At 43.9% G+C, this 144,179-nt stretch overlaps 1 protein-coding gene across 3 annotated transcripts; it reads left to right on the top strand.

Annotated features, from left to right (window-relative positions):
- The first annotated feature begins 65,474 nt into the window (after positions 1 to 65,474).
- ABCG2 (ATP binding cassette subfamily G member 2 (JR blood group)) lies at positions 65,475 to 140,534 on the top strand. Of its 3 annotated transcripts, none has more exons than XM_075860713.1 (16): positions 65,475 to 65,583; positions 112,582 to 112,796; positions 124,477 to 124,536; positions 124,870 to 124,984; positions 126,416 to 126,568; positions 126,662 to 126,819; positions 127,522 to 127,673; positions 128,003 to 128,107; positions 128,345 to 128,592; positions 131,901 to 131,983; positions 132,114 to 132,203; positions 133,716 to 133,840; positions 135,043 to 135,197; positions 135,555 to 135,644; positions 138,514 to 138,599; positions 139,404 to 140,534. In XM_075860713.1, the coding sequence occupies exons 1-16, from the start codon at positions 65,533 to 65,535 to the stop codon at positions 139,549 to 139,551; spliced, it is 2,034 nt and encodes a 677-aa protein (XP_075716828.1). In that variant the 5' UTR covers positions 65,475 to 65,532; the 3' UTR covers positions 139,552 to 140,534. The 3 variants fall into 3 exon arrangements, with proteins under 3 accessions (XP_075716828.1, XP_075716829.1, XP_075716830.1); XM_075860714.1 differs by lacking the exon at positions 65,475 to 65,583 and adding an exon at positions 108,150 to 108,262; XM_075860715.1 differs by lacking the exon at positions 65,475 to 65,583 and adding an exon at positions 109,897 to 109,988.
- The last annotated feature ends 3,645 nt before the right edge of the window (positions 140,535 to 144,179 follow it).

Below are 144,179 nucleotides of genomic sequence, written 5' to 3'. Positions count from 1 at the left end.
AAGGGGTCGTCCAGGAAAACATGGCGCCGCACCGGTCCTCAGGTCGTGTGTGGTATTACAGCTCTGTCCTATTCACTTCAATGGAGGTGAACTGCAATACCAGACACAACCTGAGGACAGGTGCGGCGCTGTGTCTCCAATCCGGACACCCCTTCTATCCTGAGATGACCCGACGGGGGAGGCGGGTGTCAGAGCCACCCACCGCCATCACCGCAGACAGAACCACACAACTATGGCATGAGGGCAGGGCTTGTCCTGAGTGCACTGTCTCTTGTTATGGACAGAGTTATAGTCACATGAACCCCGTCTGATGAACCGGTAACCTAGGTCCGATCACATGACAGAGTAGGTCACCAAAAACCCTGTGCACCCTCAGCCCGTCCATCCAGCCCTTTCCTGGTTATATCTGCGTCTGGGAAAGCTGGGTGACCACCATTACCCCTCATACTGGAGTGTTTAGGGATGTGACTAATGAACCTCTCATACTCCAGTAGGAGGGGTAATGGTGGTCACCCAGCTTTCCCAGACCCCTGAACGGTAAATCTGTCTAATTGTGCTGAGACTGAGAGGTTCATTAGTCACATCCCCAAACAGTCTCAGAACAACTAGAGGGATTTACCGTTCAGGGGTCTGGGAAAGCTGGGTGACCACCATTACCCCTCCTACTGGAGTGTGAGAGGTTCATTAGTCACATCCCTAAACACTCCAGTATGAGGGGTAATGGTGGTCACCCAGCTTTCCCAGACGCAGATATAACCAGGAAAGGGCTGGATGGACGGGCTTCACACAAGGGAGGGGGGGAGGGGGGGGGCCGTCGGGGGGGGGGCCGTTTCGGGGGGGGGGCGTCGGGGGGGGGGCCGTTTCGGGGGAGGGGGGCGTTGGGTGGGGGTGCCCGTCGGGGATCACGAGAGCGGGGGTCTGTGAGGTAGAGAGTGGGACATGCAGAGACACACATCTTACCTGCAGTGCAGCTGGTCTTCAAGATGGCGCCTGCTCTCTCCCTGCAAACAGCTGCTCTGCTCTGTCTGACTCTGACCTGCGTCTGCGCAGGACAGAGCCATAGTGCAAAGTCAATGGGACGGGTCCCGTTCATTGACTCCTATGGACTGAGCTGCCGTATTCCATGTCTGTATGGGTATGTTCACACGGCCTATTTACGGACGTAAATCGGGCGTTTTTGCCCCGAATTACGTCTCAAAATAGCGCCTCAATAGCGCTGACAAACATCTGCCCATTGAAAGCAATGGGCAGACGTTTGTCTGTTCACACGAGGCGTATATTTACGCGCCGCTGTCAAATGACGGCGCGTAAATAGACGCCCGCGTCAAAGAAGTGACCTGTCACTTCTTTGGCCGTAATTGGAGCCGTTATTCATTGACTCCAATGAATAGCAGCGCTAATTACGGCCGTAATTGACGCGGCGTTCAAGCGCCTGCACATGCCGGTACGGCTGAAATTACGGGGATGTTTTCAGGCTGAAACATCCCCGTAATTTCAGCCGTAACGGACGCCCTCGTGTGAACATACCCTATGTGTCGTTAATCGACACATACAGAAATGGAAAAAAAAATGGCAGCCCCCATAGGGACGAAAAAGTGTAAAAAGAAAAAAAAAGTAACACACAAACACACAAATTAATACAAACGTTTTTAATAAAACACTAACATCAAACTGATATTAAAAAAAATAATTTGGTGACACTGTTCCTTTAAATACAATTATTAAACAATCTAACTTTGGAATAACATCTGGAGAACTGCTGACATCTTATTATTGTACAAACACTAGGTCAATACTTGGGATAACACTGTTCCCCTGTCACTTACACACAACGTCTGCAGTGGGGAAAATACAGGCCGGGTTTCAGGCCCCCCTGAGAACAGATCTACACACACGAGCACATTGTCATACACTTCTACCTCGGATAGTTGTATGTTCTGCAGTCGCTGGGACTGTTAATCTGGCCGGGCTGTATTTTTCACAGGTACCTTTGCTGTTTTACCTATGTCATGCCGTGCGCACATCATGCCAGCTGCTACAAACCTAGTGGTGGCATTATTGTATCCAGGGACAAGCCAATTTACTGATACCTGGCTGCACATACCCTTATTGTCAGGTCTGTTTTCTCTTGCTCTCTCAATTGGCTTACCCGATGATCCAATAAAGTTCCTACTACCAATGGACCCATAATTGTGGGCGATGCCAAAAGCGTACCTAGAGTCAATGTAAATGTCGGCCGGCTTACCTTCTGCCAGGTTACAGCCTCAGTGAGCACCTCCAGCTCCGATCCTTGAGATGAACAAGAAGGTGAGAGTGGTTTGTGGGTGATTTACCTTGTGCCTCGTATCCTGTTCTACACATACTGTATACGATGAAGTATCTCTACATTACAAATTTACATTGGAAACCCATGTCACATATAGATAGAACATTTCAAAAGGGTGGAGTTTTATTGTTCCACATTCATCTGATGATCCAGAACACTTGTAAATCCCACCCACCAGGTCCTGTAAATACCTGATTAATACAAAAACAAACAAAATATGTTACTGAAATCTGGAATAAAAGAAACAATATTCAAACAATTTTTTTGTTTTGCCTTCTCCCCATCTAAATCTGTAAAGACTCATCTGTGAGTGACGTCACCTCACATCCTGTGTAAATTTGCTGGAGGGGGATGGTCTCTTACACAATACCTCATATTGGGTGGAGCCTACAGCACAGCTTACCCAGTGCCATATTCACCGTTCTGGAAGGATCTGGAACCAGCTACACAGAAAAACCTCAAAATGTAGGTTACTGTCATACACATTTAGGGTATGTGCACACACACTAATTACGTCCGTAATTTACGGACGTATTTCGGCCGCAAGTCCCGGACCGAACACAGTGCAGGGAGCCGGGCTCCTAGCATCATACTTATGTACGATGCTAGAAGTCCCTGCCTCGCTGCAGGACAACTGTCCCGTACTGTAAACATGATTACACTACGGGACAGTTGTCCTGCAGCGAGGCAGGGACTCCTAGCATCGTACATAAGTATGATGCTAGGAGCCCGGCTCCCTGCACTGTGTTCGGTCCGGGACTTGCGGCCGAATTACGTCCGTCAATTACGGACGTAATTAGTGTGTGTGCACATACCCTTAATCTGGGTTACTCCTTGAAGCTCATACACATTTTGTAGATCTCCTAGAACCAAATTCATTAATTCAAAACAAAACAAAACACAAAACAAAACTACCTGATCAGTCCCTTCAACATTCCCTCCTATTTGGACTCTGCAAAAGCAATGTAGCAGGGTTCAAAACTACATATCAACATAATAAAATTAGGCACTCTATCGGGGGGGGGGTGGGGGGGGGGCACTAGTTTAACCAACTGTAATACACAATAGCCTGGAACAAAAAAGATTACTTTCTCCTGACAAAAATACATTTTATCTTTAAAATGACCTGCAACCATTTACCTGTAAAACATCTCACATTTTCAAAAATAACATTTAGGCAGCACCATAGCACGTGCCTCATGTGTGAAAACAAAAACAAGACAAATGTAATTAGTTATTCAATAACACAGAAAATAATATATCTGGTAATATTAATTACTGCAAACCAATAAGCTTTACATAAAAATAGGGAACAGAGGGGGCACATACATTTTCAAGACCCCGTGTCTCACAATATCTGTATTTTAATTCACTTGAATCAACATCAAAACATTCCAACATTAAATCTTATCACATTATAACACATTAATATGCAGTATAGCTTTTATCTTTTTACAAACAGATCCAGCCGGCTGTAATATTTTTCTCTCTTGGTGTAGTTACAGACGACTGCGCGTGCGCGAAGACAAGACTCGTTCCATAAAAAAATGAAAAAAAGTGGAACTGATTTTAACCCCATACACAAAACACTAACATTTTTAGACATTACTGCTGTTAAAAATAGTAAACATACAATATAGTTCTGCTTTTATTGTGGCCATTATTTTAAAACTTCAGACATGTTACATTACACACATCACACAGATGTCTCATCACATCACACATGTTACATTACACACATCACACAGATGTCTCATCATATCACACATGTTACATTACACACATCACACAGATGTCTCATTACATCACACATGTTACATTACACACATCACACATCACACAGATGGCTCATTACATTACATATGTATCACACATCACACAGATGTCTCATCACACCTGTTCACATTACACTCCCCCCGTTCTGACCCACGTTAGTCACTGCAATGTACCTGGCTGCTCCGTTTTCTTCACTCTTCCAATGAAAATTTACACCTGTATTTAAATTGTTCTTTCTCACATCATCTCACTTGTAACCACCTGTAATCACCTGCTTTGTCCTTTTAACTTATGCCTTGTCCTGGCCACTCCACTCCCTTTCTCAACTTTCCACAAACCATTGTCTTTATCATATGCAAACATCCATCTTACCGCTGCCAGCCTCTTCAACAATTTTTTACAGTGTGTTATTTTGCCTTCACATACTTTACAATTAAAGCCCCAGCTCCTTTTGCTCATTCTAATGTTGACCGGGACCAGTGCCCCAAAGCATCTTTGTCCAACTTCCTCCTGACCCCATGGTCGGAGAGCAGTAGGGTGATTTCCGGTAAATCCCCCACCTCCAGGCAAACAGGCCACGCCACGTTTGCCGACAGATATCTCAGACCAGTCTATCTCCTAGACTGTCTTACCAATATGATATCAAAAGTCGTTCCTCCAGACATTCTAGCAGTAGGATCCTCTGATCCCTCACTGTATTGAACATCAAGAACAGACAAAATGCTGCCAATCCACAATTACAAGAGCAAATTCTTCAACACAATCGACATTCATGAACTTCCATTGATTCAAGCAGGAGTTGGTAACACTTCACTTATGCAGAACACTTGCTGCCGGGGTGTGTCTTTCGGTTCATACAGCCCGTGATGTAGCATATATCCCAAACTCTTTCCTCTAGCACTTTGCAATGGTTTCACATGCAAATTATATTTGGTAACATATATATTATCCTCCCCGCTCAGCCGTTCACTCTGTGGGTTGTAGTTTAGGGGGCTGTTATGTATGTTGGTGATAATTTCTTTAGGGGCTCTGGGTCTGAGCCAATACCAATGTCCTTCACTGTAATTACTACTACGACACAGGTGGCACCTGGGGTAAGTGTCAGGGTCATTCATTGAATACAGGATGTTATATTACAACGGTATTCAATCCAGCGGTCTGATGTTATACTACTACAGACTTAATTACTTGGATGTTATTTTACATCAAAGTGTATATGCCGGATTATCACATGTGCTAGAAATCAGTCTGTACTGATTCCCACCTTATGCCAGTCTGGCAATGCATACAACTGGTTTATGGACCCTTACACACAATATCACTGTCTGGCAATGAGTTAGGAAAATATAAATGATTTTCTAATACAGTATTCAAAGTTTTCCCTGTTGCACTGGGTAATGGTATTGAGTGCAAATTCAATATAGACACAATTGCTTCTCCTTGCACTGGATTCTAAATTATCAGGACTTAACCATTGAAGCCCCTGTGGTACTACAGGATATTACTCACAACTATCCAACTGTCCTCTCACCTACAAACAGTCAATACCTCCCAACTATAATCCCAGACAAAAGGGTAACAGAACAACTATTAATCCTCAACAATTTTACACAACTAAATAACAAATGACGCTACAACAGAGCAGCAAGCAGAAGTTTTGTTTTTTCCTCACAGTCCAGACTACAATCTTTTCATTTCAAATACTTCACATGTGAGTTACGACTTCTCTCCGCCATGCGCTACATCATTGCATTCCAAAGGCGGAGGTCTTACACTTCTCACAATTTTTCTGGTTAACAATACAGTAAAAAATAGTGTAGTACCGTGTTAGCCAGAGACAATATGAAATGTTAAATACTTTTGTGTCAAAAAAGACAAAAGTATAATAGGTATGATACCTTTATTGGCTAACCATAAAAGTATATATGCAAGCTTTCAGAGCACAGAGGCCCCTTCTTCAGGCAGTTTACAAATGAATGACTTAGAAAAAAGCACAACATTTAGATTTTACACAAAGACAATTAGTACATGAGGTGATACATCATTAAGATAAGCCGGGGCAATAAAACTGAGGTTATAGGGGTGATGACTTAGGAGTTAAGGCATCTGGAGTCAGTCTGATGGGGGACGTGACGTGTGTCCATGTAGTGGCTCATAAATCCTGGTGTTAGATTGAGGCCTTGTGTCAATGACTGGAATTTTATCATCATCTTGAATTCCCAAATTTTTCTTTCTCTGTTGTTTTTAAAATGACCCTTCAGAATGAGTACCTTTAAATCTGCCAAACTGTGATCAGGTCCAGAGAAGTGTTTTCCCACGGGTGTATCCACCTCCTGTTTTATTGTATGTCTGTGAAGATTCATCCTGGTTTGTAGTTTTTGTATTGTTTCTCCAATGTAGATTCCTTTATTGATGCACCTTGTGCACAGGATCATGTACACTACATTGGAGGATGTACAGGAGAACGTGCCAGTGATTTTATAGTGCTGCTGCGTGTTTGGTATCTGGATGGTGTTTGATGACCAGATGTTGGTACAGGTCTTGCATTTTCTACTGTTGCAAGGAAAAGTGCCAGTCTCTGATGGTGGTGAGAGGGCACTTCTGACCAGGAGATTCCTTAGGTTTGGTGGCTGTTTGTAGGCAAGGAGTGGTAAATCTGGGAATATTTCCTTGAGTTTATTGTCTTTGTTAAATATGGGTTGGAGATCAGCAGCAATTTTCCTCAAGATGTTCATTTGGGGGTTGTATATGACCACTAGGGGAACCCTGCTGTTGTCTTCCTTCTTTTTGTACTCCAGAAGATTGCTCCTTGGAATTCTTGTTGCTCTGTAGATCTGATCTAATCATCTTACAACAGGGATACCATCCAAGGATTATAGATGATCAGATCTACAGAGCAACAAGAATTCCAAGGAGCAATCTTCTGGAGTACAAAAAGAAGGAAGACAACAGCAGGGTTCCCCTAGTGGTCATATACAACCCCCAAATGAACATCTTGAGGAAAATTGCTGCTGATCTCCAACCCATATTTAACAAAGACAATAAACTCAAGGAAATATTCCCAGATTTACCACTCCTTGCCTACAAACAGCCACCAAACCTAAGGAATCTCCTGGTCAGAAGTGCCCTCTCACCACCATCAGAGACTGGCACTTTTCCTTGCAACAGTAGAAAATGCAAGACCTGTACCAACATCTGGTCATCAAACACCATCCAGATACCAAACACGCAGCAGCACTATAAAATCACTGGCACGTTCTCCTGTACATCCTCCAATGTAGTGTACATGATCCTGTGTACAAGGTGCATCAATAAAGGAATCTACATTGGAGAAACAATACAAAAACTACAAACCAGGATGAATCTTCACAGACATACAATAAAACAGGAGGTGGATACACCCGTGGGAAAACACTTCTCTGAACCTGATCACAGTTTGGCAGATTTAAAAGTACTCATTCTGAAGGGTCATTTTAAAAACAACAGAGAAAGAAAAATTTGGGAATTCAAGATGATGATAAAATTCCAGTCATTGACACAAGGCCTCAATCTAACACCAGGATTTATGAGCCACTACATGGACACACGTCACGTCCCCCATCAGACTGACTCCAGATGCCTTAACTCCTAAGTCATCACCCCTATAACCTCAGTTTTATTGCCCCGGCTTATCTTAATGATGTATCACCTCATGTACTAATTGTCTTTGTGTAACATCTAAATGTTGTGCTTTTTTCTAAGTCATTCATTTGTAAACTGCCTGAAGAAGGGGCCTCTGTGCTCTGAAAGCTTGCATATATACTTTTATGGTTAGCCAATAAAGTTATCATACCTATTATACTTTTGTCTTTTTTGACACAAAAGTATTTAACATTTCTGGTTAACAATGTAATTGCTGGCAAAAATTCTCTCATGTCTTTCATATCAACAGTTTAAGATCACGTACACACCTGCAATCCTTCATCACACAAAAAGCTTCAACATACCTTTTTGGATCCATCTTTCAACCCACTTCTGACTAAGGAGGACTCGTCCAAAAAGAAGTTACGTCTGACAACTAGATTCCAAGGCTTACGCAATACATGTGTGAATGGTGTAAGAATAAGCTCCTTACCTACCGCGGTTTTTTTGTAATTCACAGATGCAAAGCCAGACCTCTCCAGTGACCGCTTATCAGACGTGCAATCTCCTGGGTTTTATCGGCACCATTACTGTCGTGGAAATCCATTGCTCAAAATATATTAGACTGAAATTTATACGAGTCCAAACAGACTCTCAAGGCCAGACCCCATTAGTCAGTATCCTAATTAGGATATTTCACCGATATATATCGAGAGAGGAGAAGAAAACACACAGACTCTGCTGATATGCTCAAAATGCTCCTCTGAAGGATTTATTACCAAACTCAAACTGTTAAACTAAAATTCAGAAGGGGTGTAGGCTTGAGGTTAACCAATCAGAGACAATGTAACAATATTTTTATTCAGTAAAAAGCATACAATAAAATACATCCCAGATACATCATTATAATTCTTCACACATTAGGTTTTACAGGTGTCATCTCTTTTGGACAGAATATTCTCGTGGAGATGGGTGAGACCTTCCTTCACGCATACTTGCCACCCTCCCATCTCCCTCCCTGTCCATTCTTTACCAACTTCGCATGGGAACCAAGGTCAAAGATAAAACATACGAAATCAACATTACTTGTATTAAGGGAACAATGACTTTTCTATTTACTACAAAAGAACCAAGATGGGAACTCCAGACAAGATGGCTGCTGCACGAAACTAAATCATTTAAACATTATCATCACTTTCACATAATACATATCTTAGTAATTCGGCATCCTGCTTGATAATTCACAATGTAATTTCATACAGAGAATATAAACAAATAAATCATCCTTCACAAAGGTTATATACAGGGATGATGGCTGGTATATACAGGGATGATAGGGGTTGTATACAGGTATGATGTGGGTTATATACATGGATGATGCTCCAGATATCATCCCTGTATATAACCGTCATCATCCCTGTATATAACCCCCATCATCCCTGTATATAACCCCCATCATCCCTGTATATACCAGCCTGGCTATATATACCAGCTCCGCCTATAGATAGTGCTCCACATATAGCCCACCCCTGTATATAGTGTCCCACATATAGCCCACCCCTGTGGATAGTGCCCTACATATAGCTCCCCCTGTATATAGTGCCCCACATCCCCACATATAGACCCCCCCTGTAGATAATGCCACTCACAGTTTTAGTAGAAAAAAACAAAAAACTTTACATACTCACCCTGATCCCATTTCACGCCGTCCGGTGGCAATGCAAATCTGCTCTCTTCTGAGCAGGTCTACTGGAGCTGAACAACGCAAGCAAGCGTCATTGAAAGGCGCTGATTGGCAGGGCAGAATGACTTGCCCCGCCAATCTGCGCCTTTCAACGACGCTAGCGGGGCAATGACGTCATCGCGCCGCTATCGTCATTGAAATTTGCTGAGTGGAGGGGCAAGTCATTTTGCCCCGCCAATCAGCGTCATTGTAAGGCACTGGTCGGGCACGGATTGTGCCCGGACATTCAGCACTAATGCATGTAGTTGTACCTGCCTGCTATATACGCAAGTACAATTACTGCAAGAGGGGGTGGCTGATGCTAGCACCAGGGCCCCCTCCAGTGCTAGCGACGCCCCCAGGCATGAGGGCCCATGCCGCTCGGCCCATAAATGTCAGAGGCTCGACGGCGCGGGCCGTAGTAGTGTCGATACCGCTGTAGCAGCCATAACGGCTGCTAGTGGCACCACCGGCCATATGGGGGGGCGTGTCGGCGGGCCCCGTAGCGACAGCTTTGGCTGCTACAGCGGTAGTTATGCCACTGCAGGTATAATAGTGGTCACATACAGGAATGATGGTTGATATATACAGGGATGATGGGGGTTATAAACAGGTATGCTGGGTAGTCCAGCCATCATCCCTGTATTAACCCCGATCATACCTGTTTAAAGCAGCCATTATCCTGGTAAATTTTCATAACTGGATCCATCAGGGATGGGTGCTTGCTCACCCTCCCCTCACACGCAGGCTTCTGCTCCTGGTGGGCAGCGTCAGAAGCGTGCTTTAGCAGATGTGCCTAGCGTGCGGCACGTCTGCTAGTTTGAATAATAATACAGCGTGGCCGCCCACAGTCATGGTGAGAGCGGTGGGGGGGAGCAGTGAGCCCGGAGGGCCCCACCATTTTGTGGGCCCGGAGCCACCTCCTCCCCTGCCTCCCACTAGCTACGCTACTGAGGCAGGTGATGTCTCACTTTATCACTAGAGCTAGGTGATATGTGCTGGTACCTTAAAAACCAGCATAAATCATGCCAAACTCCGTGCCCCTTGTAGATGGTGCCCCTTACTGCCCCCAGTAGATAGTGCCACACTCCCCCCTTTATAGATAGTGCCACACCCTCCCCCTTTTATAGATAGTGCCACACACTCCGCCTTTGTAGATAGTGCCACACACTCCCCCTTTGTAGATAATGCCACACACTCCCCCTTTGTAGATAGTGCCACACACTCCCCCTTTGTAGATAGTGCCACATACTCTCCCCTTTGTAGCATTGTTCACGTGAAGAATGGAGCTCCATAGTCTCCTTAGTCCTGCAGCTTATGAGGCGCCGAGACAGGATCCTTGCGTAGGCCGGCGCGATCCAGTGACGTCACCGCGCCGGAATTCTCAGGTATTCCGCCCCAGCGTTTTATAGGCTGCTGGCCTTTTTTAAAGTGGCCGCGTAAAAAAAACGCCTTCTTGTTCTACAGTTTGGCGTATTTCTCTGAGAAAATGTTTAGACGTGAAGCCTATTGTGCTTCCTATTCTGACCTTGACTATTTCTTATTTTGGTATTGTTGTCACTAGTTCCCTTGACCCCAAGTGAGTTTATTCTTTAATAAAAGAATTAGCAGTAGGTGTAGCATTTACCAAATATTAATATATAGTATTAATGCCATGCCTATTCTGTATGTAAGCACAGAAATTATACATGGTATTGTAAATACTACTTGGAAATTGCAATATAAACTAAATAGGATTTATTTCTAACTAGCTTTTATACCCGGCGTTGCTCGGGAGGTTGACTTACGGTATAGATGGCGTCCGTCAGAGCGCCATGCGCATGCGTCAGACACCGGCGCCATGTTGCATGACACGGGACTCCACGCACGCCCAGTGCAGCACGAGAACACCCCCCCGCCCGTGCACAACGCGCACGTGCCAGGGCCGCCCCACATCGCGGTCCTCCACGCATGACCAATGCGACGGCCGGGGGCAGGACCAAGTACCACACTTCCCGTACCCAGTGCGCATGCGCCAGGGCCGACACCAGGAAAAACACGGCGCGGCTCCCTGCGCATGCGCAGTACGACGGGCGTCGGACGCATCAAGTCCAATAACAGAGGAACGATGCAACTCCAGGGAAAGTGAATATGTGTAGTGGTGTATGCGATAGCCGCAATGTGTGCCCCGCTTATAATAATAATAAATGTTACATAAGAAGTGTGTGTTATTAGAGGTTGGAGATGATAGAAAGAATCCATATCCATCAATATTATGTAGGAATAAAGACAACTTCCCCCTTGGCACATTCTGTTAGTATGATCCATTTTAAACCAATGAAAAATCGGGCTACAAACAAACTTTCGAAAATATATATAAGATAAAAATAAAAGATGTGTGTATCACCACTAGATGGAGACAAAAAACAATGTGTATTTAATGCTAGCTGGTCAACATAGGCTACCAGTAGTATTGAGTTATTTTTCGTTTTGGGGGATTCACTGCCTGAAAGAACGATTAAAATACACTTTATTATTTATTTAGGTAAAATATGGCTCAACAAGGCCAATTCTCAGAAACAGGCATAGGCAAGAGATCAGAAGAGAGAGCAGCGTCCAGGACTGATAATACGTATTGACACCCACAGATCACTCCTTCTCATTATATTATAGATATTCACTGAGTCCTTGCCTCAAGTTTTCTATCTAATCCTACGCGTTTCAGTATACCAATGTGATACGTCATCAGGGATTTTTAGAAACAGTAATTAATTAAGCAGCCGGATAGCACTATTTTCGTGCTGATTTAGCCTCTCGGCGCGCGCACGACTCGAATGTAATGGCCGCACACGCGCCGGGGGAATTCTGAAATTTTAAGGCTTTAGTGCCCGCCTCTCGATTGCCGTCATTACGGCCATCCGCCAATCAGCATCCAACACGTCCAAGCCCGTCGTCCTGAAGGCGGCGAGCCTCCACTTTTGGCAGCCAATGAGAGCACCCGGACGACAAAGCGTCCCTAGTAACCCTGGGGATCTGTACGCGGCTTCATGCAAATGGCCCGATCATTCACAAATGAATGAACCAATCCTCCTCCAAAGCATTAGTCACAGCTTATCCCCGAGACAGCCACTATATTGTATACCTAATCACATGTAGTTGTCACATGCAATATGTTGGTAAAACAAGTAGAGAATTTAGGAGAAGGATTCGTGATCACGTTGGGGACATTAGGGGGAAAGATGACACTTTCTGCCCTGCCAATCAGCACCTTTCAACGATGTGCAACTTGCGTAGTTCTGCTCCAGCAGACCTGCTCAGAAGAGAGTAGATCTGCATTGCCACCGGACGGCGCGAGAACGGGATCAGGGTGAGTATGTAAAGTTTTGCTTTTTTTCTACTAAAACTGGGCTCTATCTACATGGGGGTCTATATGTGGGGATGTGGAGCACTTTATACAGGGGTAGCTATATGAAGGGCACTATCTACAGGGGTGGGCTATATGTGGGACACTATATACAGGGGTGGGCTATATGTGGAACACTATCTATAGGGGGAACTATTTGTAGGGCACTATCTATAGGTGTGGGCTATATGTGGGACACTATATACAGGGGTGGGTTACCTGTGGGGCACTATCTACGGGGGGGCTATATGTAGGGCACGGTCTACAGGGGTGGGCTATATGTGGGGCACTATCTACAGAGGTGGGCTATAAGTGGAGCACTATCTATACGGGAAGCTATATGTAGGGCAGCATGGTGGCTCAGTGGTTAGTACTATTGCCTTGCAGCTCTGGAGTCCATATGTAGGCACTATCTACAGAGGGCTGTATGTGGGGTCACTATCTACAGGGGGCTATGGGGGCACTATCTACAGGGGGCAAGGTGTGTGTGGGACAGTGTATGGTACTATTATAATCAGGGACACCATGTATGGCGCTATTATATTTAGAGGTGTTGTTAAGGATCTGCCAGGCACAGCTTCTGTATCTACGCCCATAGGTAATCAGCCTGCACCTGCTTCTATGTCTGTGAGACTGACTCCATCTTCCACCACTCAGGATGGCAGGCTTAGGAGTGGGAGAGCCTATCACAGCCTGGCCAGACGGAGCTAGCTCCCGCCCTCTGTCTTTTTATACCTGCCTTTCCTGTTCCTCCTTGCTTGTGATTCTTCTTGTTTGGTTTCCTGGCCCTGCTGCAGCTTCTTGATCTATTTGACCCTGCTTCATATTGACCCTGGCTTACTGACTACTCTCCTGCTCTGCGTTTTGTACCTCGTACACTCCTGGTTTGACTCGGCTTGTTCACTACTCTCCTGCTCTGCCTTTGGTACCTCGTACACTCCTGGTTTGACTCGGCTCGTTCACCACTCTTGTTGCTCATGGTGTTGCCGTGGGCAACTGCCCCTTTTCCCTTGCTTCTGTGTACCCTTGTCTGTTTGTCTGTCGTGCATTTATTGAGAGTAGGGACCGTCGCCCAGTTGTACCCCGTCGCCTAGGGCGGGTCGTTGCAAGTAGGCAGGGACTGAGTGACGGGTAGATTAGGGCTCACTTGTCTATTTCCTTACCCCCATCATTACATAATCACAAGCCGATATACCTAGTCTACCCTGGTCCCTCACACTACTATGGACCCCCTTGAGACCCTGGCTCAGCAAATGCAGGGTCTCTCCCTACAGGTCCAGGCCCTGGCTCAGAGGGTCAACCAGCCTGATGCTACCATGGTAGTGCCCCTCACCTCACCTCTTGAACCCCACCTCAAGTTGCCTGACCGGTTCTCAGGGGACCGGAAGACTTTTCTCTCCTTTCGGGAGAGTTTTAGGCTTTATTTTCGCTTAAAGCCCCACTCCTCAGGTTCTGAGAGCCAGCGGGTGGGTATAATTATGTCCCGGCTCCAGGAAGGGCACCAAGAATGGGCCTTGTCCTTGGCTCCTGACGCCCCTGAACCTTCCTCCGTTGATCTTTTCTTTTCTGCTCTCGGACTCATTTATGACGAGACTGACAGGACTGCCTTTGCCGAGAGTCAGCTGGTGACCTTACGTCAGGGTAAGAGACCTGTTGAGGAGTATTGCTCTGACTTTAGGAAGTTGTGCGTAGCTTCTCGGTGGAATGACCCTGCCTTAAGGTGCCAGTTTAGGTTGGGTCTGTCGAACGCCCTGAAAGACCTGCTAGTTAGCTATCCCTCTTCTGACTCCCTAGACCAGGTTATGGCTTTAGCGGTACGACTTGACCGACGTCTCAGGGAACGACAACTTGAACGTTTTTGTGTTTTCTCCTCTGACTCCCCCATGATGCCTCCCGAGGTCCCGTTGCTTCGTTCTTCCACGGAAGACTCGGAGGTACCTATGCAACTCGGGGCCTCCGTGTCCCCAAAACAACATAGAGAGTTCCGCAGGAAGAATGGTCTCTGCTTCTATTGTGGGGATGACAAGCATCAAGTGAACACCTGTCCTAGGCATAAGAATAAGCAGCCGGAAAACTTCCGCGCCTAAGTGATCATCGGGGCGGTCACTTGGGCGCACAGGTATTTCCCGTAAATATGAAACGTAATAAAACCTTGCTTCCCTTTCAGGTCTCTTTTGGTGGTAGGTCTGCTACCGGCAGTGCCTTCGTGGATTCAGGGTCTTCTACTAATATCATGTCTGTGGAATTTGCTATATCTCTAGCTATGCCTTTGATTGATTTGCCTAAACCTGTCCCGGTAGTGGGTATCGACGCCACTCCTCTTGCTAATGGTTATTTTACACAGCATACCCCTGTTTTTGCACTCCTTGTTGGCTCCATGCATTTGGAGCAGTGCTCTGTACTGTTGATGCAGGGATTATCGTCCGATTTGGTTTTAGGCCTTCCCTGGTTGCAGTTGCATAATCCCACGTTTGACTGGAATACTGGGGATCTTACCAAATGGGGTAATGAATGCTTGACGTCATGTTTTTCAGTTAATTCTATTTCTCCCCCTGAGGAGGTGAACACGCTACCTGAGTTTGTTCAGGACTTCGCTGATGTTTTCTCTAAGGAGGCCTCCGAAGTGTTACCTCCTCATAGAGAATACGATTGCGCTATCGATTTGGTACCAGGAGCTAAGCTCCCTAAGGGTAGGATATTTAATCTCTCTTGTCCCGAACGTGAAGCCATGAGAGAGTATATCCAGGAATGCCTGGCCAAGGGTTACATTCGCCCCTCACTACCGTAACTTGAATAAGGTCACTGTAAGGAACCAGTATCCCCTTCCTTTGATTCCTGATCTCTTTAATCAGGTTCAGGGGGCCCAATGGTTCTCTAAGTTTGATCTACGGGGGGCGTATAACCTTATCCGCATCAAAGAGGGGGATGAGTGGAAAACTGCGTTTAACACGCCCGAAGGTCATTTCGAATACCTCGTCATGCACTTTGGGTTGTGTAATGCTCCCGCGGTCTTCCAGAATTTCATAATCGAGATATTAAGAGATTACCTGGGGGTATTTCTTGTAGTGTACCTTGATGACATACTTGTGTTTTCCAAGGACTGGTCCTCCCACATTGAGCATGTCAGGAAGGTGCTCTAGGTCCTTCGGGAAAACAAACTGTTTGCGAAGACCGAAAAATGTGTGTTTGGGGTGCAGGAGATACCATTTTTGGGTCAAATCCTCACTCCTCATGAATTCCGCATGGACCCCGCCAAGGGCCAGGCTGTGGCGGAATGGGTCCAACCTGCCTCCCTGAAGGCGTTACAGTGCTTCTTGGGGTTCGCTAATTATTACAGGAGATTTATTGCTAACTTCTCGGTCATCGCTAAGCCTCTTACGGATCTCACTCGCAAGGGTGCTGATCTCCTCCGCTGGCCTCCTGAGGCTGTCCAGGCTTTTGAGGTCCTTAAGAAGTGCTTTATCCCGGCCCCGGTGCTGGTTCAGCCCAACCAAATGGAGCTATTTATCGTGGAGGTTGACGCGTCCAAGGTGGGAGTGGGGCTGTCTTGTCCCAGGGTACCAGGTCCCTCACCCATCTCCGTCCCTGTGCCTACTTCTCCAGGAAGTTTTCGCCCACTGAGAGTAACTATGATATTGGCAACCGCAAACTCTTAGCCATTAAATGAGCATTTGAAGAGTGGCGCCACTTCCTGGAGGGGGCTAGGCACCAGGTAACGGTCCTTACCGACCACAAGAATCTGGTTTTCCTAGAATCTGCCCGGAGGCTAAACCCGAGACAAGCTTGATGGGCGTTATTTTTTACCAGATTCAACTTTTTGCTTACCTATAGGGCTGGGTCTAAAAATATTAAGGCTGATGCACTGTCGCGTAGCTTCATGGCCAGCCCTCCTTCGGAGGAAGATCCTGCTTGTATTTTGCCTCCAGGTATAATCATTTCCTCTATTGAGTCTGATTTAGTCTCTGAAATTGCTGCTGATCAAGGTTCAGCTCCTGGGAACCTTCCTGAGAACAAGCTGTTTGTTCCCCTGCAATTCCGGCTAAGGGTACTTAGGGAAAATCATGACTCCGTGCTATCTGGTCATCCAGGCATCCTGGGTACCAAGCACCTCATTGCCAGAAACTATTGGTGGCCTGGGTTGCCTAAAGACGTTCAGGCCTACGTCGCCGCTTGTGAGGTTTGTGCTAGGTCCAAGACTCCCAGGTCCCGACCAGCGGGCTTACTACGTTCTTTGCCCATTCCCCAGAGACCGTGGACCCATATCTCCATGGATTTTATCACCGATTTGCCTCCATCTCAAGGCAAGTCGGTGGTGTGGGTTGTAGTAGACCGCTTCAGTAAGATGTGCCACTTTGTGCCCCTCAAGAAACTACCCAATGCTAAGACGTTAGCTACCTTGTTTGTCAAACACATCCTGCGTCTCCATGGCGTCCCTGTCAATATTGTTTCTGACAGAGGGGTACAATTTGTTTCTTTGTTTTGGAGAGCCTTCTGTAAAAAGTTGGAGATTGATCTGTCCTTCTCCTCTGCCTTCCATCCTGAAACTAATGGCCAAACTGAGAGGACTAATCAGTCTCTAGAACAATATTTAAGGTGTTTTATCTCTGACTGTCAATATGATTGGGTCTCATTCATTCCCCTCGCCGAATATTCCCTTAATAACCGGGTCAGTAACTCGTCAGGGGTCTCCCCCTTTTTCTGTAATTTTGGGTTTAATTCACGGTTCTCCTCCATTTCACCTGGTAGTTCCAACAATCCCGAGGTAGAGGTCGTTCATCGGGAACTGTGCACAGTCTGGGCCCAGGTTCAGAAGAACCTAGAGGCGTCCCAGAGCATACAAAAAACTCAGGCAGATAGAAGACGTTCTGCTAACCCCTTGTTTATGGTCGGGGATCTGGTGTGGCTATCGTCAAAGAACTTGCGCCTTAAAGTCCCGTCCAAGGAGTTTGCTCCCCGGTTTATAGGGCCGTACAAGGTCATTGAAGTCCTCAATCCTGTCTCCTTCCGACTGGAGTTGCCCCCATCTTTTCGAGTACACGACGTGTTTCATGCCTCCCTCCTTAAACGCTGCTCCCCGTCCTTGGCTCCCTCGAGGAAACCTCCTGTCCCCGTTCTCACCCCTGAGGGGGTAGAATTCGAGGTGGCCAAGATTGTGGACAGCAAGATGGTCCAAGGCTCCCTCCAGTACCTGGTCCATTGGAGAGGATACGGGCCTGAGGAGAGGCCTTGGGTACCTGCCCGGGATTTTCACGCTGGGGTATTGGTCAGGAGGTTCCACCTTCGTTTCCCCAATAAACCAGGTCCATCTAGAAAGGGTCCGGTGGCCCCTCATAAAAGGGGGGTACTGTTAAGGATCTGCCAGGCACAGCTTCTGTATCTACGCCCATAGGTAATCAGCCTGCACCTGCTTCTATGTCTGTGAGACTGACTCCATCTTCCACAACTCAGGATGGCAGGCTTAGGAGTGGGAGAGCCCGGCCAGACGGAGCTAGCTTCCGCCCTCTGTCTTTTTATACCTGCCTTTCCTGTTCCTCCTTGCTTGTGATTCTTCTCCTTTGCTTTCCTGGCCCTGCTGCAGCTTCTTGATCTATTTGACCCTGCTTCATATTGACCCTGGCTTACTGACTACTCTCCTGCTCTGCATTTTGTACCTCGTACACTCCTGGTTTGACTCGGCTTGTTCACTACTCTCCTGCTCTGCGTTTGGTACCTCGTACACTCCTGGTTTGACTCGGCTCGTTCACCACTCTTGTTGCTCACGGTGTTGCCGTGGGCAACTGCCCCTTTTCCCTTGCTTCTGTGTACCCTTGTCTGTTTGTCTGTCGTGCACTTATTGAGCGTAGGGACCGTCGCCCAGTTGTACCCCGTCGCCTAGGGCGGGTCGTTGCAAGTAGGCAGGGATTGAGTGGCGCGTAGATTAGGGCTCACTTGTCTGTTTCCTTACCCCCATCATTACAGGTGTTGAGAATTTTATCTTCGTTTATAGGTGCAGAAATGTTTTAAAAGTGAGAAGCTGAGAACATCTGAGCAGAAAACTTCAGAAATGGGTCGTGGCCGGGAGAAATCCATCATAGAGGTCTGGACTGGAGGGAGAAGAAAAGAGGAAAAGAACTAGAATCTGAGACATCACCGGTGAGTGACTTAATGTAAATGTTTACTCTGCCTCTAATCAGTACTGTAGTCACTTTATGATCTGCAACAAGATGATGGGTTGTATGATTTTTTTTTGTGAAACAGCATCTCCCAGCATATCCTTACCATTGTTCGAGCCATGCCGGGAGCTGTAGTTTTATACCGTACAAAGCTATACGGCAGGGGTTGCACTAAATTTAGCTGTATTTGATCTGGTGTTCTGGTGTTGTATATATGTACTGAGCTTTGTTCTGGTGCTGTATATATGTACTGATCTTTGTTCTGATGCTGTATTTAAGTACTGAGCTTTGTTCTGGTGCTGTATATATGCACTGAGCTTGGTTCTGGTGCTGTATTTATGTACTGAGCTTGGTTCTGGGGCTGTATTTATGTACTGAGCTTGGTTCTTGGGCTGTATTTATGTACTGAGCTTGGTTCTGGTATTGTATATATGTACTGAGCTTGGTTCTGGTACTGTATATATTAGAGCTTGGTTCTAGTGCTGTATTTATGTACTGAGCTTGCTTGTGGTACTGTATATGTATATGTATGAGCTTGGTTCTGGGGATGTATATATATATTATATATATGTACTGAGCTTGGTTCTGGTGCTGTATTTATGTACTGAGCTTGGTTATGGTGCTGTATTTGTTGTACTGAGCTTGGTTCTGGGGCTGTATTTATGTACTGAGCTTGGTTCTGGTATTGTATACATGTATTGAGCTTTGTTGTGGTACTGTATTTATGTACTCAGCTTGGTTCTAGTGCTATATTTATGTACTGAGGTTAGCTCTCATGCCGTATATATGTATGAGCTTGGTTCTGGAGCTGTAATTATATAGGATATATTTATAATAACAAAATTGCAGGGCAGATTAAATTGTTTTCAATTCATTGTATATTTAATGGGAACCTGTCTGGTAGTTTTAAACCCTTGAACCGCCACCATTCGGTAATACATGACCTGACAATATTTCCAAATTTATTTATTTTTTAGATGCTGCAAAATCTATAAAATCAACTTTTAAAATGGCGCAAACTATATGCTAATTACTTATTAAAGGGTCATGTGTCGGTGCCGATATCCTGAAGAGTCACATAGTCCTGTCTCCAAACCCACCTTTCCATGTTTGATTGACATCCCCCTGGCTGATACAACTTTATCGGATGTGCCATTGCCTTGTACTACTTGGGGGGCTGTGTGGCACTATATACAAGGGGGGGGGGCCTGTGTGGCACTATATACATGGGGGAGCAGTATGGCACTATATACAAGGGGCTGTGTGGCACTACTAAGGGGGGGTTGAGTGGCGCTATACTAGGGGGGCTTTATGGCACTATTTACAAGGGGGCGGGCTGTGGCTTTATCTACAGGGGGCTCTGTGTGGCGCAATCTACAGGGGTCTGTGTGTGGCACTATCTACTAAGGGGGAGCTGTGTGGCACTATCTAAGGGGGAGCTGTGTGGCACTATATACAAGGGAGGGGGGCTGTGGGGCACGATATACAGGGGAAGCTGTATGGCGCTATTTATAGGGGGGCTTTATGGCGATATCTACAGTGGGGCTGTATGGCACTATCTACAAGGGGGAGGTTGGGGCGCTATCTACAAGTGGGGTGTGACACTGTCTACAGGTGTGGCTGTATAGCACTTTCTACAGGGGGCTGTATGGCACAATCTACAGGGGGCACTATCTATAAGTGGGCTGCGTGTGGCACCTTTAGGGGGCCCCAGTCAAGAGTTTGCTATGGGGCCCAGTCTTTTCTAGTTACGCCCCTGGTTATAATGTTGACAACTCAAGTTACCACTGACCAGAAGAGGCAAATTCAACCCATGTAAAGGGTCAAAATCTTCCATTTTAAGATAAGAAAACAAAGTTATGCGAAAAGCGCTTCATCACTCCATTATTAATTGAATAGAATTAGTCACATGTCTGAAGACTCTGCTGCACTTCGGATAAAAACAAGAAGAAAATTTAATATACCTCATTTAATTCTGCAAGCTGTGAACACGGGATACACGAACAATTATTAGTTGACATCATGTCAAAGCCTAATAAATGATCCTGCAGAGAACAGAACTCATGATCCCGTCAATAAAGGTAACCACAATTTCAAATTAGGCCTTTTACACAAACATAAGCAGGACGTTTGGTTTCTTTTATTAACCCCTTAACCACATTTCAGGGTGGTCATTAAGGGTATTTATGCCACAGAGCCGCCTATTTACGGCACTGAGTCATAATCTCGGCTCCTGCTCTAACAGATGGGATTCGTGTTACCTCCGATCATGGCCGTTTAACTCCGAAAATGCCGCTGTCAAGAGCGGCATCTAAGTGTCTTTACTAAAAGAAAGGCACCACGTCTGCCAACAGTGTATGCCTATTAGGCCCTGACAGTCATAATACACTGCAATACAGTGTATTATAAAGCGATCTACCAATCACGAACTTAATTCCCATAGTGGGACTAGAAAAAAAACAAAAACATAGATCAATAAAGTTTATAATAAAACAAATGAAAAGTCCCAAGTAAAACCCTCAAAAAATGAAAAACTAATTTTTTTCCCTTTCCAAAAAGCTTTATTATAAATATTTGGTATTGCCACGTACGTAATGACCCGCTGGTATTGCCGCATACGTAACGACTATTACATTATTTATTAGACCGAAAAAGAATACCAAATGTATATAAGGTCATACAATTAACCCATAATCACTGCACATGGGAACCCATATAAGATATATAAACCAACAAAACTTCCCTCAATGCTATAATAAAGAATATCCATCCAATGTAGCTTAAAATACAAAATTCTTTATTAAGACACAAAACAGTTGTACATACCATTTAAAAGCACCCATAAAAAAAACATTGTCACGAAGAGTCTTTGGACCCACTGGGCCGTACCGCCTTGGCGGTAAGGCAGCTGGCCAACAGGGCGCAGGTGAATGTCTATAGTTCGTATAGGTAACTGTGGCAGCTCAGACAGGAGCAGGGCAGGCTCGGCTAGGACTAGGCAGCAGGTAGACGTCAGGCGAGGTGAAGCAGGTCAGACGTGGGATGCAGAACGACACGACTTTGGCACAGCACAGTTCTCGACCAGGATAGTATGGAATGCTAGGAACAGGTACAGGAACAGGAAACAGGAACACACTAGGAGGCCATCACATAGACACACTTAGGAAACATCAACAACGCTCAGGCATAGAAGCAGGGAGCTGGACCCCTCTTATAGTCCAGGGTACTCACGGGTCAAAGTTCATCATTAGGTCCGGTGCACGCGCTGCCCCTTTAAGAGCGGGCACGAGCGTGCGTGCGCACCCTACAGGATCCGGCTGAGGTGAGTGGACGCGAGTGCTGGCGTCTCCTGAGGAGGAGGAGGAGGCTGGGGCCAGCGCTTGCCGACTCGTGGCTGCGGCTGTCAGGGGGAGGTTGGAGCTGACGGCCCGCAGCCACGGACATTACACACATGTACATAAATAGTACAGAAAAAGGACAGTGTATAATCATAAGGCATGACTTATGTGGTGGTGACATAGGTCAAAATCATTAAATATCATACCATACCTTGTATGTATATATCCACTGTATGCACATAAATTACACTACATAGAGCCAAGGTAACACCTAATCAATGTCTAAAATAATCAATGTCTAGACTCAGACCATGTATCACAAGAAACCTCACCCACCATAAGCCATCGTAACTGCCCATACACTTTCCAACACCCCAACGCGCGTTTCACACCTGGCTTCTTCAGGGGGTGCTGGATCAATGTGCTATGGAGGTTTAAATTGCCAGCAAACAGCTGAATTATAATTAGACCCCATTTCCTTACTGTAGAGATGTTTTTTGACGCATGCGAGAGGAGAGGCGGCACCTCAGTAGCGATGAACGCGCCGTCCGGAAGTAAGTAATGCGCAACCGTGCAACACCCAATTCCACATTGCGCCATGAACGACGTCACGAACGGCCCCTCACCACCCGTATGCGCACTACACCCATGAATCGGCTGCAGCCATATTGGGTGCTGGCAGTGATAATGAATATTACCAACACTGCCAGTAGCCATATCAATGTGAAAAAACACTAATCACACCACCATGCATAGGAATGTATAAGAAAGACAGGAGATGTCAAACTATATCATCAGTAGCACCTATAGATGTCATCCTGTATAGAGTGTCCCCCACTGTTGAGGGAACAAAATACAAGATGGTACATATATTTGCGATCCTTAACCCTCATGGAGGTCATCCCATACAGAGCGACCCCTACCTATAAGAGAACAGAATAATAATTATTGACAATACATATATTTGGGAAAATACATTGTGAACACAGAAACCAAAGTCACTTCTACCAAAAGTTTATGTATGCCAAGCATGTGCAGAAAGAGACCCAATGCATGCCTAATGACATGGCACACACCTCAAGAAAATACAACAAAAATTTGTGAAAAAATGTATTTTCAGTACTATTTATGTACATGTGTTTTTATGGGTGCTTTTAAATGGTATGTACAGTACAACTGTTTTGTGTCTTAATAAAGAATTTTGTGTTTTCTGCTACATTGGATGGATATTCTTTATTATAGCATTGAGGGAATTTTGTTGGTTTATATTACATTATTTAGCCCGCATGGTGGACTTATGTTGTATGTACAATAAAAATGTTATGGCTCTTAAAATATGCTGACACAAAAGCAAACACTTCTTTAAAAAATATGTTTTTATCGTGCAAAACATGAAAGAAACTATATAAATTTGGTATCGCCATCATAACGACCCGCAGAATAAAGTTATGTTATTTATACTACACAATAAACCGTGTAAAAAAGAATGGCGGAATTGCTATATTTTTAATTACCCCTCAAAACAAGTTAATGAAAGTTAATCAATAAATCATATGTACCCAAAAATGGTGCCATTAAAAAAAATGCAATTTGTCCCTCCAAAAAACAAGTCCTCACACGGCAATGTCTATGAAAATATAAAATAGTTATGGCCTTTAAAATGTGACAATGACTAAATAAATAGCTTTGTCATTAATAGGATGGTCACTAAAGGATTAAGGCAGTGTTCTTTACTAATTTTTGAAACCCTAATGTTGTCCAAAGACATATTATAAGTATCGTCCTCAACTACTCCTAAACATGACCGTTCAGCTTGGCTGAGCATGAATGTTAGGCTATGTTCACATCATGTTTTTTTCCTACGTTTGACGTACACATCGGAAAAATCTCCCAGTGTATATATGGATGCTGCTGTTCGGCATTCATCATTGGCCTCTGTTCAACGGATACGTCAAGAACCTCCAGTGACGTAAGTGTCCATATATGTCCCCGGCTGCTATGTCGGCACGGGGAAGCTACATCACGGGAGCTTCCCTAGGGTAGCTCCATTGTCGTAAGAGTCCATATATGGATACTCTTTTGGCCTCCATCGAGCTAATTGAGCCCTATGGACACATTTAGCGTGTACATCGGGAGATTTCCCGACGTACGCGCAAGACGGAACGGAAAAAACCGAGATGTGAACAGGGCCTTAAATCAGTAGGACTGGAAAGTTTGAAATTCAGCCTGTCAACCGGTCCCTATAGACATTAGCTTCTTGGCCTATCCCATCAAAACTAGCAAGGTATGCAAAACATAACCATATTGCAGGTCGCTTGTGACTTCACAGATCAAGTTTTTTTTTCACAAGTGACCCCATGAGATACGAAACCGAAACACGAATGTGTGCATGGGGGCTTAGGCTGTATCCACACTTGCCCGTTTTGGTGCAGTTGTTAGTGCTGTTTTTGCATACAAATTTCATGCATTCTTTTTTTTTTTTTTTACATTTAAAGTGAAATATTTTACCGTCATTTAAAAAAAAAAAAATACTTCCATGAAGCTGTACGACTCCATGTTCCATTATATGGTGCTCCGTATTGCGTAGTTTGTTTTCCAAGAAGCATTGCTCTTTGTAAGAATAACTTTGTATTATGGCATCCAATATGCCATGATTTTATGTCTGTTGGAGTTATCGAGAACATGACAGACAAACCTCCGTAAGCCTCCATTTTAAACTTAAGGAATATGGAAGTACAGTCTCACATCTATGGGTGCTGTAGTAACCTCCATGGGTATCATATTACAGCTCCGTACAACTCGTAGGTTGTATAGAGCTGTAATACACTCATGTGCATGAGCCCTCCTGCTCTCAGCTGTGAAGTGGATAGAATTGTTTCCAGTCTAGGCAATGCTCTGTGAGCTAAACAGTCTGGAATCCAGACTGATACATTGTAGCAAACTATCAGATTTGTGCTGCTGCTGATAATGTATTGAGCTCACAGATGATTGCCTGGACGGAATACATTTATATCTCTTCTATAAAGGGGTTATGTGGGGACCGAAAAGTACTAGCCGTCTACTCACTGCATGACTCAAATAAGTCGAGTCGTGTACCCCCCTTTAATTCCCTTTTATAAAGCAGACACTGAAACAGAGTTGGAATTTAATGGCCACAGCAGCCGTTTTATTATTATCATAAATAAGCATAACTTTTTAAATAACCATATAACATAACTTTTTGAATTCCCCTCCGAGGAATTCAACATAACATACTTAACCATATGACCCTCTCCGGGTCAACAAAAGAATGACAGGGGCAAGTCCTTGAAGCCACCAATAATTTTGTATTTACAGGCCATCTGCCCACCAATACCTTACCCCCAGCCGTAACCCGGCTTGGGGGCACCGATTACCTTTTTGCAGATGACCTCCACCATATATGTCACAGCCTTCAAAATGGGTAACACCCTAAGAAGCCGATTTCCAACAAAATTGGGGGGTGCATCCCGTGATGCATTCCCCCCCCCCACCACATTTTTCGACCTACTTCAAGGACTCCCCCCCCGCAGCTGCAATGACAAAACCAAGATGAACACTTGACTTCTTCACGCCAGTGTCCATCCCACCATATATATATAAAGCTTTGACTTTCCAGGCTGGAAACCACCAGCCAACAAAACACCATCCAGTGACCACGATGAGACCCTCCACTCCAACATAGGGCGGGCGGGCGGGGACATGTTCATGTTACAGCGTCCTGGCGAAGAGAGGGAGAGAAAGCACAGGAAAAGGTACATACCCTTACTTTCCCCCACCCCTTTTCTTACTAGCCCTCCTACTAGCTTATCCCCCACCCCCATAGGCCAATCCAACTCGTTACCCTTCCCATCTATTTCAGTCATGGAGGCCTCCCCTTATTCTGTTCTTTTGTCTGCAGTACGGCCTCTTCTTGACTCAAATAAGTCGAGTCGTGTACCCCCCTTTAATTCCCTTTTATAAAGCAGACAATGAAACAGAGTTGGAATTTAATGGCCACAGCAGCCGTTTTATTATTATCATAAATAACCATAACTTTTTAAATAACCATATAACATAACTTTTTGAATTCCCCTCCGAGGAATTCAACATAACATACTTAACCATATGACCCTCTCCGGGTCAACAAAAGAATGACAGGGGCAAGTCCTTGAAGCCACCAATAATTTTGTATTTACAGGTCATCTGCCCACCAATACCTTACACCCAGCCGTAACCCGGCTCGGGGGCACCGATTACTTTTTTGCAGATGACCTCCACCATATATGTCACAGCCTTCAAAAGGGGTAACACCCTAAGAAGCCGATTTCCAACAAAATTGGGGGGTGCATCCCGTGATGCATTCCTCCCCCCACCACATTTTTTTGACCTACTTCAAGGACTCCCCCCCGCCAAAGCGACATAGGCCTTGACCACCTCAAGCCTGTGAGCTCCTCCACACGCTCACCGCTCTTTCAATCCCTTCAGACAGGGCCAGGCTCCACATATCAATTCCCACATCATTCAAATGCACTCCATCTTCCCTCCAATAATTGCCTGTCCCAGCCTCCAAATCCCAATGCCGCACAGCCACTCCCCCACTCCGTGCCACAAAACCAGATATGGCCCTGTTGGCCTTAATCCTAGCCTTATTGACCTTCTCCACGGAGCGAGCCCACCGCCAACTTTTTCTCGGGACGATCTCCGACCATACAGTCACCAGTTGGGGATGTGCTGACCACAAGCACAACAGGTCATGTTTGACGTCCCGCACTAGTTCCCGAAAAGGGCGTAAGCCCAAATCATTCCCTCCCACATGTAAAACCAACACCCCCGGTACCCTGTCCAACAGCACAAAAGTGTTAAACTCCTGTAACACCCTGCCCCAGGTCATACCACGGAAATCCATCCATCGCAAAATCGCTGCGTCCCGCGGAATCCTGAGCTGTCTGCTGTCGGGCCGTACATCCGCCGGTATGGCACCCCAGTACACATAAGAATGCCCCATGATCCACACCAAACAAGGAGGAGGGCCTGTAAAACAAAGGAAAAACATACTCGCACACCATTCACCCTTGCACACACCACATCACAGGCGGGAACGCGCACACCCAGATCAGTAATGCAGAAAACATAAATTACAGCATATGAGGCCGAACATACGAGCGAAAGCGCGCTGACTCCCAGCGCCCGATACGCTGCACTCCGGCGTCATCCAAACCCCTCCTCACAGCTTCCGTCGCCGCTCCTATCCGAAAGGAATGAGACGAGTACTGTTCCGCCCCCACTTGACATGCCACCAAACACTTTTTAAACACTGCCACAAACTGAAAACGCAACAGGAAAGTACCATCCGAATGCTGAAGTAACGGCGAATCCGAAATAACTGCGCCCACCAAGAACTCCCTGAGGCAGGAAACCGGACATACCGCCTTCCCCGGCAAAGCGAACAACACCAACCTCCTTCCCCTACCCATTTGATCAGTTTTGGAATAACGAAGCACTATCTCCACTCTATCCTCATACACATCCACATCATCCTGCCTCACACCACCCGACGTAGACGCACTAGGGGACACCAGCTCCCCCACCCGGAAAGCCCCGAAAAAGGCTAAAGAAAAAGCCAAACGAAACAGCTTACTCTCAGAAGGTGATTTACACACCTGCCACACCACATCGCCGGACGCCTCCTGTCCCGTACCACCACACCTTTTCTCAAACCCCGCAATGCTTGGCTCACCAAGAAATGCTTTGTGACGTCCACCAAGCTCCGGAGCTTCAAACCAAAAGCTATGGCCGCCATAAAGCGATTGACCTTGGCAACCGTGCAACCCGCAGAAAATGCCTCCCCCAGCCAAAACAGCAACGCAAGTATCCTGTCATTGTCAGACACCACATCCCCCAGTGACCTAATCCACTCTTCCCATTGACGCCATCCAGCGGAATATGCTGCCCATGTCGATCTGGCTAGGGATCGCTCAATCAAGGCACCGGCAGCCCGTACACCAGCTCCCAAAGATGACTGGGACAGTCCATCCCAGTCAAGTCCGCGTCCGGCACCGGCTGACGAAAACGACCCCACTGTGAGCGAGAAAGCGCGTCAGCGATACAATTTTCCACCCCCGGTACATGCACCGCCACTACCCACGCATTCAACTGCAGACAAGTGAGCACCAACTTTCTTAACAAGCGAATAACCGGAGGAGACGACGCTGACACATTGTTTATTGCCATAACAACCCCCATATTGTCGCAATGAAAGCAAACTTTTTTGTCCCGGAACCTATCCCCCCAAATGGTGACTGCCACCACGATGGGAAATAGTTCGAGCAGGGCCAAGTTGCGCGTCAAACCCCCCTTCACCCATGAGGCCGGCCACGTACCCGCGCACCACTGACCTCCAAAGAACGCTCCGAAACCCACCGCTCCCGACGCATCAGTGAACAATTCCATATCGAAACTTTCCAACGCCTGAGACATCCATAAGGAGCGCCCATTGTATGTAGCCAAGAAATGAAGCCCTACTTGCAAATCCTCTCGGTGATCAGCAACCAACCTGATAAAATGGTGCGGCTCCTTAACCCCCGCCGTCGCAGCTGACAGCCGACGGCAAAACACCCTACCCATCGGCATGATGCGGCAGGCAAAATTGAACTTCCCCAACAGCGACTGTAACTCCCGTAACGTGATCTTTTTAAGCCGACATGCTCTGTCCACCTCCAACCGCAAAGCCACCAGCTTATCCTCCGGCAATCTACACTCCATTTTCACCGAATCTATAGCAATCCCTAAAAAACAAATGGATGACGTCGGACCTTCCGTCTTATCAGCCGCCAAAGGGACCCCAAATTCCCGGGACACCCACGTAACCGTCTCCAGCAAGTTCGCACACATTCCCGAACCCGCCAGACCGACACACAAAAAGTCATCGAGATAATGTATAACCGAATTCACTCCCGCAACACTCCTCACAACCCACTCTAAAAAGGAACTAAAAACCTCGAAATACGCACACGACACCGAACAGCCCATTGGCAGGCAACGATCACCAAAATATCCCCCGTTCCAGTAACACCCCAAAAGCCGCTGGCTGTCAGGGTACACCGGCAGCAAACGAAAAGCTGCCTCGATGTCAGTCTTTGCCATTAACGCCCCCCGTCCGTACCCGCGCACCAGCTGTACCACCGCATCAAATGACGTATAGACGACCGAACACAAGTCATGATCTATCCCATCATTAACCGACAACCCTTTTGGAAACGACAAGTGGTGTATCAGACGGAACTTGTTCGGTTCCCGCTTTGGCACCACGCCCAAGGGTGACACTACCAAATCCGGCACCGGAACCGACGTGAAAGGGCCCGCCATTCTGCCCAGCTCCACCTCTTTCTTACGTTTTTCTGATACTACCCCTGCATGCTGATAAGCCGACCGCAAGTTGCGCTGCGTAAAAGGGACCGCATGAGGCGGGGGCGGAATAATAAAACCCGAACTAAAACCTGAACTAAGCAGCAGCGCACCTTCCTTGTCGGGGTATCTACTTAGATAGGGGGCCATCTTTCTGACCATCACTGGCGTCACCCCCATGAACAGAGGACCCACTTGCTCCCCCTTGTCGGCGCCCTTTTTTAAAGCATTTTGCCGCCCCATGGGACTGCCCGCTACAATGGGAACAGACATGCTTAAACTTACATGTGGCTCCGAATTTACATTGGCCTTCATTGAATTGCCAGCATGTTCCAAGCTTGGAGCCCGACGCCTGCCCAGCCTGAGCAGAGGTTCCCGCCCCGCTCCCGGGAAAGGACTGACCCTGCTTGTACAACACAGTTACCTTCAACCACAAGGCTATGTCCTTGTGGTCCCACCGGATGTTTGGCCGTACTGCCTTTCGTTGACGAAATTGTTCGTCGTACCGGAGCCACGCCTGACCCCCATAAACCCTATGAGCCTCCCCCACCGCGTCCAAGTAGCAAAACAGCGCCAAGCAATTGTCCGGCGCCTTCTCCCCAATAACACTTGCCAATATCGCGAAAGCCTGCAACCAATTGACGAATGTTTTCGGTATTAACCGATACCGTCTCTTCTCCTCCTCATCCTTCTTAGTTTCGTCGCGCTTAACCTTATCCAAATTAAACTCTTCCAAAGGCAGAAGGGAAAAAATTTCAATGTACTCGTCTTTCCAAATACGCTCTCTAACCTCCTGTTTCAAATGGGCTCCCAACGGGCCCTCGTAACACACATAAACCTCACCCCGTGCACGATCATCTAACCGCACCCTATCCACCTCCTTCGGCGACTCCGTCTGCACCGAGACCGCTACCGCATCCCCTACCTCCCCAGGTGATATAACTCCCGTACCCAGGATTGGGGCGCTCGTATGTTGACCCGTCCAAACCGCAACCGGGGACGCAACCACCTGCCTGGGGGGCGTGGCCCCCCCTAACCGACCCACTAACTCTTTTAAACAACCACTAAGTCCGCCAGATTATCCCTATCCCCACGCGCTTGCGACGCAGGAACCCCAGAACACTCTACCCCAACTACATCCGCCCCGACACCCGACATTAATAACGCAGGAAAAGGTAATGTAGGAGTCAACTCACGAGGCTGCCCAGGGGCTGTGTACCCATTAGCCGGACCCGCATGTCCACGTGCAGAGGCCCACCGCTCACTATCATCTAATGCTCCGGTCCCGCTGTGGCGTTGTCCGCATTGACAATGTGTGCACGGGGAATTCCAGCTCCTGGAAGGCGACTTGAGGAAGGGATATCGCATCATCCTGGCGGCACTCGACTCCTCTCTGCTTTGCTGAAGCACCGGCCCCCTGGTGCCCGTTGTCTGGCACGCACACCACTGACCGCAGACGTCGATCACCGACGCCTTCGCCGACGGTCATCTCCTCGTCTGATCCAGCCGGCCCTCTGGCTGGAACATCGCCATGCAGGGCCGCCGATAAACTTCCGCCCCGTCTAGACGAAGGAGGAGGGGTGGCCGGAAGTGAAGGCCTCCATCTTGTGGACGTCGCCGCCGGGCGCCGCCGTGTTCTGGGATTCCTTCCAGGACCGGCCCGCGGAGCAGCAGGCGTCTGCACCGCAGACCGGCCTGAAGAGTCCACAGAGGGGCTCCTCCTGCAGCGCCGTGCCCGCGGGATCACCTCCGGACTGAGCCGAGCCGGAGGTCGCGAGCGCCTCGTGGTGCGCTTCGCACCGGAAGTGCCGGCTGCATCCGGCGTCGTCGGGGAGAAAGGCTCTCCTCGCCCGCTCCCTGTCCCCCGCGAGCGACGCGTTCTCCCCTCCGGCAGCTCCTGCATCGAAGGAGCTGATGCTGCGGGGGAGCGCTCCAGGCCTGCGCCCTGAGCCTCCGATGAGTCCCGTACCTCAGCTGACGCCGTGCCCGCGATCAGCGCCGCAATCTCCCGCTGTAGCCAAGCCGGCTCCCTGGAAGCAGCCGCGGCCAGCAGCTGCTGCAGCACCTCAGCATCCGACATCATAGCAGCAGAGGAGGGGAAGGACATGTTCCTGCTTCAGCGTCCTGGCGAAGAGAGGGAGAGAAAGCACAGGAAAAGGTACATCCCCTTACTTTCCCCCACCCCTTTTCTTACTAGCCCTCCTACTAGCTTATCCCCCACCCCCATAGGCCAATCCAACTCGTTACCCCTCCCATCTATTTCAGTCATGGAGGCCTCCCCTTATTCTGTTCTTTTGTCTGCAGTACGGCCTCTTCTGTATGTGAGCACACTCGCTAATATACATTCCGGTCCGCCGTCGCGCTTATTATGATATTTTAATCTATTTTTATAGCGCTGGTGGGGGACCGGAAGTCTAGTTGTACAGTCTTCTTTCATGACGACATGAGCCTTCGTCATGTGACCGGCCCCGCTGTACTCAATGTACTCTCTGTACTTCTGCTTGTACATAGAGTACAGTGGGGCCGGTCAAATGTCAGAATGTATATTAGCGAGTGTACTCACATACTGCAGTGAATACACTGCTAATACATTTTAGTTCCCATATATCCCCTTTATTTAGGTCTATAGGGCTTAAGGCTCTTTTCACATCTGTGCTCGTATTTTCAATATTCTGTTCTGTTATAGAAACAGAATGAGGAAAATAGTGGAAGTGCCGAATCTGCAAACGACGGACACCAACGGCGACCGATGAAACCCGTTGACTTTAATGGGTTTCTTCAGGTTTTAGCTATTTTGCCAGAAATAATAGCGCTGCATGCTGCACTATTTTAGATTTTTGATTGAATCTGCGACGGAGACTCCTAACTGAGTCTCTGACGCAGATGTGAACACAGCCTTAACAAAGAACGTTCTAATTAACTGACAGATAATATAAACCTATATCTTGAAAATGGTGAGCAATTGAAACCCAAAGCTTATTATAAAGTTGTATAACTTTTCATTTACACAGTGATTACGTTTTAATTGCATAAAACCAGAAAACCTCTTTAGGCTGATTGCACACGGTGCGTATTACATGCGGATTTTCCGCAGCATGTCAATTTATCCTGCATTTCTACTTGCGAATTGTATCTGACTAGTTTCAGGCTGGGTTCACACGAGCACATTAACGTCCGTAATGGACGGACGTATTTCGGTCGGAAGTTCCGGACCGAACTCAGTGCAGGGAGCCGGGCTCCTAGCATCATAGTTATGTACGATGCTAGGAGTCCCTGCCTCGCTGCAGGACAACTGTCCCGTACTGTAATCATGTTTTCATGTAATCATGTTTTCAGTACGGGACAGTTGTCCTGCAGCGAGGCAGGGACTCCTAGCATCGTACATAAGTATGATGCTAGGAGCCCGGCTCCCTGCACTGTGTTCGGTCCGGGACTTGCGGCCGAAATACGGCCGTCAATTACGGACGTAATTAGTGTGTGTGCACATACCCTTAAAGAAAAACGCACCGAAATAAGCAGCATAAAACTACACGTATTTCCTCATCAAAATATAAAAACCGCACCTAAAAACGCATTAAAAAAACGCACCATTAAGTGTGGTTTTAGCTGCGGAATTACATGAGTATACCAGCAGTTTTTATGCGGATTTCCCACATCAAATTATGCAGGGTGTTCATTTAGCCATAGGGTGTTCACACGTTGCAGTCATATCGCATTCTTTTATGCCATTTATTACAAAATTGTGGCAAAACTGCGATATAACCATGACGTGTAAATAAACCCTTAAATAACACAGAGAAGGAAAATCTAACAACAGTGTGTAACCTTATGGGATCTCTCGTGTGTGCATAAAACATGCCATTTTTCCAGATAAACAGTTCAAAGTACAGGCAGTAAATACAGAATTGAGGTAGTTCAGGAGCTGTGGAGCATTGGAAGGGAACAGAAATACTAACATATTCCACAGTGTTAGGCCTCATTTACACGAGCGTGTGCGTTTTGCGCGCGCAAAAAACGCTGCGTTTTGCGCGCGCAAAAGGCACTTGGCAGCTCCGTGTGTCATCCGTGTATGATGCGCGGCTGCATGATTTTCGCGCAGCCGCCATCATAGAGATGAGGCTAGTCGACGCCCGTCACTGTCCAAGGTGCTGAAAGAGCTAACTGATCGGCAGTAACTCTTTCAGCACCCTCGACAGTGAATGCCGAACACAATATACACCAACCTGTGAATAAAAAAAGACTTTCATACTTACCAAGAACTTCCTGCTTCCCCCAGTCCGGGCTCCCGGCCGTTGCCTTGGTGACGCGTCCCTCTCTTGTCATCCGGCCCCACCTCCCAGGATGACGCCGCAGTCCATGAGACCGCTGCAGCCTGTGATTGGCTGCAGCCTGTGCTTGGCCTGTGATTGGCTGCAGCTGTCACTTGGACTGAACTGTCATCCCGGGAGGTCGGACCGGAGTTATCGGTAAGTCAGAACGTCTTTTTTTTTTTACAGGTTCATGGATTTTCGGAGCGGAAGTCACTGTCCATGGTGCTGAACCAGTTTAACGCTTTCAGCACCGTGGACAGTGACTGTCTCCTGACGTCGCGTACCCGAACATTTTTTACCGGTTTCGGTCAAAACTAGTTTGGCCGAACCCGGTGAAGTTCGGTGCGCTCATCTCGAATTTGACACTCCGTTTGGATGTTTGTAAACAGAAAAGCACGTGGTGCTTTTCTGTTTACATTCAGGAGTTTGACAGCTCTTGCGCGAATCACGCAGTTCGCATGGAAGTGCTTCCGTGCGGCATGCGTGGTTTTCACGCACCCATTGACTTCAATGGGTGCGTGAGTGCGCGAAAAACGCACGATTATAGAACATGTCGTGAGTTTTTTTTTCTGCGCACACGCGCTGAGCTCAATTCACGCATCGTCTAAACTGCCCCATTGACTAATATAGGTGCGTACGACATGCGTGCGTCGCACGCGCGTATATTACGTTCGTGTAAATGAGGCCTTATACATAGATTTTTATCACTCACATTATTCCTAATGTCCTCAGTCTAATTTTACATATTCACACAGACTAGGGCCAGTTTTATAGGAAGCCAATAAATATGTTTTTGGAATGTGGGAGGAAACTCCAGAGCTGTAGCTAGGCTTTCCTTCCGATGTGTTCTCATTTACAGAGGCAGGACTGCATTTACGATTGGGATTGACAGTAACACATAAATAGAGCTTATATATCGCACACATAAAAGAGTCTGCTCTACTGTATACAAATAATACTACTATTACACCAGACTCCTCAATAAACCTAGCACCCAAATCAGACCCCTAAATTAATCAGACCCCAAACCAGAACCCTAAATAAATTAGACCCCAGGCGAGACCCCTAAATAAACTCAGACCCCAGACCAGACCAAAAATAAAAAAAATTCAGACCCTAGACCATACTGCATACTCGCTCCAGACGGCGTCAGAACCCAGTCTAGCGGTGCCTGCATCTAAAGAAGCACAGGGAGCGAAGATGGTAAGTATTACCAGCTGTTATCTATTGGATATCGATGCCAATAGATAAAAGGTGATTATTTTTTTCAAATGTGGAAAGAGCCCTGATGCACCCATTCCACATGCTTCGCCCGGGGCAAGTGCCTCGGTAGCCCCTCTAGCTATGCTCCTGGGAAACTCGTACAAGCACAAAGATGTTTCCCCTGGTCAGTTGGGCTTTTGGGATCACAACATATACTGGCCAGACATATGGCAAAATGATTACGTTATCGAATATTTGCGACCATTAAAGTCTTTAAGTACGTCGGCATATATACGTCGGAATCATGAATTGATTATTACATCCATGACCAACTTTTGCCAGATTGTGGCTGTGTTGTTTGTTAACTACATGTATCTTCCATGTCAAACTGGGTGTATGTGTTTAGTATGTATACAGATAAGTAAGTTTCCTCATTTGCGTAAGGATCAGCCGTTTATCAGGTCTGCAGTCTTTGCATCTCAGTACCTAGTCCTTAACTTCTAGACCAGTTAGACTGCACTTGTCTTAGAATAAAGGGCTCTTTTGGGGAGAAGCTTACTGGTGAACTAAAAGTGGCGGGACTGGAGGTAGGGGAAAATATAACCTGACAAGGGGCTCTGTCAGCGCAATGGGGTAACGCTAGGTGGCAGAGCTCTGTGGGGGAGAGGTAGGGGCGACACAAAGTGGTAGGGCTCTTTGGAGGGAGAATGAAAAGGGAAAGGAGTAAGATGCAACCTAGCAGGGAATTTGTGGTGGAGTGGGCAGGAGACATTAGGGGGGCAGGGGCTCTGTCAGGGGGCAAGGGGGAAACTCCAGGTGGCAGGGCTTTGTGGGGCAGCCGGGGGAATGGAAATTGAAATTGGCTGGAGGAGGGGCAGGCATGAGATGCAACCTGTCATGGGCTACGTGAAGGGACATAGGGGAGACACTAGGTGGTATGACTCTGTTGGGTGTGAGAAGCTGAGAGAATAAAAAGTGGTATTGTCGGGACTGTGGTCAAGGAGGAGACGTAACCTGGCAGGGGAGACAGTGGGGTGCAAAGGGGAGACAGTGGGTGGGCATAGGTACTGTAGAAGGGCAAGCGGGAGACAGTAGCTGGATAGCCTGCCTGAAAGAAATCTCCACTTTCTCTTCACACGCAGCATACACATCTTGGCACTGTAAGGAGGAGAAGGGTGGGCTTTCTGCTAACTTGGGGCTCATATAATTTACTTTGGGGAAAGGAATGGGCCTTGTGACATTATATGGCCTGTTTCTTTCACCAAAGTAAAATTATATAGGTCCCATTGCAGCGGTTCAGCAGGTGGTGGTGGGTAACCCCCTATTTTTTCATTCTTGCTGTTAGACCCCTAACGGCAGTAACCCCTGATGGTGGCCTTCTGGGAAGTAAGTATTGTTTTGGGGAATATGCTGGCTACAGAGATAGATATTCCTGTAGCACTGGTATCCCAACCACTTTTCTGCAGTTACCCATTTTCATAAAATGCTCTGCTTTTCTCTGTTGTTATCTCGCCTTTCTGTTTTTATGGGTAAATTGCAAGAATTTTAATTTAATTGACAGAATTAAAAATTACCAAGAATGAAGCATGCTATTTCTGCATAGAAAGATGGGTCTCTTAGACTCCAAAGACCAGGCCAGCTCACTAAACATTCCCACAAGGATTTAAAACAAGATGTCCAATACTTTGCATTTGTTCCCTGTCTATACATCATAGCCTATGTAGCATTAAAGGAATTATCCAGGATTTTAAAATGAATGGCCAATCCTTGAAGGGCCATCAATATTAGATCAGTGGGGGTTCTAATCTCGGCACCCCCTAGCGGTTTGAAGTGGCGCAGCCCTTTCAATGTATATAAAGATTTCATTTTTGTTCGTAGTTGCACACTCCATTACATTTGTAGCGGTTATGGAAGGTGTTGCAGCACTGTCCTATTCACTTTAATTGCACAAAAAATACTGCTGTTAATATTTGTGACAATATGAAAATTTTAGGCCATTATCAGTAATTGATGAAAATGGAATGTGACAGGTTCTCTTTAAAGTGCATTCCTACGGCTTTGCATTCCCATCCACATATTTGAAAAAAAGATGAATTGTAATGTCTAATGTGTGAAAAGTTATTCTGTCTTTATTTTCCAATTCCCACGCTGTTTACTGTCTACTGAAGACTAGTTCTCTTTTAACAGTTCCGACGTGAAATAATATTTACACAAAAATTTTGGCGAATCTGCGTAGGGAATTTTGTGAAATCTGCAGCGAAAACATACATTGAAAACCCCATAATTGGTCAGAATCCACACTGAAAATCCGTAACAAATACATTTGAAGGTGTTTACAGTTCTCCAATCTCTCAGAATTGTCTGTAGATCAGGCTTATGCTGCTTTACAAACTCCTGTTTTTGCTCTGCTTTTCAGGAATGTAGTGAAAATAACCAAGAGATTTTTTTCCTACATTCGACAATGAACTGGTGTTTTAAATTAGAAAATGTGACTAAAATACCCTACAGCAAAAGAATCAGAACCATGAAAAACATACTTATTGGCTCAATTTACGCCTGAAAATACGGCTCCAATACGTCGGCAAAAATCTGCCCATTTATTTGAATGGGTTTGCCGACGTACTGTGCCGACGACCAAAAGACGGCGCGTAAAATAACAGCCTCGTCAAAGAAGTGCAGGACACTTCTTTGGACGTAATTGAAGCCGTTTTTCATTGAATCCAATGAAGAACAGCTCCAAATTACGGCCGTCAATGACGCCTCGCAAAATGCGAGTAGGAGCAATTACGTCTGAAATGACGGAGATGTTTTCTCTTGAAAACAGCTCCGTAATTTCAACCGTAATGGTCGTTATCGTGTGTACATACCCTTACAGTACATTGCACCTAATAAACCTAAGAAATTCTGCAATTACTCTGTTACAGCAACTCTGATTTATCAGTAGCCAATAAAACATGGCAACAAACAAATACTATTCTCTTATAAAAATGATAAAAAGCTCTATTATAAAAATAGGTATACCTTCATAAGAGTTATATGCGTCCCATTGCAGCGGTTCAGCCGGTGGTGGAGGGTAAGCACCTATTTTTTCATCCTTCAACCTTGTGGTCGGGCCCCTAACGGCAGTAACGGTCATACTGCTCTGATGGCGGCCCTGTGTCCCCTACTGGGAAGTAAGTATTGTTTTGGGGAATATATTGGCTACAGCAATAGATATTCCTGCAGCACTGACATTACAACCAGTTTTCTGCAATTACCCATTTTCAGAAAATGTTCTGCTTTTCTCCCTTACAGTTGTTACTTTTCTCACTGCGATGCCCCAGCATGTTGGACGTATGTGCCGGGAGAGCTCCTGGTGCAAAGTCAAATGTACCGATAGGCTCCAATTAGTTTTTCTTTTAGCCTCCATCAGGCGGTATATGATGGGGATGCCATTTTTTTCATGATGTCACTGCATTGCATCACCTGCGTCGGACCACAGGAAGTCGTGGGAACGAGGTTAGGGGAGTTTCTCTTTTTTGTTTTTTCATTGGCGCAAAGTTGAACTTTTAATAGGGGGACCTAACTACTATATGGGTGCAAAAAGGGGACCTAACTACTATATGCGGGCACAAAGGGGGAAATTACTAGTGTGTGGTGTGCATATGGGGGCATTACGACTGTGTAGGGCAGGGGTGGGATTAAAATTTCTAACAACAGGTTCTCTGTTTTGCGGACAAAGACATACGCACCGCGTGGGGGGGGGTCACAGTGTTTTGCGGTGCAACAATTACGATGTTCCAATACCCCCTATATTAAAGTGGACTCTAAATAAATTAATTCCCTGTTCAGAATGCTTTAGTGTGGATTGCCACACTATGTATATAATTCCATAAGTGTACATACATACCTACCTACCTACCGACGCTCATTATATTAAACTCACCCATTACGTATAGACCTATATGCGCAGATTCAATATCCTAAGTGTGCTCAGTCCATTTAGCGAAAAAAAAGGGGTGGTAGAATCCAGCGCTGGGTAGAGTAAAATGGAAACGGTTTCCAAGTTTAATGGTCAAAGTTCAAAGTTCAATAAAATCCAATGCTATGAAGTCCTGGTGTGGAGAAAGTGAGAGGGAAGTGTCCTCAGAGCCTACGAGTTTCGGACGGCTTCGGCGTCCTTAGACTTGGCTGTGATTTAGTTAGTCTGTGCACATGAAAAGGGAGGAGGACAGTCCAGCGTGCGCCGTAAGCCGCAACAACTCTCCCAGCTCATGCACATATACGGTGCCAGGAGCAATCTCAGTACATATATACAGCACCAGAACAAAGCTCAGTACCTATATACAGCACCAGAACAAAGCTCAGTACATATATATATCACCAGGACAAAGCTCAGTACATAAATACTACATCAGAACCAAGCTCAATACATAAATACAACACCAGAACCAAGCTCAATACATATATACATCCCAGAACAAAGCTCCGTACATAAATACAACACCAGAACAAATCTCAGTATATACACTAGTCCTTCTCAATGAATTAGAATATCATCAAAAGTTAATTGATTTCAGTAATTCAATTACAAACGTTAAACTCATATATTATATAGATTTATTACACACAGAGTGATCTATTTCCAGCATTTTTTTCTTGTAATGTTGATGATTATGGGAACAGTTAATGAAAACCCAAAATTTAAGTCACTCAGAAAATGTGAATATTATATAAGCCCAATTTCAAAAATGATTTTTAATACCGAAATGTTGTCCTACTAAAAAGTATGTACAGTATTTGCACTCAATATTTGGTCGGGGCTCCTTTTGCATGAATTACTGCATCAAAGCAGCGTGGCATAGAGGCGATCAGCCTGTGGCACTGCTGAGGTGTTATGGAAGCCCAGGTTGTTTTGATAGCGGCCTTCAGCTCGCCTGTATTGTTGGGTCTGGTGTCTCTCATCTTCCTCTTTACAATACCCCATAGATTCTCTATGGGGTTTAGGTCGGCAAGGTTGCTGAGCAATCAAGCACAGTGATACTGTGGTTATTAAACCAGGTATTGGTACTTTTGGCAGTGTGGTCAGTTGCCAAGTCCTGCTGGAAAATGAAATCAGCATCTCCATAAAGCTCGTCAGCAGAGGGAAGCATGAAGTGCTGGAAATGTCCTGCTAGATGCTGCGCTGACTCTGGACATGATATAACACAGTGGACCAACACCAGCAGATGACATGGCCCCCAAACCATCACTGTCTGTGGAAACTTCACACTGGACCACAAGACACTTGGCTTGATGCCTCTCCACTCTTCCTCCAGACTCTGGGACCGAGATTTCCAAATGAAATGCAAAATTTACTTTGTGAAGTTTCCACAGTCAGTGATGAAGCAACCTGGGCTTCCATAACAGCTCAGCAGTGCCACAGGCTGATCACCTCCATGCCACGCCACATTGATAACCCCTTAGCAGTGCCACAGACTGATCGCCTCCATTCCACGCCGCAGTGATGCAGTAATTCATGCAGAGTCGGAGCCCCGACCAAGTATTGAGGGCAGATACTGGACAGACTTCTCAGTAGGACGACATTTCGGTATTCAAAATAATTTTTGAAATTGGGCTTATTTAATATTCAAATTTTCTGAGACACTAAATTTTGGGTTTTCATTAACTGTTAGATGTAATCATCAACATTAAAATAAAAAAATGCTGGAAATAGACCACTCTGTGAGTAATGAAATCTAGATAATATATGAATCTCACTTTTTGAATTGAATTACTGATATAAATTAACTTTTTTAAATTCTAATTCATTGAGGAGGACTAGTATACAGCACCAGAACAAATCTCTGTATATATATATATATATATATATATATATATATATATATATATATATATATATGTTTTGAACTTGGTTGTTCTGATATATACCGTATGTACTGAGGTTTGTTCTAGTGCTGTATTTATGTACTGAGCTTGGTTCTGGGGTTGTATATATGTTCTGGGCTTGGTTCTGTTGCTGTATATATGTACTGAGCTTGGTTCTGATGTTGTATATCTGTACTGAGCTTTGTTCTGGTGCTGTATATCTGTACTGAGCTTTGTTCTGGTGCTGTATGTATGTTTTGAGCTTCTCTTTGGTGCTGTATATATGTACTGAGCTTTGTTCTTGTGCTGTATATATGTACTGAGCTTGGTTCTGGTGCTGTATTTATGTACTAAGTTTGTTGTGGTGCTGAATTTATGTTCTGAGCTTCTGTTTGGTGCTGTATATATGTATTGAGCTAGGTTGTTATGATGAATATAACTCCAGAACCAAGCTCAGTACATATATACAGCACCAGTACAAATACAGCTCAGTACAGAGATAATTTGCAAATTTAGTTTAATCCCTGCCATATAAGTTTGTACGGAATAAAACTACAGCTCCCAGTATAGCCAGAACGATGGCAAGGATATGCTGGGAGTTGCTGTTTCACAAAAAAAGAACGATACACACATCTCGCTGCAGATCATACAGTGACTACTGTACTGAGCAGTCACAGGGAGAATAAACATTTACATTTAGTGACTCACCGGTGATGACTTCTCAGATTGTAGTCATTCTCTTTACTTTTCCATCTGGTCCAGAACTCTATGAGGCAACCTGGCCATGACCCATTTCTGCGGAAATGGGTCAATTTGCTGCTCAGATGTCTTCAGACGCTCACTTTTTCAACATTTCTGCACCTATAAACGAAGAGCAAATTCTTATGGTACCACACTCTATGCCCCCAAATATAATAGTATCATATACTGTGTCCCCGAATATAATAGTGCTACACACTGTTACCCTGAATATAATAGTAACATACACTGTGCCCCTGAATAAAATTGTGTCAAACACTGTAAAGTAATGCACCACACACAGTGCCCCCTGTAGATAGTGCACCTCATAGAGCCCTCTGTATATGGTGCTCCCAGTAGATTCCTCTGTATATAGTGCTCCCAGTAGAGCCCTCTGTAGATAGTGCTCCCAGTAGAGCCCTCTGTATATAGTGCTCCCAGTAGAGCCCTCTGTATAGTGCTCCCAGTAGAGCCCTCTGTAGATAGTTCTCCCCATAGAGCCCTCTGTAGGTAGTAGCGTTCCCTGTAGATAGCGCCCCCTGTAGCATTTCCTGTAGATAGTGTCCCCTGTGGCATTCACTGTAGCGTTCCCTGTATAGTGCCCCCTGTAGATAGTCCCCCCTGTAGTGTTCCCTGTGGATAGAGCCCCCTGTGGCGTTCCCTGTAGATAGAGCCCCCTGTGGCATTCCCTGAAGATAGATCCACCTGTGCCCCTGTGGCGGTCCTTGTATATAGGGCTCCATGTAGTGTTCCCTGTAGATGTTGTGGATGTTCACTGCGGATTTAACTCTTTTGTAGTGTAGAAGAGTGAAATCTGCAGCTAAATCCGCACATAACATATGCAGATTTCTCAACAAATATGCTACATCTGTGGGTACCCTTAGGCCTTGTGCAAATTTTATGCAGATTTTGCATGCATTTGTTAAGCTAAAACCAGAATTTGATTCAGGACCTATTAGGCCTTTCTTTATATATTTCTTCTGTTTAGGTTTCGTTTCTAGTTTTGTTTTAAAAAATAAATGCAATATCTGCAGAAAATCTGCATTGTGTAAACAAGGTCTTCGGGTATCCCACAGACTTCTTTTAAAAACCTAAGGTAAAATATTTACAGAAATCTGCAGCAAATAGTATATTTTTGGTGTGCATATTGCCTCGGATTTTCTGTAACGGTTTTACCTGCAGATTTATTGTGAAGCATTGATTTTTAGTAAACTTTATGGGCACCTGCAGAGTTTCTGCAGTTTTTACTGCAATTTTGCTACGGAATCACTGTACAAAAACCGTGACACAACTCTAAATGCGTTCTTTAGTGCAGAGTTTATGCCTATGGGCTTAACACATAGCTTCTCTGCACAGAATACGTTGCACTGCAGAACACTTTCTGCACTACTTTTCTGCGATTTATTTCCACAGTGTGGGCCTGAGATTTGCAAAATCTCATTTACTTTGCTGCTACTGTAAATGCTGCAGAATTTCCTCCCAGTTGCGGAAATTCTGCAGTGTTTAACCTGTGTGGTAACCAGCTTTATTCTTCTGAATGCGTTACCTTAACCCCTTCCCGCAATTTCACGTAACTGTACATCGCGGGATGCGGTCTGTTGCTGCATCCGCACGTACAGTTAAGTGATCGGTGTAATCTGCCGCCACACCGGTATGTGCACCTGAGTTCAGTGAAGACTGCTGTCTTTGACAGCCTAGCAACTAGGGAAGCCGGAAGAGGACCAATCACAGCAGTCCTCGGCGGGCGATCGCTGTGATTGGTCCATTTGTGCAGATGGACCAATCACAGTACAGCATGTCAGTTGGAGGGGGGTTTTAGTGTATTCTCCATCTCTGATCGCTTCACTTCTGTCAGGGAAGATGGAGCTATTGCAGTGTGTTACTATACAGTGAAATAGTGCCAAAAAGTAGCCAATTTAACCCCTGGATAACCTAGCAGCCAGACTACTGTGCCCTATACACCTGTCCTGTGCCCTAGACAGGTTTCCTGTACCCTATTCAGGTGTCTTGTGCCCATCACCAGCCACCTGCTCCGCAGAATAGTACCCTAGGTGCCCCATCATAAGACTGGTAGCTTTCTGTGCCTCATCCCGCACCAACGATTGACTGCCCAGTGTAAAAAAATAAACCCCGTTATATCACCACCCTCCTGTGCTGCATACCATTTGCCTGTGCACAAAGACGCCTGTCTTGTGCCTGATTGGCACCTGTACCATCCTATGGTGCCTCATTCAGCCTCCTGTGCCTCATCCAGCCTCCTGTGCACAAAGATGCCTGTCACTTCCCAGCGTATAAAAGAAAAAAATGAACCCCGTTATTAGCCCATCTCTGCAAACGTGACATGGCGCCCAAAATCCACTCCAGCCAAATCCGTACTCCAAATGGCACTCCTTCTCTCCTTTTTCAGACGTAGTTCCATGCAACTTCCAGGACAAAAGTACACAACGACAACGTATCCGTCCTGTGTGGTGGCACCCTAAAGGCTATGGACACGGCCAGCTATCGCTGTCAGGATAGACCCTGAATAGCATCGGGCAGCTTGCAATGTATTGCAATACATGCAAGTGCAACATTTTTAAAACATAATCAATAACAATACAATTTTTTTATTTTTCACACAATACATGTAATAAAAAAAAAAAATTATGCAAAGTTGTCCTTTAACATTCAGGACTCCTTCACACACAGATTTTTTTCTGGCAATTTAAACTGGAACAAAAAAAAGTTTCTTAAACCGCTCGTGTTATTAAAATGTAACACGCATTTTAGGGGCGTATTTAATTTGGTGTCATTTCGTATATTGCTGAAAAATCACCACGAAAAATGCAGCAAAACGATGTATGTGAATCCAGCCTTACGCATACAACAATGACTTACATGGAAATTATTTTACTGATGTAACTTCAGTTGTATAACCTGATGACATGCCAATGAAACAATACTGAAACACGCTATGTCACAGAGTCCACAGCTCAGCCAGCTGGCTGCCTCCCGCTGATGTGTATATACACAGAGTACGGGTTTTGTAACAGTGACTTTTGCAGCCTGCATTCAACTTGTTATAGGAGTTACTTCTCTTTGTTCCTCGCACGCAATAGACCTTTTGCTTGTTTGAATGAACGTTGAGGGCTGTGACAAGGTTTCCTTCCTGCAGTTACAGTACATGTGCAGTACAGGCATGTACAGTACAATCTATACATTTTATATTGCTCCATTAATATGATAACTGTGTCTAGGCTAATTGCAAATTGACTCAGAGAAGGGAATTCTTCCCTAAGGTCTATGATTTTCTTATTTCTCCAATATGAAATAAAAGAAAATACCACATTACTCTTGTCACTTTTATTGAATAATCAATTCTAAAATGAACGTTTCTAGACTTAACTTTTAAATTTACTTTATGTGTTTTGTCTTTTAAATAATCTGATCTGTCTTGAAAATATATTTAGGAAAGCAATGAGGACCTCATAAAAATATTGCATTTTCCTTTCCTTGTAAACGCATATTTAAGTCCAGTAACATAGCTATAGGGGAACAATGGTACAAGTCACAACCTGCAGTGGCGGATTAAGTAAACTATAAGCCCTGGGCTTTTCCCCAAACTTGGGCCCCCTACCCTTCCCCACCGTTGCCCTGCCATGCAGTGCCTATAGTCAACATTACCTTTCTGTGTGAGCATTGACAACTGGATATTACCATTCCTATTGTCAAAGGGCTGTGTACATACATACTGACAGTTTCCAATCATTGCTGACAATATCATATCAGGGTAGGGACACATTCTCCTGACAAGGGGAATGGTAAGATTCAGTTGTCTATTAGTCCTGGGCTACACGGAGACTTGACTCTACTCTCTGCCTTCATTACCGGCCAACATGGTCATGTGATCCTATGTATGCAAGTCCTGCACAAAGCAGTTCTGTCACGGTTTTTACCACGATTCGTGCCAAAAACTGTGACAAAACCACAATGTGCTTTAACTCTTTGGGCAGCTTTGGGCCCCTTGGGAGCCCTGACCCCGGGCTGCCACCCAAACACCCCTATGATATTCCACTACTGACAACCTGGTCCTAACTGATAGGCCCCATTGGTACATACAAGAATGACAACACTATATACAGGCAATATGGAGGATAACTATGTAATATAATTATACAGTGATGAGCTCAAATTAATATTGGACACAAAATCTATACAACATCATATTATAATATATTCATAGTTAAGGGGGTTCTCTGCTTTAGACAATTCCTACTTGTTACAAGGGTCCCTTGTCAATAAGCTTATCACAAAGTGTTCCTCTGCTTGGACCAGCGATCAGCTGTAATCTGTGGGGAAAGCTGGCAGTAATTATTCACTCTTCCTGCAGCACCACCACTGGTGTAATTAAGCATTGCACAGTGCCCATTTAAATCTATGAGTTGTCTGAGCAATACAGGACAGGACAGGTTCTCTAGCGTGAGAAATGCGCTTTCCACTGTGGCCAAGAGATGAGGATCCTAAACTCAGAATTCCCTATCAAGGTATTTGAAAATGGGTTTTCTAAACAACTTTTTGGGTACTGTGCCAAGGTAAAGCTTTCAACTATAAATTTGATTAAATTAATTCCTAAGGCGCTGTCCAAACTATCGCCATGACTTCCGTTCATAACAAAGCCATGACAGATATGACAAATCTGTTCTCAAACGAGTGAGGCTGGGTTCACACGAGCACATTAACGTCCGTAATGGACGGACGTATTTCGGCCGGAAGTCCCGGACCGAACTCAGTGCAGGGAGCCGGGCTCCTAGCATCGTAGTCAGTGGCGGATTAAGTAGACCATGGGCCCTGGGCTGTTATCCAAACTTGGGCCCCCCTTCCTCACCGCCGCCCTGCCGCGTCGTAACTATTTTTAACACTACCTTTTTGGGCAAGCATTGTTACGATTTCCCTTGTCACAGCGCGGTGTCCCTACATACTGACAGCATCACACTGTGCAGGGACACAACCTCCTGACAAGGGGAATTGTCTATCAGTCCTGGACTGCAGAAAGACTTTTTGTGAAATACAAGGATTTCCTATAATAAACATGTCAGGAGAGGTGACAGATTCTCTATAAATCTAGTGACTCACAGGTGACGACGTCTCAGATTCTAGTAGTTTTTTTCCTCTTTTCTTCTCCATCCGGTCCAGCGCTCATGACGACTTCTCCCGGCCAGGACTCATTTCTGCAGAATTTGCGACTCAGACGTCTCCTCACATTTCCAACATTTCCACACCTATAAACGAAAATAAAGTTATTATGGTGCCACATACTGTGCCCCTAAATATAATAGCACCAAACACTGTGCGCCTGAATATAATACCACACACTGTAAAACGCCACATACACACAGCCCCCTCCCTGTACATAGTGCCACACACAGCCCCTGTAGATATTACACACCCCCATAGATATCGCCATACACAGCCCCCTCTATATATCACACATCCCCCTCGTAGAGAGCGTTACACACAGCCCCCTATAGATAGTGCCATACAGCCCCCCTGTAGAGAGCGCCACACAGCCCTCCCCCTCTTGTAAATAGCACCAAAAAGCCCCCCCCCCTATAAAGAGCGCCACACACATACCACTGTGGATAGCACTACACAGCCCCCCCTTGTATATAGTGCCACACAGCGCTCCCCCTTGTATATAGTGCCACACAGCGCTCCCCCTTGTATATAGTGGCACACAGCGCTCCCCCTTGTATATAGTGCCTCACAGCGCTCCCCCTTGTATATAGTACCTCACAGCGCTCACTCTTGTATATAGTGCCACACAGCGCTCCCCCTTGTATATAGTGCCACAAGGTTATGTACACTATTAAAAACTTTATAATATATATATATATATATATATATATATATATATATATATATATATATAGTATGTGTGTGTATCAGTGTGATTGATTGATTTTATTAAAAAATATTTAAATTTTTTGAGATACAGCTGCTTTGTATCCTGTATCCGTCAGGTCAGCAGGACTGACAGGATCAGTGACACGCAGGATCCACCTCAAATCTATCACATCTAAGATTATAATTTAGCGCAGGGCCTGTTTCACTGATCCCGTCAGTCCTTCTGACCTGACGGATACAGGATACAAAGCAGCTGTATCTCAAAAAGCGAAAATATTTTTTAATAAAACGTAATTACAAAGTTGCACCAAACACACATTTTTATTAAAAAAAAATAAAACCGACGTGATTTTTGCGACGTTTTTTCCATAGACAATGCAGGTTTCATTTTTTATAATTTTTATACACACCTTTTTTGCTATTTTAGAATTTTTATTCATAAAGTTTGAAAATAATAGTAAAAGAATAAGCTTTTTTACGTTTCAGCTATTTTTTTTGGGTAATAACATAGTTTTACCCTAAAATAGACCTTTTATTTGTGATCGTCACTGTCTACCGTAAATTTTTATATATTACATGTCTATATTAGGGTAATTGGGTCAGCGCTAGCGTTACAACAATGATTGGCGGGGGGAACGTTTTTTTTGGGGGTGGGTATTTTATGTGTATTTATTATTGAAATTTTTTTTTGCACTTTACTTTATTCTTTTTTTATTACTATGGTTTGTCCCCCAAAGGTCAAAAAAGACCTTTGGGGAACTTTATATATATTTTTTCTTTCTTTTACCATGTTTTTCCACTGTAACTGGAGCTGCACAGCAGCCCCACTTACAGGGGAAATCAGACCTCTCATAGTGACGATTGTCACTAATAGGGCTGTGCTGGGTCTAGTAAAACCCAGCAACAGTCTGCCACTAACGGCACCCGGCGATCATGTGACCAGTCACATGATCACCGGGAGGAATAGAGACAGCGCCGCTGCTGCTGTCTCTATTCCTATACACAGCGTTCATTGAACGCTGTGTAAAAATACATCAGAGAAGACAGAAGCAGCGAAAGCTGCTTCTATCCTCTCCTCAGGGTCCCCGGCAGTCACTGACAGCCGGAGACCCGACATTCAGCTGCCCGATCGCGCGGGCAGCAAGTTAAAACCCGAGCCATAGAAAGTCTATGGCTCGGGTTTTAAGGACCCGTCCCTGACCGCTGGCCGTAAAAATACATCCAGCGGTCGGGAACCAGTTGAGCATGATAAGTCAACTAACCTAAGCGCCGGTGACCGCCCGCCCGGCTCTTCTCTTGCAGCTTTGGAGTAACAGAACAGCCGTCCGTCGCTGTTCTGTTACTCAATGGCGGCGCCCGCACTGTCAGGGAGGCGTGTCCTACCCCTGGATCCCGGCCAATTCCCTGCTCCTCCCCATCTTCGGAAGTTAGCAGCGCTAGCGCGCTCAATAGGTTTACAGGTCGATGTGCGGTTCGGGCTGCCATGGGCCCCCTGCGAGCGTCGGGCCCCGGGCGGCCGCCCGAATCGCCCATATGATAATCCGCCACTGATCGTAGTTATGTACGATGCTAGGAGTCCCTGCCTCTCCGTGGAACTACTGTCCCGTACTGAAAACATGATTACAGTACGGGACAGTGATCCTGCAGCGAGGCAGGGACTCCTAGCGTCGTACATAACTATGATGCTAGGAGCCCAGCTCCCTGCACTGAGTTCGGTCCGGGACTTCCGGCCGAAATACGTCCGTCCATTACGGATGTTAATGTGCTCGTGTGAACCCAGCCTAACAATGAATCCCATAGACTTCTAATGGGGTCCAGTATTTTTGAGGGTAAGAATAGTGCTGCAGACTATGCTATCCTTGCCAACAAAATGTAATGGAACCCCAACGGAAAGGCAATGATGCCAATGTGAAATTCATTTTTTTCAGTTTACATGTAAAGTAAAAATAGCATACTATTCATACACAGACATTCAATGAAAACAAAATAATTGTGTTAATGATAAATACCTGCAGGTAACAGGTCAAAAGATCTAGGAGGAATTTAAATAATGTTTTCTTCCTGTATGATAAGTGCTGTATATTTCCATAGTACTATTTTAAAACATTTTGATTTATTCTCTCTCGCAACTATGTAAATCGTTCCCATTGTAGCAAATGAAAGTGATGCTATTGCCCATACCTTGGTCATGTAATCACCATTTACACCCAATGATCATAATGATAGTCTACAGAAATATTTTTTTTCGAAAACCAAATACATTTTTAGATTGATAGAAGAGATTTCTATTATTTTATACGATATCTATTGTTGCTATGAGCAGTCATTATCTATTGGGCCATATAGCAGTTCAGATTATATAAGCTGACCTTTATTTTTTACAATAGATATACTAAAATAAGTTGTAGAACAAAAGAACAGACAGTAGGTATTCAGACAGTTCTGGTAACCATAAACACACAGCTTAAAAAATATATAAGAGAAAAAAAATTATGAAAAAATAAATAAAATATAGAATGTTCTACTAAAATGTGACTCTAAAATAAAATTAAAATAATTGACATTTAAAAAGTATTTAGTGTCACTAATGCTTTATCAGAAGTCTTACTAAAATGAAGAAACAAATAAATGTAACAATAAGGTTTTATTTGGAACGATAATGCCCAGGGCACCACTGGCACAGGCCAGTCATCTCTATCCTCGATTGGACACACCTAAAGTCAAACCAAAAGCCACAGTTACCTTTTTACATTGAGTCACAATTTCGGATCCATAAAAAATCCTCTCTATCGTATTATATTCAGTGCTTTGTACATAAATTACAGAAGATCGTACAGCCAAAATAATCGTAGTCATAGCCCCAGCCTCAAATGAATGGGAACCATAAAAATATTTTCTGAAGCCATTTGGTGCAATTTAATTAAATCACATAGTTTCATAAGGATGATGATGATGATGATGATGATGATGATGATGATGAAAATCCTGCAAGACCACAGAAAGAGTAAAGGCTGTAACATAAGGGTATGTGCACACACACTAATTACGTCCGTAATTGACGGACGTATTTCGGCCGCAAGTCCCGGACCGAACACAGTGCAAGGAGCCGGGCTCCTAGCATCATACTTATGTACGATGCTAGAAGTCCCTGCCTCGCTGCAGGACAACTGTCCCGTACTGTAAACATGATTATACTACGGGACAGTTGTCCTGCAGCAAGGCAGGGACTCCTAGCGTCGTACATAAGTATGATGCTAGGAGCCCGGCTCCTTGCACTGTGTTCGGTCCGGGACTTGCGGCCGAAATACGTCCGTCAATTACGGACGTAATTAGTGTGTGTGCACATACCCTAAGACTCGCAGCTGAGAGTGGCTACCTACATTGGAGCAGTGATCAGGATGTTAGCAGAATATTGGGACCATTAATGGCAGCATGTATTCTGTAAATACACCTATTATGTGGTCTGTCACAATGCCCAGTACATTCAGAGAAATGAGTCAGTGCAAAATGTTATATTCTATATGAAGGAAACAATACCAGCTGAAACGTCTCTGCTTTTGGAATAAACAAACCACTTTGTTCACTGAGTGTTGCCTGACTTTGGACTTTGTATAAATAATAGTATAGATTTAAAACAATAATAATAGTGCATAACTGATGGGGGTTGTCTTCTGTCAGAGCCCGGGCCCACCAGAGAATCGTCTAGTACTCTGGTAGGACAGTCCAGCCCTGGCATCCGGTTTCCTTAATATCCCTCTAATGAGTGCCAAGGCTTTTTCCCTTTTCTTATTCAACCTTTATTTATTGACTTTTCCTGAATAGTGACAATGTACTTCTTCATTTTTTTCGGCACATGTGTTAACAATTAACTGGATAAAAACTTGGCATACATGGCTGTTGCAAAACAGCTTTTTCAACTACTCTATGTGGCACAAAGTACAAATATGCAGGTGTGAGAGCCCAGATTTGACAGCGTAAAAGCATATAAAATGTTCATCAAAATTCTAGGTCACAAGTTCACAACTATTACCGTCAGTTGGGATATGAACTAATAATGTGACACATTAGTGGTTCACAGGAGTGGGTTTCCAATCTTGTAAGGATGTGTTCACATCAGCGTTCGCTTTCCGTTAATGGTTTCCGTCAGACCTTTCCCTCAGAGGAACCAATCAACGGAAAGGCAAACGGAAACCATAGCTTCCATTGCTAAAGAGGCTCTGTTACCAGATTCTCAAACCCCTATCTCCTATTGCATGTGATCGGCGCTGCAATGTAGATAACCGCAACGTTTTTTTGTTTTTTTTAAAACGTTCATTTTTGGCCAAGTTATGAGCTATTTTATATATATGCAAATGAGCTTTGAAATGGACAACTGGGCGTTTTTTTTTCGTTATGTCCAACTGGGCGTGTATTGTGTTTTTAACTGGGCGTGTTTATGTGTATGACGCTGACCAATCAGTGACCAGTCCGCGTCATACACTCCTCAACATCTGCACGCTCCTCTCCTGAAATATTCTGTGCTGCTGTGAACTCTGCTCTTACCATTGCGTAGCTCTCAGTCTGTTACCTCTCCTCCACTCCTGTCCTCAATAACACCTTCACATGATTGGCAAGTCACCACCCCGCACAAGATCCCACTGCACGGCTGACAGCCGTCAGCTGTATAGCTAACAGCACGGTTGTGTTGGAAGCGCGCCCTGCTGTGTCTCACTTAGCAGCTGGGTGTGTTCCCCTCATCTAGATGCTACGTTCTATCCTGACCGCCGGTGAATTCTCCGTAGTGCTGCTACCCTGTTTACCTACGGGAGCAGAACGCGGCTCCTGTAATACTCTGTGCTGCCTTAAACTCTGTGGACAGGTCAGTAGAAGACTGAATTCAATGAAAATGCTCAGCCCTTAGTCAGTCTTCTACTGCTTGTCTGTATGTTCATTACCCTGCACATAAACCAATCACGTTCTCCGAATATTCACAGCGCAACCAATCTGAAAGTTTACAGTGCTTGGGAATAAGTGACTGGGGCAGAAGAGGATGGAGGCACAGCCTTATATAGTGGATCGAGCGGGTTCCCCAGCAGCATTTAAAAAAACCAGGATCCTGACCTGTCCACAGAGTTTAAGGCAGCACAGAGTATTTCAGGAGCCGCGTTCTGCTCCCGTAGGTAAACGGGGTAGCAGCACTGCAAAGACCGCATGGAGAATTCACCGGCGGTCAGGATAGAACGTAGTAGGATCTTGTGCGGGGTGGTGACTTGCCAATCATGTGAAGGTGTTATTGAGGACAGGAGTGGAGGAGAGGTAACAGACTGAGAGCTACGTAATGGTAAGAGCAGAGTTCACAGCAGCACAGAATATTTCAGGAGAGGAGCGTGCAGATGTTGAGGAGTGTATGATGCGGACTGGTCACTTATTGGTCAGCGTCATACACATAAACATGCCCAGTTAAAAACACAATACACGCCCAGTTGGACATAACGAAAAAAAAACGGCCAGTTGTCCATTTCAAAGCTCCTTTGCATAAATATAAAATAGCTCATAACTTGGCCAAAAATGAACGTTTAAAAAAAACAAAAAACGTTGCTGTTATCTACATTTCAGCGCCGATCACATGCAATAGGAGATAGGGGTTTGAGAATCTGGTGACAGAGCCTCTTAATGTTTTCTGTTTGTCTCTATTCTATAAGGTTTCCGTTTTTTTTTACAGAATCAATAGAGCAGTCGACTGTGCTATTGATTCCGTAAAAAAAATGGAATCCTTACGGAACTGAGACAAACGCAAACCATTAGCAATGGAAACATTACCAATGAAATCAATGGTAATGCTAATGGGAAGCTATGGTTTCCGCTTGCCTTTCCGTTGATGGGTTCCTCCGAGGGAAAGTTCTGACGGAACCCATCAACGGAACCCTGATGCTGATGTGAACAGACCCTTACCTCTTCTGATAGGTGTACTTACCCCTGTTTAGGGTCTTCTTCAACTGCTGTACAATTCATGTCTTCTTTGACAAGACAATAATGTTTACTCATCCCCTAATCTCTCACCTACTCTGTTATACTTTATACATACTATTTACATTTGTACGGCTGCTCAATGAATTTGTACTGTTTTTTTTTATGTATGTGTAAATCCTAAATGTGTGCCCTCTTGTCCATATTTATTGCATGATTTACTTACACACTTAAAGGGAAAAATGTGGTAAAGAATATATTAGAGAATGTCTGATAATTTAGTTCCTTAGTTTATCTATCTGCATGATAGATGAGAAATGTTAGACCGTAAGGGACTGCTTAATCTCTTTTTTGTATATCACCTATAGATTTGTATGGGGTGAGCTGCACACATGCTTGGCCATTGCTCCGTACAACTACAGCCTACTAGAACCTGCATTTTGGGGGGCACTTTGTCACGTTTCCTTTGGATAAATGATAAATGTTAATATTTGGAAAACCCATTTAAAGAGAACCTTTCACTTCCCCATACATGTACAGCATGTAATGGGGAGGGCTGCACAAACCCTGGGGCACTTTACATTATTTTTATACCTTCCTCTGTTATTTAGATATCGGTCCGTTATATTTGGCGCCCGATATTTAAATAACCCCCTGAACTGTCAACGAGGCGTGTACTGGCAAGAGGTCGTGTTACTATGGCTGTGACACTGTCCAATCAGATATAGACAGTGTTACAGCAAGAGCGAGGATAGAGGAGAGAGTCTGTGCGAGCGCGCGCGCACGCTCTCACTCTTCAGCTTTCAAGATCAGTCTTCTGCTGAACTAGCAAGGGGGCGTGTCACTGCTACGGACAGTGTAAGAGATGTGGAGAAGAGAGCGAGGCATAAGCGCTCTCATCTCTTTAGCTGTTGCGAGAGATTAGTCTTGTACTTTGTCTGCCGAACTGGCAAGGGGGCGTGTCTCTGCTACAGACAGTGCAAGCTCTTCCCAGCTCTTACACTGTCTGTAGCAGTGACACACCCCCTTGCCAGTTTGGCAAACAAAGTACAAGACTGATCTCTCGCAAGAGCTTAAAAGATGAGAGCGCGCATGCGTGTTCTCCTCTCCACAGCTCTTACACTGTCCGTAGCAGTGACACGCCCCCTTGCCAGTTCGGCAGAAGACTGATCTTGAAAGCTTGAGAGTGAGCGCGCGCACACTCTCTCTCCTCTATCCTCGCTCTTGCTGTAACACTGTCTATATCTGATTGGACAGTGTCACAGCCATAGCAACACGCCCCCTTGCCACTACACGCTCCATTGACAGATCAGGGGGTTATTTAAATATCGGGCGCCAAATATAACGGCACAGATATCTAAATAACGGAGGAAGGTATAAAATTTTTTTAAAGTACCCTAGGGTTTGTGCAGCCCTGCCCATTACATGCTGCACTTAGCTGCACATGTATGGGGAGGTGAAAGGTTCTCTTTAAGATGCGCCTTGTACAGCGCTTAAAATAAATGTGTAGGTCCTTTCCGTAATATACAGGGTGGGCCATTTATATGGATACACCTAAATAAAATTGGAATGGTTGGTGATATTAACTTCCTGTTTGTGGCACATTAGTATATGGGAGGGGGGAAACTTTTCAAGCTGGGTGTTGACCATGGCGGCCATTTTGAAGTCGGCCATTTTGTATCCAACTTTAGTTTTTTCAATGGGAAGAGGGTCATGTGACACATCAAACTAATCGAGACTTTCACAAGAAAAACAATGGTGTGCTTGGTTTTAACGTTACTTTATTCTTTCATGAGTTATTTACAAGTTTCTGAACACTTATAAAATGTGTTCAAAGTGCTGCCCATTGTGTTGGATTGTCAATGCAACCCCCTTCTCCCACTCTTCACACACTGATAGCAACACCGCAGAAGAAATGCCTCCCGATCTGACCCCCTTAGGCTTTTATCTTTGGGGTCATCTGAAGGCAATTGTCTATGCTGTGAAGATACGAGATGTGCAGCAACTGAAACTACGGATACTGGAAGCCTGTGCTAGCATTTCTTCTGCGGTGTTGCTATCAGTGTGTGAAGAGTGGGAGAAGAGGGTTGCATTGACAATCCAACACAATGGGCAGCACTTTGAACACATTTTATAAGTGGTCAGAAACTTGTAAATAACTCATGAAAGAATAAAGTAACGTTAAAACCAAGCACACCATTGTTTTTCTTGTGAAATTCTCGATTAGTTTGATGTGTCACATGACCCTCTTCCCATTGAAAAACCTAAAGTTGGATATAAAATGGCCGACTTCAAAATGGCCGCCATGGTCAACACCCAGCTTGAAAAGTTTCCACCCTCCCATATACTAATGTGCCACAAACAGGAAGTTAATATCAACAACCATTCCCATTTTATTTAGGTGTATCCATATAAATGGCCCACCCTGTACATCACTAACTGAATGTCTCGTCTCGTTCTACAGAAATATTGCAGCATGAACATCAATTTATCTGTGTCACACACAGAGTTTAACATGGAGTAGTGGAGACAAAGATATGCACTCTGTCTTATAGACTCCTCTATACAATACAGAGCCTCACTGTGTGGTACCTATTACAATGACTAGGTGCATTGCAGAATGGTAACGCCTCATGCACACGATCGAGTATGCCGTCCAAGTTCCATCAGTTACATAGTTACATAGTTACATAGTTAGTACGGCTGAAAAAAGACACATGTCCATCAAGTCCAACCAAGGGAAGGGAAAAGGGAAGGAAAAATTTCTACACATAGGAGCTAATATTTTTTTGTTCTAGGAAATTATCTAACCCTTTTTTAAAGCCATCTACTGTCCCTGCTGTGACCAGCTCCTGCGGTAGGCTATTCCATAGATTCACAGTTCTTACTGTAAAGAAGCCTTGTCGCCTCTGCAGCTTGAACCTTTTTTTCTCCAGACGGAGGGAGTGCCCCCTTGTTTTTTGAGGGGGTTTTACAAGGAACAGGATATCACCATATTTTTTGTATGTGCCATTAATATATTTATATAAGTTAATCATGTCCCCCCTTAGTCGTCTTTTTTCAAGGCTAAATAGGTTTAATTCTTTCAATCTTTCCTCATAACTTGAGTTCTCCATGCCCCTTATTAGCTTCGTTGCTCTTCTTTATATTTTTTCCAACTCCAGGGCATCCTTTCTATGAACTGGAGCCCAGAACTGAACTGCATATTCTAGATGGGGCCTCACTAATGCTTTGTAAAGTGGCAATATTACATCTCTGTCCCGCGAGTCCATGCCTCTTTTAATACACGACAATATCTTGCTGGCCTTTGAAGCAGCTGATTGACACTGCATGCTGTTATTGAGTTTATGATTTACAAGAACACCCAGATCCTTCTCAACAAGTGAATCCGCCAGTGTAGCTCCCCCTAGGACATATGATGCATGCAGGTTGTTGGTACCCAGATGCATAACTTTACATTTATCTACATTAAACTTCATTTGCCAAGTGGACGCCCAAACACTTAGTTTGTTTAAATCTGCCTGCAATTCACAAACATCTTCCATAGTCTGAACTATATTACATAGCTTGGTGTCATCTGCAAAAATAGAAATAGTGCTATTAATCCCATCCTCTATATCATTAATAAATAAGTTGAATAATAGTGGTCCCAGCACTGAACCCTGGGGTACACCACTTATAACCGGTGACCATTCAGAGAAGGAATCATTGACCACAACTCTCTGGATACGGTCCTTGAGCCAATTCTCAATCCAATTACAAACTATATTTTCTAAACCTATAGTCCGTAATTTACCCATTAGGCGTCTATGGGGGACAGTGTCAAATGCCTTTGCAAAGTCCAAAAACACTAAATCCACAGCGGCCCCTCTGTCTAGACTTCTGCTTACCTCTTCATAAAAACAGATTAGGTTAGTTTGACAACTTCTGTCCTTAGTAAAACCATGCTGGCTGTCACTTATAATGCTATTTATTGTCACATAATCCTGTATATAGTCCCTCAATAGCCCCTCAAACATTTTCCCCACGATGGATGTTAAGCTTACTGGTCTATAATTACCCGGGGAAGACCTAGAGCCCTTTTTGAAAATAGGCACCACATTTGCCCTGCGCCAGTCCCTTGGCACTATACCAGTCACTAGAGATTCTCTGAATATTATGAAAAGGGGGACAGAAATAACTGAACTAAGCTCTTTAAGAATTCTAGGGTGTAACCCATCTGGTCCCGGAGCCTTGTGCACATTTATTTTATTTAATTTAGCTTGGACCATCTCTACATTCATCCAATTCAGTAAATCAACTGATATATTAACAGCACTGGCACCGGCTACATCAGCTGCTCTTTCTTCTGTTGTATATACAGAGCTAAAGAACCCATTTAGTAACTCTGCCTTCTCTTGATCCCCTGTGATCAACTCCCCATTACCATTATCTAAGGGTCCTACATGTTCAGACCTTGGCTTTTTTGCATTTATATGCTTGAAGAATTTTTTAGGATTTTTTTTACTATCCTTGGCCACCTGCCTTTCATTTTGTATTTTTGCTAATTTTATTACATTTTTACAGATTTTATTAAGCTCTTTATATTTTACAAAGGCTACAGCTGTACCCTCAGATTTGTATTTTTTAAATGCCCTTTTTTTGTCATGTATTGCCCCTTTCACAGAAGGTGTAAGCCATGTGGGGTTTAATTTGAGTCGTTTATACTTATTACCTGTAGGAATAAATTTTGCACTATAATAACTCAAAGTAGATTTGAAAATCTCCCATTTATCATTTGTTCCATTATTTGACATTAGTTCTTCCCAGTCTATATCCTGAATTGCAGCCCTCATCCTGGGGAAATTGGCTTTCTTAAAATTAAATGTTTTTGCCCTCCCAGCCTGCGTTTGTTTTTTACAGTATAGGTAAAATGTAACTATATTATGATCACTGTTACCGAGGTTTTCACGAACATTGACATTCCCAACAAGATCTGCATTATTAGAAATGACCAGATCCAACAGAGCTTCACCTCTAGTCGGGTCTTCCACAAACTGGCCCATAAAATTTTCCTGCAACAGGTTGAGGAAATGTCTCCCCTTTGCAGTTGAAGCCGAACCATGACACCAATTAATATCCCGGAAATTAAAATCTCCCATTATCACTACAGTACCCGCCTGTGCAGCCCGCTCCATCTGTTTATATAGCTGAACTTCCATCTCCTCAGTTATATTGGGTGGTCTATAGATTACACCAAAAGTAATTTTTTCAGTGTTTACCTCCCTTTCTAGTTCCACCCACAAGGTTTCAACCTCCTCACAGTCTTCACCCACTATTGTCTCTTTCACACTCGCCTTCATATCACTTCTCACATACAGACATACACCACCACCTTTCCTTTTTGTCCTGTCTTTACGAAAAAGTGTAAAACCCTGTAGATTTACAGCCCAGTCATGTGAAGAGTCCAGCCATGTTTCAGCAACACCAACTATATCTATATTTTCTTCCAGTATCAAGGCCTCCAGCTCCCCCATTTTACTTGCTAGACTTCTGGCATTTGTGAACATACACTTTAACTTGCCTGTCAGTTTTTCACTTTTATTATCAGAAATGTGATTTGACATTAATCGGTCCTTTTTATTTACACTGATGTTTTGTAACGAAAGGATCTCCTTATCCTGTTGTCTAGTCCTCTCCCCACATTCTGTTTCTCCCCCCACCAATATAGTCTGACCCCTCTCTAACCTGGCTACCCCTTTTTTTTTCTACATTGACCTCCCTCCTCAGCCCTAGTTTAAATACTCCGCCACCCCAGCTAGAATTCTCTCCCCCAGCACAGCGGACCCCCTTCCATTTAGGTGCAAATCATCTGCAGAATACAGTTTGTACCCCAATGAAAAGTCAGCCCAGTGCTCTAGGAACCCAAATCCTTCTCCTCTACACCAAGACTTCAGCCATGCATTTAACTCCCTAAGCTCCCGCTGTCTTTCCTGTGATGCGCATGGCACAGGCAGTATTCCTGAGAATACAACCTTGGAGGTCCTTCCCTTCAGCTTGTAGCCTAGTTCTTTAAAATTATTCTTAAGGCTCCTCCACCTACCATTTATTCTGTCGTTGGTACCGACATGGACCACGACAGCTGGATCATCACCAGCCCCTCCCAGCAATTTGTCCACCCGTTCCACCACATGCCGAACCCTGGCACCAGGGAGACAGCAAACCATTCGGTTGAGGTGGTCTTGGCGACAAATAATTCTATCCGTCTTCCTGATTATAGAATCCCCTACGACTATCAATTGTCTTGGCTTACCTGCATTACCATCCCGCCGACTACTAGCTGGGCTGTTCTCCCGGCTGTTAGGGAGATCAGTATCCACTAGGGCTGCCATTTCTGAGACTGACACCCTCGCATCATCACCCAACTTGGCAATTTTGCCTGGAATGTCAGAAACCGGATCGGCCTTCCTTGTCTTTGACCCCTTTCTACTGCCCCTAACTACATTAACCCAGCTACTTACCTGATCCTGCTCACCCATGTCTTCACCCTCCAGTTGTAACCCACTAACTGCATGCTCTGTGAGCAGCAAGCTCCGTTCAAAATTGTCTATCCTCCTCAGTGTTGCATTCTGCTCCTCCAGATCTCTAATACGAGCTTCCAGGTGAACAATATGCTCACATCTGCCACAGAGATATTCACCCTGGAACTCCGGCTCCAGTCGTGCATACATATGGCAAACTGTGCACTGAAGAAAACCTCCAATCTTGTTGTCCATTATCCCAGTTACAAAAAAACAGCGAACAGGTGTTAACCAAAAAGATAAAGAAGTAGAAGAGCACTTACTTGGGCTTTAACTCCTCTTTTCAACTCCGGTTTTTGGAACTCCACTTAATATACAAACCACTTGCTATTCAAGGCACAGAGCAGGCTCTACAGAGTAGTGAGGCCTGATTTATACCACCTGGTAGCAGCTAAGCCCTCCCCCTTACTCAGCTACTCAGGAAACTGCAAAAGAAAAAAAAGGTTACAAATTATGTCACTTTTGCAAACTTTGTAGCAAGCAAGCAATCAATACATATATCACATACAATGGCCCCCCACTTTGTCACACACAACACAGTAAATCAATCCGGTTTTTGGAACTCCACTTAATATACAAACCACTTGCTATTCAAGGCACAGAGCAGGCTCTACAGAGTAGTGAGGCCTGATTTATACCACCTGGTAGCAGCTAAGCCCTCCCCCTTACTCAGCTACTCAGGAAACTGCAAAAGAAAAAAAAGGTTACAAATTATGTCACTTTTGCAAACTTTGTAGCAAGCAAGCAATCAATACATATATCACATACAATGGCCCCCCACTTTGTCACACACAACACAGTAAATCAATCCGGTTTTTGGAACTCCACTTAATATACAAACCACTTGCTATTCAAGGCACAGAGCAGGCTCTACAGAGTAGTGAGGCCTGATTTATACCACCTGGTAGCAGCTAAGCCCTCCCCCTTACTCAGCTACTCAGGAAACTGCAAAAGAAAAAAAAGGTTACAAATTATGTCACTTTTGCAAACTTTGTAGCAAGCAAGCAATCAATACATATATCACATACAATGGCCCCCCACTTTGTCACACACAACACAGTAAATCAATCCGGTTTTTGGAACTCCACTTAATATACAAACCACTTGCTATTCAAGGCACAGAGCAGGCTCTACAGAGTAGTGAGGCCTGATTTATACCACCTGGTAGCAGCTAAGCCCTCCCCCTTACTCAGCTACTCAGGAAACTGCAAAAGAAAAAAAAGGTTACAAATTATGTCACTTTTGCAAACTTTGTAGCAAGCAAGCAATCAATACATATATCACATACAATGGCCCCCCACTTTGTCACACACAACACAGTAAATCAATCCGGTTTTTGGAACTCCACTTAATATACAAACCACTTGCTATTCAAGGCACAGAGCAGGCTCTACAGAGTAGTGAGGCCTGATTTATACCACCTGGTAGCAGCTAAGCCCTCCCCCTTACTCAGCTACTCAGGAAACTGCAAAAGAAAAAAAAGGTTACAAATTATGTCACTTTTGCAAACTTTGTAGCAAGCAAGCAATCAATACATATATCACATACAATGGCCCCCCACTTTGTCACACACAACACAGTAAATCAATCCGGTTTTTGGAACTCCACTTAATATACAAACCACTTGCTATTCAAGGCACAGAGCAGGCTCTACAGAGTAGTGAGGCCTGATTTATACCACCTGGTAGCAGCTAAGCCCTCCCCCTTACTCAGCTACTCAGGAAACTGCAAAAGAAAAAAAAGGTTACAAATTATGTCACTTTTGCAAACTTTGTAGCAAGCAAGCAATCAATACATATATCACATACAATGGCCCCCCACTTTGTCACACACAACACAGTAAATCAATCCGGTTTTTGGAACTCCACTTAATATACAAACCACTTGCTATTCAAGGCACAGAGCAGGCTCTACAGAGTAGTGAGGCCTGATTTATACCACCTGGTAGCAGCTAAGCCCTCCCCCTTACTCAGCTACTCAGGAAACTGCAAAAGAAAAAAAAGGTTACAAATTATGTCACTTTTGCAAACTTTGTAGCAAGCAAGCAATCAATACATATATCACATACAATGGCCCCCCACTTTGTCACACACAACACAGTAAATCAATCCGGTTTTTGGAACTCCACTTAATATACAAACCACTTGCTATTCAAGGCACAGAGCAGGCTCTACAGAGTAGTGAGGCCTGATTTATACCACCTGGTAGCAGCTAAGCCCTCCCCCTTACTCAGCTACTCAGGAAACTGCAAAAGAAAAAAAAGGTTACAAATTATGTCACTTTTGCAAACTTTGTAGCAAGCAAGCAATCAATACATATATCACATACAATGGCCCCCCACTTTGTCACACACAACACAGTAAATCAATCCGGTTTTTGGAACTCCACTTAATATACAAACCACTTGCTATTCAAGGCACAGAGCAGGCTCTACAGAGTAGTGAGGCCTGATTTATACCACCTGGTAGCAGCTAAGCCCTCCCCCTTACTCAGCTACTCAGGAAACTGCAAAAGAAAAAAAAGGTTACAAATTATGTCACTTTTGCAAACTTTGTAGCAAGCAAGCAATCAATACATATATCACATACAATGGCCCCCCACTTTGTCACACACAACACAGTAAATCAATCCGGTTTTTGGAACTCCACTTAATATACAAACCACTTGCTATTCAAGGCACAGAGCAGGCTCTACAGAGTAGTGAGGCCTGATTTATACCACCTGGTAGCAGCTAAGCCCTCCCCCTTACTCAGCTACTCAGGAAACTGCAAAAGAAAAAAAAGGTTACAAATTATGTCACTTTTGCAAACTTTGTAGCAAGCAAGCAATCAATACATATATCACATACAATGGCCCCCCACTTTGTCACACACAACACAGTAAATCAATCCGGTTTTTGGAACTCCACTTAATATACAAACCACTTGCTATTCAAGGCACAGAGCAGGCTCTACAGAGTAGTGAGGCCTGATTTATACCACCTGGTAGCAGCTAAGCCCTCCCCCTTACTCAGCTACTCAGGAAACTGCAAAAGAAAAAAAAGGTTACAAATTATGTCACTTTTGCAAACTTTGTAGCAAGCAAGCAATCAATACATATATCACATACAATGGCCCCCCACTTTGTCACACACAACACAGTAAATCAATCCGGTTTTTGGAACTCCACTTAATATACAAACCACTTGCTATTCAAGGCACAGAGCAGGCTCTACAGAGTAGTGAGGCCTGATTTATACCACCTGGTAGCAGCTAAGCCCTCCCCCTTACTCAGCTACTCAGGAAACTGCAAAAGAAAAAAAAGGTTACAAATTATGTCACTTTTGCAAACTTTGTAGCAAGCAAGCAATCAATACATATATCACATACAATGGCCCCCCACTTTGTCACACACAACACAGTAAATCAATCCGGTTTTTGGAACTCCACTTAATATACAAACCACTTGCTATTCAAGGCACAGAGCAGGCTCTACAGAGTAGTGAGGCCTGATTTATACCACCTGGTAGCAGCTAAGCCCTCCCCCTTACTCAGCTACTCAGGAAACTGCAAAAGAAAAAAAAGGTTACAAATTATGTCACTTTTGCAAACTTTGTAGCAAGCAAGCAATCAATACATATATCACATACAATGGCCCCCCACTTTGTCACACACAACACAGTAAATCAATCCGGTTTTTGGAACTCCACTTAATATACAAACCACTTGCTATTCAAGGCACAGAGCAGGCTCTACAGAGTAGTGAGGCCTGATTTATACCACCTGGTAGCAGCTAAGCCCTCCCCCTTACTCAGCTACTCAGGAAACTGCAAAAGAAAAAAAAGGTTACAAATTATGTCACTTTTGCAAACTTTGTAGCAAGCAAGCAATCAATACATATATCACATACAATGGCCCCCCACTTTGTCACACACAACACAGTAAATCAATCCGGTTTTTGGAACTCCACTTAATATACAAACCACTTGCTATTCAAGGCACAGAGCAGGCTCTACAGAGTAGTGAGGCCTGATTTATACCACCTGGTAGCAGCTAAGCCCTCCCCCTTACTCAGCTACTCAGGAAACTGCAAAAGAAAAAAAAGGTTACAAATTATGTCACTTTTGCAAACTTTGTAGCAAGCAAGCAATCAATACATATATCACATACAATGGCCCCCCACTTTGTCACACACAACACAGTAAATCAATCCGGTTTTTGGAACTCCACTTAATATACAAACCACTTGCTATTCAAGGCACAGAGCAGGCTCTACAGAGTAGTGAGGCCTGATTTATACCACCTGGTAGCAGCTAAGCCCTCCCCCTTACTCAGCTACTCAGGAAACTGCAAAAGAAAAAAAAGGTTACAAATTATGTCACTTTTGCAAACTTTGTAGCAAGCAAGCAATCAATACATATATCACATACAATGGCCCCCCACTTTGTCACACACAACACAGTAAATCAATCCGGTTTTTGGAACTCCACTTAATATACAAACCACTTGCTATTCAAGGCACAGAGCAGTGATTCGAGGAAAGATAGGACATGTTCTATCTTTCCTCGGATCGGAGACTCGGACCATTTTTCACAGACCCAATTCACCCGCTAAAGTAAATGGGTCCATGAAGACTATCGAGTGCCATTCGGATGCCGGCAAAAATGGCCCGAGTGGCACAACGGTCGTGTGCAAGAGGCCTTAGGACCTTAGTGGACTGAAATGGGAGCCTAGGACACAGAGAATTCATCTTGGTCTCCATTTGTAAAAAAATTTATGAGTAGTATGGAGGCTACAATAACTTCACAGTGCAAAAAAAAGTCAGTAAATTAAGTATTAGGTAAACTCTGCAGCATATTCCTTTTTAAATGTAACAAGAGGTACATTACTTTTAAAGCTGTTTTTAGACAAAAACATTTTTTTTTCTGCAGCCGTCACTTCTAGCAGCAAGCTGAATCCTCTAACCTCCCTCCTCTATATTTCATCCCCTTATCGGCACATCCTAATTTGTCAAAATACCCATCCCTTCCGAAAATGAGCCGCACTGTAGGGTCTGTGTATGTGCAGATCATAGTAGAGCATGGATTGTAGCTTTGTCTTTATGCCAACTTTATTTCTAATTACATGAATAGTATTTGTTATTACTTCACTACGAATACAACATTCCAAACCAATCCTATTCAGTTATTTGTTTCATGTTTCTTGAAATTCCATTTTAAACAAAGTAAAAATTAACATTTTTCATGTTTCCGTTTTTGTATAATTGGCTTTTTGTTTGTCTCTATAGCTAAATTGCTAAAGAAACGACTAATTATATTGCCCAGGAAGCAAACAGCTTCTAAATCATGCACGAACCAGATGTAAAGTACCAGCCATGCAGCACCACGGATACAACGGTAAGTGCATCTTAATTGCATAAAATGGTAATATATAAATAAAATGGGATCCTTAACAAATTGTCTGTATTACATGTCATTTTGTCCCTTAGAAAACCATGTCACTTAAAGAGGCTCTGTCACCAGATTTTGCAACCCCTATCTGCTATTGCAGCAGATAGGCGCTGCAATGTAGATTACAGTAACGTTTTTATTTTTAAAAAACGAGCATTTTTGGCCAAGTTATGACCATTTTTGTAGTTATGCAAATGAGGCTTGCAAAAGTCCAAGTGGGTGTGTTTAAAAGTACAAGTCCAAGTGGGCGTGTATTATGTGCGTACATCGGGGCGTTTTTAATACTTTCACTAGCTGGGCGCTCTGATGAGAAGTAACATCCTCTTCTCTTCAGAACGCCCAGCTTGTGACAGTGCAGATCTGTGACGTCACTCACAGGTCCTGCATCGTGACGGCCACATCGGCACCAGAGGCTACAGTTGATTCTGCAGCAGCATCAGCGTTTGCAGGTAAGTCGATCTTACCTGCAAACGCTGATGCTGCTGCAGAATCAACTGTAGCCTCTGGTGCCGATGTGGCCGTCACGATGCAGGACCTGTGAGTGACGTCACAGATCTGCACTGTCACAAGCTGGGCGTTCTGAAGAGAAGAGGATGTTACTTCTCATCAGAGCGCCCAGCTAGTAAAAGTATTAAAAACGCCCCGATGTACGCACATAATACACACCCACTTGGACTTGTACTTTTAAACACACCCACTTGGACTTTTGCAAGCCTCATTTGCATAATTACAAAAATGGTCATAACTTGGCCAAAAATGCTCGTTTTTTAAAAATAAAAACGTTACTGTAATCTACATTGCAGCGCCTATCTGCTGCAATAGCAGATAGGGGTTGCAAAATCTGGTGACAGAGCCTCTTTAAGCTGACTATTCACATTAGATAAACATTCACCAATTTCAACAGGATCAGGAGTCAATCTAATGTGCTGGGGGGGGGGGGGGTCTCCCAATCGTGCTCCACCCCTGACAACATATGTTGGGGGGGGGAGACCAGGTATAATGGCAACATGCCTAATCATTTGTTTCTGTGGCAGATAAGCTGCTGTCAGAGGGATATTACCCTCTCCACATTGCAATAAACATGCATGCTCGGCCGAGGGTCGGGGATATGCGTCTGATGGGCTTCTCTCTCCCACCTTCCCCCACTTTCCTCCCTGCCATTGACATATCTCTCTCTATCAGTGTATGAAATCTCTTAAATATGTCAGATTTTTTTTTTTTTAAATATTACTGTCTGGTCTGCATGTCCCTGTCACTAACTCATTCTGCCATCGGGTTCCCTTTAAAAATATTTCCTGTACCACCATTATTAACCCCTCTATAATAAACCAAACTAATACCAACGTTTGGGTGCCAGGATATTTTTTCTTCATTTTATTGCACTGATAATTGTCCATTTCATAAAGAATAGAACTAAAAGTTCTAGTACTCAATTAATAAGTTCTTAACAATGCAACAGCCCTTAATTCGTTTTTGTTAATTTTTATGTAACCACCCTAAGCTCTACATGTCAGAGCTATAGGGCACTTGGATAGAAGCCAAGGTTGGTCCTATTCCTTTTGCTATTGGGTGGCAAGAATCTGTGTAGGACCCCCTTCTCCAGGGGAACTGCATTGTTAGCAAAAAATGTGTAGAGATTGGTCGAAAGGTTTACGGAATGGGCATGGAGGGGGCAAATAAACACCAGCCGATTCCGTACTGGATGACAAAACTAGGGACCATAATAGGGGACAAGTCTTTGCTTTAGATGCCCCTCTCCTTTCTATTCCACTGATAAGATGAGTAAAATAAACTTATTAGGTTGAGTTCACATGGGGCGTATAGACTGCGGAAAAGCACGCAGCGTATCCACCCTGTTCGCCACATAGAGTTCCGGGTGAAAAACGGCACCAAACTGTGGTGCAGTTTTCGCCCGGAATGTCCGCTGCAGCACTTAGCCGGCCTGCTAGAAGGACGGCCTCCTGGGATGATGTTTAATCCCAGCAGGCTGCTGCAGCCTGTGATTGGCTGCAGCGGCGGTCACATGAGATGAAACGTCATCCCAGGAGGCCAGCCCCCTGACGTCATCCAGGCCGGCCTCCTGGGATGATGTTTCATACCATGTGACCGCCGCTACAGCCGGTGATTGGCTACAGTGGTCACATGGGATGAAACATCATCCCAGGAGGCCGCGCAGGAGGGAAGAACAGACTTCTGGGTAAGTACAAGATTTTTTTTTTCCTGAGTTGCGTTTTTTGCGGCGGAATCGCTGCAAACCCACCGCCAAAAAATGCAACATCTACTATTTGTTGCGGGTTTTACCTCTATAATGAATTCAAAGGGCAAAACCTGCAACAAATTAGCAGCGTTTGCGCAAGTACAAATTACGCACCACAGGTCAATTTCGGAGTTGTTTTTCCGCTCACTATTTACGCAGTCTCTGGATGAGATTTGTTTTATCTCATCCACTTTGCTGCTACTGTATTTGTGCGGATTTTCCGCAACTAATTCCATTGCGGAAAATCCGCAGTATTTACGCAACGTGTGAACTGACCCTTGATGTGAAATATATTTACATACCGTTTCACAAGACTTAAATGCTTATGAACAACTTTGAAAACTATTTTACATTTTTTAATAAAACAGTGTGTTTGGTACAACTTTGTAATTCGTTTTTATTAAAGATTATTTTTACTTTTTTAGATACAGCTGCTTTGTATCCTGGAACACAGCAGCTGTATATTTCAATGAGGCCTGAATCCGTCAGGTCAGGGGGACTGACGGGTTTAGTGACAGCGGGTCCTGCATGCCTCTGACACAGAGGATCACCTATTATCGATCACATCTAAGTTATGAACTTAGACGTGATTGATAACAGCTCGATCCTGTGTGTCAGAGACACGCAGAACCCGCTTTCACTGAACCCGTCAGTACCGCTGATCTGACGGATTCAGGTTTCAGCCAATGATACAGTTTCTCTGTATACAGGATACAAAGCAGTTGTATCTCCAAAAGTAAATATAATCTTTAATAAAAAGTAATTACAAAGTTGCACCAAACACACTGATAGACGTTTTTATTTAAAATAATAATAATAATTGTTTTCAAAGGTGTAGATAGCCTTTAATAGACGTGCAGTATAAGATGCATTAAAAAAGTACTGGAAACTATACTGAAGGCTACTGCACAATGTGAAGCTCTACTTTAGATCCACTGTAAAGAAAATGTTGGACTACTGCTTGAATAGCAGTCGCCTAATGCCGTGCTTTTAATGGTATAAATCCCTTTATCTATAGGAACTTTCTATTAATAACGGGTAGTGTTACCGGTAATGTCAGATTCCTTTTCTCTTTCTTGTTGCTCATTCAGCAGAGTACAGGCTGTGGTAAACCAGAAATGTCAGGTCTGTAGGAAAAACATCTGATGTATTTTCTTGATAAATAAATAAATACATACATACCTCCCAACCCTACCATTTTTTCACAGGGCTTGTCTTACAAGATGACTTCAAATGGGCACATTTTGTAGGTTTTGTGGGCGTTCATCGGCAGATCGATGACCAAGCTTATAAAATGTCCAGCAAATGAGGGTTCAAATTTTTGGAGGTATGATAAATATACTGTAGCACTTGGCATAACTAAGATTTACTTAAATTTCATTGTTAAATAATCAGGAACATTTTATAATATTCTAAGTTATATTTAGGTAGAGCAAATATCGTTTCATAACCATATTCCTTTTGGCAGAATTCTAGCTCCCTGTGAACAGGATGTATGTTTTAAGTAAAATATCTTGATAAGCAGAGAACACAGAAGATGGAAGTCTCCTGCCGTCCTAACTTCCTGTACACAAGGTCTGAGCCAGCCCAAATGTGCATGTTCAGAAACAATGAATCAAGATTCTCCACCTGCCTAAAAATAATAAATAACTAAAAACAGGACTTAATGTTATGTCTAATATCTCACCATCAGTTAGAAATCCTCTAACATTGTATACCTAAAACACACTGACTTTAATTGCTATATTTGGCATATTTTAAAGGGCAGATGGAACACTTGGCCATTTAGGCACTACCCAGAAGTGATAGGTTCCGAGCCTTGTAGTTCTTGCTAGCTAAAATGTAAATGCTGAAATTGAAAAGGTTTTTTCCCGGTTCCAGCAAATAAATCATATTATAGTATAGTGAAAAGTTTGATCCCCACAGCCATAAGGGTTAAACGGACGGGATCGGAGGTTCCTCCAATCTCAGCCGTTAGAGCGGAAATTAAGCTGTCATTAGTAGGTACCTTCAAAAATCCGTCGGAGTCATTGGGCGTTAATATAGCTGCAATGGGGGCTCCATTCCATAACAACCTCCACTCTTCTGGGAAGGCTTTGCTAAAAGATTTTGGAGTGTGTCTGTGGCAATCTGTGCCCATTCAGCCAGAAGAGCATTTGGTAAGTCCGGCACTGATGTTGGAAGAGAAGGTCTGATGGGTTTTAGTGGGGTTGCTGTCAGGGTGTTGTGCAGGTCACTCGAGTTCCCCCACAGTAAACTTGAAGACCATATCTTTATGGACCTCATGTACACAGGGTCACAGTGTTGGACACATATATGTGGCACTTGTTACAAGACCAAGCCGTACACCTGTGTGCCCATCACATACCCAAGACAGAGTTTTTTAGACACAGATTGTAAACTACGAAGTTCTAAAAAAAAAAAAACGACTTGGCACTCTTCTTCTCTTTTCCGGCTCCCTCGTCACTCCAGTGCTGCTCATACAACCTAATGATGCCAGGCAGCGTCAGGACGTTGTATGTGATGCTACACTGAAGAGGTTAAAGTGCTGCGTTGCATATATCGCTGCTTGGCATCAGGACCTTGTACGAGTGGCACTGGGTAATGAGGGAGCCTGAGGGGCGAAGTGGAGGGCTGAGGGAAGTATTTTTATTTTACGTCCAGTGGGGAAGGGAATGATGGTGCATGGCCGCTATCGTTGTGCCAGAATTGGCAACTATCCTGGCCGAAACATGCAACACATTCATTGAGAGGCTTTCGCCTCTTAATAAATATGTCGCAATTTACTCTAACTTTTAAGACTGGCTTATAAAACGCCAGTCTTAATAAATTCCCTTTATATTGTGTTTCAGCCAGCAGGATTTCTACATACTAGTAATTTCTACATACTAGCTTACTTCAGTGCATACATGGGGGTGCAGAACCCAATCCAGGGGCGTAGCTAAAGGCTCATGGGCCCTGGTGCAAGAATTCAGCTTGGGCCCCCCTACCCCTCCCCAACACCACCAAAACCCTGTGCATTCCCATGCCCAGCTGCCTTGCCCGACAGACCCCACGAATGCCTCCACAGTATAATGCTCCCCATAGTTGCCGCCACAGTATAATGCCCCATAGCTGTCCCCACACAGTTTAAAGCCCCCATAGCTGCCCCCACACAGTATAATGCTTCCATAGCTGCCCCCACACAATATAATTCCCCCATAGCTGCCCCCACAGTATAATGCCCCCCATAAAGTATAATGCACCCCATACAATTTAATTCCCCCATACAGTATAATGCCCCCATAGCTGCCACATACAGTGTAATACCCCCCATAGCTGTCCCATACACTATAATGCCCCATACAGTATAATGCCACCCATAGCTGCCCCATACAGTATAATGCCCTCCATAGCTGCCACATACAGTATAATGCCCCTATAGCTGTCCCATACAGTATAATGACCGCCATAGCTACCCCATACAGTATAATGCCCTACATAGCTGCCACATACAGTATACTGCCCCTATAGCTGCCCCCACACAGTATAATGCTCCCATAGCTGCCCCCACACAATATAATTCCCCCATAGCTGCGCCCACAGTATAATGCCCCCCATACAGTATAATGCACCCCATACAATTTAATTCCCCCATACAGTATAATGCCCCCATAGCTGCCACATACAGTGTAATACCCCCCATAGCTGCCCCATACACTATAATGCCCCATACAGTATAATGCCGCCCATAGCTGCCCCATACAGTATAATGCCCTCCATAGCTGCCACATACAGTATAATGCCCCTATAGCTGTCCCATACAGTATAATGACCGCCATAGCTGCCCCATACAGTATAATGCCCTACATAGCTGCCACATACAGTATAATGCCCTACATAGCTGCCACATACAGTATAATGCCCCACACAGTATAATGCCCCCCACACAGTATAATACCACCCTTAGCTGTCCTATACAGTATAATGCCTCCATATAGTGTAATGCTCCCTCAGCAACCACCATATGAGCCCCCCCTCCCATACCCAGTATAATGCCCCCATATGTACGTACCTAATGGAAAAATAATAACATAATTACTTACCTATCCCCATTCTCACGACGGGGTGAGGAGATCCTTCTCCTCCTCTGCACTGTGCTGTGAGTGACTCGGCGCAAACAGGTGCGATGACGTCACTACATCGGACCTGCCTGCGCTGAGCCGCTCGCGGCACAGTGAATGCTGGAGCGAGGCTCCAGCATTGCACTGAACTGTATTTGCGCACTAAGGACGCAAATACAGTTAGAAGCGCGACCAGTGCGCTCGCTGTGTGGCAATGGAGGCCCTGCGTGCCCCCCAGGCTCAGGGGCCCGGTCACAACTGCGACCGTTGCGACCCCTATAGCTACGCCACTGACCCAATCCCTTACCTCATAATTGTTGGTGGAGGAATTCCCGCTCACAACAGAACTCTCCCACCTATCTGAGTTTTGATTCATTGTTAGAATTACATATTTTGCCTGACCAGTTATTTTTTATAACCTTTCTGCTAGGTCACATCTCGAGCTTTATCTGCTTAATGTTTCATGCATTATACAACTAGATAAGTCATTCCCACCAGGGTTAGGCAGTGTTTAGTAAAGGCAGCAAAGTAATTAAAAGAATAGATTCTATCTAGCGATCAGGGAACTGTAAAATTACATAAAAGTATTAGGACACAGGCCAAAAAATATGTGAGGTATCTAAACATGATGAAAGATACACGTAATGGACAAAAGTATTGGAACACCTACACGTTACACCTACAGGAGCTTTTATGACATCTCATTCTAAATCCATAGGCATTAGTCTGTAGTTGGTCCCCCCTTTGAAGCTAAAACAGATTTCACTCTTCTGAGAAGGTTTTCTACAAGATTTTGAAGTGTGTCTTTGAGAATTTTTGGCCATTCATCCAGAAGAGCATTTATGAGGTCAGACAATGATGTTGGACAAGAGGGCCTGGCTCGCAATCTCCGTTCATCCCACAGGTGTTCGATGGTGTAGAAGTCAGATCTCTGGAGCACAGTCATTCAGGAACAGAAAAGGGCCTTCCCCAAAGTTGGCAGCATACAATTGTCCAAAATGTATTGGGAGGCTGAAGCATTTAGATTTCCCTTCACTGGAACTAGAGGGCCTAGACCAACCCCTAAAAATCAACCCAGTAGCATTGTCCCTCCTTCACCAAACTTTACAATTGGCACAACGCAGATAGGCAGGTAACGTTCTCCTGGCATTCGCCAAACCCAGACTCATCTATCAGACTGCCAGATAAAGAAGTGTGATTCGTCACTCCACAAAACGTTTCCACTGCTCCAGAGTCCAGTTACGGTCGGAGTGCATTACACCACTTCATCCGACGCTTGGCTTTGTGCTTGGTGATGTAAGGCTGGGTTCACACGACCTATTTTCAGACGTAAACGAGGCGTATTATGCCTCGTTTTACGTCTGAAAATAAGGCTACAATACGACGGCAAACATCTGCCCATTCATTTGAATGGGTTTGCCGACGTACTGTGCAGACGACCTGTCATTTACGTGTCGTCGTTTGACAGCTGTCAAACGACGACTCGTAAAAATACAGCCTCGTCAAAAGAAGTGCAGGACACTTCTTTGGACGTTTTTGGAGCTGTTTTCTCATAGACTCCAATGAAAACAGCTCCAAAAACGGACGTAAAAAAGGCCGCAAAAACGCCGCGAAAAATGCAGCGAAAAACGCGAGTTGCTCAAAAAACGTCTGAAAAGCAGGGGCTGTTTTCCCTTGAAAACAGCTCTGTATTTTCAGACGTTTTTGGTCACTACGTGTGCACATACCCTAAGGGTATGTGCACACACACTAATTACGTCCGTAAGTGACGGACGTATTTCGGCCGCAAGTACCGGACCGAACACAGTGCAGGGAGCCGGGCTCCTAGCATCATAGTTATATACGATGCTAGGAGTCCCTGCCTCTCTGCAGAACAACTGTCCCGTACTGTAATCATGTTTTCAGTACGGGACAGTAGTTCCACGGAGAGGCAGGGACTCCTAGCATCGTACATAAGTATTACGTACATAAGTATTACGTACATAAGTATTACGTCAATTACGGACGTAATTAGTGTGTGCGCACATACCCTAAGGCTTGCATGCAGCTTCTCGGCCACATAAACCCATGCTATGAGGCTCCCGATTCACCGTTTTGCTGCAGATGTTAATGCCAGAGGAGGTTTGCAACTCTGCAATTTTGAGTTAGTGAGAGTTGGCGACTTATATGCGATATGCACCTCAGCGCTCCGTGACCCTGCTTTGTTACTTTGCTGTGGTTCCTAAAGGGAAGAAATTTCACAAAATGACTTGTTTCAGCAGTGGCACCCTATTACAGTGCCACGCTAAATTCAGTAAACTTTTTGGACAGACCCATTCTTTTACAAATGTTTGCAGACTGCATGGCTAAGGGCATGATTTTTGACACCTATGGCAATAGGACTGAATGAAACACCTCAATTCAATGATTTAAGAGGTGCGTCCTAATACTTTTGTCAATATAGTGTATCTAACGAGGTTGAGGAAAGTAATGTAAGCTGATAGTAGTGTGACAAGTCAGTACAACTGTCTCTACATTTACAGTTACTCATAGATGATGTAATAAGATACAGTATATGGCCAAAAGTATGTGGAAACCTGACCATCACACCCAGGGCCGCAATCAGAAATTTCTCGGCTCCATACATTTAAAGCGGTGCAGGCCCCTCCCAATTACCAGGGGAGAGTTGTCAACGGGAATTGGTGGGAGGGGAACTGGGGTGAGATGCAAACTGGCAGTGGCTCTGTGGAGGGGCAGGGCAGAGACCGTAGATGGGCAGGGACAGGGCCGTTTCTAGCTTTTCTGCTGCCTAAGGCGAAAATTGAAATGGCGCCCACCAGATCTTGATTGGCATCCCCATGGCTGTTCTACATCACTAGACGCCTCACAAAAAAAATAAATCATACCTCCAATTATCTCGCTGCAAATCATACAGTGACCACAGTACTAATTAGAGGTAGAATAAACATTTACATTAAGTGACTCACAGGTGACGTCTCCATCCGGTCCAGACCTCTATGATGACTTCTCCCGACCATGGCTCATTTCTGAAGTTTTCCACTCGAATGTCTTCAGCTTCTCACTTTTCAAACATTTCTGCACCTATAAACGAAGATAAAATTCTCATGGTGCCACACACAACGCCCGTAAATATAATAGCGCCATACACTGCACCTCGAATTCTAATAGAAACATACACTGTGCCCCTAAATATAATACACCATACACTGTCCCACACACACACAGTCCCTGATTATAATAGCACCATACACATGCACGGTGCCCCCTGTAGATAGTGCCCCCCATAGAGCCCTCTATATATAGTGCCCCCTGTAGACAGTGCCCCCAATAGATAGTGCTCCACATGTAGCCACAGTGTAGATAGTGCCCCACATATAGCCCCAACATACAGCCGCTCCACATATAGCCCCCACTTACGGCCCCCCCTGTAGATAGTGCTCCACATATAGCCCCCAACCCCTGTTGATAATGCTCCACATATAGCCCCCACAAACCGCCCCCTGTAGATACTGCTCCACATATAGCCCCCCACTTTCTATAGATAGGGCTCCACATATAGCCCCCCTGTAGATAGTGCTCTACATATAGATATTTGACTGCCTGAATGAACGTTTAAAATAAATGTATTATCTGTTAACAGTCATTAGCAGACAGACCCAGCAGGCTGATACAGTGTCTAGAGCGTTTGCTCAATGTTGCAGTTGTATTATTTGATATGGACACCTCTATCAGTAGTAGCAAATTTCAACTGGTCTGTTTGCTACTGATGTGTAATAGTCCCTATGCGTTTCTGCACCCCGATTATTCTGGGGAGCGTCCTCAGGGGTAACACAGGTAATGCTTAAATTAGCCGGTCAGCACAGTTGTGCTGTCAGTTTCTCCCAGCGCCTATGCGACACTATGCCGAGACTTTAAGGGCTTAGTCCCACCGCATTGGTCGCGTCAACGGGATCGCCGACGAATCAGCATGTTAGGCGTCAGAGTGATGTCCGCTGGTGTGGTCAGCCCACTTGTGACAGCGCGGTCACTAAGGTAAATATGCTACAGCATTATACGTATCTAGGGGAGCTTAAAGCGGCCCAGATTCTCTCAGTCTTAACGTTACACTGGTTGATTTACCTGTGTTACCCCTGAAGATGCTCCCCAGAATTATTGGGGTGCAGAAACGCGTAGCAAACGGATCAGTTTAAATTTGCTACTACTGATACAGGTGTCCATATTAAATAATACAACCGCAACATTGAGCAAACGCTCTAGACACTTTGTATCAGTCTGCTGGGTCTGTCTGCTAATGCCTGTTACCAGATTTTTGTGGGCATAAGTGCCTAGCTTTTAATATTTATATAATACATTTATTTTAAACGTTCATTCAGGCAGTCAAATATTTACAATTATTGAACGTATACCTTTACCTGTTTGTTGATAGATAATGCTCTACATATAGCCCCCACCCCCTGTAGATTGTGTTCCACATATAGCCCCCTCACATATAGCCCCCCTGTAGGTAGCGCTCCACATATAGCCCCTCACATTTTTAACAGACAAAAAACAACACTTTACATAATCACCCAAACCCATTCCCATGCCTTCCTCATGCAATGCAGACCTGCTCTCTGCTGGGGCTGAACAACGCCAGCGGCGCAATGACGTTTTGCCCGGCCAATCAGCGCCTTTCAACATTGCGTCATTGAAAGGCGCTGATTGGCAGGTTGCCTTGCCCTGTCATTCAACAACGCAAGCTGAACGTTTATGTCATCACGCCGCTTGCGTTTTTGAAAGGTGCTGAGTGACAGGGCAAGTCATTCTGCCCAGCCAATCAGCGCCTTTCAACATTGCGTCTTTGAATGAAGCAAACTTTGGAAGAGGTTTCCCAAGATGGATCCACTTGCCGCGGTTTAGCTCCAGAGGCAAGCACAGCGTGATTAAGACTGGAGGGGTACAAGTACCATACAAGCTACAAAGTTAAGTTGTGCTAACGATACTGCACAACTAACTAAGGTGAGCTTCATTTAATCAGTACAAATAGAATTCAATTTATCCATACGATATCACCGTTTCTCTATTTTTTTTGTCTTTTTACAAGCAACATTGCGTCTTGCAAGGCGCTGATTGGCAGGCTGCCTTGCCCTGTCAATCAACGACGCATGCAGTGCGATGATGAAATTGCACCGCTTACGTCATTGAAAGGCACCGAATAGCGGGGCACGTTATGCATGTAATGGTATCTGCGTCCTACAGATGCTGGTACAATTATAGTGCAGGAGGAGGTGGTGGCGGCTGGTTTCAGTGGGGCCGCCGCCCCCTCAAAGAGGCAGAGGGCCGCCGCCTGAGGCGAAATGCTCATGTTGCCTCATGGACGGTGCAGCCCTGGGCAGGGGCCCTGTCATGGAACAAGGAGGAGAGACTAGGTGGCAGGGGCTCTGTGGGTAGGGGGAGATGGCTAAGAGAGCAGAAAGTGACAGGGGCAGGAGTGGGGCCAGGGGGGATATGTATCCTGACAGGGGCTCTGGCTCTGTGGAGGGCAGGGGGGAAACAGGTGTGTGTGGGGGGGGGGGGCGGCAACATAAATAAAAGCATTGCACTGAATCTGTGCTTTCACACAGCTGAGTCACTCAAAGTTGCCGTGCGGGCTGCTGCTTCTGGCTCCTGCAGAGTCTACGATCATCCACCACCGCGGGACACCTTGACGAAGTCTTCTTCACCTCCTCCTCACAAATCGCACACATGTCACCTGCGTAGACACCAAATACAAAATTAATTCATACTTCTGACCAGATCCTTAAATTAATTCAGTCACCCAGCCAGATTCCTAAACTAATTCAGACCCCTAAATTAATTTACACCCCAATTATATCCCCAAATTAATTCAGTCTCCTGACCAGACCCCTAAATTTATTAAAACCCCCAACCAGACCAGTAAATTAATTTGCACCCCAATCAGAGTCATACATTAATTCAGACCCCTGACTAGACCCTTAAATTAATTTACACCCCCAATCAGACGCTTACATTAATTCACACTGGGTTTGTAGCTGGGTGGGGCAGGTGGGGCCCCGGACGCAACTAGAAGGGAAGGAAGGGGTGGGGCGCCACAGCGTTGCTACTGACCAGGTGCTGAAGTTGGTTTCTTATTCAACCAGTTTCTTATTCAGGGCTGAATAAGAAACTGTCCGAATAAGAAATCAACTTCAGGATTGTCCATAGTTACCAACAGTCCCGAATTTTCCGGGACTGTCCTGGATTTACAGATAGTCCCGGCAAATTACTGTCCTGAACGTGTCCTGGCAACTGCCATTTTCAATTGTATCTGCACCCTCAGGATGCAGATACGATTCAATACTATGGCAGAGCAGGAAACTATCCAATCCTTGCTATTCAATACACTCCTCCTGGAGCGGAATCCCCGGCTAGCGCGCTGCTGACACTCTGGCAGGGGATTCCGCTCATAGAGGAAGCCGCTGACATCCCTGTCCATATACGGATAGTGACGTCAGGGGCTCCTGCTGAAGCAGAATCCCTAGACAGAGCGTTGCCCTCCCTGACATCCCTGTCCATATGTGGACAGTGACATCAGGGACTCCTCCTGGAGTGGAATCCCCAAGCCAGAGTGGTGCCGACGCTCTGGCCGGGTATTCCGCTCCTAGAGGGAGCCGGTGACGTCCCTGTCCATATATGGACAAAGACGTCAGGGGCTCCTTCTGGAGCGGAAACCCCAGGCCTGAGCATTGCTGACGCTCTGGCTGGGTATTCCGCTCCTAGAGGGAGCCCCTGACGTCCCGGGCCAGAGCATCAGTGGCTCCTCTTGGAGAGGAATCCCTGGCCAGAGCGTTGGCAATGCTCTGGCTTGGAATTCCACTTTTAGAGGGAGCCCCTATTGCGCTTTTTACAGGGAGGAGGGTTCTAGCGCTATCTACAGAGGGGTGTGTGTGTGTGTCACGATCTACTAGGGGGAGTGTGGCAATATCTACAGGGAGGCTGTGTGGCACTATGTACAAGGGGGGCTGTGTGGCACTGTCTAAAGAGGGGGCTGTGTGGCACTACCTACAAGGGGGGCTGTGTGGCAATATCGAAAAGAGGACGCTTTATATCACCATATAGTCACAATTGCCTGCGTTCTACAATCTGTTTTAGTCAGGCACACTGACCTCTTAAATTTTTTTTTAAAATGCAATGTTATGTTAACTACCTTACATAAAAAAAATTAGAAAAAAAAACGACACCTCATTGATTGGTAGGGAAAGTAAACATGGCAAGGGGGAAAGAGATGTCGGGAAAAAAGTGGGGGGGGGGCGCCAAAGTGAATCTTTGCCCCGGGTGCAGGAGAAGCAAGCTACGCCTCTGCCCATTATTAATTTACACCCTTAATCGACCCATACATTAATTCAGACCCCTAAATTAATTTACACTCCTAATCAGACCCCTACATTAATTCAGACCTCTGACCAGACCCCTGGATTAATTTACACTCCCAATCAAACTCCTTCATAGATACAGACCCCTAAATTAATTTACACCCCCAATCAGACCCCTACATTAATTCGGACCCCTGACCAGATCCCCAAATTAATTTACACCCTCAATCAGACCCATAAATTAATTCATACCCCCGACCAGACCCCTAAATTAATTTACACCCCCAATCAGACCCCTACATAAATACAGACCCCTGGCCAGACCCCTAAATTAATTTACACCCCCAATCAGACCCCTATATTAATTCAGCCCCCAGACCAGACCCCTAAAATAATTCAGAATCCCAACCTGACAACAAAATTCAGACCCCAGACCCCTAATTTAATGTACACCCCAGACTAGACCCCCCCCCCCAAAAATCAGACCCCTAAATTAATTTACACCTTAGACCAGACCCCCCCTCAAAAAAAAAAAATCAGACCCTTATGTACTTACTGGGTCCTTTTTCCTCCACTGCAGTGTCTGGGCGCCTCCTCTTTTCTTCGGACGCCTCTTCTATCTGGGTGCCTCTTCTTCCTGAGCATCGGGGCCCTGCTTCACAAGCCTGGCCAAAAAAAAGAAATACTGAACCTGGCCAAAAAAATAAATATGGGCCCGCTCGCCGGCACGCCTGCCCGCTCACGGGAACGTCTGCTCGCCATAAGACACGCCCGCCAGCTCTCCCGCATTGTCCACTGCCGTGGCCCATAGTTAATTTGGAGAACGGAACTGCAGTGTCCATGGCCGCGGGCCGTCGGGTCTACTCCCCTCCTGATGCCCGCAGCCATGGATCTGTGAGTGCTAGTCCCCATCTCCTTCCTAAGAGACGCCAGCGCTCACTTCCGCTCCGGTCCGCTGTGTCCCGTAGGGTGCACGCACGCTCATGTCCGCATCATCATCAACTCACATGATTTCCTGGACTATAAGAAGGCCCCTGCCTTTCTGATCCTTGCCTGAGCGTTGTTAGTATATCCCAAGTCTGTCTTGCAAATGGTCCCTTAGTGTTTCCCGTTCCAGTTGTTACCCATGCCCAGTTACCTGTTCCTGTATCCCGTGCTGTGTTCTTGTTCCTATGCCTACTAGTTGGAGTTGTGTCTACTGCACCTGCTGTTGTTTGCCACGTCCTGTGTCATCCGCCACGACCTGTGCCATCTGCCACGTCCAGTCTGATTCGCCACATCTGACGCAATCTGCGGTACCTGCTGTCATCCCCCACGTCGGCGTTACCTGCTGCTCCCACCTCCATCTGTGCCAGAGCTGCGGCCACTGTCTGGACTATCCAGGTACCCTTGTGCGGGTCTTGTATTGCTGGGGGTTCCCTGTTGTTTGGCCAACTGCCTCCCAGCTGCGGCGGTGCGGCCTAGTGTGTCCACATACCCACAAACCGTGACAGTACGCTCAGGTCTGGACCCCGCTTGTCAACCTGAGACCTTGACGACACAAGCTGTGCTGGCCGAGATACAAGACCTCCAGTGACGGCAAAACCAACTCCTCCTGTCGGTGAACGCCATTGCCCATTGGCTGGTTGCTCCAACCACAGTCGTCACCTCACCCATTCCTACTGTTCCTCCTGCTACACTTCCTGTCTGTACCAGTGCTGATCCCCTGTGCTTCTTGCCGCTACCTCCACGCTATGACGGAGACCCGAGGACCTGCAGGGGATTTTTGAATCAGTGACAGATCCACTTCAGACTACATGCCAGGGCATTCTCTTCAGATGACGTCAGGATCGCCTTCATCATCTCTCTCCTTACTGGCAAAGCCCTGGCACGGGGAAATCCTCTGTGGGAACATCAGGGACCAGAGACCCGTGACTTGCAGTGCTTCTTATGGACTTTCTGCTTGATCTTTGAGGAACCTGGGAGAGTTTCTTCGGCTGCTGCATCTCTGCTTACCCTAGACCAGGGAGACCTCTCCGTGGGCAAGTATGCCATTCAGTTCCGTTTCCTGGCTGCTGAATTAACCTGGAACAATGAGGCTTTGGTGGCCACATTCTGGCAGGGACTGTCCTCGGGAATTAAGGACGAGCTGGCTGCTCGCGATCTGTCATCTACCCTGGATGAGCTTATCCTACTTGCCACCCGGGTTGACATGAGGATCGGGGAGCGTTCCCAGGAGAGAGAACTTCCTAGGCTGGATTCTACTTTCCAGCAATCCTTGCTATCCTCCTCAGTCGTCCCACCAGAGGATCCCATGCAGATGAACCATGTAAAATTGTCTACCCAGGAGAAACAACGCAGACGCACTTCTGGACTTGGTCTGTATTGCGGCCTCGGGGGCCATATTGTGCGTCTGTGTCCCCAGAGGCCAGAGAGACCCCGGTGCCTAGGTTTGGTTGGAGAGACAACCCTAGGTGGAACGGTACCTAATAAAGCATTCTGTTCCAAGTTGACCATTCCTGTGACCCTGTCATGTCCGTGGCTGCGGGCCGTCAGGTTCACTCTCCCCCTGACCGCCGCAGCCATGGGTTGGCGAGCGCTGGCCCCAGTCTCCTCAGGAGACGCCAGCACTCACTTCCACTTACCTCGGCCGGATCCCGTAGGGTGCACACGCACGCTCATGCCCGCTCTTAAAGGGGTGGTGTGCGCACCGGACTTTGATGAACTATTAGCCCATGAGTGCCCTGGACTATAAGTGGGGTTCAGCCCTTTGCTTCTATGCCTGAGCGTTGTTGTCGTACCCTAAGTTTATCTATGCGATGGTCTCATAGTGTGTTCCTGTTCCTGTTCCTGTATCCGTGCTATCCTGGTCATGTGCCGTGCTAACCCAGAGTCGTGCTGTGCTGTATACCACGCCTGTCCTGCTTCACCACGCCTGACGTCTGCCTGCTGCCTAGTCCCAGCCTAGCCTGCCTTGCTACTGTCCGAGCTGCCACAGGTACCCTATACGAACTATAGACTTTAACCTGTGCCCTGTTGGCCAGCTGCCATACCTCTAAGGCGGTACGGTCCAGTGGGTCCACGAACCCTACGTGACCGACCCTTGTACCCAGCGAGAGGATGCATAGGGTTTCTGCCTGTCTTGACTCTGGGTCTGCGGCAAACTTCAGCCAAAAGGAGCTAGCGGATCCTCTTCAGTTGCCCACAGTTCCCCTGGAGACATCTTTGGCTGTTGCCGCAGTGAATGGACTGCCCCTGCCTGATCCCATCGTTTCTAAAACCAAGCCGTTGAAGCTCCAGGTTGGAGTCTTTCATTCTGAACTAATTTCTTTCCTTGTTTTGCCCAAGGCCATCAATCCTGTTCTGCTGGGCCTGCCTTGGCTCCGCTTGCATGCCCCAGTCCTGGACTTGAATTCTGGAGAGGTTCTCCAATTGGTGTCCAAGTGCCTCGGTCGTTGTCTGTTGCAGATTCTTCCTGTCCAGCCTCCTCTGCCTCAGTCATTGGTGTCACGGTCACAGGGTATGTGGACCCAATAGGCCGCTCCGCCGTAGCAGGGAGGCAGCTAACCAGGTCACAGTCTACACGAAAGTCAATAGCAGATAGCAACACTTGGGTACCTGAACTAGTCCAGACGGTGGATGTGGCTTCAGCACAGATGGAGGCCGGCCGCCAGACGTGGCGGGCAGTATCCAATGTGGCAGAAGACACTGGAGGTGGCAGAAGGCACGGGACATGGCAGAAGACACTGGATGTGGCAGAAGACACTGGACGTGGTAGAAGACACTGGACGTGGCAAATTACAGCAGGTGCAGTAGACACAACTCCAACACCGGTAGGCACAGGAACAAGAACAATACGGGATACAGGAACGGGTAACAGGGCACGGGTAACAACTGGAATGGGGAAACACTAAGGGATCATTTGCAAGACAGACTGGGATAGACTAACAACGCTCAGGCAAGGATCAGAAGGCCTGGGGCCTTTTTGTAGACCAGGAAATCATGGCAGTTGATGATGATGACGATTTCCTTTGTGCGCGCACTGGCCCTTTAAGGCCGCGCACCCTATGGGACACAACAGAACAGAGCGGTAGTGAGCACTGGCATCTCCTGGGAAGGAGATGCGAGCCAGCGCTCACAGATCAATGGCTTTGGCCGCCGGGGGGTGAGTAAACCCGACGGTCTGTGGCCATGGACGCTACATTATCCCCCCTCTTACGCTTATCCCCCCTCTTCTTGGGGCCAGAGTGAGAGAGGAACTTTTTAATAAGAGCAGGAGCACTGATGTTCTCTTCCGGCTCCCAGGACCTCTCCTCAATACCAAACCCTCTCCAGTCCACCAAATAGAAAGTCCTTCCTCCTACCATGATCGCCTGTACTTCAAATATATCAGAAGGACCACTGGGAGCAACTGTGGAACTAGAAGTCTTGCTGTAGTGGTTCAGGACCACTGGTTTCAGTAGGGACACATGGAAGGAGTTGTGGATTTTGAGAGTAGGCGGCAGCCGCAGCTTATAGGAGACAGGGTTTATTTGTTGCAGAATCTCGAAAGAACCAAGGAACCTGGGAGCAAACTTGTATGAGAGTACCTTCAAGCGAATGTTCCGAAAGGACAGCCAGACTTTAGTCCCCGGAAGATACTGAGGCGGCTCTCTTCTCCTAGTATCTGCCTTTCGCTTCATGCGATCTACTGCCAGCAAATTAGAAGACCGGGTCTGTTGCCAGATTTGCAGGAAGTCCCCATATGCAGAGTCAGCAGCGGGTACCTGAGATGAAGTCGACACAGGAAGAGGGACTCTAGGATGTTGACTGTATACAATGTGAAATGGAGTGGAAATGGTGGACTCACTTGTGTGGTTGTTGTATGAGAACTCGGCCCATGGAAGAAGCTGTACCCAGTTATCGTGCTGTGAAGAGATGAAGTGGCAGAGATAATTCTCCATGATCTGGTTGATCCTCTCAACTTGCCCATTGGACTGGGGGTGATAGGGTGACGAAAAGTCCAAACTCACATCCAGGAGTTTACAGAGGGCTCTCCAGAGGTAAACTGAACCCCCCAGTCGGACACAATGTGAAGAGGCAAGCCATGCAAGCGAAAGATGTGTTGAATGAAGAGACTCGCCAGTCGGGGAGCAGAAGGTAGGCTGGTCAGCGGGGTAAAATGTGCCATCTTAGAGAACTGGTCAGATGGTATTGCATCCTGCTGAGGGAGGAAGGTCTGTGACGAAGTCCATTGCAATGTGCTGCCAAGATGCATTGGGTACAGGCAGAGGTTGAAGCAGGCCGGCAGGCTTGGAGTGAGTAACTTTGTTAGAGGCATACACCGTGCAGCAGAGACCAAGTCCAGAACATCTTTAGGTAGCGTGGGCCACCAGAAGTGACGAGCAATCAGTCTTGGGTTTCACGGACACCAGCGTGCCCAGCCAGTTTAGAACTGTGTCCCCAGCGGACAATTCTTCTCCTGTCTGCTAACCAAACAAAAGTTCTCCCCGGAGGGATGTCTCTAATATGCAGAGGATTAGCGGTGACAACGCAGGACGGGTCTATGATAGTCTGAAGGGACTCCACCGTGTCTTCGGTCTCAAACGATCTGGACAGGGCATCAGCCCTCACATTCTTGTCAGCGAGACGGTAGTGGAGCAGAAACTGGAAACGGGTGAAGAACAGCGACCACCTGGCTTGACGAGGATTCAGCCTTTGAGCGGACTGAAGGTAGGTAAGGTTCTTGTGGTCGGTGTAGATCAAGATGGGGTGAGCTGCGCCCTCTAGAATATGTCTCCACTCCTCCAGAGCCGATTAGATGGCCAGCAGCTCCCGATCTCCAATGGAGTAATTGCGCTCAGCAGAAGAAAAAAGTCTTGAGTAGTAGCCACATACTACTGCCTTTCCTTTGGAGCTCCTCTGGAACAGAAGTGCACCTGCACCAATAGAAGAAGCGTCCACTTCCAGTGAGAACTGCCGAGATACGTCGGGGTGATTGAGGATCGAAGCTGAAGTGAAGGCTTTTTTGAGGCTAATGAATTTGGACCCTGCCTCTGGAGTCCACACCTTGGCGTTCACACCCTTCTTGGTAAGGGTAGAGATGGGAGCCGTCAGAGATGAAAAGTTCAGAATAAACTACCGGTAGAAATTGGCGAATCCCAGGAACCGTTGTATGGCGCTTAGGCCTTGAGGACGTGGCCACTCAAGGACAGACTTTAGTTTCTCGAGTCCATCTTAAGACCTTGATCCGAGATGACGTAGCCCAGGAAGGGCAAAGACGACTTTTCAAAGACGCACTTCTCCAGCTTGGCATATAAGCGATTCTCTCTTAGTCGCAGAAGAACTTGATGGACATGCCTCCGGTGGGTCATCAGATCTGGGGAGAAAATCAAAATATCATCGAGATAAACTACAACACACATATAGAGGAGATCTCGGAAAATATAATTGACAAATTCCTGAAATATTGCGGGAGCGTTACACAGTCCGAAGGGCATCACTAGGTATTCGTAGTGCCCATCGCTGGTGTTAAATGCCGTCTTCCATTCGTCACCCTGGCGAATCCGGATTAGATTATAAGGCCCCCGCAGATCTAGCTTAGAAAAATTTTGGGCTCCTCGTATGCGATCAAACAGCTCGGATATAAGTGGCAACGGGTATTTGTTCCTGACCGTGATCTGGTTGAGACCACGGTAGTCAATGCAGGGTCGAAGACATCCATCTCTCTTCTTAACGAAGAAGAAACCTGCCCCAGCCGGGGAGGAATATTTTCTAATAAAACCCCTCTCCAAGTTCTCCTTGATATAGGCTGATGTAGATAAAGTCTCTGGCAAGGAGAGAGGACTTACTCGTCCACGGGGAAAAGAAGCATTAGGAACCCGTTCAATGGGACAGTCATATTTCCGATGTGGAGGCAACGTCTCAGCCTCTCGTTTGCAGAAGACATCCGCAAAACTGGCATACTGACATGGTAGACCGGAGAGTGATTGAGGCAGAGGGGGCATAACAGGACGGACTTGTGACAGGCAATGGCTATGGCATCTGGAACCCCATTGAAGAACCTCTCCGGAATTCCAGTCAAGGACCGGGGCGTGTAGGCGGAGCCATGGCAGACCCAGCAGGATAGGATTGATAGCCTTAGGTAGTACTAGGAAGGTGATCTGTTCTGAGTGAAGAGCTCCGACCTGTAGTGTCAACGGCTCCGTGATGAGCATGATCCGATTGGGCAATGGTAGACCATTCACAGAGGCAACAGCCAGGGGTCTCTCCAAACGGACTGTGGGTAGACGTAAACGATCCACTAGATCCTGCTGGAGGAAATTAGCAGCCGCTACAGAGTCAAGATAGGCGGAGGAAGGATGTGACGTTTCTCCGGAGACGATGGCCACAGGAATCGATAATCTGGAAGAGGTTTTAACATTTGGAGACGTTCCACCTAGAGTTGCCACTCCAATCAACCCTAGGTACTGGAGTTTCCCGGTTTCTGTGGGCATTGGCACACAAAATGACCCTTAAGGCCACAATACATACACTACCGTTCAAAAGTTTGGGGTCACCCAGACAATTTTGTGTTTTCCATGAAAACTCACACTTATATTTATCAAATGAGTTGCAAAATGACTAGAAAATATACTCAAGACATTGACAAGGTTAGAAATAATGATTTTTACTTGAAATAATAATTGCAGCAATTACAGCATTGCAGACCTTTGGCATTCTAGCTGTTAATTTGATGAGGTAATCGGGAGAAATTTCACCCCATGCTTCCAGAAGCCCCTCCCACAAGTTGGATTGGATTGATGGGCACTTCTTGCGTACCATACGGTCAAGCTGCTCCCACAACAGCTCTATGGGGTTGAGATCTGGTGACTGCGCTGGCCACTCCATTACAGATAGAATACCAGCTGCCTGCTTCTTCCCTAAATAGTTCTTGCATAATTTGGAGGTGTGCTTTGGGTCATTGTCCTGTTGTAGGATGAAATTGGCTCCAATCAAGCGCTGTCCACAGGGTATGGCATGGCGTTGCAAAATGGAGTGATAGCCTTCCTTATTCAAAATCCCTTTTACCTTGTACAAATCTCCCACGTTACCAACACCAAATCAACCCCAGACCATCACATTACCTGCACCATGCTTGACAGATGGCGTCAGGCACTCTTCCAGCATCTTTTCAGTTGTTCTGCGTCTCACAAATGTTCTTCTATGTGATCCAAACACCTCAAACTTTGATTCGTCTGTCCATAACACTTTTTTCCAATCTTCCTCTGTCCAATGTCTGTGTGCTTTTGCCCATATTAATCTTTTCCTTTTATTAGCCAGTCTCAGATATGGCTTTTTCTTTGCCACTCTGCCCTGAAGGACAGCATCCTGGAGTCGCCTCTTCACTGTAGACGTTGACACTGGCGTTTTGCGGGTACTATTTAATGAAGCTGCCAGTTAAGGACCTGTGAGGCATCTATTTCTCAAACTAGAGACTCTAATGTACTTGTCTTGTTGCTCAGTTGTGCAGCGGGCCTCCCACTCCTCTTTCTACTCTGGTTAGAGCCTGTTTGTGCTGTCCTCTGAAGGGAGTAGTACACACCGTTGTAGGAAATCTTCAGTTTCTTGGCAATTTCTCGCATGGAATAGCCTTCATTTCTAAGAACAAGAATAGACTGTCGAGTTTCACATGAAAGCTCTCTTTTTCTAGCCATTTGGAGAGTTTAATCGAACCCACAAATGTAATGCTCCAGATTCTCAACTAGCTCAAAGGAAGGTCAGTTTTATAGTTCCTCTAAACAGCAAAACTGTTTACAGCGGTGCTAACATAATTGCACAAGGGTTTTCAAGTGTTTTCTAATCATCCATTAGCCTTCTAACACAGTTAGCAAACACAATGTTCCATTAGAACACTGGAGTGATGGTTACTGGAAATGGGCCTCTATACACCTATGTAGATATTGCATTAAAAACCAGACATTTGCAGCTAGAATAGTCATCTAGCACATTAACAATGTATAGAGTGTATTTCTGATTAATTTAATGTTATCTTCATTGAAAAAAGCTGTGCTTTTCTTTCAAAAATAAGGAAATTTGTAAGTGACCCTAAACTTTTGAACGGTAGTGTACATAGTCCAGAGGAGCGTCTGCGCTGCTTCTCCTGTTCAGATAACCGGACTCTGTCTACTTGCATGGTTTCTTCAGGTAGCGCACTAGGGGAAGGACCGAGGGTGCTGGTCTGTGGACCCGGCTCTCCTGTCGAACCTCTTGAGTGCGCTCCCGGATTCTCATATCAACCCGGGTGGCTAACAGGATGAGGGCATCCAAGGTAGAAGGAAGGTCGCGGGCCACCAGTTCGTCCATGATGTGAGAGGACAGTCCCTGCAGAAGGTCGCCACCAGTGCCTCATTGTTCCATGCCAGCTCGGCTGCTAGGGTACGGAAGGAGATAGCATACTCCCCTACTGTGGAGCCCTCTTCCTTGAGGGTCAACAGAGTGGCTGCGGCAGAGGATGTTCGACCCGGCTCCTCGAACACGGCATGAAAGGACTGCAGGAACAATGTAGGTTCGCGGATACAGGTCCTTGTTGTTCCAAGATTGGGTTCACCCATGCGAGGGCCTTGCCAGCGAGAAGGGAGATAATAAACGCCACTTTGGCCTTCTCGGAGGGGAAAAGATGAGGCCGTAGCCTAAAATTAACCGTGCATTGATTAAGAAATCCTCTGCATGCTCTGGGATCACCGTCGTAGCGAGGAGGAAGAGGCAGAGGAGCTGTTGATCCGGAGCAAACAGGAGGAGCAACGGCAGTGGCACAGCAACAGCCTCAGGAGGAAGAACTGGGGGTGGAACAGCGAGTAGATCCAGGTGGACCAGGATAGAATTCACAGCCTCAAGGAGTTGATCCTGACATGTGCGTAGGTCATGCATCTCCGTCTGTATCTTCTGGACTGCGGTCTTGGGCTGACCAGCGGGTTCCATGGCCTGAACGTACTTTCACGGTCACAGGGTATGTGGACCCACTAGGCCGCTCCGCCGTAGCGGGGAGGCAGCTGACCAGGTCACAGTCTACACTAAAGTCAATAGCAGATAGCAACGCTTGGGTACCTGAACTAGTCCAGACGGTGGCTGTGGCTTCAGCACGGATGGAGGCCGGTGCAGCACGTAGCGCCACACGTGGCGGGCAGTATCCAATGTGGCAGAAGACACTGGACGTGGCAGAAGGTATGGGACATGGCAGAAGACACTGGACGTGGTAGAAGACACTGGACATGGCAAACGACAGCAGGTGCAGTAGACACGACTCCAACACCGGTAGGCACAGGAACAAGAACTATACGGCATACAGGAACGGGTAACAGGGCACGGGTAACAACTGGAACGGGGAAACACTAAGGGACCATTTGCAAGACAGACTTGGATAGACTAACAACGCTCAGGCAAGGATCAGAAGGCCTGGGGCCTTCTTATAGACCAGGAAATCATGGCAGTTGATGATGATGACGATTTCCTTTGTGCGCGCGCTTGCCCTTTAAGGCCAAGCACGAGCGTGCGCGTGCACCCTACGGGACACAGCAGAACGGAGTGGAAGTGAGCTCCTAGGAAGCATTAAAATTACCTTTCACTGGTTATAAGGGGCCTAGCTTGAATCTTGAAAAACTTTACGAACTGATTTGTGGCAAAGGTGGCATCCTATGACAGAGCCATGTTTAAAAATTGAGCTCTTTAGTACAACACATACTACTACCAATGTTTGTCTACGGAGATTGCATGACTGTGTGTTTGATTTTATGTGCCTGTTTTCAATGGGTGTGGCTGAAACACCTGAACTCAATAATTACTTTTGACCATTACTTCAATAAATACTTTTGACCATATAGTGTAAAAGAACAGGAAAGTTTTATTGGAATAGAGCATCTAACCATTTGCCTCCCATCTATGCTAGGTCTGCTTACTTTCAATTTGTTAGCAGTGGTAAGTTCTATGCCTAGTTTATGGTGCCCCATTTGTAAGGAGGGTGATCTGAATACCCACATTTACAGCCTATGTTGTGTCCATGTATCCTTTGTGTATATAGTTGCTTGCCACTTTAACAGGACTGCAAAGTTTTGCTGAGAGACTGCTCAGGTGTCTTTTTGGTCATGTATATTTTATTGCACTGTATATATGTTTGTCTCCTAGGTCAGCTGATGCTGGGCCACGGTGCCCTGAGGCACTGTCGCATTTATATGGTGCTGAAACTGGACAAGGAATGAGAGTCTTCTGGGTGTCAGTCGCAGGGGAGGTATGCAGAGCTGGCTAGGCCACAGTGGCCTAATCAACTTCCTGCACGGGTCTCCCGTGCAGGCTGGAGCCGGGGCTCAGCTGTCTAATGACAGCCGGGCTCCTGCTCCAACAGTAGCGATCAAAGTTTACTTAGATCGCGGCCGTTTAACCCCTCAAATGCCACGGTCATTAGCGACTGCTGCATTTGAGTTGTTTACAGAGGGAGGAAGCTCCGATGGCCCCCACGTCTGCCCTGGCTATATGCCTACTAGGCTGTGCCAGAGGCACGTCCTAATAGATGCCTGTCCGTTTTATACTGACAGGCAATAATGCTCTGGTATACAAAGTATACCAAAGCATTATATCTCCAATCTAAAGATCGCATAGGGAAGTCTTCTAGTGAGACTGAAAAAATAATTAATGTGAAATAAAAATTAATAAAGTACACATTAAAAAAACAACAACATTTTTTTGCCATAAAAAAATGGTTTTCTTTAGTATAAGTGTAAAAATAAAATAAAAACTCCACATACATGGTATTCCCGCAATCGTAATGACCCCAAAAAATAAAGTTATTATATTATTTAAACCGCAAGGTGAACCCCGTAAAAAAAATATGCAAAAAACAATGGCAAAATTGCTATTTTTTTCTATTCCCCCCCCAAAAAATAATAATAAAAGATTAATCAATTAGTCCCATGTACCCCAAAATGGTAGCAATGAAGTCCCGCAAAAAACAAGCCCTCATATAGTGACATTGAGGGAAAAATAAAAAAGTTATGACTCTTGGAAAGCGGCGATGCAAAATAAAATTATTCTAGTTCAAAAGTGTTTTTATTCTGCAAAAGTAGCATGTTATTTATGCCGCACAGTAATCGGTGCAAATGTAAAGCGTATAGAACAATGGCTAAATAGCAGGGTTTTTTTTTTATATTCCCCCCCCCCCCCCAAAAAAAAGTTAATAAAACAATTCTATATACCCCAAAACGGTGCCATTGAAAAATACAACTCATCCCGCAAAAAACAAGTCCTCGCACAGCCCAAAAAAAAAAGTTATAGCTCTTTGAATGTGACGATGGAAAAACTAAAAACATTGATTCGTCATTAGGGCCCGGAATGCATATAGGGGGAAGGGGTTAAGGATAAGTAATGTCATTTAATTTAGGTCGAGTATGCTCCCCATAACACTAGCATATGCAGAGAAATTCTGTTTTCTTCCGTGACAGCATTTAGACTGCACCTTAGTGGTATAGACTATTAGGGCACGTTCACACGTGGCGGAATTGCTGTGGAATTCCGCTGCGGACAGTCCGCTGCGGACCATAGGCTGCGGTGCGGAATTTGGTGCCCGCAGCATACACTGGCTGTTGCGGACTTGTTTCGTACTTGTGGCGGAATTTCTCCATTGACTTCAATGGAGTTGCAAAATGACGCAATGAAATCTGCAGATGTTATGTGTGTTACGTTGCGGATTGCTTTCAGGAACAGGATATTTCATCATTCTGGCTGGACCTATGTGTTTCGAGGTCTATAGCCAGACTGAGATGGAATGTTTTAAAAGAGAGCAGGAAGTACACTTCACCTGAATCCGCAATGGCTAATCCGCAGCATTTTACTTCACATTTTAGGCAAAGGCGCAACGAAATCTGCAACGCGGCATTGATGCGGACAGTGTCTGCAGAATTCCGCCACGTCTGAACATGCCCTTATATATGATTACCACATATGATCATATACAGATTTCTGAGACCAAATTGAGCATTCAGAGCTATGTTGCCAACAGGTCAGGTGGTAATGTATGTAGGACCCAAAATAATGGCAGGTTATTTATATAGTGTGTGGTGCGTATACATATATATATATATATATATATATACACACACACATTTCAGTATGGGAAAGGTTATCGGTGTGCATTTCAGGGCTCCTTGGAGAGGTCAGACGCCTGCAGGTAAACTGTCTTACCTTCGCCTTACTGCTGTTCTTCATTAACATTGTACCTGTACTTTCCTGTCAAATGCATAGCATGGTAAGTAACTTTGTAAAATGTGATTGTCACTTTCAGTATAGCTGGATGGTTATTTCCATTTAACAAACCCACAAAGCTTGACACTTGACACACCACCAAAACCAGAAAATCACCTTTCAGTCTCCTTCACACACGCTTTTTTTTCTGTGTTTATTTTGCTTGTGAAAAAAACGCCATGAATTTCAAGCCTTTTTTATTGCGGTTTTTACTAATGTTTTTGGTGTTTGTTTTTTTTTCTATTCATTAGGCTGGATTCACACACAGCGTTTTCTAATGCGCTTTTGTTAAGTGCGGCCAGATGTTACATTTAAGTCTATAGTCAAATATAAAATGCACTACATACAACAGCATGGTTTGTGGCGTTTTTGAGTCAATTTTGGGGTCAGTGGTGCTTTTTTTTCCAAATGCAGCATGCTCTGGGTATGGCAATTTTCAGGCATTTTTGCAATAGACTTCTCTATAGGACTTCAAAAAGGCCATACAAAACGCATTTTACATTTTAATTACACCAGCGTTTTTAAAGCAGTTTAAATTGCTAGAAAAAAATCTGTGTGTGAAGTAGGCAGTATATTTGTAACATGCATTTTAACTGGCCTTTTTCAAGTCATAAATAGAGAAAACACCAGAAAAAAACTCCATACATAGAACATGCTGCTTTTTTAAAAAAAAAAATAATAATTTGAAACTAAATGCTCTATATAGCCTTTTTTATATTTTAAAAAATGGGCAAAACAAAGTCAATGGCTTGTTTTTAATGCAATGTTTTGAGCCAAACACAGGAGTGGATATAAAAGAGAGGAGACATATTCACAAGATTTCAACGTAGGCAATCATTTGTTCCACTTAGAGATAGCGCCTCCAGAAGTGTTTGGCAGAGGTTTTATACCAATGGTTTTAGAAAGCTTATTCCTTCTAGAGGTCAGTAAAGTGCAGGAAACGTTACTTGCCTTTGCCTTACTGCTGTCGCTTCATTAAATGATCCCTTACACAACACTCCCTTGGCAAATGTTCTAGCTAAAACATGACACCAATTGTCACTTTCATGTCAGTAATGTAGATATTTCCAGGTGACAATGACACAAAGCTTGACACGTGTCTTTAAACCAAACTCTTTAACCCCTTAATGACCAAGCAATTTTTTTAAATTTTTCCATCGTCTCATTCAAAAAGCTATAACTTTTTTTATTTTTGCGTCGACATAGCTGTATAAGCTCTTGTTTTTTGTGGGACAAGTTGTATTTTTTTAATAGCACCATTTTGGGGTACATAAAAATTTATTGATTAACTTTTAACTTTTTTTGGGGGGGATAGGACAAAAAAGCAATTTTAACACACTTTTTTGCATCCTAAATTTACACCGTTTACAGTATGGTATAAATAACAAGAACTTTATTGTTACAATTGCAACGATATCAAATTTAGATAGTTTTCTTATGTTTTACTACTTTTTTTTCAAAATTATTTCTTTTTGGCTAAGTAATGTTACCTGTAATCAGGACAAACTCCTCACATAATGCCCTTTTTTAATGACAAAAACCTACATGTAATTAACCCCTTCCCGACATTTGTCGTAAGTATACTGTAAAGGATCTGCCAGACACAACTTCTGTGTTGACGCCCGTGGGTAATCAGTCTGCACCTGCTCCTAAGTCTGAGAGAGTGACACGATCTTCTACCAGTCAGGCTGGGAGGCTGAGGAGTGGGAGAGCCTATCACAGCCTGGCCAGACGGAGCTAGCTCCCGTCCTCTGTCTATTTATACCTGCATTTCCTGCTCCTCCTTTGCCTGTGATTCTTTTCTGTTTCCTGGCTCTGCTGCTCCTGCTATGATTATTGACCTTGCTTCATTTTTTACCATGGCTTTACTGACTACGCTCCTGCTCTGCGATTTGTACCTCATGCACTCCTGGTTTGACTCGGCTCGTTCACTACTCTTGTTGCTCACTGTGTTGCCGTGGGCAACTGCCCCATTTCCCTTAGCTTCTGTGTACCCTTGTCTGTTTGTCTGTCGTGCACTTATTGAGCGTAGGGACCGTCGCCCAGTTGTACGCCGTCGCCTAGGATGGGCCATTGCAAGTAGGCAGGGACTGAGTGGCGGGTAGATTAGGGCTCACCTGTCTGTCTCCCTACCCCGTCATTACATATACGTAACAGAAAGCCAGTGCTTCCCGTAATTTGTCGTATGCTTACAACAAATGGATGGTGCGGGCTCTGAAGCTGAGCCCGTGCCATCAGCCGCGGGTGTCAGCTGTATGTTACAGCTGACACCCTGCTGTAATGGCGGGGACCAAAGTTAGCTCCGATCCCTGCCATTAACCCCTTAAATGCAGCGGTCAAAAGCGACCGCTGCATTTAAGGAGTTTGTGGCCAATCAGCACCCCAGCGATGAGATCCCCGGGGTGCCGATAGCTGCAATGGCAACCAGAGGCCTAATACTAGCCTCCCGGCTACGGAAGTCTCCTAGGCCTAGCCTGAAGGCGGGGCCTACAAGGCTTCCGGTAGCGACCGGAAAGATGGTACAAGCTCAGAAGCTGAGCACCATATCTAGAGTTAGCTCCAATCCCTGCCATTAACCCCTTAGATGCAGCGATCAAAAGCAATCATTGCATGTAAGTGGTTTGTATAAAATCAGCACCCCTGCGATGTGATCGCAGTGGTATCGACTGCTGCTATGGCAGCAGGAGGCCTAACAATGGCCTCCTTGTCTGCCAATTACGGAAGCCGATTAGGCCCCCAAAGATTGGAATAAAAAGTGATCAAATAGTCGCATGTATCCAAAAAAGCTATAGCTCGTCTCGCAAAAACAAGCCCTGATACAGCTCCATCGACAAAAAATGTAAACGTTATGGTTCTCACAACTTGGCAACAGAAAAAATACATTATTTTTACAAAAGTAATTTTATTGTGCAAAAAGTTGTAAAACATAAAAAAATGCTATAAATTTGGTATTACTGGAATCATACTGACCCGCAGAATAAAGTTAACATGTAGTTTATAATGCATGGTGAACCCTCTATAAAAAAAAACTAAAAAACTATGCCATAATTTCCGTTTTTTGGGCACCTCGTCTCTCAAAAAATAGGATAAAATGTGATCAAAAAGTCGCAAGTGCCCCAAAATGGTATCAATAAAAACTACAGCTCGTCCTGGCAAAAAAGGTCAGCCCTCATACCACTACATCTATGAAAAAATAAAATAAGTTAAGGCTCCAATAAGTAAGAAAAGGAAAAATATGCAGTTGTGCAGGCCCGAAGGGGAACATTTCTTCTGTTTCAAGAGGCGATTTGTCAAGGGCCTAAAATTAGGGAACCAGGATTGGTCAGGTCTAAACACATCTGCTGAAAGTGAGGGTGCCAGTATTATACACTTTCCCAGCAAAATTCCCCAAACTGTGAAGGTGCAGAGTGTGTACCAAAAGGGGAATACGACACCATTTATCAGTGCGACACTGGCCTTTTCAAAAAGGATTGCTTCACAGCGTAACACACATCTATGGAATATTTTATTTTATTTTTTACCCCATTATTATACCACCTTATTATGCCCTGATCTACTCTGCTAAGCTTACATATACCCCCCACATTATAAACCCAATTACTAGTAAAACTCCAAACAAAACTACTACCAAGCAAAATCTGTGCTCCAAATGGCGTTTCCTCCCTTCTGAGCCCTACACAGTGCCCAAACAGCAGTTTACCTCCACATACATGGCATCACCATACCCAGGAGAACCCTTTTAACAATTTTTGGGCTGTGGCACAAGGTGGACACAACATATCTGCCACTGAAATGACATATAAAGGATAAAGGGAAACATTTTAATTTTTACTTTGCACCATCTGCAGAGCAATCATTTATTTATTTCAGTTACTTATATAGCACCAACATATTACGCAGCGCTGTACAGAGGTCCTACTGTCCTCATTTGGGGCTCACAATCTAAATTCCCTATTGGTATGCTTTTAGGGTGTGGGAGGAAACCGGAGTACCCAGAGGAAACCCACACAAACACAGGGAGAACATACAAACTCCATGCAGATGTTCTCCTTCGTTGGATTTGAACCCAGGACCCCAGCGCTGCAAGGCAACAGTGCTAACCACTGAGCCACTTTTAATTTCTCCAAAGCAGAGGGTCCTTTAGCTCGATTGGTTGTCATAGTAACAATAGGAGACGGGCACTGACGTCTGAGGTGAAATGAACAGTATCTTCCAATATAGAAAAAATTGGTGGACATCTCAGGAGATAAATCCCGCCAGTAAGGTAATGAAAGTCCAGAAAATTTTAGTACAGAGACTCCAACTGTGCACCATATATCAATGTAAATGATTTATTAGTATTATTTATTTCAGTCCTGTGGGGTGAAAATGCTCACTACACCCCTTAATAAATGTCTTGAGGGGTGTCGTTTCATAATGAAGTCACTTCTCAGGGGTTTCTTTTATTATTTCACATCAGAGCCTATGCAATTGTAAACCAATACTTTTTAAGTCACCAAATTAGGCCTCAATTTCGCATGGTACTCTTTCACTCCTGAGCCCTGTTGAATGTCCAGGCAAAAGATTAGGGCCACATGTAGGGTGTTTCTAAAACTGGAGTACACAGCATAAATAATTAGAGAGCTGTCTGTTCATGGTGGCACAAGCTGGGCAAAACATATTGGCATATCTATGAAAAAATTCCCATTTTCACTCTGCAACATCAAGTACGCACTAATTTCTGAAAAACACCTGCGGGGTTAACATGCTCACTACACCCCTGGATGAATACGTTGAGGGCTGTAGTTTCCAAAATGAGGTCACTTCTGGGGGGGGGGGGGGGTTCTACACAGGGGCTTTGCAAAAGCGACATAGCGCCAAAAACCAATCCAGCAAAATCTGTGCTCCTAAAGCCTTCTCTTCTACTGTGTGCCCAAACAGCAGTTTATGACCACATATGGGGTATTTACCTACTCCAGAGACGTTGCTTTACAAATGTTATGGGACTTTTACTTCTTTATTCCTTGTGGACATTGTTGATGTTTTTTTTAGCTAAAACGACATCTTATTGAAAAAAAAAAGAATTTTTCATTTTCACGTCCAAATTCTAATAAAGTCTGTGGGGTCAAAATGCTCACTACACCCCTAGATCAATTCCTTGTGGGGTGTAGTTTCCAAAATTGGGTATTTTATTGGGTGTAGTTTCCAAAATTGGGTATTTTATGGCGTGTTTCCTTTGTTTTGGCATCACAAGACCTCTTCAAACCTCACATGGTGCCTAAAATATATTCTAATAAAAAGAAGGCCCCAAAATCCTCTAGGTGCTCCTTTGCTTCTGAGGCCGGTGCTTCAGTCCATTACCACACTAGAGCCACATGTGGGATATTTCTAAAAACTGCAGAATCTAGGCAAGAAATATTGAGTTGCATTTCTCTGGAAAAACCTTCTGTGTTACAGAAAAAAAATTGATTAAATATGAATTTCGGCATAAAAAAATAAAACGTAAATTTCACCTCTACTTTGCTCTAATTCTTGTGAAACGCCTAAAGGGTTAAGAAACTTTCTAAATGCTGTTTTGAATACTTTGAGGGGTGCAGTTTTTAAAATGGGATGACATATGGGGGTTTGTATTGTATAGGCCCCTCAAAGCAACTTCAAAACTGAACTGGTCCCTGTAAAAATAATATAGGGGAAAAGGGATGTGGAAAAGAGAAAAGAAGTTGAGATACTCGATCTCAATAAAAAGACCTGCTGTGGTAATTATGGGTTACCATAAAGGGATAGGGTGAACGGTCCCTCATAGAACACCCTATAGATTATCAGATCTCACTTAGCATTGGATGATATATAAAGCTTTATAGAAAAATGCCAAGTGGGAATAGAGAGGGATAGTGAGTTGAACAAGTCTGAATTTAATACAGGGGTTCCAACAGCAACAAGCAGTTAGGTGCCGTTAGAACATTGCTAATGTAAGTACTGGCAACACTAGTTACAAATACAGAGCATTGAGTAAACAAGAGGCCAGAAAGTATCAATTCAGACTTCCTTGAAAAAGACCCACTATGAATTTAATACACACACGCACACTTGTGTCTTGTTGGAAAAAAATTGTTGCTCTTTTACATGAAGCTAGAAAATGGCCGTAACTAGTGGGTTACACTTAGAACTGACACAGAGACCGTAGACGCAATGCTGTTGTATTAGAGGTTATATTATATTATGTTGTATTCCTAGCAGACTCATCAGTGTCTGCCTAGATTTCAGGCGTTGATCACAGTGACACAATTTATGGAGAAGCAAACAAGAACCACAGCAGTAATATAAGTCGCTCTCACGCATTGAACAGTGAGAGCAGACTCCTAAAGCTTGCATGTCGAGCAGAAATCACAGCAATTCAGCTGTTGTATCGGAGGAGCGGCAGTTATGTGTACCGCTCTCTCCCCATACGATCACTGCAAGCGGGCGTGCAGATCATCAGCTGCAATTTATGCAACATATGCACCCGACATACATGGCACTGGCTTTCACAGAGTAGCGTAACTTCTCACTAGTCTGGTGTGATTACCCCGCTATGCAAACGCTGTGAATTAAGCAGAGCGGGGTATGGTTCAAAGCTACAATGTAGCATGTATCCATGTAGAAAAAAAAGGGGTAGTCAGGTTAGAGAGGGGTCAGACTATATTGGTGGGGGGAGAAACGGAATGTGGGGAGAGGACTAGACAACAGGATAAGGAGATCCTTTTGTTACAAAACAGCAGTGTAAATAAAAATGCCCAAATGTCAAATCACATTTCTGATAATAAAAGTGAAAAACTGAAAGGCAAGTTAAAGTGTATGTTCACAAATGCCAGAAGTCTAGCAAGCAAAATGGGGGAGCTGGAGGCCTTGGTACTGGAAGAAAATATAGATATAGTTGGTGTTGCTGAAACATGGCTGGACTCTTCACATGACTGTGCTGTAAAACTACAGGGTTTTACACTGTTTCGGAAAGACAGGACAAATAGGAAAGGCGGTGGTGGATGTCTGTATGTGAGAAGTGATATGAAGGCAAGTTTGAAAGAGACAATAGTGGGTGAATACTGTGAGGAGGTTGAAACCTTGTGGGTGGAACTAGAAAGGGAGGTAAACACTGAAAAAATTACTTTTGGTGTAATCTATAGACCCCCCAATATAACTGAGGAGATGGAAGGTCAGCTATATAAACAGATGGAGCGGGCTGCACAGGCAGGTACTGTAGTGATAATGGGAGATTTTAATTTCTGGGATATGAATTGGTGTCATGGTTCGGCTTGAACTGCAAAGGGGAGACATTTCCTCAACCTGTTGCAGGAAAATTTTATGGGCCAGTTTGTGGAAGACCCGACTAAGGGTGAAGCTCTGTTGGATCTGGTCATTTCTAATAATGCAGATATTGTTGGGAATGTCAATGTTCGTGAAAACCTCGGTAACAGTGATCACAATATAGTTACATTTGACCTATACTGTAAAAAACAAACACAGGCTGGGAGGGCAAAAACATTTAATTTTAAGAAAGCCAATTTCCCCAGGATGAGGACTGCAATTCAGGATATAGACTGGGAAGAACTAATGTCAAATAATGGGACAAATGATAAATGGGAGATTTTCAAATCTACTTTGGGTAATTATAGTGCAAAATTTATTCCTATAGGTAACAAGTATAAACGACTAAAATTAAATCCCACATGGCTTACACATTCTGTGAAAGGGGCAATACATGACAAAAAAAGGGCATTTAAAAAATACTAATCTGAGGGAACATCTGTAGCCTTTGTAAAATATAAAGAGCTTAATAAAATCTGTAAAAATGTAATAAAATTAGCAAAAATACAAAATGAAAGGCAGGTGGCCAAGGATAGTAAAACAAATCCCAAAAAATTCTTCAAGTATATAAATGCTAAAAAGCCAAGGTCTGAACATGTAGGACCCCTAGATAGTGGTAATGGGGAGTTGGTCACAGGAGATCAAGAGAAGGCAGAGTTACTAAATGGGTTCTTTAGCTCTGTATATACAACAGAAGAAAGAGCAGCTGATGTAGCCGGTGCCAGTGCTGTTAATATATCAGTTGATATACTGAATTGGATGAATGTAGATATGGTCCAAGCTAAATTAAATAAAATAAATGTGCACAAGGCCCCGGGACCAGATGGGTTACACCCTAGAATTCTTAAAGAGCTTAGTTCAGTTATTTCTGTCCCCCTTTTCATAATAATCAGAGAATCTCTAGTGACTGGAATAGTGCTAAGGGACTGGCACAGGGCAAATGTGGTGCCTATTTTCAAAAAGGGCTCTAGGTCTTCCCCGAGTAATTATAGACAAGTAAACTTAACATCCATCGTGGGGAAAATGTTTGAGGGGCTATTGAGGGACAGGATTATGTGACAAAAAAATAGTATTATAAGTGACAGCCAGCACAGTTTTACTAAGGACAGAAGTTGTCAAACTAACCTGATCTGTTTTTATGAAGAGGTGAGCAGAAGCCTAGACAGAGGGGCCTCTGTGGATATAGTGTTTTTGGACTTTGCAAAGGCATTTGACACTGTCCCCCATAGACGTCTAATGGGTAAATTAAGGACTATAGGTTTAGAAAATATAGTTTGTAATTGGATTGAGAATTGGCTCAAGGACTGTATCCAGAGAGTTGTAGTCAATGATTCCTACTCTGAATGGTCCCCGGTAATAAGTGGTGTACCCCAGGGTTCAGTGCTGGGACCACTATTATTCAACTTATTTATTAATGATATAGAGGATGGGATTGATAGCACTATTTCTATTTTTTGCAGATGACACCAAGCTATGTAATATAGTTCAGTCTATGGAAGATGTTCGTGAATTGCAAGCAGATTTAAACAAACTAAGTGTTTGGGCGTCCAGTTGGCAGATGAAGTTTAATGTAGATAAATGTAAAGTTATGCATCTGGGTACCAACAACCTGCATGCATCATATGTCCTAGGGGGAGCTACACTGGCGGATTCACTTGTTGAGAAGGATCTGGGTGTACTTGTACATCATAAACTAAATAACAGCATGCAATGTCAATCAGCTGCTTCAAAGGCCAGCATGATATAGTCGTGTATTAAAAGAGGCATGGACTCGCGGGACAGGGATGTAATATTGCCACTTTACAAAGCATTAGTGAGGCCTCATCTAGAATATGCAGTTCAGTTCTGGGCTCCAGTTCATAGAAAGAATGCCCTGGAGTTGGAAAAAATACAAAGAAGAGCAACGAAGCTAATTAGGGGCATGGAGAATCTAAGTTATGAGGAAAGATTAAAAGAATTAAACCTATTTAGCCTTGAAAAAAGACGACTAAGGGGGGACATAATTAATTTATATAAATATATTAATGGCACATACAAAAAATATGGTGAAATCCTGTTCCTTCTAAAACCCCCTCAAAAAACAAGGGGGCACTCCCTCCGTCTGGAGAAAAAAAGGTTCAACCTGCAGAGGCGACAAGCCTTCTTTACTGTAAGAACTGTGAATCTATGGAATAGCCTACCGCAGGAGCTGGTCACAGCAGGGACAGTAGATGGCTTTAAAAAAGGCTTAGATAATTTCCTATAACAAAAAAGTATTAGCTCCTATGTGTAGAACTTTTTCCCTTCCCTTTTCCCGTCCCTTGGTTGAACTTGATGGACATGAGTCTTTTTTCAGCCATACTAACTATGTAACTATGTAACTATCCCTCGATTAAGCTGTCCCTAACCTACAGCCAGGTTTGTCCTGACGCACGTTTTGCTGACACCAGTCAGCTTCTTCTAGAGGCCCTGTAAAAATAGCCTTTTTAATTTTTCTTGAAAATGTGAGAAATTTTTGCTAAAGTTCTAAGCCTTATAACATTCTAGAAAAAAAAAGGGTGTTCGGAAGATGATGCCAATCTAAAGTAGACATATGGGAAATGTTAATTAGCAACTATTTTGTGTGGTATTACTATCTGTCTTACAAGCAGATACATTTAAATTTAGAAAAATGCAAATTTTTGAAATTTTTCCCTAAATTTTGGTGTTTTTCACACCTAAATATTAAATGCATCGACAAAATTTTACCACTAACTTAAAGTACAATGTGTCACGAGAAAACATCCTCAGAATTGCTTGGATAGGTAAAAGCATTCCAAAGTTATTACCACATAAAGTGACACATGTCAGATTTGAAAAATGAGGCTCTGTCAGGAAGGCCAAAAGTAGCTGCAGCAGGAAGGGGTTAAATAAAGGTGAGCACAACAAAAAAACAACAACACATTTTTACTATATGGATACCCGAACAAGTGCCGGGGACCCTTGGGGGGGCCCACTCGGCCGCCGGGTGCTGACGTTGCCGTCATCGCAGCATCACTATCCATATATGGACGGGAATGTCAGGAGGAGAGAAGGAGTCCCAGGCAGAGCGCTAGAAGCTACTTTGCTCCGGGACTCCGTCTCTGGGGAAGTCCCTGACATCACTGTCCATATATGGACAGTCTTGTCAGGAGAAGAGCAGTGTCTTAGGCAGAGTACTAGTAGCGCTCTGCCCGGGACTTTGGCTCTGGGGTTGCCCCTGACATCACTATCCATATACGGAGTACTGGAGTAGAGCCTTTACTAGCGCTCTGCCCAGGACTTCAGCTCTGCTCCAGACATCACTATCCATATATGGACAGTATTGTCAGGAGCAGAGCAGGAGTCCCAGGCAGATTACTAGTAGTGCTCTGCCCCGGACTATGGCTCTGGTGTTGCCTCTGACAACACTGTCCAGGGGCTTCTACTGAAGCGGAATCCCCAGCCAGAGCATCGGCAATGCTCTGGCTGGGGATTCCACTCCTAGAGGAAACCCCAAGGGCGCTACCTACAGGGAGGGGGGCTGTGTGGCACTATAGGGAGGTGGCTGTGTGGCACTAGCAGGGAAGGGGGCTGTGTGGCACTACCTGGGAGGAGGGGGCTGTGTAGCACTACCTGGGAGGAGGGGGCTGTGTGGAACTACCTGGGAAGAGGGGGCTGTGTGGCACTACCTGCAAGGGGGGGGCACAGAGGGCACTAAATTTATGGAGGTACAAACTGGGGGCCTAAAGTCTATGTGGGGGCACAAAGTGATGTTTTCTGCCATTTTACTGCCGCCGTGAGTTGCCCTGCAAAGGGGCCTACTAAGTCTGTGTCGCCCAAGGGCCTACATAAAGCTCGACCTGGCCCTGCGTGTATGCCATGAACTTTCCTGACTCTTTTCATGACGTATATGTTAAATGGATGCTATTATAGCTTATGGGTAAGAGGCATCTAACAGCGGCATCAGTCACCCGTAAGCTATAAGGGTATCCATTTATTAAGCATCTATCACAGGCATCTGTCACCCACAGGCTATTATGGCATCCATTAAACGTCATAAAAAGCTATTGAAAAAACATATACGTTAAACTGACGCCTCTGAAAAAATTCCACTGTATGGACCAATAGGCTCACACACAGGGTCCCATGTTAAAAAAACAAAAAATACTCTTTTGGCCTCCGTCTGGCTAATGGAGACCTATGGACACTATTAGCGTGTATGTCGGGAGCATTCCTAAACATAGGGCCAAAACATGATGTGAACAATGTCTGACCTGATACTATGTGGGCAGTGCCCAGCGCATTGGTCAGCATTGTTCTGGAAGGCCAGTGCCCCCATGTTTCAATATAAAATAGACATGGTTCCTTGTATATTGGGATAGATAGATCAATAGAAATATTGAATAGAAAGATACTGTAGATAGATACTATTGATATATGCGAAATTAAGACCGATATATGAAATAGATGGAGATGAATAGATAGATGTAATGTATGTAAATATACATATGTATAAGCATTGAAACTACACAACGTAGTACATGATATTAAAGGGTGTTTGCATTTTTTGGATGCTATTCTGAGCAGCTGCGTCGAGTACAAGTCATTTTCGGATATCTTATCTCTTCCTGGGAGTGGTAAGCAGACTACAGTGCAGGTAACTAGATTCACCTTTGCCTTCATACCATTTCTGAATTGAATAACAGCTTATGAAATGATTCTGCCCTGCTTATCTAACATGGTTAATGTAATGTCGCATGTGCTTTACACGTCTTAACACAGTCAAATTATCCATGTAAAACAATATACGCAAAACTTGACACGTTAATAAAAACAAACCAGAAAAACTCTTTAATCTTGTAGAATGTGCATATTCTAGACATGTCTGTCACTGAACTGTCTGCACCTGAATTCAGCCATACATGTGTGGTTGTCTCATCAACACTGTTAGTCAGTAAGACATTTGCCCATCCTAAGGCCCCTCTGCGCCACAGACTAAAGAGAGCTTTTCCTTTTCTAGGTTTTAGCACTAAAACTGTCTTAATAGTAGGAATATTTAATATGTAGAGGTTTGTGGGTGCGTCTATTGATGTAGTGTTGCATACCTCCCAACTTTCAAGTATCGCAAAGAAGGACAACCGCTGCGACGCGTGTAATTTTTTACATTTAAGCCACGCCCCTAATTTCACCCAATCTCTACCCATACACACCCGCTTCAGCCCGCACAGTATCATGCTCCCATAGTGCCTACCACACAGTATAATGCCCCTATAGCTACCCCATACAGTATAATGCCCACACAGATGCCCCCATACAGTATAATGCCCACACAGATGCCCCCATACAGTATAATGCCCCATAGCTGCCTCCATACATTATAATGCCCCCACAGCTGCCCCATGCAGTATAATGCCCCTATAGCTTCCCCTATACAGTATAATGGTCCCATAGCTGCCCCCATACAGTATAATGCATCTCTTATTAATATCTCCAAATGCCTTCTTCTTTCTGTAGAGCAGCGTTTTACAGCTATGGCTTCTTCTCCACCCCAAACCGTTTCTTTCTTGTAGTGGTCATTCCTAGGGAAACAACCTCCGCCGCAGTTTGCAATCTCTTGCCACGCTTGGGCAGTTCCCCCCGTCTCTGCTAGCTGGATTCCCGGTAGCACGCTGAGGCTGCGATCTCCCGACCTTACCTCCTCCCCTGCTGGTCATATTATATGTAAGAGACGGCTCTAGTGCTAGCACAGCGACCCTGGAGCCATTCCCTTCATTTGCACATGGCACAACGTTCGTTGTGAGCCCGATGCTGCTATCAGACATTTATCATAGCAGTATCAGGAGCGCGCACAGAGATGGTAGCGTAGAGAGAGTTGAGTGAGCGACACGCCGACATTTCAGGAAATGCCGGGTACAAGAAGCATGGAAAACAGAGGGAGCCATTAAAAGTATTGAGATGTGAATGATAGCAAAGGGTGCAAAATACTACTTTTTTCATATATAAATGTTAAAATTATATAACCCTTTAATTATCTCAAAATTATTTGGTCACCTGATTGAGCCCCATGTATAGCCAATCTAAAGATTGCCTGCCCCAGTTTTCCCTATGGAGCAAACCTGTGGGTTATACAGACGCTCTAATCTATAGTTCCTCAACTATTGGTAAATGTAAGTGCCCCAGGCCATTTATGGTGGCACTGTGGCACCTGAAAAATCGGTTAAGACATACAACTAATCCTATATTTATGTTTCTCTTTGCCATCTCATACCCCTAATGTTTCTAGACCATGACAAATTGCTAAGTAAGTCACTACCCCCCGCCCCACCCAGATTGTTAACATGAAGGTTACTAAAATGTTTGTCGTTTTTTTTTTCACTTGGCTTATCAACATATGGAAAGGGTTTGACTTCATTTGATAACTCCTTAAGGCCTTACTTACACGAACGTGTTACGCGTCTGTGTGTTGTCCATTGAAACAACGGCCATCACACGGACCTATATAATTCAATGTGGCCGTTCTCACAGCCATTGTTTCAACGGACCGTGTGGTGTCCATGAGAAAATAGGACATGTCATATTTTTTACGCATTACGCATCCCTCCATAGACTCTAAGGCCAGATTCACATGAGTGTTGCGGTAGTTTCTCACGTCCGAGGTGCATCCGTGCTCTGCGCTGCGGGACGCGATGTCACGCATCCCCCACGGTCCGTTGAGTAGGTAGTGTGTGGCATTGTCTACAGAGGGAGGTGTGTGGCAATAAATTGACAAATAAAATTCATCCATTTTTAAAACGTACAGGGAAAAAAACTGATGCAAAACTGGTCAAAATCGGCCGTTAAAAACGGAAATACGGCCCAGAATAAAAACGGAACGGATGCAAAAAGGCAGAGAAAAATGGACCAAAACGGCTGTTTTTATTGGCCGACACTTGAACTATGTTGTGTGAATAGGGCCTAACTGCAGATTTTTTAGCCAAAACTAGAATTGGATCCAGTAGAGCAGACCTATAAGGTTGGGTTCCCACAGTGCAGATTTGCTGCAGATTTTGCTTGCGTTTTTTTTGCCAAAACCAGAATTGGATCCAGTAGAGCAGACCTATAAGGGTATGTTCACACGCACTGTTTTCAGACGTAATTCGGGCATTTTACGCCTCGAATTATGCCTTAAAAAAAACGGCTCCATTACGCCTACAAACATCTGCCCATTGCTTTCAATGGGTTTTACGATGTTCTGTTCAGACGAGGTGTCATTTTATGCGTCGCTGTCAAAAGAAGTGCATGTCCCTTCTTGGGACGTTTTTGGAGCCATTTTTTATTGACTCCATTGAAAAACAGCTCCAATAACGTCCGTAAAATACGCCGCAAAAAACTTATTTTGCTACTGCGTGTGAACATACCCAAAAGGCCTTTCTTTATATATTTTTTCTGTTCAGGTTCTGTTCCTGGTATTGGCTAAAAAAACGCATGCAAAATCTGCACTGTGGAAACCCAACCTAAGGCTATGTTCACACAGGGCGGATACACTGCGTAAAAACATACAGAGTATCCACCCTGGGCGCCACAGGGCAGTATCGGCTGAAAAAACGCACCAAATTGTGGTGCAATTTTTCAGCCGGACTGTCCACTGCAGAAAACTGCACGTATAAAAAAACCAAAAAACAGATACTTACCCTCTGACGTCCTGCAGACCAGCCTCCTGGGATGATGTTTTATTCCATGTGACTGCTGCAGCCTGTGATTGGCTGCAGCAGTCACATGGGATGAATCCGGATCCCAGGAGCCCGATCTGGACAAAGTAACACAGAATACTGAGTAAGTAGACGTTTTTTTCCTGAGTTTCGTTTTTTGCGGTGGAATCGCTGCTTTTCCGCCAATAAAAACGCAACATCTGCTACTTTTTTGGGCTCTGCATTTACGCAGCATGTGGATGAGATTTGTTCTATCTCATCCACTTTGCTGCTACTGTATTTGTTTCGTATTTTCCGCAATTCTAATTCTAATTCTAATTCTGTTGCGGAAAATCCACAGTATTTACTCTACGTGTGAACTGATCCTAATACATTTGTTACTTCTGAATGCTTCTCCTGACAATAGAACATTACTGATCAGGTAGTGACTTCCCCCGGCTTGTATAATATAGCTGAGCTAAGTGAGCCAAAGGTAGGATGTGTGCTGCTAATGGGGTTGTCTCTTTCATGACATCATGGGAAGTCTCCACCCCACAAGTGTCTATGTCTCCTTGTTATCTGCACTGCCTATTCATAAAGCAGAGCAGATGATCAGGAATAGCAGAGCTGAGATCACTCCTGCACTAATATATAGAGCAGCAGCTTCATTAATAAGTCTACACTAGACATCTGCTGTTCAGCTGCTGCCTTTTTTGCTAGGTAAGTGGTTTACTGCCGGACTTACACAATATGCTATAAATAATTGTGAATAGTCATGTAACCATACTCTGCCTCATGTCTCTTCTGTGTAAGCGGACTTATCAGTTACATTTATTTTTTAGTACAGATGCATTGATTTTTTTTATTTGATTTTTTTTTATTTAGTCACTGTTGGATTTGTGTACTCCTAGATGGTTTTTTTTTTTTTTTTTTTTTTTTTTTTATATTTGTGAAAAAAATTGAAAGTAGATCACGCACAATGGTGATGTCATTTTAAAAGAACTGTAACCTTTTTATTATTTGCAATGTATTAAATGCGGTGTAAAAACGAGTCGCCTGCTAGAGAGCTGTGGCTACAGTTTCTCCCGTTACTTCTCAACCACTTGTCTGGCAGGAGTGAGTGCCCTTTTGTTTATCCCAAAACAGTGGTAGTCAACCTGTTGTGTAACGGCGAGCTAAGACCTGCGGTTATACAGAAGCCGCAGAACTACAGGGATAAAACTTTTTGTAGTCGCCAGTTTGTGTGTATTTTCTGAAAGTGGGTTACAACAATTGGTGTATGTGTATATATATATATATATATATATAATTTTATTTTTTAAAAGGTTTAAAGGAAATAAGTTCTATTTGAGCTGTGAACGAATTTTGGTAAAATTTTTTTAAAAGATTCTAAATATTTTATGCTCCAAATATATCACTTTTAGTTTTAACTATAATCTTGGAAAGGTTACTGTAGACACTTTATTCCAGATTACCTACTTTTCCAAAGGGACAAGTTACATAAGTAATGGCAAGTTCACATACAGCAGTTTTTCTATAAGCTAAGTGGGGCTTCACACGTTTTGATACAGGTTTTTTTTTTTATTTCGTTTTGAAGCCAATACCAGGTGTGGCTCGTTAGGCTGTATTCACACACCGCATTTTGTTGCGTTTTAGTGGTGCATTTTTTTTTGTGAAGCCAGTGTTAGGGTATGTTCACACGTAGTCAACAAAAACGTCTGAAAATCCAGAGCTGTTTTCAAGGGAAAACAGACCCTGCTTTTCAGACGTTTTTTTACCAACTCGCATTTTTCGCGGCGTTTTCACGCCGTTTTCGCAGCGTTTTTTACGTCCGTTTTTGGAGCTGTTTTCATTGGAGTCTATGAGAAAACAGCCCCAAAAACGTCCAAAGAAGTGTCCTGCACTTCTTTTTACGAGGCGTAATTTTACGCGTCGTAATTGCCGTACGACGCGTAAAATTACGCGTCGTGTGGACAATACAGCATTATACCCATAGAAAGTAATGGGCAGATGTTTGACAACGTATTTGAGACGTATTTCCAGACGTAAAACGAGGCAAAATACGCCTCGTATACGTCTGAAATTTGGCCGTGTGAACATACCCTTACATTAAAGTCTATAGTAAATTGGAAAAAGCACTAAATGCACAGCGTTTTGTTTGTGGCAATTTTGTGGTCAGTGGTGTTTTTCCCAACACAGCATGCTCTAGATGTGGTGTTTTTTCCCATAGGCTTCATTATAACGCCAGAAAAAAAGCATGTACAAAATTCCACTAAAAACATGATTTAACATGCGTTTCAGTTGTCCATAAATATTGACTTGCTGCCGATTTTTATACACGGTTCCAATGTAGAAAAAAATCTGCTGTGTGTGAACCCCGCCATTGGGCTTCTTCAAGCACGCTTTTTCTGGCCTGTTTCTGCCCCACAAGACACCAAGTAAAAAGGTACATGCATTTTTACTATTTTTTATTTTTTTATAGCTTTTTTCACATTGCAAGTTATGTGATTAAAAGATGATGTGATGCAAAGATTCCTCTGTGCAATACATGATATATTCTGTAAAAAAAAATTGCAAAAAAACGATGTAGGTCTATGATAGAAAAACGCCACTAACTGCCTGAAAAAACGCCAAACCAACCTTTGCTGCAATTTGAGGAAAACCCCACTGAGACTAAAACTTAAACTTGTGTGTGTGTGTGTGTGTGTATATATATATATATATATATATATATATAATTTTAGACACATTGGCATATTTACATGTTTATGTGATGGTTGTCTTTTTTCATTGAATGACCGGGCACGCAGACCAGAACGTTACTTCTATTAAATGCTAACTCCAGATCCATTACTGCTGATATTTTCTGATCTAGAGAAATAAAAAGCTTTAATGGCTCGTGCAAAATAAATTTTTACCACATTTAATTACCATTTGGCCATGTTCACACGTAGTGTAACGGGATGTTCAGAGCTGTCACAGCAATAGTATTTTCTACCCTTTACAAACCCCTTTTTTTTTTTTTTTTTTTTTTTTTTTTTTTTTGTAGTACAGCTTCTAAGAACAAATATTTACATATGTAATATATATATATATATTTATTTTTTGGGGGGGTTTTCTCTACATTAAAGTTGCTGAGGGTTAAAATGCCAACACATTTTTTGCTGAGTGATGGTCTATGATTTTGATTTTTTTCTTCTAAACAAGTATTGCTTATATTGCAGAGAAGGTAGAATATACTGATTTTGATAGAAGGGTGTACAGTCTATTTCTGCTGAATCACAGTAGTTGCTGGAGGCGTGCGGATCCCCAGGACTTTCCCTTCCCTTAAAAATTGATGGCTTTCATTATTAACACTGTCAAATGACAACATTCAGCTGTTTCTAAAGAATAGAAGAAGCAGCACGAGGTTACCATCGAGTGTACAGAAAGGCTCTGGGCTGCCTGTAGGTAATCTCTTTAGCCCACCATGTACAGTATATATTGGGTATGGGATGTTGTAAAATGTCATGACCGCACTAATGTAGATCCACATGTTTGCATAATCTAATCGTGTTGCATAGCGCATGATGGAATGTCTGCAAAATGTAAAGTTCTTAAATTGTGGGGTTAGATTGTTTTTAGTTATCAGCGTTGATTTACTTATTATAGGCTATCCTCCGGATATATTCACACGACAGTGAAAAAAAGATGGCCATTAAAAACTGATCAACTGTCAGTTTTTCATGGCCGTTTTGCATCAGTGTCTCCAAATTTTCATCCATTTCAAATCCATCTGCAAAAAAAAAGTGATTTCATTTGTTAGGGTTTTTCTTTGTCCCAACCCCCTGAAAACACCACAGTGCCAATATAGATAGTGCCATAGTGTCCACATAGAAAGTGCCAGTTGGCAACCCTCTGGCTGAGGACTCCCTGGAGGAGCCCCTGACGTCACTGTCCATATATGGACAGTGACGTTAGGGGCTTTTCAGATGCGGGAATCCCCGGCCAGAGCATCAGCAACGCTCTGGCTAGGGATTCTGCTCCCGGAGCAACTCCTGACGTCACTGTCCATATATGAACAGTGACGTTGAGAGCTCTCCCAAGAACGGAGTCCCCGGCTAGAGAGCTTGTGATGCTCTGGCCGGGGACTTCGTAGTTGATTGCCCTGACATGACTGTCCATATATGGACAGTGAAAAACGGCCATGAAAAAGAAGTGCATGTCACTTCTTGAGACGTTTATGGAGCCGTTATTCATTGACTCTATGGAAAAAAACACGTTTTTTCCTTTGAAAACAGCTCCGTATTTTTAGACATTTTTACCCCTACTCTCTTTCCTCCATTCTGGAAAAGGACCTCCATTTATGTATTGTCCTGAGCTCTCTACAGATCATGTTTAGGTCCTGCTGTAACTCGCTAGCTTGAATCTACCGTTTCCTACTGTAGTTAAAGCCTGCAAACTATCTTCATCCTATTTTAGTTTGATGAGAAAAAAGCATATAGTGATGTTTTACAGTATATTTCTCACATCGTTTTTTTATTTTTATTTCTGCATCTTCTAATATTTGTTTTTCCTCCGGGGGTCGGCCACAGCATTTATTGAAATTTGAAATTACACTGTGCCAAAAATTCCAACAGGTTTGAGCGTACACATTCTGTAAACCGGTGACATGAGATTCCCCATGGTTCACATTGTCATTATAATGTTAAACTGCCAGCTGTGGCTTGAAACATAAGTAAATCCAACAGCATTTCACCTAAACTAAGCCAACTCGCATACTTCATATACTCTCTTCCAATCCATTGGTTCTAAAAAAAGGTGTTTTATGGGGAAAAAAGAGGCCGACCCCCTATAGAAGGGGCAATAAATGACAGGGGGAGCATATGGCCCAGCTGATCAATGAACTGTGGGCCTGCACACACCACATGACTAAGTGAATGTCTGAACACCGCAGGTGACTGTAGAACTCCTCTAAATCTTAACGTTTTATATCCTTACTATGATGGTTTCTATCCATTGACTGACCCCTCGTAATCTGCTTTTTGATCTATTTACAGGACGGCGATCACATTGCCATGGCAGATAAAAATTCCAATACTGTAGTTCAAATGATGGAACCGGTTATAAATGGCCTTCGAACATCAGATAATCCAAAGAAATCCCTCCAAGGTGCTACCTTGAGCTTCCATAATGTCAACTACAAAGTCAAGATAAAGACTGGATTTATATGTTGTAGAAAGGTCGTAAAGAGACAGATTCTGACAGAAGTCAAGTAAGTCGCTATTCCCCTATATCGGGTATTGACGAAACACCGTATTATTCCCACCTTCTATTTGTCCATATTGTATTCTTCTTCAGGATGGCCATGCCAGTTGAGTTATCTGGATTTAGAGTATGTCCCTGTGTGTCTGCCTCTCTAGGACAACCAGCTATTTTTATCATGCTTTACAACTCCAATACTTTTCTTTTATCGTTTTTAACTTTTAATAAACCAATTCCGAATTAGATTTATGGATGTCGTGCCTCATCTGCCCACACCTAAACATAATGAGATCACCTAAATGTCCTAGATTTTCAATACAACATAGGAATATTGTAGGAGTTGTCTGCACATAGCAGAGCTGAACCAGTATTTATCATTATGGAGCAAAGTATATCGGTCAAAACAGGAGAGAGGTTTGTGCTGCTGAGGTATTGAGCTTACAGAGGATTGCCGGTAGTGATACAATTGTAGCAAACACTCAACTGTGAGAATTAGGGCATGACCACACATGGCGGAATTCCTCCGCAACTGTCCGCATCGATGCCGCACAGAATCTGCGTTGCAGATTCTGCAGCGGATCTGCACAAAATGTGCAGTACATTGATGCGGACTAGCTGCTGCAGACTGCGGGAAAAGTGCTTCCCTTCTCCCTATCAGTGCAGGATAGAGAGAAGGGACAGCACTTTCCCTAGTGAAAGTAAACGATTTTCATACTTACCGGCCGTTGTCTTGGTGACGCGTCCCTCTTTCGGCATCCAGCCCGACCTCCCTGGATGACGCGCCAGTCCATGTGACCGCTGCAGCCTGTGCTTGGCCTGTGATTGGCTGCAGCCGTCACTTACACTGAAACGTCATCCTGGGAGGCCGGACTGGAGACAGACGAAGGGAGTTCTCGGTAAGTATGAACTTATATGTTTTTTTACAGATACATGTATATTGGGATCGGTAGTCACTGTCCCGGGTGCAGAAACAGTTACTGCCGATCGCTTAACTCTTTCAGCACCCTGGACAGTGACTATTTACAGACGTCTCCTAGCAACGCTCCCGTCATTACGGGAGCCCCATTGACTTCCTCAGTCTGGCTGTAGACCTAGAAATACCTAGGTCCAGCCAGAATGAAGAAATGTCAAGTTAAAAAAGCAAGACGCATCCGCAGCACACATGACATGTGCATGACAGCTGCGGACTTCATTGCGGAACTTAGAATCTCCATTGAAGTCAATGGAGAAATTCCGCCATGAGTCCGCCACTGCTCCGCAACAGACAGAGCATGCTGCGGACACCAAATTCCGCTCCGCAGCCTATGCTCCGCAGCGGAATTGTACGCATCGTGTAAACGAACACTGCTAAATTAAAGTGAAAGTCAATGGAGAAACGGCTCCGCTGCGGATTAACGCTGCGGAGTGTCCGCAGCGGAATTTAAGTGGAATTCCGCCATGTGTGAACCCGCCCTTATTAGGGCTGTACAGGCTTCTAGCTCCTGGATGTAAACAAGACTGTTCCCATTCACTGACTGCAAGTAAGGAATTAAAACCCAAAACCTATTAGAAAGATGTGAAACACCTACCCAGAGCATGCTGCATTTGGATTTAAAAAAAAACCTCCAGTGACCACAAAATTGCCTCCAAAACGCAGTTGATATTTTACTATAGACTTTAATGTAAATTCTGTCCACACTTAAAAAAAGCCTTGAAAAAACGCCATGCAAAACGCTGTGTGTGAATTTAGCTTTGCAACATCCGTGGTCAGTCGTAGTGAAGTTGATGATCAACAGTAAACATTAAAGGGTTATTCCCTTCACACTTGCGATCGCTGGGGGTCTGACTGCTGGGACCCCCACTGATCCCGATATTGAAGGAGCCACAGTGCTGCTTTAACACTGTCCTCTTCTCAGTTCTTTTTTCCTCTCCCAGCTCCTGACCACTGGCTCTGCAGGGAACTGTAGCGAGGCCCCCATTCATTTGAATGGAGCAGTGGCCGGAAGGGAAAAAAAACGAGTGTTAATGCTTCTCTTACTGTTGCACATGAACTGCCTCAGGATGGACCACTGTTGTTGTAAGGGACATGAGCATCTAAAAGGGTTTTACAACTTTGTGTTTCAGGTCTTCAGTTTTTAAGAACTCTACTTGCTGTCAGTTAATGGGAACAGTCCTGTTTTACATTCAGAAGCTGAAAGCCTGTACAGACACAATCCTTCTCCGTTTTCTGTTTGCTACTATAGTATCACTATAGTCAATCCTCCGTGAGTGAAATAAATCATCAGCACAAATATCTCCTGTCCTGACAGCATGGGCTTAGAAGCTGAATCTGTGCCATCATCCCCGGGTGTCCACTGTATGTTACGGCTGACAGCCTGCTGTAATGGAGAAGACCGAAGTTAGCTGTGATTCCTGCCATTAACCCCTCAAATGCATCGGTCAAAAGCGACCGCTGCATTTAAGGTGTTTGTAGGCAATCACCACCCCAGTGACGAGATTGCCGATGGCTGCAATGACAACTGGAGGCCTCTCACTGGCATCCCGGTCTGCCTAGTATGGAAGCATGGAGGCGGGGCCTAAAAGGCTTCAGGTACAGACTGGAAGATGGTGCGGGCTCAGAAGCTGAGGCCGTGTCGTCAACAGCGGTTGTCAGCTGTATGTCATAGCTGACAACTTGCTGTAACGGCAGGGACCGGATCTAGCTCCGATCAATGCCATTAACCCCCTTAGATGCAGCGATCGCTGTATCTTAGTGGTTTGTAGCCAAATAGGCACCCCTACGATGCGATCGCTTGCTATGGCAACAGGAGGCCTAACCATGGCCCCCTGGTCTGCCATTACGAGGCCCTGCCTGGAGGCGAAGCCTAATCGGCTTGTGTCAGTGAATGACTGACCGTTCTAATACATTGCACTATATAGGTAGTGTGATGTATTGGAACATAAATCAGACAGTTTGACCTTCAAGTCCCCTAGTGGGACTAAAAAAAGTGTTAAAAGATGAAAAAAAAGTTGTACAAAATAAAAGTTTCAAATAATAAAAGGGATATATATATTTTTTTTCATCAAGTCCTCTATTAAAAAAAACAAGCCCTCCTACAGCTCTGTTGACTAAAAAATGAAAACGTTATTTTTCTCACTACATGGCAACAGAAAAAATATTCTTTGTACAAAAGTAATTTTATCGTGCAAAAAGTTGTAAAACATAAAGTGCTATAAATTTGGTATCCCCGGGAATCGTACTGACCCGCAGAATAAAGGTAACATGTAATTTATAACGCATGGTGGATGCTGTAAAAAAACAACTAAACACTATGCCAGGATTGCTGTTTTTGTCTCCCAAAAAGTCGCATGTATCCCAAAATGGTAACCATAATAACTACGTCTCATCCCGCAAAAAAAAATCAGCCCTCATGCCACTAAGTCTATGAAAAAATATAAGTTAAAAAGATTATTTTAAGTTTTCGTTTTTTATTACACCCTCCATTTGTACATTGGCGTTTCAGTGGGGTGCTTTGAGCAAAAATACTTACCGATCCATGCATCTTGTAGTTTTTCGGGTCCAGCGCCGCTCACGTGATCTTCCCTCTGACTTGTCTGGCGTCACTGTGCTTTTGAATAAACCGGAACTCAGGCTCTCCATGCCTATGGGGGCCAGAACGAGGCTCCATAAGAATGCATTGAGCCTTACTTCTGGTTTTCTGAAAAGCACAGTGACGCCAGACAAGTCAGAGGGAAGATCACGTGAGCAGCGCTGGACCCGAAAAACTACAAGATGCATGGATCGGTAAGTATTTCTACACCCAGAACCCCACTGAAACGCCAATGTACAAATGGAGGGTGCAATAAAAAAAAATAAAGTGGAGTGCTTCTTAAAGGCTCCAGTAAGTCAGGAAAGAAAAAATATGCAGTTGTGCAGGCCCGAGGGGAATATTTCTTCAGTTTTTCAAAAGGCGGTTTATCAAGGCCCTAAAATTAGGGAACCAGGAATGGGAGGGCCCAAACATATCTGTTGGAAGTGACGGCGCCCGTATTATACCAGGACCACGCTTTCCCAACAAAATTCCCCAAACTGCAAAGGTGCGGAGTATGTACCACAAGGGAGATAAGAAAGGACACCGTTTATTAGTGCGACACTGGCCTGTGCATAAAGGATTGATTCACCGCGTAACACACATCTATGGATTATTTTATTGTTTTTGTTGGGGGGATTTTTTTACCCCATTATTATACCACCTAAATATGCCCCTGATGTACTCCGCCCAGCTTACATGTACCCCCACATTATAAACTGAAATACCAGTAAAACTCCAAGCAAAATCCACGCTCCAAAAGCCAAATGGCGATCCCTCCCCTCTGAACCCTACAGTGTGCCCAAACAGCAGTTTACTTCCACATATATGGCACCGCCATACCCGAGAGAACACTTTTAACAATTTTTGGGGTGTTTGTCTCTAGTGGCACAAGCTGGGCACGACATATTTGCCACTGAATTGGCATATCTACGGAAAAATTTAAATTACTACTTTGCACCATCCTCAGATCATTCATTTATGGAAAAGACCTATGGGGTGAAAATTCTCACTACACATCTTAATAAATGCCTTTAAAGGGTGTAGTTTCCAAAATGGGGTCACTTCTCAGGGGTTTCTTTTATTATTTCACATCAGAGCCTCCGCAATTGTGAACCAATACTTTGTAAGTCGCCAAATTAGGCCTCAATTTTACTTGGTACTCTTTCACTCCTCAGCCCTGTCAATAGTCCAGGCAAAAGATTAGGGCCACGTGTAGGGTGATTCTAAAACCGGAATACACCGCATAAATAATTAGAGAGCTGTCTGTTCATGGTGGCACAAGCTGGGCACCACATATAGGCATATCTATGTAAAAATTGCCATTTTCATTCTGCAACATCGAGTGTACTCTAATTTCTGCAAAACACCTGTGAGGTTAACATTCTCACTACACCCATATGTGAATACCTTGAGGGGTGCAGTTTCCAAAATGTTGTTTTTTTTTGGGGTGTATTTTCTCTGTTTTGGCACCACAAGACCTTGTCAAACCTGACATGGTGCCTAAAATATAATCTAATAAAAAGAAGACCCCATAATCCAGTAGGTCCGCCTTTGCTTCTGAGGCCGGTGCTTCAGTACATTACCACGCTAGGGCCACATGTGGGATATTTCTAATAACTGCAGGAAGGTCAAAAGTCTCTGCAGGAGGAAGGGGTTAATAGATGTGTTTTTAGTATGCAATAATCATTTCTGAGAACTTGTAGAAGTACTTTGTATCAGCAAGGTTCTCTACAATACTTTTTATATTGTTAGGACAAACAATAGTCACGTTAGGGGACAGACTACAAGAAAGAAATGTAGATGGTAGTTCCCCAAGCAGCATAGTCGCATTGTATGGTGCAAATTCTTTTGACTGCTGGCACCCAAAAAATGTATTCCCTTAAGCAGGGCCGGCTCCAGGTTTATGTGGCCCCTTGGGAGACACAGACTTAGTGGGCCACTTTGCGGGGAAACTCACGGCGGCAGTAAAATGCCAAAAATTGTCACTTTGTGCCCCCATATAGATGTTAGGCCCTGTTTATGCCCCCATATAAAAGTTAGGCCCCCAGTTTGTACCCCAATAAATTTAGTACCCTCTGTAGATAGTGGCACATAGCCCCTGATGTCACTGTCTATATATGGACAGTGTTATCAGGGGCAACCCTAGATCCATAGTCCCGGGCAGAGCACTACTAGCACTCTGCCTGGGAGTGGCGTAGCTGAAGGCTCATGGGCCCTGGTGCAAGAATTCAGCCCCCCTACCCAACACCACCAGACCCCTGCGCATGCCTTTGCCCAGTTGCCTTGCCCAACAGACCCCATGAATGCCCCCACAGTATAATTCCCCCCCCCCCCCACACAAAGTATAATTCTCCCCATAGCTGCCCCCACACAGTATAATGCCCTAGTAGCTGACCACCACAGTATAATGCCCCCCCATAGCTGCTCCCACAGTATAAATCCACCACACAGTATAATGCCCCCCATAGCTGCACCGTACAGTATAATGCCCTCCACAGCTGCCACATACAATATAATGCCCTCCACAGCTGTCCCATACAGTATAATGCCCCCATATGTACCTAATAGAAAAAAAACATAATTATTTACCTACCGACGTGTGGAGGACCATTCTCCTCCTCTGCACTGTCCTGTGAGTGACTCGTCGCAGACAGGCGATAGGTAGTGATGTCACTAAATCGCACCTGCCTGTGCCGATCTGCTCACGGCACAGTGAATGCTGGAGCGAGGCTCCAGCATTCAACCCAACTAAATCAAGGCGGGACTAGCGCAGCCAGGCTGGGACACTGCTCTGGTCCTGGCATCGCTGTCCATATTCACTGTCCATATATGGACAGCGATGTCGGGGGCATTCCCAAAGACGGAGTCCCGGAGCAGAGCCGCTTCTAGCACTCTGCCTGGGAATCCTCTCCTTCTTACATCACTGTCCATATATGGACAGTGATGCCTTAACGACGGCAGCCTCCGCACCCGGTGGCCGAGTGGGCCCCCCCAATTGGAGTGGGCTGATGCTGGCCCTGCCCTTAAGGCCCCATTATATGGACCAATAATCGACCAAACAAGCGTTCTTTTGAATGCTGGTTCCCGAGGGCAGGGCAGTGATCAGATGACAAATGCTCATTTACATCTTATACAGCCTGTAAAATCATAATTGATGGGTACAGAACAATCCGTTTAATGATCGTTCTTCCCTATGCAGTATAGCATCGGCCTGTGTAAGAGGTTGTTAACCAGCGCTGATCGATTTGTTATATTGTCGATCGGCGCTTGTTATGGGCAGAAATCGGCCAGTGTAAACCCACCCTTAGGCCACTTTCTTTTATTTTAAAATAAATACAATTAACACAATGCTTAAATTTAAGTGCTTTTGAGGGCAGGCCACAATATTTCTTTATTTTGCCATGAAAAAAATGCCATGCTTCTTATACTAAAAACAGGATCGCAGAATGCAGCAGTGTGTCAAAAGTGTAGACCAGAACAAAAAGAGGGATGGAAAGGTGGGCAAATTACTTGTATGTACAGCTTGGGAGGATGAATCCAAGAGAAGACATCCAGCCCATGCAACTAGTTTTATTGGCCTGCATATTAACCCCTTGCCAGCCTCTTAATGGGGACCTGCAGTCAACAATCCCCGGGCATAACTGCACAATTCTTGCCCTGATTATATATAACAGAATTTCATGTTCCTGTTCATTTGTTCCCATAGTAATAGGACTAATCACAACACTGGCAATCCTCGCTTTTTATTTATTTTTATTTTTGTATTTATTTATTTTTTTAAATCATGTAATCCAAATGATGGAAAATGGTACGTTGTACAAACTAATTTCTCTAGTGAGGTGATAATAAATGCCTAATCCCATTTTCTGTTACACACAGAATTAAAGGCTACGGCCAATAATAATAATAATAAAAAATAATTGCTCCAACGCATCTAAAATAGTAAATAAAGCAACTCTGTGTGTCTATGATTACAGGTTTAAAACAAACCCTGTGTGGTCTGGGCTCGCAGGCATACTTCCTTCCTTCCCTTTTTGATCTTTACTTGTTCCTGACAAACATTTGGCAGGTTCGTAAGAAGTAAGGGACAAAAAGGATTATGACTGCAGGATCAGACTACACGTGATTTTTTTGTAGACTGTTACCATGGGAACACATAGGTCTGCATAGGAATTGTAGACTCCAAACAGAAGTATATTTTTTAATCAAGACTTAATTTTTATTGCTTCAGTCATCTAAAAAATGAAGTTCCTTGCAAAGGTAGACCTTTTAAGCTGTAAGGCAAAGTTCACACTTTCTAGTCTTCGCATTCACACACCGCCCAAAAAACACTGTGGACTTACAAAATGATACTAAATAAATACATATAAAAAAAATACCATTAAAAACTCTTGAAACACATGAAGGTTTTTTACAGCTCCGTATTTTGTTAAGCGTGTGAACATACCCACTTGCTGTTCGATGCAGACCAGTGGGTTACTTGTCGGGCAATAGCTTTTATTTCAGTCTTTGATACTGTATCTAGGGAATAGCCTTTTGAGCAAAAAAAAACCATTGTGTTATTCATAGTTTTATAATCCTAATATAATATGCACATAAACCATAAAACTTTGCTTGATAAGCTTTGTCCTTTTATAACTACTGCAGGTTACACAACCGCATTCTTGACGAGAGCAGGTTTATAGGACCGGCCATGTGACTATCCAAAGTAACTAGATTTATGCTGACCACAAACCGGTCCGTATCGGAGTACAACTGTTCTCCTGATGGGAAGTAGTAGACATATGCCCTGAGTGGCCTACAAAAATGTATGTTTCTAGTAGAAACTTGAAACGTGACTTGTTCCCAAACTACAGAAACATGAACATTAGCAGATCATTGTGTAGAGCGAACACTCCCTCCGCTGTTTTTGTTCCTCCCACAGACTTTAATGCATGTCTATCCGCTTTCGTTCTTGGAATGGGGACTGGGCATTCATGTTTTTAGGATTTGTTGGTTCCCACCAACCGGACTCTTCTGTGTCCAATGGACACATTGAGTCTTTAGTGGGCCAACCCCTTTAATGTTGAAGGAATATATTTTGTGGTAATGGATCAAAAAAGAGAGGATGCTCACATGTCCAACTCATGCTGTTCGTGTATGTCTCCTCCGCATGAGCGGTTGAGTATATTTCTAGAAGACATTTAGCAGTGCCTGTATTACAATGGTTGTAACCTTCTATGCTGACTGGTAATGCTGTAAAATTCACTGTAATTGTATAGTACACTAAAGTAAAAGACCAACTACTTTTATTTAGTTCTCCGGTCCTTCTTATAATTTTGTGTGGGGCTTGCAGTCTATAGCAGAGCCGATATTTGTCTGTTGGCCCTCTGTGCTGTCATTTCACTGTGTTCTCTAGAGTTTTCCATCGGATTACAGCTTACCCTACTACATGATCGCGGCTCACCTTACATGTTCTTATCAGGCCCTGGTCAGCCATAGGGTAAAGGGGTTAGTATGCCTACTTCTATTCTCTGAGATTGTCCATAGTATGCCACTCTTCAGGTCCATGGAACTACTATTTCCTTCAATTTACCTACCCAGATGAGTACAAGAGAACGCTGCAATGCTGCCTGTGTCAATGACTGACGTTGATCCGAGCTTTGCAACTTGAAAAGTTAATTAATGCTGTGTCATATAGGCTTCTGCACAGTCATGATTTGTATAGTATTTGTGTGTTTTTTGTCTTATTTGACTTCCTTTTTTTTTTTTTTTTTTTTTTTTTTTTTTGCATGACTTGCTAATTTTTGTATCTAGCATGATTTTAAAGGTTTTTTTTTCTGTTTGTTTTTAATATATTTTAGATTTATATTTTACTTTGAATGATCAAATATTTCATATCCTACATGCACAAAAGCCAGATTATTATTTTTTTATTCTCTAAATGGTGAGCGCCAATCAGTGCCCCCCGCCCTGTCCTGCACTTCCCTCCTCCCAATTGAGTGACGACAACCAATGTATACAGTCTTGTACAGCGTCATTCATAAGTGAGGAGGAGGGGGCAGATCCGCTTTGAAGTTACTCTAGGTTTAGGAGAGGTATTGCCATTGAATTAGCCTTTTATTCAAGTATCATGCAGTCCGATCATTTATAAGCGAATATTTAATTGATCTGTATAATTCATCTGACTGCTTCCTAGCAGTTCATAAGTTGCTTCTTAGTAACTCTCCCCTAACATGGCTCATGCTACTGACCTGTGCAAGGATAATGTCAGTGTTCTAACGTTAGGGCGCGCAGAAGTAAAAACTAATGTGAGGCCTGATTAAACAGGCCTTTGAATGGTGAGGGCATAAACTATAATTTTATAATGTTTTCGACATTAAGCTGGCCATAGAGTCCAAAGAAACCAGAAAAGATGGGCACTCGAGATAAATATGGGAAGTGCAGCAAGAAATGCCTCTAAAATACACGATCAAAAGAAAGCGGAAAGGTGAGGCATCAAATTACGAGCGCACATCCAAAAAATTACAAAAGACAAAACCATGACGTTCAAAAATGTAAAAGCTGAATACAGATGAAACTTCTATGGGGTAGTCCCTAATAAGACAAAGGTATGGAGCCTCAAATATATAGACTGGACTAGAATAATAACGAACAAATGTCCAAAGAAAACTGCAAGCATGATACTTGACATACCAATAGTTGTAAATGAATAAGCTAGTAAATTGTGGACAAATGCATGATGAGAAAAAGGACTCCATAGCATGAAATCAAATGTCCAGTCTTGGGCTACATACCAACCCTACCCCCACATGTCACTTGAAAAGCGGCTTCCTCCTAGAGACTCCTAAGGAAGCCGGTTTTTCCATGATACGTGGCGGGTAGGGTTGGTATGTAGCCCAAGACTGGACATTTAATTTCGTTCTATTCAGTCCTTTTTATCTTTGAATAATTGAAATTGGCCATTTCAGCCAACTTTCATCTTGTATGGCCAGAGATTGACTGTATGGTGAATAGGAGGAATGGAATACCACAGTAGCGTTGCGTCCTAGGTGATCTTTGAGTACACGGATTACTTGGTGAATGATTTCCGTAGTTAACAATTAGTGAATATTGCTCACTGGGTAAGAGGTATCTTATCTATGCTGTAATCTGCATTAGCATTTTGACCTCCGGTACTGTGTGTAAATTGTATGACCGGGAGGTGACACAAAGCTGTCACACGGAGCAGAACATAATATATCCATTAATTTATAACCCTTTTACTGCACCGTGCAAACAAGAATGAGGAGATTTAACCCCACAACACAGCTCAGTATTTTTATGTGATTTGTATGGAATTCTTGAACTACATATCTGTTCTAAACATTCCTTGGGATTAAATGTGGTATTATGCTAAAATAGTATTGTCCAACAAAACGTAAAAGCAGCACAACGCATTAGCTGGGTTGGTAAGTGTCCTTAAATTCATGGACCGTCTCTAAAAAAATTAGATACGCTTGTGTTTTGTTTTTGTTTTTTTAACGCTACTGGAACTTGTTGGTTACTATAATCGTACTTCTTTTACAATAAATGTTGCGATTGTATTCTTGTTCTGACCTATAGACATGTCACTTTTTCATTCATTCTGGTTTTCCAAATTGTTCCTAAAAATGTAGTCTATACTCCCTTTTATTTGAAGGATAACTAAACTTTCAAAAAACTTGTGACATGTCACAAGTTTTGATCAGTGGGGGTCTGAACACTGAAACCCCCACCAATATCTAAAACGAAGGGTAAGAAGCACTCGATTGAGCAACTTCGTTTCTTGTAAGCAGATCTTGTGAGCAGTTGGTGTACGAGCCCGTAGACTTTCTATTGAGCCCGTACACCAATTGCTTGGGTTTCCGAAAAAAGTTGATCAGAAACCAAGCCGCACCGCGCTCACCCAAGCCGTTCTGCCACTTCATTTTAGCGAGTGGTGGGGGTCTACGTGTTCAGACCCCCACCGATCAAAACTTCTGACCTATCACTATGACATGTCAGAAGTTTTTTTGAAAGTTTAGTTACCCTTTGATTTTTTTTTTTGAATTGGCCATTGCTAATGTTCAAGTTTTTTGTATATGTAAATAGATATATACATTTTTTGATATAACCATGCTACTCTTTTTATATTTGCAGTGGAATTATGGGACCTGGTCTTAATGCCATTTTAGGTCCTACTGGCAGTGGAAAATCATCGTAAGTATCATTTGGAACATGTATAGTTTGACTAATATTAAAGCCTATGCCAGTCTGACGCATACCTAGCCATGCAAGGGTGGCTTTACTTGGCAGCAGTATTGCTGAATGCAGTGTTGGAGGAGCAGTTGGTGTTGTATTATATTGTATAGCTTTCTAAAGTGTAACTCCACAGTTAATCACATTTCATGTTTTTAGTCTACATTAAAAAGTTAAGTGACTTTGCCTTACTCCTTTTGTACAGGTTTTAGGCTATTTTATGTTTTCTCTATTTGGAAATATTGCTGCATTTGCTTTATGGGCAGACATGACTTGTTTCTGCTTCTCCTGAAGGCTTTTGGATGTTCTTGCATCCAGGAAGGACCCTTACGGGCTATCTGGTGATGTGCTTATAGATGGAAAGCCGCAACCACCAAACTTCAAGTGTCTCTCTGGCTACGTTGTACAGGTACTTAATTCGAGAGCGATTATATATATATATTATAATTTTTATTTTATTTACCTCATGCTTGGCTTAAGCTTGTAGAAAAAGGTTCTGACTGTGGATATCCCTGTCTGTTAATTCACTGTTCCCTAATGGGGAATACAACAAGGTGCTGTCTAAACCAGATTATATTCCTGCATGTGGCCTCACTGAGCCTTTTCCTATGATATTGTATGGTTCCTAATCTTAGTCCACATACTGACTGGCTTAACTTGTTTAAAGGGAATGTGTCATCATAAAATTATGTATTGCTTAAAGTAAGTTTTTATGTTAAACATATTTTGTAAGGCGTTTTTTTATTTTATTTTTTAAATTTTCCATGTCTATATTTCAAAAAAATACTCAAATCTTACAGTTTTTACACTATTATGAGGCTCAGTCGTCAGACTGACCCTTCCTGTTCTGTAGAGATCACTTCTCAGCAGTCCGCTTATTCTCACAGGCAAGATTACAATGACAGGTCCCATCTATATATAGATAACACAGGATCCACCATTCACAAAAGGTGATGAACACCGCTCCCCTCCTTTCCCTTCCTGCACAGTGACTGCTGCACAGGTCACAGAGCATACCTAGAAAACTCTCCCATAGAAGTCAATGAAAATATACAGATTCCTATAGTCCATGTCGCTGATCTGAAAGCATATCTCTAATGCTGTTAACAGCAGCTCAGACAAGATGGCAGCCCGCCATAATCGTATAGAGAAAATAAAAATAATTCCAATCCGAAAATAAAAAATAGACTAGAAAAAAAGAATATGTATCCGTATCCGGTTTTAAGTAGTAAAAAAAAAATATAGGTGAAACATTCCCTTTACGTACTTGCAGCTATTTGTATATATGTGTAGATGGCAAATGGGACACTTTCTATACAGATTGTTGTGTGATGTTTGCTATATAAAACCACTGCATTTTGTTTGAACTTGCATATTTCCTATAGATATTTAAACTTAAATGAACCCCCCAGGCCCAAGACATTTTTGGGGTACTGAAGGATCACTTTAATGATATGATTAGGCAAATTCCAGATAAGCATTTTAGAACAGGATTAGAAAAACATGGCTGCTTGTTTGCAGAACCCATGCTACACTTGTTAATGGGTTGTGTCTGGTATTTCAGCTCAACTCCTTTGACGTGAATGAGGCTGAGCTGCAATACCACACACAACCCGTGAACAGATGGGGTGCTATTTTTAGAAGAAAGCCGCCATGTTTCTCTAATCCTGTACAACCCCTTTAAACTTCCCTTTATTGCTACCACAGTAGCTGATGGCTGTATATGACATAGAATGCAGAGAACCGTTGTAAAATATCTTGTGTTATTGGTGGTTTCTATTACTTCACCGTTGTGATGAATTGAGTAGTTCTGTTGACTAATCCTATATATCATGTACAGGATGATGTTGTGATGGGGACATTGACTGTTCGAGAGAACTTGCAATTCTCAGCAGCTTTGAGGTTACCCAGATCACTAAGACAGAAGGAGAAGGACGAGCGCATCAATCAAATTATCAAGGAACTTGGATTGACTAAAGTGGCAGACGCCAAGGTAACAGGCAGTAGATTCAGGACAATCCAGGCAGTTTGGGGATTTTTGCCTGCAAAGCTTATTCGATGTTTGTCAACTTGTGTTTGGTTTTAGGTTGGCACCCAGCTGATCCGTGGAGTGTCTGGAGGAGAAAGAAAAAGAACCAACATTGGTATGGAGCTCATCACCGACCCAGGGATCTTGTTCTTGGATGAACCTACTACTGGTCTGGATTCCAGCACCGCAAATGCTGTTCTTTTGCTGCTGAAGAGGTGAGGAAACGTAGTCCATTCCCTGTCCTAACTAGTTACGGAGGCCCTCCCAATCTTTTATCCTTGAACTCATGGGTGGTTGACACATTTGTTATGTCTCTGACGTGTTTCTTTCTAACCGTATTTTAAATGTATAAAAAATATATATTTATCTTATTATTCCGACCTGAGGTACAGATATGTGTGAAGTTACCATGATGTGTACCATGTCATGTGGTCTGTAGTAGCAAATGTATGACCACAGATTGTGGTGTTCAAGAAGTATTGTATAAAGAATTATTAGTTGACGGTACACAAGACCTTCTTAAAGCAGAAGGTATTTACATGCTGACTTCCATCACGTACAGTGTGCACAAAAAGTAAAGGGAATCCTCATTTTTAAATATTGTGCGGAGACCTTCAAATTGTTTGTCTGCCCCTAGTGGCCAACTGTGCATACAGTTGGGTATAGCAGAGACGCAGCCTAATAAATACAGTTTATTTATGTTTTGGGTTTATTAGCGTGAAGACCTATAAGGAGCTAATTTTTATTGCATTTTTCATTTCAAAGTTTCTTTGGCATACACCAGGGACTCATAAAAAAAAATAGAACGTAAGCCAGTGAAAATAAAATATATATATATATATATATATATATATATATATATATATAGCTAAATTATCACAGAAATAAAACCTGTTGTTTTCATTTTTGCCGTGCAGGATGGCAAGGCAAGGCAAGACCATAATCTTCTCAATACACCAGCCTCGCTATTCCATCTTCAGGCTCTTTGATACCTTGACCTTGCTGGCTGGAGGTAAAATGCTGTACCATGGGCCTTCTGACTATGCACTGGATTACTTCACACAACTCGGTAACAATGACTTTTTATTTATTTATTTTTTTCCACAAAAATATTGATTTGTGTTGAAAAAGTCAAGTAATTAAATGACATGAATAGCACCAACATATTGAATAGCGCTGTACAGAGATTGTCATCACTCCCTGTCCCCAATGAAGCTCACGTAAACACTTGGGCCAATTTGCCTTTGAATGTGTTTATGGGATGTGGGAGGAAACCCATGTAAATATGACGAATATATACAAGCCTCATGCAGATGATGCCCCGATCAGATTCAAAGCCGGTATCCCTGCTTCCCATAATGTGTTATTTGTATTTTATATCTTTTAATCCCTTCGTAGGCTATATCTGTGAAGAACACAATAATCCTGCTGACTTCTTCCTCGATGTTATTAATGGAGACTCAACAGCTGTTGCCTTAAACAAGATGGAAGATTTGGATCTAGGTATATATGATCTATATGACATGTATGATTGTTTATTATACTATGATCGTGGGTTCTTTGTAGGAACGATTTCCAGAATGATTTACACTGAAGTCATTTCACACTTTGGTCTGACTGCACATATCATGTGGAGATACAGTTGTAATACAGTGATATATATTCGAAGATGAATGTCTTCAGTTTCCAAAGGATATTAGTGTTCCCTTATATATTAAAGTATGCTTTTATTTTTCTTAGGTACAATGGATCCGAATGACGGTGGCAGTCAAACTGTGGTAGACAAACTGGCAAATGATTTCTGTAATACCAATTATTATAAAGAGACCAAAGCTGAGCTTGAAAAACTGTCAAGTGGGGAAAAAGTGAAGACCAAGTTCTTTACCAGGCAAATCACATACAACACTTCGTTTTTCCATCAGCTGAAATGGGTCTCCAAGAGGACCTTTAAAAACCTCTTGGGTAATCCGCAAGCTTCCATAGCCCAGGTAAATGTAGAGCTATGATGACATTGTATTATCTTCTACTGTTCCTCAACCACCCTTCAAGAACCTTGAACCTGATTTATATGTAGGCAACTGGTAGTACTTTAGAGTTCTCACAAAGACAACCTCTTTTTAAATTGAAGTCTCTTACCGATGTCTGGCTACGCAGGAGAAATTATAGTTTTGAATGACTGACCATGTAATGCATAAACCGCCTGCCATAATGGAAGCTGCTCTGTGTCCTCGCTCTTGGAGGGAATCCCGAGTAGGGAATCGCAATCTGTGGCAACCATATGCCATGATCAGATGAACTACAACGGAGTCTTCTTGTATTTTTACTACCTAAATCGGCTCCATATAAATGTATAACCACTTTCTATTGACTTTCGCAGTCCTATACCCAACACTGTTAAATAGATGTGTGTGGATCTTTTTCTTTTTTTTTTCCTAAAGACTGCTCTGAACATGATCAACCTTGTGACCCGAATTAGCTGTCACAGAATTGGCATTAATTGTTTTGACTCGTTTTCCATTGTGTGCACTTCTCTCCCTCTTTAATGTCCCCGACACCTCATTAGTGCTGGATTTCCAACCCTTTCTATGCGTGGTACACACTTCGTTAAAACCATTTCACCTCATCCGACTTAAATTGGTTCTGATATGATCCTTGTTTTCCACCACAACTAGCTTAATGGCTACGTAATCTGTGCCCCTTGATCTTTTCGGCGGGTTCTTAGTAATGCAGTCCCCCTTATCCGCAGTGATTATGGCATTAGGAGCTAATGCAACTCTACAGCTTCCGCTTAAACGATCAGCCTGATACCAATAATTCTAAAGTATTTCATCCACCTTTGTACAATAGAATTGGCAGAAAAGGTCAAAGCATTTAATATAATCTCCTTGCTAGCTCCTCTGTATCATTGCCACTTGATCACATATAGACAATGCTTTGCTGTGAGCCACTTTTTCGTTAAGAGTTTAAGCTTTTTATGGATTTTCACAGTACTGTTTCCAAATATCGCATTATTTCAACTTGTTGTGTACTATTACAAGCCAAAAACTGTTTGGGGTTATTAACAATAGATTTATTTTTCATACCAATGGTTATATTAAAAAACAAAGGCTTTTTAGAGATTTCTGTTTCTACTAGCTTATAAACCTGTCTCAGCATTGCTGAAAATTAAAAAATAATACTCCGAAATGGACGGAATAGTAGTAATCCTGGAAGTGTATGCTGTACTCATTGCATCTGCTCCCTTTAGAGACCTTGTATGGTACTCTATAAAGTGGGCACATCTTTAGGGTTATCTTTCAATTTTATACTTTCTTTGTTGTTTTTTTTTTTAATTCAGCGACGCTAGTAACAGGGGTGTGGCTGTGAGATATATATATATATATATATATATATATATATACACTACCGTTCAAAAGTTTAGGGTCACTTAGAAATTTCCTTATTTTTGAAAGAAAAGCACAGTTTTTTTTCAATGAAGATAACATTAAATTACTCAGAAATACACTCTATACATTGTTAATGTGCTAAATGACTATTCTAGCTGCAAACGTCTGGTTTTTAATGCAATATCTACATAGGTGTATAGAGGCCCATTTCCAGCAACCATCACTCCAGTGTTCTAATGGTACATTGTGTTTGCTAACTGTGTTAGAAGGCTAATGGATGATTAGAAAACACTTGAAAACCCTTGTGCAATTATGTTAGCACCGCTGTAAACAGTTTTGCTGTTTAGAGGAGCTATAAAACTGACCTTCCTTTGAGCTAGTTGAGAATATGGAGCATTACATTTGTGGGTTCGATTAAACTATCCAAATGGCTAGAAAAAGAGAGCTTTCATGTGAAACTGGACAGTCTATTCTTGTCGTTAGAAATGAAGGCTATTCCATGCGAGAAATTGCCAAGAAACTGAAGATTTCCTACAACGGTGTGTACTACTCCCTTCAGAGGGCAGCACAAACAGGCTCTAACCAGCGTAGAAAGAAGTGGGAGGCCCCGCTGCACAACTGAGCAACAAGACCAGTACATTAGAGTCTCTAGTTTCAGAAATAGACGCCTCACAGGTCCTCAACTGGCAGCTTCATTAAATAGTACCTGCAAAACGCCAGTGTCAACGTCTACAGTGAAGAGGCGACTCCGGGATGCTGGCCTTCAGGGCAGAGTGGCAAAGAAAAAGCCGTATCTGAGACTGGCTAATGAAAGGAAAAGATTAATATGGGCAAAAGCACACAGACATTGGACTGAGGAAGATTGGAAAAAAGTGTTATGGACAGACGAATCGAAGTTTGAGGTGTTTGGATCACACAGAAGAACATTTGTGAGATGCAGAACAACTGAAAAGATGCTGGAAGAGTGCCTGATGCCATCTGTCAAGCATGGTGGAGGTAATGTGATGGTCTGGGGTTGCTTTGGTGCTGGTAAAGTGGGAGATTTGTACAAGGTAAAAGGGATTTTGAATAAGGAAGGCTATCACTCCATTTTGCAACGCCATGCCATACCCTGTGGACAGCGCTTGATTGGAGCCAATTTCATCCTACAACAGGACAATGACCCAAAGCACACCTCCAAATTATGCAAGAACTATTTAGGGAAGAAGCAGGCAGCTGGTATTCTATCTGTAATGGAGTGGCCAGCGCAGTCACCAGATCTCAACCCCATAGAGCTGATGTGGGAGCAGCTTGACCGTATGGTAAGCAAGAAGTGCCAATCCAACTTGTGGGAGGGGCTTCTGGAAGCATGGGGTGAAATTTCTCCCGATTACCTCAGCAAATTAACAGCTAGAATGCCAAAGGTCTGCAATGCTGTAATTGCTGCAATTGGAGCATTCTTTGACGAAAGCAAAGTTTGAAGGAGAAAATTATTATTTCAAATAAAAATCATTATTTCTAACCTTGTCAATGTCTTGACTATATTTTCTAGTCATTTTGCAACTCATTTGATAAATATAAGTGTGAGTTTTTATGGAAAACACAAAATTGTCTGGGTGACACCAAACTTTTGAACGGTAGTGTGTGTGTGTGTGTGTGTGTGTGTGTGTGTGTGTGTGTATATATATATATATATATATATATATTATTTAAAAAATTATTTGTTTTCTACTGATTTTTAACTTTCTCTTTAGACATTTTCAAGTCTTGATTGTTGAGTTTACAATCTGAGTTTAGTCAAAATGAATAAAAAAATGACTGCATGCAGAATTATAGGGTAGGCTGCACAAGTAAGTGATTCACTTGATGAGAATGTATTCAAAGCTTCATGTATACAATATGTTTAATACATTTTTATTTTTTTTCCCAAGGTAATGGTTAGTTTTATTCTCGCGCTTATTGTTGGAGCCATCTTCTTCGGTGTGACAAATAATGAGAACGGAATCCAAAACAGGTCAGTGCATGAGAGTTATCAATAGAAATTGTAATCGGGCTTTACGGAGAGACCGATTTTCTTTCTGTCTCTGTTTGTTTGTAAGAACAGGGACTCTGAGTAAGACCTGTGCTATCTACTTTCTTTACAGAGTCGGATCCTTGTTCTTCATAACAACAAATCAGTGTTTCAGCAGCGTATCCGCCATTGAGCTCTTCATCGTAGAGAAGAAAATATTCATGTGAGTAGCGTTTTTAAGAAGATGACCATACAATGCAGATGACCCTGCACGTGCCGGTTATATACTGAAGGCCTCTAATCGTAATAAGCTTCCTTTTTATAGTATTTTTCTAATCCTAATGTTAATTTAGATTGACATATAAACTGTTGCATAATCAGAGCAGTAAAAATTAGAATACTATTTCTCCCTTTATCACTATTAGGGCATATGGACGTCTGATAGTAGGGCCTTCCATCTGTGAGCCACTCACAAAGAGCAGCACTGGCAAACTCGGCCTGTCCATATATCACAGTCAGCCATTCGTCTTAATGGCCAGCATGGAAAAATTACATTTACCCTGCAGCGGAAATGTATGGCCAGATGTAGCTTCCCCATTCAGTATGTTAAAGGGAATGTCGCTAGAATTTTTTTTTTACATTTTTTTTTTTTTCAGTTAAACAATTAGTATTTGAGTGATTACACGGTTTACATTTTTTTAATTTTTTTCACAAGTCAGGAAACATTATAAATTAGAATCTAATTTATAATATTTCCTAACATTTCCATGTGCTGGCCACTAGAGGGAGCAGTTCCCAAAATTGCAGCATGGTCACTATGGTAAAGCAACCTCATTGATTTATGCTGCAAATTTGGGTTGGACACACTCTCCTCTAGTGTCCTCTCACAATCCCCCCTCCCTTCTTCTGGCTAGTCCCAGGAGAAGGAGGGGTTTGAATGTCAAAAACCTCCTACACTGTGTGACGCCACTTTCTGAGCGACTGCACAGTGTAGGAGGATTAGATACCGGGCTCAGCAGACCGTATCACATGAACATACACGAACATAATACACACCTCCATACACGAACCTAAATTACCTGCTCCTGCCGTTGCCTCCGCTGGTCTACGCTCCTATTCCTTGCGCCCTCACTTCGTTGAACATATAGCCCCCCCCCTTCCATAGAGAAGTAAAAGTTTGAATACAGGTATTAAGTGACAACACTAATAAATAACATTTTTGTTTATATTTTATTAAAAGCAATATAATAATAAAAAATAAATAAATCATGACCCCTTCCTTTTAAGGCTGTGCGCAGAAGTAGTATCCAACTTTGTTTACTTGAGGACATTGTCCACAAAATACATGCACTTTTACCTAATCTTTGGTTTTCAACTCGTTTACTGGCAACTGTAAAGGGGTTGTCCAATCGGGACAACCGCTATCCATATGATGACCTATTTGGGCAATATGGACGTCAAAGAGGCAGATTCCCTGCTTGGGACCCCCAATATAGAGAGCTGTATACTTCTCTCACTGGTAGACTACCGTAATTCTACAAATGGTCTCTAAATGTTCAGACGACAACTTTTCCTGGCAAAATCAGGTTCTCTCCACCGTGACACCCAAGTTAGGGGAATGGTATGTGCTGATGCAACTCCTTTAAGTGGCTGACGTATTGAAACCAATATTGATCATTGGTTTACTCTAATTCTGAGACAATCCACACATGAAAATTTTCTGTTTTTCTTTTAGACATGAGTACATCAGCGGATACTACAGACTGTCTGCATACTTTGTTTCCAAGCTGATGGCAGATTTGATTCCCATGAGGACAATGCCAAGCGTTATTTTTACATGTGTTATCTATTTCATGATTGGTAAGTAAACCTACAGAAAACCTTTAGTACAGTATTTTGCAAGACCAAAAAGGTTGTCCGCTGACCATAAGCTGATCAGCTTTCCTTGGCAGGAAAAGTAGCTTGTTCTTGTAAAGGATCTGCCAGACACAGCTTCTGTGTCGACGCCCGTGGTTAATCAGTCTGCATCTGCTCTTAGGTCTGATAGAGTGACTCAATCTGCTACCACTCAGGCTGGTAGGCTGAGGAGTGGGACAACCTATCACAGCCTGGCCAGACGGTTCTAGCTCCCGCCTTCTGTCTATGTATACCTACATTTGCTTCTTGTCTTTGCCTGTGATTCTCTCGTTTCCTGGCTCTGCTTTCCAGCTATTACTATTGACCTCCGCTTCATTTTGACCCTGGCTTTACTGACTACGCTCCTGCTCTGCGTTTGGTACCTCGTACACTCCTCGTTTGACTCGGCTCGTTTGCTACTCTTGTTGCTCAAGGTGTTGCCGTGGGCAACTGCCCCATTTCCCTTAGCTTCTGTGTACCCTTGTCTGTTTGTCTCTCCTGCACGTATTGAACGTAGGGACCGTCGCCCAGTTGTACGCCGTCGCCTAGGACCCAGTTGTACGCCGTCGCATAGGACGGGTCGTGCAAGTAGGCAGGGACTGAGTGGTGGGTAGATTAGGGCTCACCTGTCTGTCTCCTTACCCCGTCATTACAGTTCTACTCTGAAAATGGCCCCAATTGAAATGGATTTGTCATCTGTATAATGCAAAGACACTTTATAATGCAAAGGCGCTCTTTTTGGAGGCTTTGCGTCAGGTCTGTAAGAAGGGGGGGGGGGGTAGATGTGGCTAAAGCTGTCCCTAAACATGTGATCTACGCCTGAGCAAAATGAGGCATCTTTTCTCTGAGGAAATAAAGTTTGACAGGTTAAAATCCAACCTCTGACCCCCTATTCTCTCGATGTGCATATGATGAGGGACCACCTAACGTGTGACCATCCTGATTGGCTGAGGAAAAACCTAATTTCTATGTCCAGATTAAGTTGCTATTTATGCAATGCCCTATTAATAATACAAAAATGTTATCATAGTGGATGTGATACTATGCTCGAAACCGTACTCATGGTGACAGACGTGTGCCATTAACTGTACTAACAGGAAAGATTGTCAGTGTTCATATAAAAGTTTTTATCTATAGAGATATATATATATATATATTTATTTTAGGATACAAACCTTTAGCGGGGAATTTCTTCACCATGATGTTCACTTTGATGATGATTTCCTACACCGCTACATCCATGGCTTTAGCCATAGCAGCCGGTCAGGATGTCGTTGCTGTCGCTAACCTTCTCATGACCATATGCTTCGTCTTTATGATTGTGAGTACAACACATCAAACCAAATGTTTTCCCCTTTTCTGGAGAATGTGCTTGTTATTGTTTAGTATGAACCATATATAATACTGAATTAATAAAGAAATGTTAAGTTCATAAAATGTGAACCCACAGCACACAGTTACCTTATATATGTGCTTATTGTCTACCTAGAAAAATCTGTATTTGAACAATTAGTTTTTTTACGTCAGTGGATATTGCCATATTGCTTTGTAAACCTACAGATGTAGCAGACTGAGTGTCGTGTAACTGAGGAGTATGTTGGTTTCCCCCTTACTACCTAAATATATGCTGTAGGACTAATCTAACACAAGATAACCTGACCATTTGTTTGCTTTGTAGATCTTTTCTGGTTTACTAGTCAACGTAACATCCATTATGAGTTGGCTGTCTTGGCTCAAGTACTTCAGCATTCCTCGATATGGCCTGACCGTAAGTCACCTTATATTCTGCGCTAATAGTTTGCACAGCCAAAACTAAAGGTGGCCATACACCTTCAATAGCTGTTGATCATTCCCCCGGGAGCTATTCCTCCCGATCTCCCCATACACTTTCACTCTTGGTTCGGCGGAGAATGTATGTGCTCTCAGTGGGGAGAGTGAAATAAGCCGGTGCCACACACACCTGGCGGCAGCTTCTCTCCCCTGGCAACAAAGGATTGGGCATGTTGAAATTCAACATGCCCGATCCTTTTTTTCCTCTGACCGGATTGAACAGTTGTCGAACATCTAATACACATTAGATGGACGGCTGGTCCTGCCAAAATTGGCGATTTCGGACGTTAGTCTAATGTGTATGGCCACCTTAGTCGTGTGCAGTAAGAAGTAACGCAAAATAAAAAAAAGTCTGGGATATGTTTTCACAGAAATCCCTGCTAAATAATGTGAGGCTTATTTCCATTATTCGTTTTTGATGCAACTTGTTTGTATAAAGTTCCACAAATGTTTTCAGGGTCCTCCTATTTGTGTGCTGATACTAGGCTTTTAGGCTTTGTTCAAATTTGTGCTTTATCTCACGTTCACAACTGATGTCATGATGCAGTGTCCGATCCCAACGGTTCCCCTGATAGACCACGCTGACTTAGGGCCCTTTTACACCGGCCGATAAGTGGCCGGTGCATGAAGCGCCGATCAACAAGACATCGTTGATCGACGCTCGTTTGCTCCTGTCACACGGAGCTATGCATGGGGACGAGCAGTCGTTACTCCGATCACTCGTCCCCATACATTATTATCATGTCGGCAGCGCATCTCTGTTTACACAGGGACCTGTGCTGCCGACGATATTTTAAAACGATACGATTAGATGATCGCGCTCGTTCACCTGCTGATCGTTCCCGTTTACACTGGGCAAATATCGGCAACAAGTGTTATATGAACGCTTTTCTGCCTGATAATCGTTCAGTGTAAAACCCCCTTTACAAGGTGGTCTGTTGAGGTTACAATTCTGACAGAACTGCTGACTGGGGCTCCAAACCTCTGACTGTAGTGTGAACAGAAGCTTAGTCCAGATTCCTAGCACACGATAATATCCCAGTTTAGATCAGTTTTAGATAAGGCCTGCACATCCAATATTACAGACTGTCTGCGTACTTTTAAGAATCCCTGCCCCCTTTTTTATTTTTGGGGATAATTCAACAGGGTAAGGATATGTTCACACAGCTTATTCTTGGCAGCAGAACGCCTCCAAACGTCTGGCCATTGATTTCAATAGGAAAACCGTCATTCTGTTCCGACGGGGCTTCTTTTTTTTTTTTACGCGGCCGTTTTGAAAAACTGCCGCGAAAAAGAAGTGCATGTCACTTCTTGAGCCATTTTTGGAGCAGTTTTTCATTGACTCAATAGAAAAATAGCTTAAAAAACCCAGCAAAAAAACGCGCGTTGTTAAAAAAAAAAAAAAAAAAAAAAAAAATGAAAATCAGGAGCTGTTTTCCCTTGAAAACAGCTCCGTGTTGTCAGACTTTTTTGGTTAAGCGTGTGAACGTACCCTTATACAGGATGGAGACTTAGTGTAAAGAAAAATATTTCCCTAAATCAACATTTTCTGATATTTTAATTTGCAAAAACTTCCTATGATGGTATTCCTTTCAATATAAATAAGTGTAGGAACATATTTCTCATAAAGGGAACTACTCTATTAATAGGGGTTTACAAAGGCCAAGCTAGAGTACGGGTATGTTCACACGGCTTATTTACGGACGTATTTTGAGCGTTTTACTCCTCGATTTACGTCCGAAAATGCGGCTCGATAGTGTTGGCAAACATCTGCCCATTCATTAGAATGTTCTGTGCACAGTCATTTTTTTTACGCCCGCTGTCAAAAGGCGGGGCGTAAAAAAGACGCCCGCGTCGAAGAAGTGCCTGTCACTTCTTCAGACGTAAATGGAGCCGTTTTTCATGGAAAAACAGCTCCATTTAACGTCCGTAATGGACGCAGCAAAAAGCGCCTCAACATGCCATTACGGCTGAAATTACGGAGCTGTTTTCTCCTGAAAACAGCCCCGTAATTTCAGCTGTTAGGCTGGGTTCACACGACCTATTTTCAGACGTAAACGAGGCGTATTATGCCTGAAAATAGGGCTACAATATGTGGGCAAACATCTGCCCATTCATTTGAATGGGTTTGCCGAGGTATTGTGCAGACAACCTGTCATTTACGCGTCGTCGTTTGACAGCTGTCAAACGACGATGCGTAAAAATACAGCCTTGTCAAAAGAAGTGCAGGACACTTATATACATTACATGCAGGACACTTCTTTCAGACGTAATTTGAGCCGTTCTTCATTGAACTCAATGAAGAGCAGCTCAAAATTTACGGCTGTCAGAGAAGCCTCGCAAAATGCGAGGAGGAGCAATTACGTCTGAAACGAGGCAGCTGTTTTCTCCTGAAAACAGTCTGTCATTTCAGCCGTAAAAGCCTGCTAGCGTGTGCACATACCCTAACGGACGCTGCCGTGTGAACATACCCTTAAGACTTTTAAATGTCCAGCAACTTTTGTTCTCCATGCTGCCACCTGGTGGTTCAGCTGCTGTAATGATTTGTTCTCGTCCATCCATGCGATCGACTCAAAGCAGGATTTTATTCAAGGGGAAATAATATGTTACGATAGAAATCACTGCACAAATTCTGTATCGCTAGATCATCGAATACTGGCTATACACTAAAGATATTTGGCAGTGGATCCTGAAAATTTCTATTAGACATGAGGTTTAACTTTATTTTCTTAGCTGTGTATATTGCAGTAATACAATTCTGTTGAGGCTTTTTTGTGTTTGCTTATTTTATTTGCTTTTCACTCCAGGCTCTGCAAGCAAATGAATTTCCAGGGCTGATGTTCTGCAAAAATGTTACGGAGACGGAGTGCAATCCAAGCGACCCCACTTTCTTGTAAGTGTTCCCATTTCTATATATGATTTAAATGGTAATGTAAACCTTTTAATATTGTATGCAACCTCCAAATAACACGTGACAAAGTAGGTTATACAGTGATGAAGTGAATTAAAAGCATGGAGCAATTTTTGGACAACTTCTATGCATTGAATGTTTTTTTTCTATAATCGTAATTTTTCTCTATACGTATATCTATAGGGAGATGAGTTGATTGCAGGACACCATTGAAAGCTACTTTTCCATATTTGGAGTATAGTTCTTTAAAGGGCTTGTCTGGTTTCAGCAAATGAACGTTATTTATTTTGTAGAATTTAAGTTCTACAACTTTCCAATACTTTCTGTATTAATTTCTCACATTTTTCAAGATCTCTGCTTGTTGTTACTCAGTAGTAACATTCATTGTTTATTTCCAGTGGATAAAATTCTGTCCGCGGTCATGTGATCGACACACAGGTGCTGGGATCGTTAGTTACATTGGGTATCAGAGCGGTGTCTTCTAACGATCCCAGCACCTGTGTGTCCATCACATGACCATGGACAGAATTGTATCCACTGGAAGTAAACAACAAATGTTCCTGCTGAATAACAACAAACAGAGATCTTGAAAACTGTGAGGAATTATTACAGAAATTACATTGAAAAATTGTATGGCTTCATTATACAAAAAAATAACATTAATTTTCTGAAACTGGACAACCCCTTTAAGCGGCTGGTTCTGTAAAACCAAAGGTCGCAGACTAGATTTCCCTCATTTTGTCAGCTCCACGTGTAATCCTATTTTTTATGTACTCTTTTTTTAAGGACAACTGGAGATGGGTATCTTTCAAATCAAGGAATTGACTCCAGCACCTGGGGCCTGTGGCAGAACCACTTGGCATTGGCTATCATGACCCTCATATTCCTCACAATTGCCTACCTGAAGTTGCATTTCATGAAGAAGCTCACATAAACTAAACCAACAACCCCACTTTAGCTTACCTCTGACCCTATATGTACATAGGTTTTATAAACCGAATCACTAAGTGACCTCTCGATCCTAATGTTTGGAACGCAGTTAAGGGTCAGTGGTAGAATATTGCCTATTTTACAGGAGACGTTTAGCAGACTACAGTGCGAATAACCAGTGTGCCAAGAAGGTTGTAAATGTTATTAATGGCACCGTTGTGGGCATATGAAAGCCACAAATGACATGAAAGTGGTTTACATTTCCAGGAGGGGGCACGGTAATTTTGCTTGTGTTCCATGTTATAAGTATTCTTTAATGTAAATTGAACTTAAGAATTATTTATGACTAATGTTTGTAATATCCTTTATTAATGTTTTCTAATTTTAGTAACTTTGTTTCTATCTTTATGTCTGTAACAAAAGATAAAATTATTTTGTAACAGCTGTTTTTGAAGAAAAACCTGTTTGTTTGTGGCTGGGGGGGGGGGGGGGTGGTAGTTACAGAACTGCCTTGTGGATTTCAAAAATAAATTTGTTTTCCATGTGATCATTTTGTAGCTTCATTCCTCTTAACTTGTACAGGAATACCAGCCTGGGTAACGTAGGCTGGGGCTACACACAGACACCCCTTTACTAGCCAGAGCACAGTGGCTACAAAAATCAGCCCTTCCTCTGGAGGACCCATCTCGTCTGTCTGCATATTGCATGGATAACTCACTAGGCCTCCTTCACATCACGTTCATTCTAATATATATATATATATTGATACCGTTCTAGTCTATGGGTGACGTATACATTACACTGATGCCTAAATGTTGGCATCAGTCATCCATAAGCTATACTGGTATCCATGACCCCCAGTTCACGACGTATTTATTTAACATATACCATTATAGTCCATGGTGACTGGTGCCACTGTTAGGGCATCCTTCACTTCACAGCCCAGCAATTACCTCGAATGTAGTACAATAAACACGATTTGCAAGAGCTGCCCTGTAAAGCGTCATTTATTGAATTCGGCAAATACTTTAAGTTGATCCGGTTGGTTTTTAGTAAAGACTGTTATTTACTTAGTTTGCCTTTTTGCATTAGGCATTTGTACATTTTTCTCCAGTCACCACTTCCAATCGGACATTTGAGGAGAGCGCAAGAGATAAAGATTACATTATGGCTTGGTGAACAAGCACGTGAGCGATGAGATTGCAGATATCGCACATTGTTACCACGAGTAAGGGTACGTTCACACGCTTAACAAAATACGGCTGTAAAATACGGAGCGGTTTTCAAGGGATAACAGCCTTTTTTTACGACCGTTTTTGGAGCTGTTTTTCTATTGACCCAATGAAAAACTGCTTCAAAAGCGGCTCAAGTGACATGCACTTCTTTAGGCCTCATGCACACGACCGTAAAAACTCCCGTTATTACGGGTCGTAATTACGACCCGTAATAACGGGCTCATAGACTTCTATTGGCGACGGGTGCCTTCCCGTTTTCTCACGGGAAGGTGCCCGTGCCGTTGAAAGAGATAGAACATGTCCTATTTCAGGCCGTAATAACGGCACGGACAGTCCATAGAAGTCTATGGAGCTCTCGTAATAACGGGTGGCTACATGTGTGCACCCGTCATTACGGCAGCGTTGCTAAGCGACATCAGTAAATAGTCGCTGTCCAGGGAGCTGAAAGAGTTAACTGATCGGCAGTAACTCTTTCAGCACCCTGGACAGTGACTACCGATCAGTATAAACCTGTAAAAAATAAAAGACGTTCATACTTACCGAGAACTTCCTGCTTCCTCCAGTCCGGTCTCCCGCCCGTTGCCTTGGTGACGCGTCCCTCTCGACATCCGGCCCGACGTCCTGGATGACGTTTCAGGCCATGTGACCGCTGCAGCCAATCACAGGTCAATCACAGGCTGCAGCGGTTACTTGGACTGCCGCGTCATCCAGGGATGTCGGGCTGGATGTGAAGAGAGGGACGCGTCACCAAGACAACGGCCGGGTAAGTATGAATTTCTTTAACTTTTATTACAGAAAAGACTGTCCCTTCTCTCTATCCTGCACTGAGAGAGAAGGGGCTGCCGATTAGTGCAGCGCTATTTTGCCGCCAAAAACGTGCCCGTAAATACGGGTGGAATACGGGTGACACCGGACCCATATTTACGGGCACGGGTTCGTAAATACTGGTGCAAAACGGGTGGAATACGTGTGACACCGGACCCGTATTTACGCCAGTATTTACGGGTGGGGAAAAAATACGGTCGTGTGCATGAGGCCTTACAGGGTGTTTTTTTTTACACACCACTTTTAAAAACTGCCGCATAAAATACGCCCAGTGGGAACAGAATGTTGTTTTTCCCATTGAAATCAATGGGCAGATGTTTGGAGGCGTTCAGCCCTTGTATTTTCAGCTGTTTTTCGGGGCATTTACGGCTGAAAATAGGCCGTGTGAACATACCCTAAATCTGGTCAATCTCACCACATCCTTATGCTTCTAGAGAAAATATAATATGGGATAACTAAACTCCTCTATAAGGTGTGTGTGTGTGTGTATATGTGTATATATATAATATAGTACTTTGGTTTTCCCCAAAATAAAGTAATTGTGTGGGGGCCCCCATGACGTTATCCGTGCAGGGAGTTCAGCACAAAGTCATATAAATACAGACTAATGCCTTTCATTTTACTTCGATGAGTCTGACCGTTGCTCCTATAAAATGCACCTTATTAACCTTACTGTAGGGATTAGTTCTATGAGCAACCACTGGCCAAAACAAAACAGACAACTTCCCCCAAAAAGTTTTTATTATTATAAAGTGCGTGTGGTATATCGTACCTATAGGTTCTACAAAGTGTATTACACTTATACAAAATACAACGCTCATACTACACATCCTCTGGTCCAGCTAGGCAGGGAAGTCTTGTCAGTGTGAATTATGCGGTTCTACTTTTACACTGAAGCCACTAACCAAAAGTGCAATTGGTTTACAACATACAGAGTCAAGGATGTACAGACCATTGCTATGGGGCCCAGTGAAGGTAGAGACCCCACAGCACGTAAGAAATGTTCTCCTACCCCATTGACCGTACGGCTCTCCTCCGAGTTAGTGAAATGACAAGTGGGAACAAGCCCAATGGTCCTTATCTACTTTAAGGAAAGATGGGGAGGACTGTCTGGATATTGTGGAGAGGGCCTCCTCCCCCCCCCCCCCCTCACTTCCATGTACTCCCCTGCAAGCAGTCTAGTCTCTTCCATCTAACAATACAAACATTGTGAACCATGACCACGATGCAGATTCGCAAGAACTATACGGGCTTATTCAGACTAACGTCAATCGCCCGTGTGCCGCCTGTTTTTTTTAACACCCGTCACACAGCTGCTTGTGTTTATATGGAGCTATTGACAAGACCGTTTTAACGGACCGTGTGACTGGCCCGTGAAAAAATAGGACATTTTGGTCCGTTTTTCACGGATCACTAGATAGACTCTCCAAGTCTGAGAGATCTGTTAAAACGAGTCCGTCACGGGTGCAAAAAGGTTCTTTTTCACGCCCGATTTGACACCCGTTCATCTGAATAAGCCCTTAAAAGCAAAAAATATATATTTGTTTTCTCACACTGGAGCAGAATAGTAAAACTTACACGGATATCCATGAAACTTTAAGCACTTCAAGATGAAGTTTGTTTAACAATATAAAAACCAGTAACAACGTGTTACAGAAATATTTACATGGTCGATGTATCTGTGCTCATTGCGCAATAACATTTTGGCTTAATTTGGGTATCGGTAACGCTCCTCTGGCCTCATGTCTGTTACCCATATTGTTTCCCCTTCAGATGGATTCACACGTAGCGTTCTGCTGCATTTCATGGGAGCGTTTTCTGGTACTTTCTTTAATGCAGGCAGATGTTCCATTAAAGTCTATAGTGAAATAGAAAATGCCCTACGCACCACTGCATCTTGGTTAGTTGTGTTTTTGAGGTCAGTGGCGTGTTTTTTTTTTTTTTTTTCTCTCTATAGGACCTCAAAAACGCTGCTGTTTTTTGATGCAGTTTAAATTGCTAGAAAAATTCTGTGTGGGAAGAAGGCCTAAAATGTTCACACGTGGCAGACCTGCACCATACATCCGTAAAGGGCTTGTAAAAATCCAGGTACAAGCTGCAGAAAAACCCCAGTCACGTTTTCTGTAACAAATCTGCCGTGTGTTCACATAACCTTCACTAGTTTAACAAATGGAGACCAATTCTATGGTCCGGTCTCGTTTATGAAGCCATATTGGCAGGCCCACATTTTTTCCTTTTTTTGCTAAAAGCCAGACTGGATCACCGCAGTAGTAGGAAAATGCTGGGGATCGGTTTCTTACAACTCCTATGGAGAAAATATGAACCTTTTAATCGAGTAAACAGACCCTTGAAGCTGTAAGGCCGGGTTCCCATGTAGCGTCAACGCTGTGGAATTTCCTCAACTGAATTCTGCAGAACTTACAGTAGTAGCAAAGTGCATGAGATTTAGACACATCTCATGCCCACGTTGCGGGAAAACGCAGCGTAAACGTTAATAAATTGACCTGCGGTGCGAAATTTAAATCCGCAGCATATCTATTTATGCGGTTTTCTAGTGCAAATTTTCCCCTTT

Source organism: Rhinoderma darwinii, chromosome 1 (assembly GCF_050947455.1).
Source record: "Rhinoderma darwinii isolate aRhiDar2 chromosome 1, aRhiDar2.hap1, whole genome shotgun sequence".
Taxonomy (NCBI): domain Eukaryota; kingdom Metazoa; phylum Chordata; class Amphibia; order Anura; family Rhinodermatidae; genus Rhinoderma; species Rhinoderma darwinii.
The sequence above is the reverse complement of the archived record's forward strand: the minus strand, read 5'-3'. Positions and strand labels throughout refer to the sequence as shown.

Coding starts and splice junctions, on each gene's coding strand:
- ABCG2 (XM_075860713.1), top strand. CDS start 65,533: ATGCACGAACCAGATGTAAAGTACCAGCCATGCAGCACCACGGATACA. Junction 131,984..132,113: donor GAGAACGGAATCCAAAACAG/GTCAGTGCATGA, acceptor CTTTCTTTACAG/AGTCGGATCCTTGTTCTTCA. Junction 138,600..139,403: donor CCAAGCGACCCCACTTTCTT/GTAAGTGTTCCC, acceptor TCTTTTTTTAAG/GACAACTGGAGATGGGTATC.